Consider the following 142,310-nt stretch of genomic DNA (forward strand, 5'->3'; position numbering starts at 1 on the left):
TTGAAACTGTGAGAAGAGTGAGTGGATATTTCCCAGACATTTTGCAGATGCATTCTGTATTCAATGTCTTCTTTTCATTATGTCCTTAGAAACAAATATTACCCCTCTTTCACAGATAACCCATCTCAGGCTCTGTGTAGGTCCCACTGAGAATTGGTGTTCTGGCTGAGATAGCAGGAACACAGGGAAACCCTCGGGATATTGTGATAGAAGTTTAAGGAGATAGATGCAATGCCATAGTCAGGTTATGTCAGGGGTCCAGCAGGGGTGGCATCTCGGCATCCCTGAATTGTAGGTCTACCCAGGCTAAAGGCCAATGCAGACACTCAGCTGATCTAGATCCTGTCTTCACTTTTAGTCTCACTGAAGGATATGAACTTAGGCAGACAAGCATTTCCTTAAGACCAAGTTAAATTTCCTATATATCCAGGGCATTTTTTCACCCATAAATATCCAGAACCTTCAGACAACGCAGGGAGACAACAACCTTTTTAGATGATCACCTGGGTGCACTTTGACAAATATGACATTTTGGAGAGGAACCTTGCATTGTGCACTGAGAGTGATCCCACATAGTAGCTCCGTGTGGAACTCATGCTCCCTGCTCAGGCTGTGGTCAGGAATGGCCTGCAACTGCATCTCACTGAACCCAGTACCCTCCCCTCTGCACTTCCTCAAACTCTGCTTACTGTCCTCTAATTTCTCAAATTTCTATTCCTGTGTGATTCAAGTTTCCCCCACTCCTTCACTGGTGCTTCCATTATGGTGACCACAAGGTCTGTGTCATATAATGCATGTGCCTCATTTCACACAGGACACCTAAGGCACCTACACTTAGGGGTGCATCTCATCCTTCACAGAACTCAAAACATTGTGTCTGTAAAATATGCACCAGTACGCCCGATACATCTGTCTTTGTGTAAAAATCCTCTTTCTTTTTGACAGGAGAAACCTAAAGCTGACCTCATTACGGGGAAATGATACAGTCCATTGAACATATGTCCTGAGAAACTTGAGATATGTTACAAAGTCCTCAGGCAGTTTTGCAGTTGAATTGCCAAGCCCTAACAACCATCTCTACATTTTTCTCACAAAGTGTTTCACGAAGTAGATGAATATGCTTTAGAAATCCCTAACCACTTCAGTTTATCTACCTAAATAGAGGAGGCGGGGGATGGGGGGGGTGGTTCATAGCCCATGACTGGTGATGAAAGACTTTCCATGGGGTTAGGGTTAGGGGTTAGGGTTAGCGGTTCGGGGTTAGGGTTAGGTTTAGGGTTAGGGTTAGATTAGATGGTTAGATTTAAAGGGTTAGAATTATGGTGAAGGTTAGGTTTAGGGTTTAGGGGCTAGGGTTGGGGTGATGGTTAGGGTAGGGCTTAGGTGTTAGTGTTAGTATCAGCATTAGCTTCAGGGTTAGGTTCACGGTCAGGGTAGTGTCAGGGTCAGGGGATAGGGGTTAGGATTTAGGTTTTATTGTTTAGAGTTTAGGTTTTAGGTTTTGGGGTAGGTTTTAGGTTTTCGTGGTTACGTGTTAGTGGTTAGGTTTTAGGGTTATGGTCAGGGTCAGTGTTTGGTTTAGGGTTAGTGTGTAGGATTTATGGTTTAGGGATTAGGGTTAGAGTTTAATGTTCAGGTCTAGGGTTTAATTTTATGGTTATAGTTAGGATTTGGGGTCTAGGGTTCAGCGTTTGGGTGTAGGGTTTTGGGTTAGTATTATTGTTGCTGATGGTGTTAGGGTAGGTTAGTGCCATGGTTTGGGTTAGGGATAGGATTTAGGGCTAGGATTTAGGTTTGGGTTTGGTTTTGTGTTAGGATTAGGGTTCGTAGTTAGGATTCAGCCCTTGGACATTGCAGGGGCTGAACCACAGCATTGCAATTGTGTCCCCAAATGGCTGAGGTGAGGTTCGTAGGTCGTTTGCCTTTCAGGATTAGTCTTTTGGTTTCAATACAGACAACTGTATGGGAGAGTGGTCTGGTAGGCCTCAGGGAATAATCTCGGGCAGCTGCAACCAGGTTTTGGAAATGACATGGTGATGTTCCAGGTTCTAAGCTGAGTGATCCTGCACCACTTCTGACCCCAGGGCGTGTTGTTGTCAGACTTTGTTATTGGGTCCGCATGGGTAGAAAGCCTTAACTAGGGTTATGGTTTGTTACAGGGATGTCACCAGGGCTTAAGCGACTCTAGTTTCGTGATCTCCCTCTAGGACTGAATTGAGGACCCATGCGACGATGCTTTTCAACTGTAGGGTTAGGGTTGAGATAGTGTTAGGATTCGGTTGAGGGTTCTGTTTAGGTTTAGGCATAGGTTTAGGGTTATGTTCCAGGAGACACTAGGCGCTGAAACCAGAGCAGTGCAGTTGTTTCCCAGAAAGCCTAATTTGAAGGAACAATGGATGGTGCCGATTAGGATTAGTCTTTGAGTTCCAAGGCTAGACAACTGTATGGGCCACTAGTCGGGTAGGCCTCTGGAAATCTCTCTGGAGCTTCAACCGGTCCTTCAAAAGGACATAGTATGTTACATGTCCTATGCGGAGTTATGCTGCACCGCTTTTGTTCTCCAGGCATGTGGTGTTGTCATACGTTGTTATTGGGTCTAATAGCGAGAGAGCCTTATCTAGGGTTAGGGTTCTGTCCAGTGACATTTCCAGCTCCAAGCAAAACCAGTCTCGTCATCTCCCTCGAGGTTTGTAGTGAGGGCCAATATGACGATACAGAGCAATTGTAGGGTTTGGGTCTAGTTAGGTTCGGTTTCAGTTGAGGTTTCTGATGAGGGTTAGAAGTAATGTTCGGGGTTTGTTCCCAGGACGTTCAAGGCGCTAAACACATAGCAGTGCACTTGTCTCCCCGAAGGGCTGAGTTGAGGGCACAAGGGAGGGTGCCGGTCAGGGTTTGTCTTTGGGTTCCAAGGCCAGACAACTCTATGGGCCACTGGTTGGTTAGGCCTCAGGAATACTTTTGAGCACCTGAAGCCCAACCTTGGAAACAACATGGTGATGTCCCAGGTTCTATGTGGAGTGATCCTGTACCGCTTCTGGACCCCAGGCGCTTGGTGTTGTCAGATTTTGGTATTCGGTTCCATGGGAAGAGAGCCTTAGCTAGGCTTAGGGTTTGGTCCAGGGACGTCACCAGAGCTGAAGCCACTCCCGTCTCGTGATCTTCCTCGAGGGCTGAAGTGAAGGCCTGGGTGATGGTAAGGGTCAAGTGTACGGTTAGGTTTCGAGACTGGGTTAGGTTTTGGTTGGCGGTTCTGGTTGGGGTTAGGGTTACGGTTATGTCCCAAGAGGCTCCGGGCACTGAACCTACAGCAGTGTGGTTGTCTACCCAACGGGGTGAGTTGAGGGCTCAAGGGAGGGTGCTAGTCAGGATTAGTCTTTGGGTTCCTATGCCAGATATCTCTATGGGCCACTTGTGTAGGCGTCAGGATTCCTCTCAGATTGCTGCAGCCGGGTTTTGGAAACGACATGGTGAGGATCCAGATTATATGTTGAGTGATCCTGCACCATTTCTGCACCCCAGGCGCTTGGTGTTGTCAGACTTTGGTATGGGGTCCCCATTCAGAAAGAATGTTAGCTTGTGATAGATTTCAGTCTAGGGACGTCGCCAGGGCCAAAGCCACTCCAGTCTTTTGATCTCCCTCGAGGGCTGAAGTAAGGGCCCATGCGACGGTGCGGCTCAACTGTAGGGTTAGTTTTCGAGATAGGGTTAGGTTTTGGTTGAGAGTTCTGGTTAGCGTTAGGTCCCAACAGGCTCCAGGTGCTGAAGCCACAGCAGTGCAGTTGACTCCCCGAAGGGCTGAATTGAGGGCACAAGGGAGGGTGCCCTCAGGATGAGTCTTTGGATTTCAAGGCCAGACAACGCTGTTGGCCAATGTTCGGGTAGGCCTCAGGAATACTCTTGGACAGCTGCCACCAGGCCTTGGAAATGACATGGTGATGTTCCAGATTCTATGCTGAGTGATCCTGCACCACTTCTGGACCATAGGCGCGTGGTGTTGTCAGTTTGGTATTGGGTCCTTATGGGGAGAGAGCCTTAACTAGGGATAAGGTTCGGTCCAGAGACAACCCCAGGGCCGAAGCGACTCCAGTCTCATGATCTTTCTTGAGGGCTGAATTCAGGGTCCATGCAACGGTGTGAGTCATGGGTTTCGGCTTGAGATACGGTTAGGTTTCTGTTGAGGGTTCTGGTTAGGGTTAGGGTTAGGGTTAAGTCCCAGGATTCTCCCTGCGCTGAACCCACAGCAGTGCAGTTGTCTCCCTGAAAGGCTGAGTTGAGGGCACAAGGGAGGGTGCCGCTCAGGATTAGTCTTTGGGTCCCAGGCCATACAATTCTATGGATCACTCGTCAGTTAGGACTCAGGAATTCTCTTGTGCACCTGTACTCAGGCCTTGGAAATGAGTTGGTGATGTTCCAGTTTCTATGCTGAATGATCCTACATCAATTCTGGACCCCAAGCACGTGGTGTTGTGAGACTTTGGTGGGTCCCAATGGGGAGAGAGCCCTAGCTAGGGTTAGGGTTTGGTCCAGGGATGTCCCCAGATGCAAAGTGACTCAAGACTCGTGATCTCCCTCGAGGGCTGAAGTGAGGGCCCATGTGACGGTGCGGGTCAAGTGTAGCATTAGGTTTCAGTTGAGGTTTCTGGTTAGGGGTAGGGTTAGGTCCCAGGAAGCTCCTGGCACTGAGTCCACAGCAGTGCAGTTGTCTCCCCGAAGGGCTGAGTTGAGGGCACATGGGAGGATGCCAGTCATTTTTAGTATTTCCGTTCCAATTCCAGACAACTGTATGGGCCATTGGTTGTGTAGGCCTCAGCAGTCATTTCAGAAAGCTGCAGCCGGGCCTGAGAAATGACATGCTGAGGTTCAAGGTTCTATCTGGAATGATCCTGCACTGCTTCTGGACCCCAGTCTTGTGGTGTTGTCAGACTTTGGTTTTGGGTGTCCATGGGTAAGAGCCTTAGCTAGAGTATGGTTCCATCTAGGGTTGTCGCCAGGCTGAAACAACACCACTGTTGTGAATTCAATGGAGGGCTGATGTGTGGCTGTGAGTCTGCTATAGAGTTAGTGTGCTAGGTATGGTTAGGCTTAGGGTGAGGGTTATGTTTCAGTTCACCGTTAGTGTTAGGTCCCAGGTGAGTGAAGGCAGTGACTCTACAGCAAAACAGTTGTCTTCCTGAAGGCCTGAGTGCAGAACAGAAGGGAGGGTTTTCATTAGCATTAATCTTTGGGTCCAGAGCCAGACAAACATATGGCCCACCCTTCGGGTAGGCCTCAGGATTCTTCTCGTGCAGCTGCTGTCATGCTTTGCATGTGAAATGGTGATGTTCCATGTTTCATGCCTAGTATTTATGCACCGATTCTCGATCCCATGTATGTGCTGATGTCAGACTTTGTAAATGAGTCCCCATGGGGATAGACAATTAGCTAGGGTCAGGGTTCAGTATAGGGAAGTCGCCAAGTCCCAAGTGACACCAGTGTTTTGGATTCCATGGAGCGCTGAAGTGAGGGCACATGCGCGGCTGTGAATCTGGTTTAGAGTTAGTGTGCTAGATAGGGTTAGGTGTAGGGTGAAGGTTATGGTTCGGGTTATGATTAGGGTTAGGGTCAGGTCTCAGGAGGCTCTAGGCACTGAACCCACAACAGTGGTGTTATCTCCACAAAGGGGTGAGTGGTGTCCCCAAGGGAGGGTGTCAGTCAGGTCTAGTCTTTGGGTTCCAAGGCCAGACAAATGTAAGAGTCACCATTCGGGTAGGCCTCAGGATTCGTCTCATGCAGCTGCAGTGGCGCTTTTGAAATGAGATAGTGATGTTCCACAGTCCATGTCGAGTATTTCTGTACAGATTCTTGAAACCGTGTGCATGCTGTTGTCAGACTTGGAATTGGGTCCCGACGGGCAGAGAGCCTTACCTAGGGTTTGCGTTAGGTCCAGGGAAGTCAGCAGGAGCGAATCGACTCCAGTTTCGTGATCTCCCTCGAAGACTGAATTGAGGGCCCATGGGACAGTTCGGGTCAAGTGTAGGATTTGGGTTAATGTTAGGGTTAGGTGTAGGGTGAGGGTTATGGTTAGGGTTACGTTAGGGCTAGGGTTAGGTTCCAGGAGTCTCTAGGCACTGACCCCACCGCAGAGCAGTTGTCTCCCCGATGGGCTGGGTGGAGTACACAAAGGAAGGTGTCAGTCAGGATTAGTCTTTGGTTTCCAATGCCAAACAAATATTGGGCAAGCTTCATATAGGCCTCAGGAATCCTCTCGTTCAGCTGCAGTTCCACCTTGAAAATGACATAGTGATGTTCCACGTTCCATGTCAAGTATTTCTGCACTGATACTCGAACCTATGTGCGTGCTCTTGTCAGACTTTGGAATTGGGTCCCCATGGGAACAGAGCCTCAGTTAGGGTTAGGTTTCGGTCCAGGGGCGTCACCATGGCAGAAGCCATAGCAGTTTTGTGAATTCCATGGGGGGCTGAAGTGAGGGTACGTGCGTGGCTATGGGTCTGGTGTAGCTTATTGAGGTTGATAGGGTTAGGTGTAGGGTAAGGATTATGTTTAGGATTAGGGTTAGTTTTAGGTCCCAGAAGACACCAGACACTGATCCCATAGCAGAGCTGGTGTTAACCCGAGGGGCTGAGTGGAGTACACAAGGGAGGGTGCCGGTCAGGATTAGCCTTTGTTTTCCAAAGCCAGAGAAATGTATGTGTCACCCTTCGTGTAGGACTCAGGAAGCTTCTCGTGCAGCTGCAGTCGCGCTTTGGAAATGACATGGTGATGTTCCACGTTCCATGCCAAGTATTTCTGCACTGATTCTCGAGCCCATTTGTGTACTGTTGTCAGACTTTGGAATTGGGTCCCCGAGCCTTAGCTAGCATTAGGGTTTGGTCCAGGGAAGTTGCCAGTCCTGAAGCAACTCCATTTTCGTGATCTCCCTCGAGGACTGAATTGAGGGCACATGCGAGGGTGTGGTTCAATGTAGGGTAGGGTTAGATATAGGGGTAGGTGTAGGGTGAGGGTAATTGTTAGGGGTACAGTTAGGGTTATGGTTTGGAAATAATATGGTGATGATATATATTCCATGCCAAGTATTTCTACACCTGTTTTCGAACCTTGTGTGTGCTATTGTCAGATTTTGGACTTGTTTCCCCATGGGAGAGACACTTATATAGGTTTAGGGTTTGGTCCAGGAATGTCACCAGGGCCAAAGCAACTCCAGTGTTGTGAATTCCATGGAGCTCTGAAGTCAGGGCACATGCGCAGCTGTGGGTCTGGTGTAGACTTAATGAGATAGATAGGGTTCGGTGTAGGGTGATATTTATGGTTAGGGGTACTGTTAGGTTTACGTTTAGGTCCCACGAGACTCCAGACACTGACCCCAAACAGAGCAGGTGTCAACCTGAAGAGCTGAGTGTAGTACACAAGGGAGGGTGCCCGTCAGTCTTCGTATTTGGGTTCCTAGACCAAACAAATGTATGGGCCACCCTTTGGGTAGGCCTCAGGATTCCTCCCGTTCAGCTGCAGTCGCGCTTTGGAAGTGACATGGTGATGTTCCAAGTTCCATGCCAACTATTTCTGGACCAGTTCTTGAACTAGTGTGAGAGTTGTTGTCAGACATTGGAATTGGGTCCCAATGCATACAGAGCCAGAGCTAGGGTTAGAGTTCGTTCCAGCGGTGTGGCCCTGGCCGAAGAGACTCCAGTCTCGTGATCTCGCTGGAGGGCTGAATTGAGAGTCCATGCGAGTGTGCAGGTCAAGTGTAGTGTTTGGGTTAGAGATAGGGTTAGGTGTAGGTTGAAGTTTACGATTAGGGTTATGATTAGGGTTAGGGTTAGGTCCTAACCCAGCAAGCTCCAGGCACTGAACGCACAGCAGAACAATTGTATCCCCGAAGGGCTGAGTGTAGGACACAAGGGAGGGTGCCTGTCAGGATTAGTCTTTGGGTTCCAAGGCCAGGCATATGTATGGGCCACCCTTCGGGTAGGCCTCAGGAATCCTCTTGTGCAACGGCAGTCGTGCTTTTGAAATGACATGGTTATGTTCCTTGTTCCATGCTGAGTATTTTTGCACCGATTCTCGAATCCTTGTGGGTGCTGTTGTCAGATTTTAGAATTGCGTCCCCATGGGGAGAAAGCCTTAGCTAGGGTTAGGGTTCAGTCCAAGGAAGTCGACAGGGCTGAAGCGACTCCAGTCTAATGATCTCCCTCGAGGGCTGTGTTGAGGGCCCTAGAGAAGGTGGGGGTCAAGTATAGGGTTCAATTAGAGATAGGGTTAGGTGTAAGTTGAGGGTTATGTTTAGGGTTATGGGTAGCGTTAGTTTTAGGTCCCAGGAGGCTCCAGGCACTGAACCCACAACAGTGCAGTTGTCTCCCCGAAGGGCTGAGTGGAGTACATAAGGGAGCGTGCCGGTCAGTATCAGTTCATAAGATCCAAGACCAGAGAGATGTTTGGGCCACCCTCGGAATAGGCCTCAGGAATCCTGTCGTGCAGCTGCAATCACACCTTGCAAAAGAAATGGTGGTGATGTTCCATGTTCAATTCCGGGTATTGTTGCACCGATTCTCGAACCCGTGTGCGTGCTGTTGTCAGACTTTGGAATTGGGTCTCCATGGGGATAGACACTTAGCTAGGGTAAGTGTTCGGTACAGGGAAGTTGCTAAGGCTGAAGCGACACCAATGTTGTTAATTCCATGGAGGTCTGAAATGAGGGCACATGTGCGGCTGTGGATCTGGTTTACTTTTCATGTGCTAGATAGGGTTAAGTGTAGGGTGAGGGTTATGGTTAGGGTTATGTTTACGGTTAGTGTTAGGTCCCAGGAGGCTCTCCATCCATGTAGTTTCAAATGGCAAGATTTTATTCTTTTTGATGGCTAAGTAATATTCCAGGGTGTGTGTATGTATGTATGTGTATACACACACACACGCACACACACACATATACATACCGTGTGTGTGTGTGTGTGTGTGTGTGTGTGTGTGTGTGTATGTACGTCTGTATCCATTCATCCAGCGATGGACATTTGGGCTTTTTCCATACTTTGGCTATTGTTGATAGTGGTGCTATAATCATGGGGGTGCATGTGTCCCTTCAAAACAGCACACCTGTGTCCCTTAGATAAATGCCTAGTATTGCAATTGCTGTGTCGTAGGATAGTTCTCTTTTTAGGTTTTTGAGGAGCCTCCGTACTGTTTTCCAGAGTGGCTGCAGCAGCTTGCATTCCACTATTCATTGTTCAGTAGGATGTTCTTTATTCTACAAGTATTTGTTATCTTTCCAAATTTTTTCTGGTGGTTGATTTCGAGTTTCATAGCATTGGGGTCTGAAACTGTGCACGGTATGATCTCTATCTTTTTGTACTTGTTGAGTACAAGTAAACATAAAATTATTTATGTTTACTTATTTTAGAGAGAGAGACACAGCATGAGCGGGGGAGGGGCAGAGAGAGAGGGAGACAAAGAATCCAAAGTAGGCCTCAGGCTCTGAGCTGTCAGCACAGAGTCCGACACAGGGCTCAAACTCACAAACCATGAGATGACGACCTGAGCTGAAGTCAGATGCTTAACTGAATGAGCCTCCCAGGCACCCACTTTAATGAAATTTTAAATGACACCATTCAAAGTGCACTTGCTACCTTGCAAACTCAGAGAGAGAGAAAGAAATGTGAAGAATCAGGAAGTGGTTAAGAGTTGGCTGCTGAGTTTTACCGTAATTTGGCTTTGGAGGGTTTTTGTTCATTGGGTGAAGTGAGCACAGCATATTTGCCTGCCATTTACCACATAGACAATGGGCCTCTGGGAGCCAAAACTCTTTCTGACCAATGAGTTGGAATTTTACTAGGACCGCCAAGATGAGATTTGCTATTTCAAGGACTAGGAGTTATCTTTTATTTTCACAACTAGGTAATTATCACATCATTCAACTTTGCCCTCCAAGATATGTAGAAAATACCCAAATATAGTTGAGAGAGAAAGGGTGATAGCCAAAGTGTATAATCCTTTCCCTTTAAAAAATATGTTTAAATTATGCTTTATGATTTTTTTTAAATTTTAGTGAGGGGGCAGCAAGTGGGGGAGAGGGGCAGAGGGAAAGAGAGAGAATCTTAAGCAGGATTCACACTCAGTGTGGAGCCCAACACAGGTCTGGGTCACATGATCCTACAATCATGACCTGACCCAAAATCAAGAATCTGATGCTCAACTGACTGAGCCACCCAGGTGCTCAATAGTCTCTTTCTCTCTGAATGCTGAATAGTAAATTTTCAACATGAATGGGGGATAAACATGCATGCATACATACATACATACATACATACATACATACGTATACCACTAAGAAAGCCATGAGTTGTTAGACATGAACTATTTTCCATCATCTTTGTCTTCTAGTTATATTCATGCCTCAAGGTGTTTGTTGATTGCAATGCACGATCTTGCTGTGTGAGGTACAAATTGTTGTGTGATCAGTTTTCCGTGAAAGTCTTTCCTCATATCTGTCTTAACCACAAGATGCAAATGTTGAATTCAAGGATGTAGAGCTAAGAGCCTTCAGGTCCAATAACTGTCAACTAGAAGTTATATTTTCTGTTGGGGAGAAATCCCCATATGATGGCAATGACTTTGCATTGGTAAGGGAAAGAATACTTTCATGCCTTCGTGGTTCTTGCCTTTTTTCTGTCTCACCAAACTCAAGACTCAGGTCATGTGCACGTTTATCAAGAAAACACCTTTTTTTTTTCCAGAAAATAAAAACGCCCTGGAAGACAAGTGTGATGCATTGAGGTCTGTGAAAGCCACAAAGGAAGCAAAAGTCAAACAGCTGAAGGAGAAAGCACATAACCTGGAAGAATTCTATGAACAAAGAAAAATGCCTACAAAAAAGTAACATGGGGGCGCTTGGGTGGCTCAGTCGGTTGAACGTCCAAATTCGGCTCAGGTCATGATCTCACTGTCCATGAGTTCAAGCCCCATGTCGGGCTCTGTGTTGACAGTTCAGAGCCTGGAGCTTGCTTTGGATTCTATATCTTCCTCTGGCCCTACCCAACTCGCACTCTGTCTCTATCAAAAAATGAATAAACGTTAAAAAAAATTTAGAAAAGTAAGATGTTCATGTGAGAACTGTCACAAGGACCGGATTGTATGGGAGAAGATGGCAGCCAGTAGAGATAATTGTATTTATTTTGGAACTGTGTCCAGAGTATTTTTGCCCAATGCATTCAGTAGTATTGGACCTTCCCTTCCTACCTTGCTTTCTGTAATGTAACCTGCATTTTCCTTTCTGTCCTAAGTGCTTGCCACACATTGTGTCATGTTTTGGGGGTGGAAGAGGGAAGGTACCATCATTAATAACTTTAATACCTGGATCCACTCTGGATCCACCTACACTGTCCTACAGGTTTCAATCGCATCACACTGTTTTGTCACCCAGCAATTAGGTCATTTTTCTTCAGGACCAGACATGGGTCAAAAATGTGTGGGGAAAAAAAATGAATTATCTTGCTGCAGAAACAATGGAAGTTGCTTTCTGGAAAGTGGGTAGGGGTACCAGCAGTACTGGATCCCTGCATCCATTCTGCCAGTGAGATTGCTCACTGCAGGCCCAATCCCTAAGAAAGTCAAGTTGTTTCCTGTGCCCTGATTTTTTAAGTGTAACTCTTCTGAGTCTTGGCCAAAGCCCGCAGCTTCACTAGGGCTCATCTTTGCTGGCCGCCCCTGAACTACACTTGTTTACTTCTAAGTCTGTGCCCATAAAGTTGTTCAGCTTCTTTGCCATTCAAATGTATGCCCCCCACCTCAATGATGAGTCCTAGGGAGTTTGGGTCCAACTGCCAGGCTGGCTTTGTCCTGGGCTTCCTTCTTCTCCATCTTGGTCTTGTGTGTCTTTGTGGGGTTGTCAGACACTTGGTGCATTCAGTAACATGTTTCCTCCTTTGTACAGTATTTCCTTTTGTTCTCAGGAGGAGATGCGGGACTTTAGAGTCCCTCACTCGTGTTGGAAAATGAAGTCTTCTCTTCCCTGGAGACTCACCTTATATTTGTCCTTCCCACAGCTGGGGCTGGGGTTAGGGCTTGCTCTGTCTCACTGGCATCTTGTTTTTGTTAACTCGTAAGCACTTTCTGTGAGTGGGTGCAGCACCCTGACCACCTCTCTATCTTCAACCCCTTACAACAGAGCCACTACATTACAACCACTCCAGCGAGCATTTGCCGAAGGACTGCCTGAGAGGCCAGAAGGAAATGCATGTGCCTTTCTCTGTCTAGTGCTTTTGTGTCATTTTCTAAGAGATTTTCAATTTTGCATGTGATTCTTGAGTACATCAAGTGTCAAGATGAAACCATCTCAATCAACACCACAAAGAAAATAGTCTGAGGGTAACACAGCAACCCAGCCTTGCCAAGCATTGCCTTTTGCTGCCTTCATTATCAATGGAATGAGTCTTGTTAAAGTAGATTTGGCTCCATGAAGTTGAGAGTTTTCCACCTGAAATCTCTTTCCTGGAAGTAATCCCAGACTGTGTGACAGTTCATATCATGTTGTACGTCAGGAGATGATGTTGTTCTAAGATTGGCCTTTTGAAGGTGGAGGCAGGGGTTGCAGTCCTGAACTCTAGCGATGTCTGGGAGTGAGCTGCAATGTTAGTGAAACCATAATCTGGAAGGTCGTCTTTCAGGTGATTGCCTGTGTCATGGTACAACTTTTGGACTGAGAATCAGGGCTCCCCACGGAGGTATAAGACTAGTGATGATCCCCTGCTTCATCCTAATGGGTACAGTTGGTCAGATATGGTTTTTCACTCACTGATGAAATGAGTCTTCACCATCTCAAACAAAAGACCAACTCTGGGAAGGCACAAAGTACAATGTTATTTGATGACTTTATGATAAAGGAGAGGAAACGAGAACTAGAAAGACAGTTCCAATAGTAGAGACGTGGCAGCAGACAGAAGTTGAATTTTCTTGAACTTAAATGGGGTGTTCACTTCATTTCTCTGATTGGGTTGTCAGTCTGTGCATTTATGGGAGAAGTGGGGGAAGGGATATTTGCATGGGACTTCAAGAGTGCTGGGAGGTAAAAAGGGAGAACCTCTGGACCTTGTTCCTGACTGTGTATGTATCTTTCCCATCATAGGAAGCTGAAAATGACACTGTGAACTGGTGGCAAAGGAGAATCAGCTGGCAGCTGCAGGTAAAATTTGAAAATAGCTACTTAAGGGGCGCCTGGGTGGCTCAGTCATTTAAGCATCCAACTTCAGCTCAGGTCATAATTTCACAGTCCGGGAGTTTGAGCCCCGTGTCAGGCTCTGTGCTGACAGATCAGAGCCTGGAGCCTGTTTCAGATTCTGTTACATCTCTCTCTGTCCCTCCCCCGCTCATGCATGTGCTCACTCTCTCTCTGTCTCAAAAATAAACATTAGGAAAAAAAAGAAAATAGCTACAGAAGAAATAAACAAGTACAAGTGAGTTCAGCTAGTAATTACCAGCAGCTCATGAAACCGCTGTTCATTTTTTGGTTTTTAATCTTTGTGCAGTGTTTAAAGTCAACATATGCATAGAGTATTAACAGATAAAAAAGGTAAGTTTAGAAAGAATAAAACAATTAAGTTTCTAAACATTTGCAGATCTCAAGTAGTGGCCAGACTGTGTGGAAACTTTGTCCATGCTAACATTCCTCGGAGGTGGTGTCAATTGTCATCATATGTAGGAAAGCAGTGTGTCATACAATGAATCATACCCATCAACGTGGTAGTGCCATTTCATGGCCCTCATCTTTGCAACCCTGGGAAACATGGTGAGGATATAAGTTATAGAAGAATAGATCTTTATGATAAAAGACACTTGTCACATGATGAGTTAGAGAAAGATTGAAAATGGGAAGGAATTCTATGAACTCTGAACCCTACAGGCATGGAATAATGAGTAAGGAAAAGATGTAACAATAGCTTTGATCCTACTGGTCATTGATAATCATGTGCAAAGTGTTTCATGTGTAAGAATAAATTGTATCCTGGGACAAATATGAGGTTGTTGGGAACGTGGGCAGCTTATTTAAAATCATACCCAATATCGGGCCTTATCTGACAAGAGCAATTGTAACTCACAGGCAACAAATTGAACAAACACGGGAACAGCTGCAGCAGGCAGAGCTCCCCTTTAGATACCAGGTAACCTGAGTTCTGCCTGACATACTGAACCCTTAGCACCTCACGCGGGTGAGTGTAGTGGCCCTTGGAATCCCTGACCACGGGCTTTTCATTGTTGGCTTTTTCAGCTTGCAGTTCATGAGAAGAATGCTCAGGACAACTAGGTAAGTGTTTTCTTGTTTCCTCCTCTTTCTTTGGTGCACAGTGTGGCACCACCTTCCGACTGAAGGTGGATGTGTTTTTTCTCCCCCAGATCAAGACTCAGATCTGGGACAGGGAGATGGCGGAGCAGGGCAGGGAGGTCGCTTACTTGAAATACAGGTGTGGTCATTTGACTTGCGTTTTTATGGGTGTTTCCAGGGATGACGCCTGCACTGTTTGTTGTCTAGTAGACGACGCAGTGTTGCAACTCTTATAGAAGTCCATTATTTTTCTGTATCCAAGACTGGATGGGATGGAAGCAAAGAGGCTGCCTGAGGGATACATGAGGCAGAAACCAATCACTGCAAGAACCCTCCACGGAGAGGTAAGGAGCACGTTGTGATGTGCCACAGTCTAATTTCTGCTGTGCAGCCTGTTCCTGTGTGTGATCATCGTGTGGTCTGGAAAGAATCACAAGCAGTAAGGACGGCAGGTGGTCTGAAGGGGTGACAGAAGGGTGTTCTCCTCTGCTGCCGCAGACAGTGAGGCACTTGTCCCTGTGACTGGTGGAGCTCATGCCCCTCCTCTGACGGTGACCCTCCCACCTCCTCTAACATCCCGGTGTCTGAAGAGCCTGGAAACTTTCTTCCCACCCGGACACAATACGAAGACTTTAGTTTATTTGAGGAGAAGGTCATTTATTCACTAGTTTTAACAGTCTTTCTTTTTGTTTGTTTTGGGAACTGTAGCCCTACATTCCTCATTTCAAGTTCCATAAAGCTTAGCTTAGTCCTCTGATGGTATCAGTGCAACTCTGCAGCTTCACTGCTAACTTCTGACAGTTTTCCTTTTCTCGATAGTGTCAAATTAGTCTTTCCTTATATACTAACTGCTCTCATGTGGAAGGCAGCTTGTAGATAAGCTGGGAGATTGAACAATTTGCCTGAAGCCTGAAGAAATGCACCCTTCTTGAGGACTCATTGAGGATATACACCAAACCAGTATTCTCAATGTTATTCTTTTTTGTTAATTTTATTTATTTTGAGAGACGCATAGACAGAATGCCAAGCAGGCACCACACTGTCAGTGAGGAACCCAATGCTGGGCTTGAATTCACAAGCTGTGAGATCGTGACCTGAGCCAAAATTAAGAGTTGGATGCTGAATCCAAGCATCCTCAGATTAATTCTTGATCTGTAATGGAATCGTGATTTCCCATGATGTATACTGAGAAAACTGTTTTACTGGTGAATTCTAAATTGCTAGTTTGCCTGGCCTGTCCACAGTTATGTGATTAATTATGAAACAACATGAACTAGGGCACCATGAGGTCTTTATCAAGGTGAGGGGATGGTTCTCCCCCTTATCCTTGGGGACCTGACCATAGGGAAAAGTTTAAGATATTCGAGGAATGAGTTGAGGGATTGTTTTCATTCCGCACAGTCCTCTAAAAGCAGAATAAACCTCTGTCCCTTCTAGGGTCTTTAGTAGATCGAGAAACTGCTGAAACCTTTGTGGGTTACAGCGGCTCTGACTGTACCAAGAATGCATACAAGGACAAGGTAAATGCCAGGGCCATTCTCAGTTGTAACTCTTTTGGGAAACCCTCATCTTTATGTACAGCATGCTCCCCCGGCCTTGTCTCATTTTGCGTGTTGTGTGATATGTCTGTTTGTTCTTTCTTTTCCAAATGCACACTCATAACCCAGGAGCCCACAGGCTTCTCAATTTTTAGTCTGTCAGCTTTCTGTGGTAAGTTTAGAAGCCAAAAGCGCTTAGAGACTGAGTACCTTAAGGTTTTTCCATGAGTTTCAGGAAATAATGAGAGGAGGATGACTGCACACTCCAAACAGAGGTCTCCCGGCCTGGGTGATCCCTTCCAGACCTCACCTCTGTGGGAACAGTGTGGCTGCTGTGTCTTCCTTTCTTGATTCTGGCTAGGAGATGAACCTGTTAGAAACGACATCATGACTCCAACTTTTTATTATGTGCCCTGTGCCATTTAGAGTGGTCATAGAGAAAGCCAATGTCATCACCTTTCTGTCTTTGTTGGTAAATGACTTGTCTGGAATCCTCCAGCTATACCTTAGGTAAAAAACAATTTGAACACTGTGTCCTTCAGTTGTGTTTCTATGAGCAGTTTCTGGTTGTGTCCCCAGTCACTGTTAGAGCTGATATAATCTCATGACACATACCAGTTTTATACCAAAACACTTGCATGAAATCTGTTATGTGAATTTCTCCCTCTTTTTTTCCGTTGCACATAACTACTCTGTGTCCTTTAGTATGCTTAAAGTCAGAATTCCCTATGAATTAAGAAGAACACATCTGAACTTTGTAGACATTCACCACAAGTAACTCGTTCTTCACAGAAGACTCTCATTCCCCTGCAAGATTCCAGGCATCCTCCACTCCCCAGAGGTCTCCGAGGCCTTTGACAACACTTCAAGAAGGAAGACTCCTTTCTCAGGGAGAGGACCAGAGGAGGCACAGTGAGGGTCCGGCTGCAGAACGTTTTGCCAGGAGTGGCTGTGATTCCATGAGCAGAATATGAGTCGTTTATTCCCAATCATTTTTTTGTGTGTGTGTGTTCTTAATATAGCAAAAGCAGAGCATCTGGAGTCGCCGTAGAGGAGGGATGCAGGGTGAACCTGGACATCGATGGCTGCCTGTCGGGAGAATGCTACTTCATTAATCTGTAATTACTTCTGTTAACCCTCTAGGACAGGACCCTTGCCATTTTACTTCCGCAGACATGGGCAATGATGTGTGGTGGCAATAGGTTAACCTCTTGCATCTACTACCCCAAGCTGTAGGTGGTATCCAGTGGCAGGGACAGACTTTTCAGGTACTGATGCTACTCTCTTGGATCCTGGTGGTAGAGAGGTGGCAGGTGCTGACACCTTCTTCTCTGGGTTACAGCTGCTTTTGGTATTTGTTCTCTTGTCTGGCATATGGATGTAGCTGTCACTTCTGTTCTGCAGGGAGGTCTGGATCCTGGGGACCTCCTCCGTTAACTGGATGATTCTGCATGCCCTACCCTAGACATGCCCCGCCCCCATGGACTATTAGGCACGTCCACCTCCTGAACCTTAGTGGCCCTGAGGCCACCCGGAACCCCTCCACCTGCAACACTTGGTAAGATGATCTAAGCACTAGGATTTGACTCTAAAACACACTCACCTTATTTTGTTGCTGTTAGGTCTTGGGCCAAGGTGCAGAGGCGGTACCACAGACCATTGTGATGCAAGGGGAATGTGTCTGCTGCCATTACCATATTCCTCAAGTTGCTCAGGATCTCATCTTTGTCCTTTCCCCCACCATGGGTTGGTACAGGCATCTCTTGTGGAAAAGGAATGGGGCCGTATGCAGAAAAGCAGACATAGCGCTTCAGCAGAAATGCCCTGTACACAGTCCACTTGCTGGGATCTGTGAGGCATGAGGCACAATGTAACGTACGTCCATCTAGTTGTGCTCACAGCCATCCATAGTTGTTCTATGAGTGATGAATACATCTGAATCAGGGCTTTTAGGAGTCTTCATCAAGTTATAAGGGATGGTTCTTCAAGTTCTTTTTGGGTATCACCGGAGGCATGTGGGACACCCTGTGCATGTAATTTGGGATCTCACTGGGACAAAGAGTTTAAGTTGACGGAAGTATGAGGGGAGGGTTTTTTGTTTTGTTTTTGACCTCCAAACAGTCTACTCAAGTCAGAATAAACCTCCATCTCTTCTAGAGCTTTCTGCAGGTCCAGAAGTAGGTGTCACAACCAAGAATGACATCGACACTGGCTCTGCCAAAACTACCAAGAAGCACAAAGTAAATACTGTGGCCATTTTCAGTTCTAAGTCTTTACGGACAGCCACATCTTTCTGTACAGGACACTCTCCTGCCATTGTCTCTGGTTTGTGTGAAGTATGGCCTGTCTGCTGTTTTTGTTTTTTTTTCCCAAATGCAAAACCTTTACCACCGAGTCTATGGGATTCCCTATTTTCCAGCTGGCATCTCTTTGTGGTAACTTTAGAAGCTAAGCGTGCTTAAGGGTGAGAACCATAGGGCTTTTCCAATGTGTTCCTGGAATAAATCAAGGAGGATGACACCACACTCCACTTGGAAGTCTCCTACCTTGCCTCATTCTTTGTGGATCTCCTCAATGTGGAATCATTGCTCTTGCTGTTTCTTCCTCTCCTGTTTCCTTCTATTGAGGGTTTTAACGTGCTCAGAAAAATCTGTGGGTATCCTTACAATTTGAAAATGCAAACTGCCTTCACTCCAACTTATATTTTTGTATGTGTCATTTACAATGGTCTTAGACAAAGTCAATTTCATACCCATCAGCATTTTGGTAAACATGCTGTCCAGAGTCCCTTCAGGTGTGCCCTGGGCACAAATATCTGAACTATAAGAGGTGGCATATTTGCCATAGAAAACATGCACTGAAACTTAAGTTGTGAAGAGAAAAAATCCAAAATTACCTGTGTGTCAAGTCCCCACGGTGTCCTTCACTTGTGTTCACATGAGCACATTCTCTCGTGTCCTGTGTCACAGGTACAGCTAAAACATGGAAACTTACACCAGACATCAAAGTGCATTTGTGTTAATTTTGTCTTTTAGAATTTCCGCTCATTTTTCCAGAGGACACAATTACCCTGCAAAGTGTACTGCACTTAAGCTGAGAAGTACCTCTGAATTCAAATAAATTAGCTGAACCCAACTAACATGTATAGGCTACCTGTTTCTCTAAGAGCATGCTTTCCCAGGTCCTCTACAGGCCCTCACTGTGCCCATGGATAGCACTTCCAGAGAGGAGGAGATCCCATTGTCGGGACAGTAGTTTGGACACAGGCAGGGGCTTAGAGGCAGAACTTTGAGCCACGAGGACTATGATTCCATGTGTGGACACTGGCTTTGTCATTCCTTCTCATTCTGTAGTTCTTCACATACACAATAAACAGCCTCTGTGGTGGAGGGGATGAAGGGTGGAGTGTGATCCTGGACATAGTTGACTTCCTATCTGGAATATGCTACTTTGTTAATTTAGTATTCAGCCTATAAATCTTCTAGGAAAAGGACGCTTGCTGTTTCTATGTTTCCAGACACGTGGGGACATTAGTTTACCCCAATCACATCCTCTTCCCACCCCAAAGCTGTAAGTGGAACCCAAAGTATGGGTAGAGATTTTGGCACTGATGCTGCCCTCTTGGAACCTGGTGGTGGGGAAGCTAGTAGGATATGAGCACTGCTGCTTTGGGTTTCCGCTTTTTGCTGGTGTTGGTGCTCGGTTCTGTCCTATGAACATACCTCTCATTTCTTTTCCGCAGGCTATTTTGTATGCAAGAGTCCTGGTCCTTTCCCAGGATTGCCTTGCAGGCTGTACCCTGTGGACCACCCTTCACCTCCAGTCATGGGCTATAGGCCACATCCCCCTCCTCCACCTACTCTATTTGTTAAGATGACCTGAACTGGATGAGTGGCTGGTAAAGTATATTCATCTTCTTCATGATTGACTTTGTGGCAATGATGTAGAGATGGTTGTGAGTCTTGGCAATCCAACTACAAACTGCCTGAGGACACCGTAGCATATCTCAAGTTTCTCAGGACATACATACAATGGGCAGTGTCATGTCCCTGTAATATAGTGAGCTATACGTTTCTCTTGTCAAATGAAAGAGGATTTTTTACACAAAAGCAGACGTATCAGCAGTACTGGGGCGTATGCTGGAGATACAATGTGTTGGGTTCTCTAACTTTTAGAGCATCAGGTGTCCTGTGTGAAAGAGGGACATTCATTAAACGATGCAGACCTTGTGGTCACCATGATGGAAACACCAGTGAAGGATCCAGTGCAAAACCAGGGGAGACTTGAGTCATACAGGAATAGAAGGGAAGTTGAGCACAGTAAGCAGAGTTTGAGGAGGTGCAGAGGGGAGGGTGTTGGGGTCAGTGAGATGCAGTTGGAGGTCATTCCTGGCCACAGCCTGAGCAGGGAGTGTGAGGTCCATACGGAGCTGCTATGTGGGACCGCTCTCAGTGCACAATGCACTGTTCATCTCCAAAATGTCAGTGTGTTGCCAAAGTGCACGCAGGTAATCACCTAAAAAGATTCTTGTCTCCCTGGATTTTCCTGAAGGTTCTACATATTTGTGGGGGGAAAAGAGCCCTGGAGATATGGGGAATTTAACTTGTTCTTATGAAAATGCTGTATGCCCAAGTTCATATCCCTCAGTGAGACTAAAAGTGGAGACAGGTTCTAGATCAGCTGAGTCATCCTACAATTCAGGGCTGGCCAGATGCCACGCCTGCTGGACCCCTGTCATCACCCTGACTACAGCTTTGCATCTCCTCAAACTTCTCTCACAATATCCTGAGGCTTTGCCTGTGTTCCTGCTGTCTCAGCCCTAATAACAGTTCTCAGTGGGACCTACACAGAGCCTCAGCTGTGTTCTCTCTGAAAACAGGGGTAATATTTGTTTCTAAGAACAAGAGAAAAAGAAGACATTCAGTGTATAAAGCATCTGCAAAATCTCTGGGAACACGCTTCTCACAGTTTCAGTTAAGATATCTCCACACAATGATCCTCCAAAAAAGATGGTCACAGGAGTTCATTAAACTAGGACTGTTAACAACTCAGCCCAGGGAGTGGGAATCACGGTTTTAAAAAATAAGACAATGTCCCTCGTTTTTCTATTAGAATTCGGGCCCTGCCACACAGTGAAAGAAATCTAATTATGAGAATGTGTACATTCAGAGACCTAGATCTGAAGACAATCATTTTCTATTACACATAATCTCACAGATGCAGCCACACACTACAGTGTTCATCTGAGGCCACAGCCACAGATAAACTACAGAAGACAGAATGCATGTAGGAAAACATAAGATCACAGGGAAATAAACCCAAATCTCTTTGCCTTGTAGGACAACTCTTTTGAAATTTGAAGAGGACTGTGCATGGTGACAGACTATCATGTTTGTATACACATTTTAAGAAGGTGTCAGATCTACCTGAATGCTTTCCATGCCCATCCTGTCCCCTCCACTTTGTCCTTCCTACTGTCCCCTAATCCACCTTTCATCGTTATGTCTCTGTGTCAGCGTCTGCTTCTAGGACCATCTACTCTCACTCCCCATTGGTGCACACAGTGGGGTTCCTGTACACACAGGTAACAAAGTACCGGAAATGGTGGAGGGAGTTTTCTGGGGTGATGGGACCTTCCTATATCTAGGTGCTTATGCTCATTTATTTTGGAAATATTCCCTGAGTCCATGATGCCTTCGGGTCAGATAGGTATCTGTCCTTAGGAAATGGCTGAGATCTAATGGTGGAGAAGGATGAGGGACCAGCAGTGACTGTGGTAGAGGAGTGAGGGTCAGACCCATGCCCAGGATGCCAGGTGTCCACAGACAGCACCACGTGTAGGAGGACTCTGAGGAGCAGAGATTTCTTGATCAGACCCATGGACTACATAATCATCCTGCAGTTTCCTCACTGAGCGATGGCCAGAGCAGAAGGACAGCAGCTGGAGGACACCCTGATCATGGCTGGAGTGGAGCAGTGGGCCTGGGGGATTGAGTCAGGGAAAGGGACAGGCAGAAGGCAGCAACAGGGAGTTTGAGAGACACAGGAAAGAGAAGAGAAGGGACCCTTCTCTGCTGACTTCACCTACATTTCTGTGTGACCAAAATGAGACGCTTGTCTCCCAGGGAAGGGAAGAGGGCTGGCAAAAAGACAGAATGACATACTCCGCTCAAGTGCCCAGGGTATCTGCCTTGCTCTTGAGTACCTAACACAGGAAGCACGTGCTTTCTGTCATGATTGGAACTGCAGCTCGTACCATTTAGTGAAAATCAATCCAATTATGCATCCCTCAGCATTAAAGTACTCCAACAAAATTAAGTGAACAGACTGAAAGATACAACACAGGATAAAGTCCAAAGGTAGAATGACTGCAAGACTTTCGGGAATACAGTCTATCAGAAAAGGAGGTAGCTACCCTAGTGCAGGCCTTCAGACACCTGGGCAATATCTGAAAATGTAAAAAACAAAAAAAAAATTCCTTACTCCAAAAGCAACATTAGCGACCCAGAAAACCGCCAGAGGATTAGCAGAACGGAGTCTCCAGAGCCAAGCGCAGACAAGAGGCCCACGGAAGAGGGTAGGAAGGGCGGCGAGGCGGTGCGCGCTCCACGGACCGGCGGGAGGGAGCCGGGGCGGAGGGGCGGCTCGCCGGCCAAGCGGAGCCCCCGAGTCTGGCTGGCAAAAGCCGAGGGGCCGGACGGACTGTGTTCCGACAGCAAGCGCGACTTAGCGTCTGGGAGGTCAGAAGTGAGCAGCTCTGCTCGGAAAGCGGGAAGGCTGGAGGACAAAGGGAGGGAGAGCTGCCGAGCCCCCGGACGGCAGAGCTCAGCTTGGCGGGGAACAAAGGCGCCAGCGCCATCTCCCCCGCCCATCCCCCAGCCAAAATCCCAAAGGGAACCGGTTCCTGCCAGGGAACTTGCTCGCTCCGCGCAAACACCCAACTCTGTGCTTCTGCGGAGCCAAACCTCCGGCAGCGGATCTGACTCCCTCCCGCTGCCACAGGGCCCCTCCTGAAGTGGATCACCTAAGGAGAAGCGAGCTAAGCCTGCCCCTCCAGCCCCCGTGCACCTTGCCTACCCACCCCAGCTAATACGCCAGATCCCCAGCACCACAAGCCTGGCAGTGTGCAAGTAGCCCAGACGGGCCACGCCACCCCCACAGTGAATCCCGCCCCTAGGAGAGGGGAAGAGAAGGCACACACCAGTCTGACTGTGGCCCCAGCGGTGGGCTGGGGGCAGACATCAGGTCGGACTGCGGCCCCGCCCACCAACTCCAGTTATACACCACAGCACAGGGGAAGTGCCCTGCAGGTCCTCACCACGCCAGGGACTCTCCAAAATGACCAAACGGAAGAATTCCCCTCAGAAGAATCTCCAGGAAATAACAACAGCTAATGAACTGATCAAAAAGGATTTAAATAATATAACAGAAAGTGAATTTAGTATAATAGTCATAAAATTAATCGCTGGGCTTGAAAACAGTATACAGGACAGCAGAGAATCTCTTGCCACAGAGATCAAGGGTCTAAGGAACAGTCACGAGGAGCTGAAAAACGCTTTAAACGAAATGCAAAACAAAATGGAAACCACGACGGCTCGGCTTGAAGAGGCAGAGGAGAGAATAGGTGAACTAGAAGATAAAGTTATGGAAAAAGAGGAAGCTGAGACAAAGAGAGATTAAAAAAAATCCAGGAATATGAGGGGAAAATTAGAGAACTAAGTGATACACTAAAAAGAAATAATATACACATAATTGGTATCCCAGAGGAGGAAGAGAGAGGGAAAGGTGCTGAAGGGGTACTTGAAGAAATTATAGCTGAGAACTTCCCTGAACTGGGGAAGGAAAAAGGCATTGAAATCCAAGAGGCACAGAGAACTCCCTTCAGACGTAACTTGAATCGATCTTCGGCACGACATATCATAGTGAAACTGGCAAAATACAAGGATAAAGAGAAAATTCTGAAAGCAGCAAGGGATAAACGTGCCCTCACATATAAAGGGAGACCGATAAGACTCGTGACGGATCTCTCCTTTGAAACTTGGCAGGCCAGAAAGGCTTGGCACGATATCTACAGTGTGCTAAACAGGAAAAATATGCAGCCGAGAATCCTTTATCCAGCAAGTCTGTCATTTAGAATAGAAGGAGAGATAAAGGTCTTCCCAAACAAACAAAAACTGAAGGAATTTGTCACCACGAAACCAGCCCTACAAGAGATCCTAAGGGGGATCCTGTGAGACAAAGTACCAGAGACATCACTACAAGCATAAAACATACAGACATCACAATGACTCTAAACCCATATCTTTCTATAATAACACTGAATGTAAATGGATTAAATGCGCCAACTAAAAGACATAGGGTATCAAAATGGATAAAAAAACAAGACCCATCTATTTGCTGTCTACAAGAGACTCATTTTAGATCTGAGGACACCTTTAGATTGAGAGTGAGGGGATGGAGAACTATTTATCATGCTACTGGAAGCCAAAAGAAAGCTGGAGTAGCCATACTTATATCAGACAAACTAGACTTTAAATTAAAGGCTGTAACAAGAGATGAAGAAGGGCATTATATAATAATCACAGGGTCTATTCATCAGGAAGAGCTAACTATTATAAATGTCTATGCGCCAAATACCGGAGCCCCCAGATATATAAAACAATTACTCATAAACATAAGCAACCTTATTGATAAGAATGTGGTCATTGCAGGGGACTTTAACACCCCACTTACAGAAATGGATAGATCATCTAGACACACGGTCAATAAAGAAACAAGGGCCCTGAATGATACATTGGATCAGATGGACTTGACAGATATATTTAGAACTCTGCATCCCAAAGCAACAGAATATACTTTCTTCTCGAGTGCACATGGAACATTCTCCAAGATAGATCATATACTGGGTCACAAAACAGCCCTTCATAAGTTTACAAGAATTGAAATTATACCATGCATACTTTCAGACCACAATGCTATGAAGCTTGAAATCAACCACAGGAAAAAGTCTGGAAAACCTCCAAAAGCGTGGAGGTTAAAGAACACCCTACTAACGAATGAGTGGGTCAACCAGGCAATTAGAGAAGAAATTAAAACATATATGGAAACAAACGAAAATGAAAATACAACAATCCAAACGCTTTGGGACGCAGCGAAGGCAGTCCTGAGAGGAAAATACATTGCAATCCAGGCCTATCTCAAGAAACAAGAAAAATCCCAAATACAAAATCTAACAGCACACCTGAAGGAAATAGAAGCAGAAGAGCAAAGGCAGCCTAAACCCAGCAGAAGAAGAGAAATAATAAAGATCAGAGCAGAAATAAACAATATAGAATCTAAAAAAACTGTAGAGCAGATCAACGAAACCAAGAGTTGGTTTTTTGAAAAAATAAACAAAATTGACAAACCTCTAGCCAGGCTTCTCAAAAAGAAAAGGGAGATGACCCAAATAGATAAAATCATGAATGAAAATGGAATTATTACAACCAATCCCTCAGAGATACAAACAATTATCAGGGAATACTATGAAAAATTATATGCCAACAAATTGGACAACCTGGAAGAAATGGACAAATTCCTAAACACCCACACTCTTCCAAAACTCAATCAGGAGAAAATAGAAAGCTTGAACAGACCCATAACCAGCAAAGAAATTGAATCGGTTATCAAAAATCTCCCAACAAATAAGAGTCCAGGACCAGATGGCTTCCCAGGGGAGTTCTACCAGACGTTTAAAGCAGAGATAATACCTATCCTTCTCAAGCTATTCCAAGAAATAGAAAGGGAAGGAAAACTTCCAGACTCATTCTATGAAGCCAGTATTACTTTGATTCCTAAACCAGACAGAGACCCAGTAAAAAAAGAGAACTACAGGCCAATATCTCTGATGAATATGGATGCAAAAATTCTCAATAAGATACTAGCAAATCGAATTCAACGGCATATAAAAAGAATTATTCACCATGATCAGGTGGGATTCATTCCTGGGATGCAGGGCTGGTTCAACATTCGCAAATCGATCAACGTGATACATCACATTAACAAAAAAAAAAAGAACCATACGATCCTGTCAATCGATGCAGAAAAGGCCTTTGACAAAATCCAGCACCCTTTCTTAATAAAAACCCTTGAGAAAGTCGGGATAGAAGGAACATACTTAAAGATCATAAAGGCCATTTATGAAAAGCCCACAGCTAACATCATCCTCAACAGGGAAAAACTGAGAGCTTTTTCCCTGAGATCAGGAACACGACAGGGATGCCCACTCTCACCGCTGTTGTTTAATACAGTGCTGGAAGTTCTAGCATCAGCAATCAGACAACAAAAGGAAATCAAAGGCATCAAAATTGGCAAAGATGAAGTCAAGCTTTCGCTTTTTGCAGATGACATGATATTATACATGGAAAATCCGATAGACTCCACCAAAAGTCTGCTAGAACTGATACATGAATTCAGCAAAGTTGCAGGATACAAAATCAATGTGCAGAAATCAGTTGCATTCTTATACACTAACAATGAAGCAACAGAAAGACAAATGAAGAAACTGATCCCATTCACAATTGCACCAAGAAGCATAAAATACCTAGGAATAAATCTAACCAAAGATGTAAAAGATCTGTATGCTGAAAACTATAGAAAGCTTATGCAGGTAATTGAAGAAGATATAAAGAAATGGAAAGACATTCCCTGCTCATGGATTGGAAGAATAAATATTGTCAAAATGTCAATACTACCCAAAGCTATCTACACATTCAATGCAATCCCAATCAAAATTGCACCAGCATTCTTCTCGAAACTAGAACAAGCAATCCTAAAATTCATATGGAACCACAAAAGGCCCCGAATAGCCAAAGTAATTTTGAAGAAGAAGACCAAAGCAGGAGGCATCACAATCCCAGACTTTAGCCTCTACTACAAAGCTGTCATCATCAAGACAGCATGGTATTGGCATAAAAACAGACACATAGACCAATGGAATAGAATAGAAACCCCAGAACTAGACCCACAAACGTATGGCCAACTCATCTTTGACAAAGCAGGAAAGAACATCCAATGGAAAAAAGACAGTCTCTTTAACAAATGGTGCTGGGAGAACTGGACAGCAACATGCAGAAGGTTGAAACCAGACCACTTTCTCACACCATTCACAAAAATAAACTCGAAATGGATAAAGGACCTGAATGTGAGACAGGAAACCATCAAAACCTTAGAGGAGAAAGCAGGAAAAGACCTCTCTGACCTCAGCCATAGCAATCTCTTACTCGGCACATCCCCAAAGGCAAGGGAATTAAAAGCAAAAGTGAATTACTGGGACCGTATGAAGATAAAAAGCTTCTGCACAGCAAAGGAAACAACCAACAAAACTAAAAGGCAACCAACGGAATGGGAAAAGATATTTGCAAATGACACATCAGAAAAAGGGTTAGTATCCAAAATCTATAAAGAGCTCATCAAACTCCACACCCGAAAAACAAATAACCCAGTGAAGAAATGGGCAGAAAACATGAATAGACACTTCTCTAAAGAAGACATCCGGATGGCCAACAGGCACATGAAAAGATGTTCAACGTCGCTCCTTGTCAGGGAAATACAAATCAAAACCACACTCAGATATCACCTCACGCCAGTCAGAGTGGCCAAAATGAAGAAATCAGGAGACTATAGATGCTGGAGAGGATGTGGAGAAACGGGAACCCTCTTGCACTGTTGGTGGGAATGCAAATTGGTGCAGCCGCTCTGGAAAGCAGTGTGGAGGTTCCTCAGAAAATTAAAAATAGACCTACCCTATGACCCAGCAATAGCACTGCTAGGAATTTATCCAAGGGATACAGGAGTACTGATGCATAGGGGCACTTGTACCCCAATGTTTATAGCAGCACTCTCAACAATAGCCAAATTATGGAAAGAGCCTAAATGTCCATCAACTGATGAATGGATAAAGAAATTGTGGTTTATATACACAATGGAATACTACATGGCAATGAGAAAAAATGAAATATGGCCTTTTGTAGCAACATGGATGGAACTGGAGAGTGTGATGCTAAGTGAAATAAGCCATACAGAGAAAGACAGATACCATATGGTTTCACTCTTATGTGGATCCTGAGAAACGTAACAGAAACCCATGGGGGAGGGGAAGGAAAAAAAAAAAAAAAAAGAAGTTAGAGTGGGAGAGAGCCAAAGCATAAGAGACTGTTAAAAACTGAGAACAAACTGAGGGTTGATGGGGGGTGGGAGGGAGGGCAGGGTGGGTGATGGGTATTGAGGAGGGCACCTTTTGGGATGAGCACTGGGTGTTGTATGGAAACCAATTTGACAGTAAATTTCATATATTAAAAAAAATAAAAATTAAAAAAAAATCTAAAAAAAAAAAAAAGCAACATTAGCTCTAGACACAAAGGGATCATGATTTAAGGTTTAGAGAGAAAGCATGTGATTTCATGGTGCTGTATCCATGAGATCAATTCTCATCAAATTATACCCTTTAATTTGAGGCTCTTTGTTATATGTAAATTATACCTCATTAAAGAGAGTTTCAAAGCACAAAATACTAGAAGCAAATGTGGGAACTTTCCTTTCAAATCCTGAAGTGCATAGGTGAGATGAGTCTTTCTGCCCATGTCTCAAAAATCCAAAATAATAAGACACTTAAAAAATTAATAGCAGACTAAGCAGACCCTGAGCTCACACTGTCCCATGTTTTCAACTGCATAACATCCACATCCAAGTCCATGAACCAGAGAACGATCCAAAGACTGGCAGAACAAACTCCACACCTAAATAGAAGCTGCATCAGAAAGGTGGAGTCTGGCTGCCTGCAGAAGGGGCAGAAAAAGTGAGCCCTCACACCAGGGAAGACTAATCTCCATAACATTGGGCATTAAAACCCAGGGGGGCTGAATTCCCTTGAGTTTAGATCCTGGGCTTTGGAGGTCAGCTGACCCAGCACTGGGTGATCCAGGAGGATGAGTGATAGCCAGGTCCCTGCCTGTGTAGAGAGGCAACGTAAACATGGCATTTCACACAATGCTTAGGCCACAGGAGACACATGTATTCATGCTGATTCTTGATTCTTGACTCAGCTGGCCTGCCTGGGTCCCACTGACACCACTGACAGCAAGCACAGCCCACAACAGGCACGCATTCAGTGCAGACCTCCGCACTGAAAGGAAAAGTAACCCAGACACAACAGCAGGGAGTGAGCAATACCCATACGATATCCTCCTGAAGGTCCAGGTTCTATAAACGGAGATGTGCACTGCTGAGGACTCCAGGACCTCTTCTTCATAACGGCATTAATTTCAAGATCAGAAGGCACAGCTGACTTTCCTAACACAGAGAAATAGAGCCAGAGAGACAGACAAAATGGACACACAGAGATGTTTATCCATAGTGAAAGACCTAGTCAAAGCCACAGCCAGAGATCTAAGCCAAAGACATATAAGTAACATACCTGATACAGAATTTAAAGCAATGATCATAAGGATACTCACTGGAGTTGTGGAATGAGTAGAAGAGTGAGACCCCTGACAGAGGTAAGATATAACATAGTTACACACTGAGGACATAATAAAGGAGAAACATGCTTGCTGGAATGAACAGAGGGATGGAAGAAGCAGCCGAACAAACTAGTGACCTTGAAGACTAAGTGATGGAAATTAATCACACTGAACCAAAGAGAGAGAACAGAATTCTGCAACGTGAGACGAGACTAAGGGAACTCAGTAACTACAGGAAAGATAATAGTATTCATATTGTAGGAGTCCCAGAAGGAAGAGAAAATGGGGAAGAAAATTTATTTGAGGAAACAATAGCTGAAAACTTCCCTAATTGGGGGAGGAAAACAAACATCCACATCCAGGAGACTAGAGAACTCCCATCAAAATCAGGCCAACACACAAACCTATTGTAAGGAAACTTACAAATTAGGGTGAGAGTAAAGAAAAACTCATAAAAGCAGCAAAACAGTCCTTAACTTAGAAGGGAAGACCCATGAGGCTAGCTACATATTTCTGAAAAGAAACTTGGCAAGCCAGAGTGACATCACATATTCAAAGTGCTGAATGGAAAAATCAGCAGCCAAGAATACTCTATTCAGCAAGGCTATCTTTCAGGATGAAGGAGACACAGACTTTCACAAAGAAAAACTAAAGGAGTTTGTACCACTAAACCAGTCCTGCAAGAAATATTAAGAGGGATTCTTTGAGTGGAAATGAGAGACCAACAGTGACAGTATAGAGGTAGAAGACAAGTTCAAGTAAAAAATGAACATTTCTGGAAAAAAATCAGTTAAAATACTCAGAGAAATGGATCTGAAATATAATAACATCTGCCAAAAACCTAGGGAGGAGAAAGTAATGGGTTCAAAGGTAAATGACCATCAACTTAATACAAACTGCTAAATGCAGAAGAGGTTATATAAACACCTAACAGTAGCCATATCCTAAAACCAGTCATAAATATGCTAAGAATAAAGAAATCAAAATATATCACTAAAGAAAATAAGCAATACATGAAACAAAGGCAAGAAAGGATCAGAGAAAATCATTAGAAACCACAACAAAACAGGCAATAAAATGGCAATACATATATACATAGCAATCAATTTTGAAGGGAAATGGAGTGAATGCTCCAGTCTAGAGAGGTGGGGTCTAAGAATGGATGACAAAACAAAACAGATTCTGATGCCTACAAGTGACCCACTTTACACCTCAAGAATGATAGGATAGAGAAACATCACACAAATGAATGTCAAAAGAAAGCTGGGGTGGCAATATTTGTATCAGAAAAAATACACTCAAAAAAGTACATAACAAGAGACAGAGGAGGACAGTATATAACAGTAAATGGTACAATCCCAAAAGAAGATATAACAACAGTAAATATATCCCACAATTAAATGGGATTTATTCCCAAGCTACAAAGGTGGTTCAATATTCGCAAATCAATCAATATGATACAATACATCAAAAGGAGAAAGGATAAGAACCAGATGATCAGGAAATCCGGGTGGCTGATCCTTTAACAGTCTGAAATCAGCTCAGGTCATGACTTCATGATTCCTGAGTTCAAGTCCTGCGTCAGACTCTGTGCTGAAAGCTCAGATCCAAGAGCCTCCTTCGAATTCTATGTCTCCCTCTCTCTCTGCCCCTCTCTGCTCACGCTCTCTCTCAAAATTAGTAAACGTTAAAAGAAAAGAAGCATACAGTCATTTCAATACATGCAGAAAGGAACATTTGACAAAGTACAACATCCGTTCATGCATGTAACCCCCTAAAGTAGGTTTACAGGAAACATACATTAACATCATAAAGGTTATCTATGAAAACCCTGCAGTTATAATCAACCTTAATGGGGAAAATCTGAGAGCTTTTCCTGTAAGGTCAGGAAGAAGACAAGGATGTTTACTCATACCACTTTTAGTAAACAAATTACTGGAAGTCCTAGCCACAGCCAGCAGACAAACAAAATGAAACTATTTGCAGATTACATGACACTATATATAGAAAACCCTAAAGAGTCCACCCAATAACTGCTAGAACTGATAAATGAATTCAGCAATGTCACAGGATGCAAAATCATTGTACAGAAATCTGTTGCATTTGTAGACCATACAGAAGCAGTAGAAAGAGACATTAAGAAAACAGTCCCATTTACAGTCATACAACAAAAATAAGATATCTATAAATCTAACCAAAGTGGTGAGCGACCTATACTCAGAAAAGTATAAAACAGTGATGAAAGAAATTCAAGATGACACAAAGAAATGGAAGGACATTCCATACTCACGGATCAGAAGTACAAATATAGTGAAAATGTCTATACTTCCCAAAGCAATTGACAGAATTAGTGCAATTTCCATCAAATTACCGACAGCAGTTTTCACAGAACGACAACAGTCCTAAAATTTGTATGGAACCAAAAAAGACCCCAATCTTCAGAGTAAACAATCTTTATGTGAAGTGATAATTATGGATGGCACTATGCCTCTGGATCTTCTGCTCCAAAACACAATAACTCTGGCTTAAGCATTTGAACAAACGTTAGACATATCCCAACCAAGGATCATTCTACAAAATACATTCTACAAACATACCCTCAAAACTTTGCACCTTATGAAAAATATGGAAAAATCTAAAAATTGTCATGGCCAAGTGGAGCCTAAGGAGACAGGATGATTGTAATGTGCCAGCTGGGATGAGTCTGGGCTAGGAGAGGTTAAAAACCGAAGCAATCTGAACACAAATATAAACTTTACTTCATACTACCATATCTCTTTGATACATTGATTGTGATCATGTACCAACCATTATGACATCAATAGTGAGAAAACAGTCTGATGTATGTGGATACTCAGTATTATGCTCCCAATTTTTTTTGGTAACTAGAAACCCATCATGAAAGAATAGATTATTAGTAATCATGGTTTTTCTACACATAAGATTACATAACCAGTTCCAGTATTAGTTACTAGTGATGTACATGTACCTATTGTTCTTACTATTGTTTAATTTAAATAATAGCATTCATGGTACATAAAACTGAATGCATGATAAACACTTCATAGAAACATCTACTTTACATATTTTAAGATAATAACGTATGTATATACCACTCTATTATGTGGTATGTAAATGTTTTTCTGATCTTGAACGACCATGTCATTGAATGGCTTTCCATAAAGGTGGTTATGCTAGATAATGAATGATACTCAGATTTTACAGGATGTACGTCACATCATGCCTGAACATCGTCAAAAATAAAAACATACACGCGGCCAGATGAAGCACTGTGACTGGCTCACTTATTGTAAAGAACCCTTGCTTTAATATTTTCACGTATATTTTTAGCAGGAATACAAGAGAATCAAATATTTCCAAATCGAAGAGATATTCAAAGACTGGAAGAACGATAGGGAGTTCAAAGGGTTTCAGAAGGATAAGATGTGACCATGAAGGGGGAGTCACAGGCAAGCAGCTTTCTCTGGTCCACACTGACATGTTTGCATGAGGATATGTGACTTGCCAAAGGGTAAGTCCCAGAAGTACAAGAGGGAAAGACAACGCTTTAGGGCGGGGTGACTTGGAAAGGGTGCTTCTGTGCCTAAGTGATGGGTCAGCAACCTGGCTGGGGGTCCCTGCGTCAAAGACTTCAAAAGGTCAGCAGTAACCTATACTCACAAAGATCTTAGTAACATAGATCAAAGTAACTTAGAGCCACAAAGATCTTAGAACCACAGAGTCGATCTTTACCTATGATTAGGAGATGGTCACAGTTTCACAGGATATGATCTTTGGGCCGGCAGTAGATGCCTAAAATATTATTTAGGGCTATACATTTAATGAAAAAAATGTATGTGTAAAAATTTGGGTTTGGAATGTTAAGAAAAATCACAGGCCCGTCATGGAGTTACTTACGTTAAGGCCACATGTCACTAAACCTAATTTCATTCCTGCAGGAATGTAACCTTTAACCAGTCAGCAAAGAATTTCCTAGTCAGTGCTGGAAATTTAACTGATAGATCCCTGCCATTCCCCTCAGAGAGGCAGTCTTGCCTAAATAAGGTATTCCATGCCACTATTTTTTTTTTTAAGTTTATTCAAGTTAGAGACAGGGAGCACATGCAAAAGAGGGGCAAGACAACAGGGAAAGAGAGAATCCCACAACCAAGAGGTCATGATCTGAGCCAGGTTCAAGAGTCAGACACTTAACCAAGCCATCCAGGCACCCTGAGAATGTGGAGTTTCAAAGGTTAGCAGTCTTGGCTGGGATACAGCCATGAGGGCACTGGCCTACTCCTGAAGAGAAAGCGCAAACAACTTGCAGGCAGATGTCATTGAAACAGTGATCTGTACAACACCTGGTGCACACACTGGGGGAGATTATACACTCATCGTGGAGAGCATCCCTGTGAAGCAGTGTTCACAATGAGGGGACAAAGAGCTAGGACAGAGGAGCTGCGTGGCACCATTACCCTGCTCTGCACACCCCCCCAGCAAAAAAAAACACAGAGCCATCTGCTGGAACCAAGGCAATCCCCACACTGGGTGCCTAAGCTGCTTACGACAACCCCAACTTCCTGTGTTCTGGCGAGACTGGCCTTCAAGGTCATTCAATCTTGCTTCAGTCCCAATGGAGCTGGCCCCTTCCCCAGAAGACCAGGGGAAGCCCATGACCATACCACCTCTCTTGACCAGACAGTTATGCAGAGCTTCACTTCTAGTGGCAATCATTTCAAGTCTCACTTAACAAGCAGATTGGAGCAGACCTAGATAAGTCTCACAACATTCTGGCCAAGGACCATACATTGCTCATACAACTGGCTTGAAGGATAGTGCAGCCAGAACACAAAACAGTGCATGCAACACACACCACAGACACTCCATGATGTGCCAGGCCCTGGACACTAGATGATCTCCTCTTCATAAAGCCATTCATCCCAGAGGCAGGTAACATAATAAGCTTTGGTAACAGAGAAGGTAAATACTCAACCAAAATGCCAAGATAAGAGGAATGCATCCCAAATGAAAGAACAAGATAAGGTCATGGCCAGAGACATGGAAGGAACATTTCCAAACTCATTCTATGAGGCCGGCATGGCTTTGAGTCCAAACTGGACAAAGACCCCACCGGAAAGGAAAACTACAGACCAATTTCCCTGATGAACCTGGATGCGAAAATTCTCAACAAAAAGTAGCAAACCGGATCCAACAATACATAAAAAGGATTATTCAGGACAATGAGGTGGATTTTATTCCTGGAATGCACAATAGATTCAATATCTGCAAATCAACTGATGTGATACATCACATTGATAAAAGAAAGGATAACAACCACATGATCCTCTCAATAGATGCAGAATAAACGTTTGACAAAATGCAGCAGCATCCTTTCTTGGTGAAAAAAAAAAAAAACTCATGAAAGGAGGGATAGAAGTATCATTCCTCAACATGAGAATATCCAGATATGAAAGTTCCACAGCTAATATCATCTTCAGTGGTGAAAAACTGAGCTTTCCCCCTAAGGTCAGTAACACGACGGGGATGTCCACTCTCAGCACTGTTATTCACCATACTGTTGGAAGTCTTAGCCTCAGCAATTAGACATCAAAAAGAATACAAGGTGTCCAAGTTGGCTAGGAGGAATCAATATTTCCCTGCTCACAGACACGATACTCTCCGTGGAAAATCTGAACGACTCCACCAAAAAACTTCTAGGATTGATACAGGAATTCAGGAAAGTATCAGAATATACAATCAATATGCAGAAGTTGATTGCATTTCTATACACCAGTAATGAATCAACAGAGAAATCAAGGAATTGATGTCATTTACAACTGCACTGAAAACCATAAAATACCCAGGGATAAACCCAACCAAAGAGGGAAAAGATCAGTACAGTTAAAACAATAGAGGGTCTCCTGGGTGGCTCAGTCGGTTAAGTGCCGTCTTCGGTTCTGGGCATGATCCTGCATTTGTGGGATTGAGTCCCTTGACGGGCTCTGTGCTGACAGCTCAGAGTCTGGAGCCTGCCTCAGAGTCTGTGTCTCCCTCTATCTCTCTCTGCCCTCCCACCCCCCCCACCGCTCATGCGCTCTCACTTGCTCGCTCACTCTCTCAAATATAAATAAACATTAAAAAATTAAAAGAACGAACCATACAGCGTCTATAAAAGAAGTTGAAGAAGACACAAAGAAATGAAAAAAAAATCCCATGTACATGGATTAGAAGAACAAATATTGTTAAAATGTCAATACTATCCAAAGCAATCGACAAATTCAATGTAATTCCTATCAAAATAACACCAGCATTTTTCACAGAGCTAGAGACAACAATCCTAAAATTGTATGGAACCAGAAAAGATCCCAAAGAGCCAAAGTAATGTTGAAAAAGAAAAACAAAGATGGAGACATTACAACTCTGGACTTTATGGTGCATTAGAAAGCCGCAATCATCAAGACAGTATGGTACGGGCACAAGAACAGACACATAGATCAAAGGACCAGAATATGGAACCCAGAAATGGAGCCTCAAACATATGGCTGAATAATCTTTCACAAAGCAGGAAAGAATATCCAAAGGAAAAAGAAGAGTCTCTTCAGCAAATGGTACTGGGAAACCTGGACAGTGACAAGTATGAACCTGGACTATGTTCTTAAACTTCTCTCTCTCTCTCTCTCTCTCTCTCTCTCTCTCTCTCTCTCTCTCACACACACACACACACACACACACACACCTCAAAATGGATGAAACATCTAAATGTAAGACAGGAAACCATCAAAATCCTAGTGGAGAAAACAGGCAACCTACCTCTTTGATCCTGACCGCAACAACTTCTTGCTTGTCATTTCTCCAAAAGCAAGGGCAATAAAACCAAAATAAACTATTGGGACCTCAAGATAAAAAGCTTCTGCACAGCAGAGGAAACAATCAGGAAAACTAAAAGGAAACTTAATGGAATGGGAGAAGATATTTACAGGTGACATATCAGATAAAGGGTTAGTATCCAAAATCTATCAAGAACTTATCACACTCAACACCCAAAAACCAAATAATCCAGAGAAGAAATGGGCAAAAGACATGAAGAGACACTTTAACAGGACATCCAGATTGGTCACACGTGAAAAGATGCTCAACCTCATTCCTCATAAGTGAAATACACATCAAAACCACAATGAGATATCCCCTCACGCCGATCAGAATAGCTAAAATTAACATCTCAGGAAACGACAGATGTTGGCAAGGATGCGAAGGGAAAGCTTTTGCAATGCTGGTGGGAATGCAAAATGGTGTAGCCACTCTGGAAAATAGTATGGAGATTCGCTACAAAAACCAAAATAGAACTGCACTAGGACCCAGCAATTGCACTACTAGGTTTTTACACAAAGGATACATTAATGCTGACTCCAAGTGGCACATGCACTCTAATGTTTATAGCAGCATTATCAACAATAGCTACATTATGCAAAGAGGCCAAATGACCATTGACAGATGAATGGATAAAGAAGATGTATATTCATACAATGGAATATTACACGGTGATCAAAAGGAGTGAAATCTTGCTATTTTCAACAACGTTTAGTGAACTGGACTTTATTATGATAAGCAAAATATGTCAGAGAAAGACACACATCATATTAAATTCCACAGATGAGAGAATTCATAACACTGAAGAACGTAGTGAAAGGAAAGCAAAAATAAGATACAAACAGAGATGGAGTCAAACGATAAGACACCGTTAAATAGAGGGAAGAAGCTCAGGGTTCCTGGAGGGTTACTGAATAGGGGTATGGGCTAAATGGGTGATGGGCATTAGAGACAGCACTTAGGATGAGTACTGGATATATTTTGTAATTGACAGATCACTAAATTCTAATCCTGAAACTATTCCACTATAAGGTAACTAACTTGGGCTTAAATTTTAAAAAAGAAAAAAATATTAAAAATAAGTAAAGAAATATACTACCAGTCAAAAGTAAAGAATATATAAATCGGGCTCTTTTAGTGGAAATGAAAGACCAAAATTGTTAGAGACAAGAAAGGATCAGAGAAAACATCAAGATACAATGGTAAAACAACTAGTAGGGCACTAAATATATACCTATCAATAATTACTCTAATGTAAATCGATAAATGCTCCAATCAAAAGACATTGGATAGGGAGACAGAATGGACACAAAAAAAAAAAAAAAAAAGAAAGAAAAGAAAAAGAAAAGAAACAAACAACAACAACAAAAAAAAACCAAGGCCTATCTAGGTGCTGCCTACAAAGCCTTATTTGGACTTAAGTCACCTGCAGATTTAAATTGAGGGAATGAAAAAACATTTATCATGCCAATAATATCAAAAGAAACCCAGTACCAATACTTATATCGGGCAAAAAAACTTTAAAATTGAGACTGCAGTTTGGTACCCTTTAGGTCAATACCTAGTAGTAAAATTGCATGCACCCAATATTTATAGCAGCTTTATCAACAGTAGCTAAATTATGGAGAAAGCCCAAGTATCCAACAAGTGATGAAGGTATAAAGAAGTTGTGGGGTCTGTGTATGTGTGTGTCTGTGTATTCATGTATACGCGTGTGTGTGTGTGTGTACGTGTATATATTCATACATACATACATACATACATACATACGTATATACAATCAAATATGTCTCGGCTTCAAAAAGAATGAAATCCTGTCATTTGCAACGATGTGGATGGATCTAGAATGTGTTATGCTAAGTGAAATATGTCAATCAGAGAAAGACAAATATATCATTTCACTCATGTGTAATTGAAGAAACAAAACAGATGAAAACATGGGAAGGGGGCAGGAAAAGAGAAGAGTGGTAACAAACCACATGTGTCTCTTAATGATAGAGAAAAAAAAGTGAAGATTCATGGAGGGAGATGGGTCAGCTCTGGGCTAGATGGGGGACCTGTATTAAGAAGAGCACTTGTTGTGATGAGCACTGGGTGTTGTATGTAAGGGATGAATCACTGAATTCTACTCACGAATCCGAGAATGCACTGTATGTCAACTAAGACTTAAATTTAAAAAATAAATAAAGCTGTAACAAGAGATGAAGACGAACACTATCTCATACTAAAGGGGACAACCAAACAAGAAGATCCAATGATTGTAAATTTTGATGCCCCCAACATGCAAGCACCAAGTATATAAAACATTTAACAACAACAATAAAAGAACTCATTTATAATAATATAACGATATTAGAGGACTTTAACACATAACTCACATCGATGGACAGAACCTGTAAACAGAAAACCAACAAGGAAACAATGGCTTTGAATGACACACTGGACCAGATGGGTTTAACAGATATATTCAGAACACTCCATACTAAAATGACAGAGTACACATTCTTTTCAAGTGCACATGGGGCATTCTCCATAATTGATCACATTCTAGGTCACAAATCAGGCCTCAACAGGTACCCAAAGACAGAGATCAGACCAAGCATTTTTTTCTGACCACAAAGCTAAGAAACTTGAAGTTAACCACGTGTGCGCACGCACACACACACACACACACACTAAGGGGGAAAGGCCACAATTAAAGGGAGGTTAAATAACATGCTACCAAATGAATGGGTCAAACAGGAAATCAATGAGAAAATACACCGAAACTAATGAAAATGAAAATACACTGGTAAAAGTATTTGGAATGCGGCAGAAGCAGTCTATGATGGAAGTATATAGCAGTACAAGCCTACCATAAAGAGCAAGAAAAATCCCAAACAATCCTAACTTATAACTAAAGGAATGAGAAGAACAGCCGAAGGAAGGAAATAATAGAGATTAAGGCAGAAATAAGGAATATAGAAACCAAAAAGACACTAGAGCAAATCAATGAAACCAGGGGCTGGTTCCTTGAAAACAGTAATCAACATGAAAACCTCCTAGGCATACTTTTCACAAAGAAGAAGGAAAGGACTCAAATAAAATCACAAATAACACAGGAGAAATAACAGTCAACACCACAAAAATACAGTTAGAAGATAATATTATGAAAATCTATATGCAACAAATTGGACACTCTGAGAAAAATGGAACAATCCCTAGAAACACACAAACTACCAAAACTGAAACGGAAAGATACATAAAATCTGAAAACAGAAAGAAATCAAATCAGTAATAAAAAATTTCCCCCCAACACAAGAGTTCAGGGCCAGATGGCTTCACTAATGAATTCCACCATTACAATTATTACTATTATTATTATTATTATTATTATACAAAAAATTATTACAAAAAATAAAAAAAGAAGGAAAACTTACAAATTCATCTTATGAGGCCATCATTACCTTGATACCAAAACCAGTTAAAGCCTCCACTAAAAATGAAAACTGCCGGGGCTCCTGTGTGGCTCGGTGGGTTTGGTGTCCAAATCTTAATTTTGGATTAGGACATTATCTTGCAGCGCATGGATTCGAGCCCCACGTTGGACCCTGTGCTGACAGTGTGGAGCATGGCCAGGATTCTCCCTCTCCCTGTCTCTCTGCCCCTCCCTCACTTTTATGTACCCTATGTCTCTAAGTAAATAAATACTTTAAATATGTTTTAAAAATTTTAAATAAAACTACAGACCAATATCCCGATGAATATGTATGCATAAATTCACATCAAGATACCTTCAAATTAAAGTCAATAATACATTAATAGAATCATTTACCATAATCAAGTGGGATATATTCCCGGACTGCAAGGGTGGTTCCACATTCACAGATCAATCAACATGATGCACCACAGTAATAGAAGAAAGGATAAGAACAATATGATGCTTTCAAGACATGCAGGAAAACGATTTGACAAAATGTCACGTCCATTCACGATAAAACCCCCTAGCAAGTATATTGGTACTCAACCTACCTGCACATAATAAAGGCCATCTATGAAAAACCCACAGCTCATCTCATCCTCAATGGGGAAAAATTGAAATTTTTCTTCCAAGGTCAGGGACAAGATGGGGATGATCCCTCTCACCACTGTTATTCCACATAGTACTGTAAGTTATAGCCACAGCAATCAGACAACAAAAAGAAATAAGAAGCATCCAAACTGGCAAGGAAGAAATAGAACTTTCACTATTTGGAAATGACATGATGCTCTCTATAGAAAACATGAAAGATTCCCCTCAAAATTGTTAGAATTGATACATGAATTCAACAAATCAAAATATACAGAAATCAATGTACATAAATCTATTGCATTTCTGTAGACAAATAATGAATTAACAGAAAGAGAAAGTAAGGGGTCAATCCCATTGACAGGTGCACCAAATACCCCAAGATACCTGGAATAAACCTAACCAAAGAGGTAAAAGATCTGTACTCTAAAGGCTTTGAAACACTGATGAAAGAAATGGAAGAGGACGGAAAGAAATGGAAGAGGACGCAAAGAAAAGGAAATACATTTCATGTTCACGGATAGGAAGAACAAAATACTGTTAAAAGGTCTACACTCCACAAAACAATCTACACATGTAATGAAATCCCTATCACACAAACAAAACATTTGTCACAGAACTAGAACAAATAGTCCCAAATAGTATGGAGTGACAAAGACCCCAAACAGCCAAAAGAAATTGAAGACCAAAACTAAAGCTGGAGACATCACGCTTCTAGACTTTAGGTTATATTACAAAGCTGTACTGAACAGAACAGTATGGTACTGGCAACCAACAACAACAACAAAAACATAGACGCAGAGACCAATAGAATGGAAACCCAGGCATGAACTCATACATATATGGTCAATTAATTCTCAACAAAGCAGGAAAGGATATCCAATGGGTAAAAAAAGATACTCTTGGGACACATGTGTGTCTCCACAGCGTGTGACCGTGGATTCAGCTCCAACCATGATCTCAGGGCAGTGCAGAGCATGCGTGGGATTCTCTCTCTCCATTTCTCTCTGACCCTCTTCTGCATGTTCTCTCTCTCTCTCTCTCTCTCTCTCTCTCAAAAATAAATACATAAACTTAAAAAAAGTCTCCTCAACATGTGGTTTTGGAAAAACTAGACAGCAACCTGCAAAACAAAACAAAAACACAACCGGACCACTTTCTTACAACATACACAAAAATAAATCTAACACGGATAAATACCTATGTGTGAAACCTGAAACCATAAAAATCCCAGAGGATACCTAACACAGGCAGTATCTTATTTGACATTGTCTGTACAAACACCTTTGTAGATATATCTCCTGAGGTAAGGGAAACACAAGCAAAAATAATGGGACTTCATAAAAATAAAAAGCTTCTGTCACAAAGGAAATAATCAACAAAACTAAAACACCTACAGAATAATATTTGTAAACGACATCTGATAAAGGTTTACTGTCCAAAATATATAAAGTTATACAGCACCCAAAAAATGAGAAATCCAATTAAAAATGGGCAGATGACATGAATGGACATTTTCCCAAGGTGACATAAACATAGCCAAGAGACACATGAAAAGATGCTCAGCATTACTCGTCTTCAGGGAAATACAATTCAAAAGTACAATGAGATAACACGTCACATCTGTGAAAATGACTAAAATCAATGAATGATGAGACAGCAGGTGTTGGCAAGGATGTGGGGAAAGAGGAACCCTCTTGCATTGTGGGAAGGAATGCAAACTGGTGCAGCCACTCTGGAAAACAACATGGAGATTCGTCAAAAAAAAATGGAAATAGAACTATGTTACGATCCAGCAATTTCACTACGAGGTATTTACAGAAAGAATACAAAAATAATTCTTCAAAGGGATACATGCACCATGAGTTTACAGCAGTATTTTCTACAAAAGCCAAATTACGGGAACTGACCAAGCATCCATCAACTGATGAATAAACTGAGATGTAGTATATGGAATGTAATATTTATTCAGCCATAAAAACATGAAATCTTGTCATTTTCCACGAGGTGGATGGAGAGAATGTTATGCTGGGTGAAATAAGCCTGTCAGAGAAACACAAATACCAGATGATTTCACTAACACATGGAAATAAAACAAAACAAAGTGGGGGGGGGGGGGGAGGAGACAGTGACAAACACTCTTAACTAGAAAACAAACTGAGGGGTTCCACAATGAGGTGGGGGAATGGATGAAACAGCTTCTGGGGATTACGAAGTGCACCTGGGATGAGCACCAGGTGACGCATGGAAGTGTTGCTCTACATTGTACACCTGAAACTAATATTACACTGTATGTTTACTAAGTGCAATTTAAAGTAATAGATATCAGAAGGTTAAGACACCTACCTACGGGGTTTTCTGTAGTTTTCAATCACTTCATTAGGTTGGAAAAATAACCATAAATTTTTTTAAAAAGCATGTATGTTGTGGGGGACAGTTTGTGCCCTTACCTCGGTCACTGGTTCCAGCAGGACTCGGAAAGTGGGTCACAGCTCATTCTTCTAGAAGGTCCTGAGACAAACATTTCGTGTACTCAAGTCCTAATGGAGTGCAGCTCCCGTTCTTCTGAATTTCTGTCAGGGTTTCTTCCCGGAAACAAGCCTGAATCTGGAACAAACCATCGACTGTATCTATGAGGTGATGTCGTGGAACCCTGCAATCCACAAGTCCTTTAGTAAAATACGACTTGTTCAAATACTGTCCAGGAAGTTGAGGAATGAAACACGGGAACAACCGAGAAAATGCAAGGGCCTGTGCTGTTTAGCAACCATCATGCCCAGGGAAGCCACCCAGCGCCCCCTCCTCAGCAGTCAGTACAAGGTAGCTTCTCTCTGGCGACTCAGGAGATGCCAAGTTGCTGCAAAGCTCCCAAGGTCTCCCCTGGGGCCGGCGGCAGAAGCCGCTGGAAACGCAGCTCTGCTCTCTGTCCTGAGACAGCGGTAGAGGCCCTGTGTCCTCTGGGAGCAGCAGCAGCCCTTCCTGCTCTGAAGTGCCCTGGGTCAGAAAAGCCGATGGTGCGCCCTCTGCTGGCCATCACTGCCCAGGCAGAGGAGCCCGCCCCTCCGGGTCTGTGGTGCTTGAGCTCTCTCTGCTGGATACCATGGGAATTCGTGCAATGTTGAAGGCCCTGGCCGCTCAGCTGAGGGACTGAAGGTGCTCTGGGCAACTCCGCCTGTTCTCCACAATGGGAAGGGTCTTAGTGACAGGGCCTGGGACACAAAGAAATCTTTTCCTTCTCCTTTTTTTTGAGTGAAGAATGAAACAGAATTTATTAACATAATGACATCATTTGTAATGTTTTAAACAATGTCCACAGAAACATAGACTGCCAACTTACACATGCTGAGCAAGTAATTGTGTTTACCACCAGAGTATTTAGGTTAGATAAAGAATTGACACCTTTGAGAGAGAGACAACTGCTTCCAGCTATGGAACGAATGAGTCCTAGGGATACAAGAGACAGCCAATGGAATAGAGTCAATTCTGTAATAATATTGTTGCATGCTTTCACAGGATAGCTACACTTGGGCTGAAGTAAAACATAATTTATAGACATATGGAATGACTACAAAGTATGCCTAAAACTAATACAACAAATGTGTGAAGAATATTTCAATGAAAAGTTGACATCCTCTACGCTATCTTTAATTTATCTTTTTTTTGCCAATAAACTATCATTCCTGGGGCGCTTGGGTTGCTTAGTCAGTTAAGCGTCCGACTTCCCATCAGGTCATGATCTTGCAGCCCATGAGATTGAGCCCTGCGTCAGGTTCTGTCCTGACAGCTCAGAGCCTGGAGCTTGCCCCAGATTCGGTGTCTCCTGCTCTCTCCCCCATCCCTCCCTCAGGCTCTCTCCAAAAAAGAAAAACAGAAACATTATAAATTTAAAAAAAAATCATTCCTAATTTAGAATCTGTGAAATTCCATTTATACTAGATTCTCTAACATCACCAACTTGATGCTGAGAGCTTATCTGAATAGTCACTAATATCTTTGATGACACATATGTGACAGGGTCAGAATGCAACTTACAGGGAGCTACACATCTGTTATGAATTTACTGTACGCGTCCTTGGCTAATATTTCCCATGAAATGTGCTTTAGGGATGCACATTTCATGCATCTGCATCCCTGGATGTGTGTGATGAACATCCCTTCTGTGTTGCAGTTAACTTTAAAGTCATAACAATGAGTCTTATAGGACTGACAGCAAGATGTCAGTAGAGCTGCTTCCTTCCAGAGATTCTGAGGGGAGCATCCATTTCTTTACCTTTTTCAGAGTCCAAGGGCTACCTGTGTCCCTCAGCTTATGGCTCCTCCCATGCTCACACCACTCAAGTCTTCTCTTCCTCAGTCAAATTTCATTCTTCGTACAATGACGCTTGTGGTTGCATCCAGGGCCCACCTGGACAATCCAGGCCATTCTCCTCATCTTCAGATCATTGACTTAATCACATCCACAAAGTCCTTTTTGTCATCAAAGAGAACAGTCACGGGTTCTGGGGATTAGGACATTGATACCTTCGAAGCCCGTTATTCAACCTACCACACTCTACCCTCTGGCTCCCCAAAATTTATGTCCACTCCATATGCAAAATATATTCACCCCATCCTAACATTCCTAAAAGTCTCAAGCCCTTACATCATCAACTCAAGTTCAAAATCTCATCTCTATATCATCAGCTCCAAAGACCCAACTGTCATAATCTAAATCATGAAAGCTGGTATGAGTGGTCTCTGGATATGACCACCCTGGATCACAAGTCCACTCTGGGGAGCTTGGGAAGATGGCAGAGTAGGAGGACCCTGAGGTAACCCCATCCCACGTTTGCAGCGAGGTATCATGCACACCCAAGTCAATAAATCAGAGCACAATGCAAACACTGAGAGAACGAAGTCCACAACTAAATTAGAGAAGAAGCTGCACCTGAAGGTTTTGGAAGGTCGGAGATGGAGGCAGATGGAGGGCCTTGTGCACACGAGGAGGGCAGAGAAACTGGTCCTTGCAGGAGGAAGCTCATATGGGGAAAACTAGTCCCCATAATGTTTGGCTTTAAAAACCAGACAGGCTGAGTTTTTAAAGCCAGTGGGACTTGGATCCTGGAGCTTTAAAAGTCAGCTGACTCATCACCAGGCAAGCCTGGAGGGTGAGTGATAGCTGGGTCATCGCCCTAGAAGAGACAGCAGCCTGCACAGAGAGACAATATGCAAAGAGCAGTTTACACAATGTCAGGGGCAAACAAGAGACATATCTGCTAGTACTGATTTCTCTAAAATCAAGGAAGCTGGCAGGTGCCATTTTCCTCTCCCTTCCCACCGCCCCCCCCCCCCCCGCATTAACACAGGACTACCTGGGGGAGGCAGGGATACACAGACACTATTCACCTTTGTCCAGGGCTATGGGAAAATGTTGCTAAAGCAGTGCATGCAGCCCACCCAGCCCCAGAGCCACATTCAGTCATGCACCCCCAGGCACCATCAAGTGTAAGGCCCAGATGTCAGAAACACAGCTGAGTGGAGGGCCACTCTCAGCCACCACACTGTGCCCAGCTGCCTGCCCCCAGCCACCCTGGTGTGCAGCCTCCAGCCACCCAGCACTTCAGGGGATCCAGCATAGGATTCGTGGCCCAATATAAGATCTCTAGTGAGCACATCCCCTCAGGGCTGGCCTGCCTGGGTCCCGCTCACACCACAGACAGGAAGCACAGCCCACAATAGGCAGAAAGGAAAAGTGTGTTACTCTTGGGGTAACAGCGGGGCAGGAGCAACACCATGGGATAGAGACCAAAGCTCTCCAGGTCATGGTGAACAGAGACACTGCACTGCAGGCACTCCAGGACCTCTTCCTCACTGAGTCACTACTTCCAAAAGCAGGAGACACAGCTTAGTGAGTTCATGCACATGAACAGACAGAGAGAGGCAAGCCACACAGGGTGAGGGAGAAATTTACCCCAAATGAAAGAAAGGAACAAGCCACAGCCAGAGATCTAGGCAAAACAGATCTAAGAAACCTGCTTGATAGAAAATGTAAAGCAATGATCATAAGGATACTCACTGGGCTTGAGAAAAGAGTGAAGAATATGAGTGAGTCCCTTAACACAGAGATAAGGACCAACATAGCAGAGATAAAGGGCTCAATAAACAAAATGAGAAACACACCTGATGGAATGAACAGCAGCAAAGAAGAAGAAAAGGAATGACTTAATGACCTAGGAGACAGAGTAATGAAAAGTAATCAAGCTGAGGAAAAGAGAGGAAAAAAATAATTATGCAAAACGTGAATAGATTTAGGGACCTCAGTGACTCAATCCAACATAATAACATTCATACCATAGGAGTCCCAGAAGAAGAAGAGAGAGAAGGGGGGATGGGCAGAATATTTATTTCAGGAAATAATGTCTAAAAACTTCTTTAATCTGGAGAAGGAAACAGACATAAGATCCAGGAGGCACATCGAATGTCCATCAAAACCAACAAAAGCAGACCCACAGCAAAACATATTTTGCTTAAACTGGCAAAATATAGTGATAAAAAAGTCCTAAAAGCAGCAAGACAAAAGAAGTCCCTAACTTACAAAAGAAAACATCAGGTTAGCAGCATATCTCTACACAGAAACTTGGCAGGCCAGAAGGGAATAGCAGGATGTATTCAACGTGCTGAATGGGAAAAAACTGTAACCAAGAATCTTTTGTCCAACAAGTCTGTCATTCAGAATGGGAGAGATCAAGAGTTTACCAAACAAAAACCACTAATTTAGTGACCACTAAACAAGTATGCAAGAAATTTGAAGATGGACTCTTTGAGTGGAAAAACCAAAAGTCATAACACAACAGTAGGAAACACAAAAGCAGTAAAATGAATATTTCTATTTAAAAAATCAGCCAAGAAACTCACAAAATAAGAGAATGTAAAGTATGACACCACATACCTAAAACCTGGGGAGGAGAGGAATAAAGAATGGATTCGAACTTAAACAATCATCAATGTAATATAGACTGCTATATGCAGATGTTATATACAAACCTAATGGTAACTACAAATCAAAAACCACTAATAAACATGCAAAAAATGAAGAGAAAGAAATCCAAATACATCACTAAAGAAAGCAAAACATAAAAGAAAGAAAGAATCAGAGAAAAATTCAGAAGCAAAAACAAAAGTAATAATAAAATGGCAATAAATACATATCTATCAATAATTGCTTTGAATGTAAATGGACTAAACACTCCAATCAAAAAACAGAGGTGAAGCGTATTAAGGAGGACACGTGTTATGATAAGGGTATTAAGGAGGACACGGATGTTGTATTTAGGTGATGAATCACTAAATTGTACACGTAAAACTAATATTACATTGCATATTAACTAACTGGAATTTAAATTTAAATTTAAAAAAAAGACATAGGTGACAGAGTGGATAAAAAATCAAGATCCATCTATATGCTGCCTACAACAGACTCAGTTTAGACCTAAAGACACCTGCAGACTGAAAGTGAGAAGGTGGAGAAATACGTCATGCAAATTAAGTCAAAAGAAAGCTGGAGTAGCAATACTTATATCGCACAAAATGAATTTTAAAACAAATACCAGAAATGGAAAAACATTCCATGCTCATGGATCGGAAGAATAAATATTGTTAAAATGTCAATACTACCCAAAACTATCTACACATTCAATGCAATCCCAATCAAAACTGTACTAGCATTCTTCTTGAAGCTAGAATAAGCAATCCTAAAATTTGTATGGAACCACAAAAGGCCCCGAGTAGCCAAAGTAATTTTGAAGAAGAAGACCAAAGCAGGAGGCATCACAATCCCAGACTTTAGCCTCGACTACAAAGCTGTAATCATCAAGACAGCATGGTATTGGCACAAAAACAGACACATAGACCAATTGGAATAGAATAGAAACCCCAGAACTAGACCCACAAAAGTATGGCCAACTAATCTTTGACAAAGCAGGAAAGAATATCCAATGGAAAAAAAGGCAGTCTCTTTAACAAATGGTACTGGGAGAACTGGACAGCAACATGCAGAAGAATGAAGCTAGATCATTTTCTTACACCATTCACAAAAATAAACTCGAAATGGATAAAGGACCTGAATGTGAGACAGGAAACCATCAAAACCCTAGAGGAGAAAGCAGGAAAAAACCTCTCTGACCTCAGCTGCAGCAATTTCTTACTTGACACATCTCCAAAGGCAAGGGAATTAAAAGCAAAAATGAACCATTGGGACCTCATGAAGATAAAAAGTTTCTGCACTGCAAAGGAAACAATCAACAAAACTAAAAGGCAACCAATGGAATGGGAAAAGATATTTGCAAATGACATATCAGACAAAGGGCTAGTATCAAATATCTATAAAGAACTCACCAAACTCCACACCCAAAAACAAATAATCCAGTGAAGAAATGGGCAGAAAACATGAATACTTTTCCAAAGAAGACATTCAGATGGCCAACAGGCATATGAAACAATGCTCAATGTCACTCCTCATCAGGGAAATACTAATCAAAACCACACTGAGCTACCATCTCATGCCAGAGTGGCTAAAATGAACAAATCAGGAGAATATAGATGCTGGAGAGGATGTGGAGAAACGGGAACCCTCTTGCACTGTTGGTGGGAATGCAAACTGGTGCAGCCACTCTGGAAAACAGTGTGGAAGTCGTCAAAAAATTAAAAATAGATCTACCCTATGACCCAGCAATAGCACTGCTAGGAATTTACCCAAGGGATACAGGAGTGTTGATGCATAGGGGCACCTGTACCCCAATGTTTATAGCAGCACTTTCAACAATAGCCAAATTGTGGAAAGAGCCTAAATGTCCATCAACTGATGAATGGATAAAGAAATTGTGGTTTATATACACAATGGAATACTACATGGCAATGAGAAAGTATGAAATATGGCCTTTTGTAGCAACGTGAATGGAACTGGAGAGTGTTATGCTAAGTGAAATAAGTCATAGAGAGAAAGACAGATACCATATGGTTTCACTCTTATGTGGATCCTGAGAAACTTAACAGAAGACCACAGGGGAGGGGAAGGGGAAAAAAAGTTAGAGAGGGAGAGAGCCAAACCATAAGAGACACTTAAAAACTGAGAATAAACTGAGGGTTGATGAGGGGTGGGAGGGGGGGAAAGTGGGTGATGGGCATTGAGGAGGGCACCTGTTGGGATAAGCACTGGGTGTTGTATGGAAACCAATTTGACAATAAATTTCATATTAAAAAATAAAAATAAAACAAATACCATAAAAAGAGACAAAGAAGTATCCTTCCCAAGAAGGACACTATACAATCATAAAAGGATCTATCCATCAAGAAGATCTAACAATTGTAAATATTTATGCCCCCAACTTGGAAAAATCCATATATATATATATATATATATATATATATATATATATATATATATATATATATTACAATATACAATATACAATGTACAATAATACTAGGAGACTTTAACACCCCACTGACAGCAGTGGACAGATCATCTAACAGGAAAATCAGTAAGGAAACAATGGTTTTGAGTGACACATGGGACTAAATGGACTTAATAGATATATGCAGAACATTTCATCCTAAAGCAGCAAAATTTACATTCTTCTCGAGTGCACATGGGACATTCTCCAGAATAGATCACATACTGGGACACAAAACAGCCCTCAACAAGTAAAAAAGATTGAGGTCATACCATGCATATTTTCTGACTACAGTGCTGTGAAACTTGAAATCAACCACAAGAAATAATCTGGAAAGACCACAAATATATGTAGGTTAAAGAACATCCTACTAAATAATGAATGGGTTAACCAGGAAATTAAGAAATTTAAAAATGCATGGATGTAAATTAAAATGAAAACACAAAAGCCCAAAACCTTTGGGATGCAGCAAAGGCCGTCTCAGAGGAAAGTACATTGCAATTCAGGCCTATCTTAAGCAGCAAGAAAGGTCCCAAATACACAACCTAACCTTACACCTAAAATAGCTAGAAAAAGAAAAAACAACGCCTAAAGTCAGCAGAAGGGGGATAATAAAGATTTGAGAAGAAATAAACAATATAGAAACAAAAACAACAGTAGAATAGGTCAATGAAACTAGGAGCTATTTTTTTTTGAAAGAATTAATGCAATTGATACACCCCTAACCAGACTTATCAAAAAGAAAAGAGAAAGGACCCAAATAAGTAAAATCACAAGTGAGAGAGGAGAGATCACAACCAACACCACAGACATACAAACAATTATAAGAGAATATTATGAAAAACTATATGCCAACAAATTGGGCAAGCTGGAAGAAACGGATAAATTCCTAGAAACATATAAACTACCAAAAGTGAAACAGGGAGAAACAGAAAACTTGAACAGACCAATAACCAGCAAAGAAATTTAATCAGTCATCAAGTATCTCCCAACAAAGTCCAGGACCACATAGCTTCACAGGGGAATTCGACCAAACACTTAAGGAAGAGTTAATACCTATTCTTCTCAAATTGTTCCATAATATAGAAAAAGAAGGAAAACTTCCAATTTCATTCTCTGAGGTCAGCATTATCCTGATACCAAAACCAGACAGAGTCTCCACTAAAAAAGATAACTATAAGCCAATATCCCTGATGAACATGGATGCAAAGATTCTCAATAAAATACTAACATACTGAATCCAACAGTACATTAAAAATATCATTCACCATGATCAAGTGGGATTTATCCCTGAGCTGCAAGAGTGATTCAATATTCACAATCAATCAACGTGATACACTACATTAATAAAAGAAAGTATAAGAACTACATGATCCTTTCAATAGATGCAGAAGAAGCATTTGACAAAGTACACCATCTATTCATAATAAAAACCTTTGAGGATTGGAGGGAACATGCCTCAACATCATAAAAGCCATATACAAAAACCCCACAGCTAATATCATCCTCAATGGGGAAAAACTGAGAGCTTTCCCCCTAAGGTCAGGAACACAACAGGGATGTCCACTCTCACTACTGTTGTTCAACATAGCGTTGGAAGTCTAGCCTCAGCAATCAGACAACAAAAACAAATAAAAGGCATCCAAACCAGCAAGGAAGAAGTTAAACATTCACTATTTGCAGATGACATGATACTCTATGTAGAAAACCCAAAAGACTCCATCAAAAAATTGCTAGAATTGATACATGAATTCAGTAAAGTCACAGGATACAAAATCAACATACAGAAATCTGTTGCATTTTTATACACCAATAATGAAGCAGCAGAAAGAGAAATCAAGGAACCAATCCATTTACAATTGCACCAAAAAACATAATATACCTAGGAATAAACCTAACCAAAGATGTAAAGGACCTGTACTCTCAAAACTACAAAGCATTTATGAAAGAAATTGAAGAAAACAGAAAAAAATGGAAAAGCATTTCAGACTCATGGATTGGAAGAATACTGTTAAAATATCTATACTACCCAAAGCAATCTACATATTCAATGCAATTCCTATCAAGATAAAACCAGCATTCTTCACAGAGCTAAAACAAACAATCCTAAAATTTGTATGGAACCAGAAAAGACCTCGAATAGCCAAAGCAATCTTGAAAAAGAAAACCATAGCTGGAAGCATCACAATTCCAGACTTCAAGATGTATTACAAAGGTGTATTCATCAAGATAGTATGGTACTGGCACAAAAACAGGCACTTAGATCAAGAATATCCAATGGAATAAAGACAGTCTCTTCAGCAATCGGTGTTGGGAAAGCTGGACAGCAGAAGAATGAACCTGGACCACTTTCTTACACCATACACAAAAATAAACTCAAAATGGATGAAAGACCTAAACATAAGACAGGAAGCCATCAAAATCCTAGAAGAGAGAGCAAGCAAAAATCTCTTTGACCTTGGCCGCAGCAATTCTAACTAGACATGTCTCCAGAGACAAGGGAAACAAAAGCGAAAATGAACTATCGAGATAAAAACTTCTGCACAGAGAAGGAAACAATCAGCAAAACTAAAAGACAAATGACAGATGGGAGAAGATATTTGCACATGACATATCAGATAAAAGGCTAGTATCCAAAATTTATAAAGAACTTATTAAACTTAATAACCAAAAAAAAACAAAAAACAAAAACAAAAAAAACAACAAATAATCCAGTTAAGAAATGGGCAAAAGACTTTAACAGACACTTTTCCAAAGAAGACATTCAGATGGCAATCAGACACATAAAAAGATGCTCAACATCACTCATCATCAGGGAAATAAAAATCAAAACCACAATGAGATACCACCACACCTGTCAGAATGGCTAAAATTCACAATTCAGGAAACAACGGATGTTGGTGAAGATGCAGAGAAAGGGGAACCTCTTGCACTGTTGGGAATGCAAACTGGTGCGGCTGCTCTGGAAAACAGTATGGAGTTTTGTCGGAAAACTAAAAATAGAACTACCCCACAACCCAGCAATTGCACTACTAGATATTTATCCAAGGGATGCAAATATCCTGCTTCGAAGGGGCACATGCACCCCAATGTTTATAGCAGCACTACCAACAATAGTCACGTTATGAATAGAGCCCAAATGTCCATTGACTAATGAATCAACTGAAGAAGGTATGTGTGTACGTGTGTGTGTGTGTGTACACACACACACACACACACACACACACACACACACACACTGGAATCATATATACTCAGCCATAAAAAAGAATGAAATCTTGCCATTTGCAGTGACATGGATGGAGCTAGAGTGTATTATGCTAAGTGAAATAAGTCAGGCATAGAAAGACAAATACCATGTGATTTTACTATGTGGAATTTAAGAAACAAAATTGATGAACATAGGGGAAGGGTGGGGAAGGAGAGGGAAAGATACCATAAGAGATTCTTAAAGATGGAAAACAAACCGAGGGACGATGGAGGGAGGTGGGTGGGGGATGGGCTAGATGGATGATGGACATTAAGGAGGGCACTTACTGGGAGGAGCACCAGGTGTTATATGTAAGTGATGAACCCCTGGGCTCTACTCTTGAAACCAATACTATACTATGAGTTAACTAACTAGAATTTAAAGAAAAACTTAAACAAAGAAACTGATTTGTGAACCCAAAGGTGAAAAGGGAATTCTCCTCTTCATTCAATTAGAGTGGATGAGATACTATACAACCCAGCCCCCACCCCATCTGGCCAGGGAAAGCAGACTGAGAAGCTCACACAAGCAGAGGACAACTTTATTCCTGCAGATCCTCATATCATTGCTGTGGGTGCTGCCTTTCTGACACTTGGGATGCAACCTTGGACGTTCCTAACACCTGCTTTTCTACAGACTACTCATCAGGGTTAGCGCTCCTTTAGTTACTAGTCATGCAATGTCCTCTTGCCCTACTTCCTCAGGGTTTCAAAGTAGTCTGTAATATGCCAAGAGTGGATTAAATAAACCTCAGCACAATGTGAGCTACTGGTACGATCATGAAGTAGCCCCCGTGAAGAACCCACTAAGATCACATTGCATACCTGTTTAAAGCTGGGTAGTCCTTGAGGGAGGATGATATCCAGGGCTCTGTGTCCTTCTTAGGAACCATGCAGATAGAGCCCACAGAGATGTTGCACAATGTAGACAGGCTAGATGGTTAGTCTTATAGCCTCCAATCAGAAAGGAAAAGTGCCCCCACCCTCCTGATTAACCTGACTAACCTCTTTGGATATTAGAGGTAAAACATCCCATGAATCTGCACCAAATTCCTAGCAAGCAACATTTGAACAGGACCCTGGTGACAAAAAGCTTTGGAGGTGCCCAAGCTGCTGTAAAACAAGGCTGCCATTGGGGTCCCTGTATCCTTCAGGAGATTTAAAAAAAAAAAAATTTTTTTAATGTTTATTTATTCTTGAGAGAGAGACAGAGAGAGACAGAGCGTGAGTGGGGGAGGGTCAGAGAGAGAAGGAGACACAGAATCTGAAGTAGGCTCCAGGCTCTGAGCTGTCAGCACAGAGCCTGACGCGGGGCTCAAACTCACAAACTGTGAGATCGTGACCTGAGCTGAAGTCGGACGCCTAACCGACTGAGTCACCCAGGTGCCCCCCACTTCAGGAGATTTTATTAAAATTTGTCTTAAAAAATTTTAGTAGCAAGGTAGTCACATGATTCTACAAACAGTAAAAAGTTTTACAGATACTTCTGCCCTAATGTTATATATGTATCCCTGGGGGAAAGAAATTCACAAGTTGCAAAACATCCCCAGAAATAATAGGGTTTATAGTGGAAAATAGTGTTTTGGCAGCCAACTCAAAATCTACACACCTCTGTGACCACAATACCAACAAAATGATAACAATTCCCAGCACAGTTTGGGAAAGACGTGTTAAACTCCTAATAGATAAAGATTATAACATGAAATAAAGGGCTTTACTGATATAAAAGGCAAAACTAAAGATCTCTTGAGAGTATGAGGGAAGAAGGAAGCTGCTGGTTCATGGAGACAGGCAGAGGGACATCACCACTTGTGTTTCAGGACAGGGGCATCTGGGTGGTTCAATGGGTTAAGTGACTCTTGCCTCAGCTCAGGTGTTATCTTAGGGTGATGAGGTGGGCTCCGAGCCAGGCTCTGTCCCCAGTGTGAAGCCTCCTTTTAAAACACAGCTCTTTGGGGCACCTGGGTGGCTCCGTCGGTTGAGCGGCCGACTTCGGCTCAGGTCACGATCTCGCGGTCTGTGAGTTCAAGCCCCGCGTCGGGCTCTGTGCTGACTGCTCAGAGCCTGGAGCCTGTTTCGGATTCTGTGTCTCCCTCTCTCTCTGACCCTCCCCCGTTCATGCTCTGTCTCTGTCTCAAAAATAAATAAAACGTTAAAAAATTAAAAAAAAAAAAAAAAACAGCTCTGGGATAAGCAGTTGAGGTTTTGCCAGTGATGGTAGGCTCTGGCTCACCACCTTGTGCTTGTTTCTGTTTGGCTTAAAAAAGACATCTGGGTTCATTTTGCTGTCCTGCTACCTTCTCTCCTTAAGAAGCAGCTTAGAGAGCTCCAAACACAACCTTACCCCAGAAGTGCAGTCTGCCCAGCAGCGGTCACTTCTTCCAGTGGACACACGTCCTGTGCACATTTCCCGTGGAAGACAGCAGGCAGAGCTCCTGGGGGGCAGCCTAATGAAGACTTCCTGCTGCACTTTTGGGGGCCCGCACAGAGTGAGTTGTGGCTGCTCTCATGCAGGAAGGGTCTGCAGCAGCATATTAATACTCTCATTCCCAAAAAAGGTGCATGATGATTAGGGGGGGTACGTAGTAAGCATTTCAAAATGAAGGATGTATCAGGGCTCCTGGGTGGCTCAGTCGGCTAAGCGTCTGACTTCAGTTCGGGTCATGATCTCACAGTTCATGAGTTGGAGCCCCACGTCAGGCTCTGTGCTGACAGCTCAGAGCCTGGAGCCTGCTTCAGATTCTGTCTCCTTTCTCCCTGCCCCTCCTCTGCTCATGCTCTGTGCCTGTCTCTCTCTCTCAACACTAAATAAACATTTAAAAACTTTTAAACAGGGACTGTGTCCAAAAAGAGTGAGGAGGATGGAGGAGGGGTGAACAGCATCACACACAGCCCTGTTCTTCCGTGGCCGGCTCTGTTCAGCTGTGTTTGGTACTTTGCTGAGCTGGGACGCTTGCGTGTGGCACAGTGCGGCTTCCATACTTTGCTGACACTCCCCTACTTATTCATTTGCTGTAAGGAACACTCACTGCCTCAGTAGGGACAGGAAAGTGTCCTGCCCCTGCTCCTGTCCACCATTTGTGCAGTTCACTTCTCGTCCTCAGACACATAGCATCTTTCTTTAGTTTCTTGCGTATCTTCTAGTTTATGAGAATATCAATGGAGTCTTTGTTCCATCCTCTTTTTTAATACAAAGGTAGCCTACCATACACTGTTCCTCATCTTGCTGCTTTCACTTAGGAATGTACTTGGAGATCTTACCAAAAGTACACAGAGAACTGCGCTGAGATTAGTTTTTCATTGAATAGGATTCCATTGTGTGAATACATGAATGGGGCAGAGGTCCAAAACTGATGGACACATGGGTACATGTGCCAGGATACATGTGGGATAATGTTTATAGCAGTGTTGACCATAATAGCAAAAAGATGGGGACAGACCAAATTCCAGGAACAGTAGAATGAAGAAGAAAAAAATGCAAATTGTTCATATCTGAAATACTACACAGCAATGAAAATTAAGGCATCAAACCTAAATGCATCAAGATGGTGAATCTCAAAAACAAAGACAAGTCACAGAAGAACACGTGCAGGGGGATTTCCAGGTACAGAAACTTCAAAAACAGGCAAAACCAGACAAGGTACTATTTAGAGTTACAAACATGTATAAAAAAGAAGCATAAAGAAAAACCAAGGAATGATGATCACACAAGTGCAGATTGATCCTTATGTCTGGGGGAGACCACGAGTGAAATACTGCTTAGGGACACACAGTGAAAGGCACTGGGAATGTCTGATTTCTTAAATGAGAGATGAATGCCAGAGCCTACTTTATTACCTTACCATTAACGCTTTAAAACATATAACGTATTATGTATACTCTTGAACACATGGTGTATTTCAGTTTTTAACAGACTGAGAGGAAAGGAAATGCAGAGAGCAGGTACAGACAAGATTTTCAAGTTATAAGGAACAGACATGAGAGAAGGGCTGGCTGAGGAAAAATGATTGAAAAACTTAGATATCAAGGAATGTTTCTCTTAACAGGAGATATTATATGTTTATGCTCACGAGTTAGTGAAAAGGTAGAAAATGCTGGAGCAGGAGATGGGATATTTGTGGATGCAGAATCTCAGAAAACAGAGGGGATGGGATCCAGCCTTGTCTGTGGTGGTGTCTCCCAAGATGGCTCCAGGCTTGTCTGTGTGGTGTTTCCCAGGACTGCACAATAGTCACAGAGGTTCTGCTGCAGGAGAAGTTGCTGGAACTTCCCAGAAATCCACCGTCTTGGGTGCAGGAGAAAGCCGTTCACACCAGGAACACTCCAATATAAAGCCACCCAAGCGGGGTGCCAAGAAGCTGCTGGTGGCTGTGTCTTGCTGACCATCATGCATTGCAGACACTGGATGTTAGGGAAGTTTCTGGTGCTTTGGGAGGTGCCAGCTGCAGGAGCCTGGCATGGAGCACACCAGAACTAGGAAGCAAAAATCATTTTCTTCCTTCAAACACAGAATAAATAAACTGGTTTCTCCAACAAATTAATAGTGTGAAACTAAAGGATTGTTATAGATAAAAAGAACATTAAAAGACATAATAATAAAATGCCATATATTGTCAAAGGATAATTTTCAAAAAGTTAAAAACAATGGTCCTATACAAATATAAACTGAGCATGTATCAAAGTTATATTGACATGGGGACCAGTAAAAAAAGAACTATTCCAAAGACATTTCAAAAATCAGAGCACACGTGCACATTGAGTGCATGTATTTTATATCTCTACTGAACAATATTCATTGGCATTGCTTCTGACCAAGAATCACTTGCATCTACGTCACTTTCCATAAGCTAACATCTGCCCATAGAGAGTCCTCCAAAAATCCTGCCATGGTAAGTCCAACAGGGCTGTGCTAGAGAATTAGATCGTTGTTTTGTGGGCCTGTTGGAAAATGCTCCAGTGTTGCTCAGAAAGCATACACAGTCTTCATTTTGCCCATTTCCAAGTTTGGGATTTTTTTCCTTAATAGTGTGGCCCTTATTTGCATCGGGATTGAGACAACTTAATTGTAAAAAGACATCTTTGAGAAAATCAGGAAGTTTGAATATAGTCTGGGTGCTAAAAGCTATTATTGAAAATATTGATTACATGAATACTTTTACTTGGTGAGATGGTGGCATTTTGGTGATGTAAGCAAATGAAATCCCCGTGGTTAAAAGAGCTAACTTTTAACTTTTTCTAAGCTTTTTTAGATAGCTTTTTCTAGCTTTTTAAGATAGTCATTTATTCTGGTCCTGATGCAAAGGCATCCTTCGTATGAAAGATTCAGACAAATGCTTTGCATCTTTACCAATGGAAACCTCATATTTTCAAGGACTTTTGTTTGGAGGCCTCTTTGCAAGCACTCTAATATTCTTAAAGCCTTGAGATTTCCAGATGCCACATTTTAACTCAATATATTTATACTGTGCAAAGTCAGTTTTAGAGGGGACCCCCTAGTTCTTCCTGAGGTTAAACCTGGGTTGCTCCAGGAACATACTTACAACATCCTGTTGCTTAAGATTCTCATTTCAGGGGCACATGGGTGGCTCTTTCAGTTAAACTTCCGACTCTTGATTTCAGCTCAGGTCATAATCTCAGGGTCTTGAGTTCAAGCCCTGAACTGGGCTCTGTGCTGGGTATAAAGCCTACTTAAAAAAAAAAAAAAAAAAAAAAAAGATTCTCATTTCAAATGGAAGTAATTATACTACACCCTTTGGCCTCCCAACACTCACCGTTCCAGAAGTTTTATATGTACTATCTTATTTAATCTTCCCAGCATCTCTGTGAAGTGGGTATAATATGTATTATCTTACTTAACCCTCACAGCAGCTCTGTGAATTACCATCTCTATTTTGCAGAGAAAGAGCCTGTGGCACATAGAGTTTGAGCAACTCTCCAAAGTCACACCAAAAGTAGCTGAGAGTAGGATTCAAGGGCATGTAGAGCCAAACAGAGACTGGACTCCAAAGTCAGACATCTAATCAGCCGCATTTACTGCACTGGACTCCATCTGGTGTGAGCACCGGACCAGAGAACCGGAAGAAGGAATTTTGGCTGTGTTCCGAGAAAGGCGGGAGGCCAGTAAGTCTGAACATGCAGCAGCCAGAGAGGATAGTACTACCCTATGCTGCTACAAATCCATCTCTAACCACAAAACAAGGCCTGGAGTCAGCATTTCCACTGCTGTAACTCAGACCTGAGAAGGTATGGTGTGCTGAAGTGCATGACCAATACTGCAGCCAGGCCGGTTGACACAGCTTCAGAAAGCTTCCAGAAACGCCCAAGCAGAGATCATTCATTCAACATACATTTGCTGAGTGGCAGGCAGGTGCCCGGAAGGAGGCAGGGAACGTGTCCACTCTCATGGGACGCACAAGCGGGGCGGGCAGAGACACCGACAGGAGAGTAAGAGGCTTTCCAATGCTGACACGTGCATGAAGACAGTGACAGAATGAAGGCCGGTCTAAGACGCCAACTGAGCCGCTAACAAGAGGGCAGCTGTGTGAGGGGCAGGGGCAGAGTGTTTCAGGCCAGAGGGGTTGAAGCGCAGGGACGGAGACAGAAGTGGCTCAGAGAGATAAGTACGGTCTTCCTGCGTCTCTAAGTGGGCAGGGAAGGTATCATATAATTTGAAGCACGGCAGGGGACCTCTATGGCTACAGAACGGCCTCTGAGTGGGGCAAGGGTCAGGGACAGAGAGAGGACACACCAGTAGCACGGAAACACTTAAGGAGCATTTTACGCACGCTTTCTTCCACAACACCCACCACAAGACCAGGTGGCAGCAGTGTCCAGGCTGTGCTGAGACCACACCCAGAGCCCAGGCCGGCCCGCGTCCTGTTCAGAGGGTGAGGCCAACACCCCTCCACCCCAGAGAGGGGCTTCCAGTGGCACCGCGGCAGAAAGGGAGAGAAGACTGCCTGGCGTGGGGGTGGGGGCGCACACGGAGGTGGAGAAACAAGGCCGCGTAGGTCTGAATGGCCCACCGCGAGAGGGCCAGGGGCGGGCAGGTGCTAAGGTTTAGGACCCCGCCAGCCACCCTCTTACCCCTACCCTGGCCTTCCGGCGCCCTTAGGGGCGGAGACACGTTGGCGGCTGGCGCGGAGCCTGGGCGCACGCGCCGGAGCCGCCACGGACCCTCCCCACCGGGGTCTCAGGGACTCGAGTGTCCCGCATCCAGCCCCGAGGAGGAAGACAGCCGCCCTGAGCGGGGCCCGGGCACCGGAGCTCTGGGAAACTCGGTGTTCCCTTCTGTCCAGTGGGAACAGTAACGCCGTCCTGTTCAAGGGTATTCTGTGTACGGCCCCTCACTCGTCGCAGGCGCTTCGAAAACAGCAGTTAATTTTTGTAAACAGCGCCCATTAAGTCTGTGCTTGCTAAGGGCCTTCCGGGTTCCGGAGGCGAATTTAGGCCACGTTGGGGGCGAGGAGGCCTAGTTGAGGCCGAGCGCCTGGTGCGCGCCACCCCGCCGCAGAGCCCCCTCCGACGCCGACCCAGCGCTGGGGGAGGCAAGGGATCCAGTCGGAATCCTGCAAACCAGCCGCCAGGTTTCGGAACCCGGTCCCGCCATCCCGCCGCCGGGAGCGCGCCCCGCGTACCTGGGCTCCGCCCGCGCGCAGGCTTTCCCCTCCCCCCGCCGGGCTGGGCCCGCGATGCCCCGCCCCCTGCAGAGACCCGCGGATTTGCCCAGTGATCAGTGACGTAGCAGAGCTGCGGGCTCCCATTGGGAGGCGGAGTTTGGCAGCAGCCAATCCGGGCGCTGATCCGAGAAATCTCGGAGCCGCGCCCGGCGGATCCCGGAGACCGCGCGGCGGGGACGCGCGGGGATCGCGATCCGGAACCGTCCGCCGAGCGAGAGCAGCGCCCCCGGCCCGGAGCTCGCGGCGTGGAGACCGGCGGTGGGGTGAGTCGGCGGGGAGGGGGGGTGCGGTGCGCCTGGGTGCGGGGCCACTGCCCTCCCGGGCCCTCTTGGCGCCGGCAGGTGGCCCGGGGCCCGCGTCGAGACTGCTTCCGTCTGCTCGTCCGCCAGGCGGGGGAGGGTTTGGTCGGAATGAACCAGGTTAGGCTCCGGGCTTGGAGCTGCACGTTCACTCCATCCTGCAGCCGGTTCGCGCTGCCCGGTTGACTTCATGCCTCGGTCGCCTCAGAGAACAGGCTGTGTCAGTTCATCCTGGAGGAGCAAGTGGGGGGTGGGGGGGGGGGGGCAGGCACTTCCAGATTCCCGGTGCGCCCCGGGTTGATTGTGACACCGCACGCTCTGCGTGTGCGCCCCGGCTTGTGACACCGCAAGCTCCCCGTGTGCGCCCCGGATTGTGACACCGCACGCTCCGCCTGTGCACCCCTGTTTGTGACTTCCCACGGGTCCTAACCCTTTCCCCCCGTCTATTAACATCTTACATGCGGCACATTTGCTACTGCTGATGAACCGATATTGATACCTTATTGGCCAGAGTCCATAGTTACTCCGAGTGACTGAGTTTTCACCTAAGCACTTGTTCTGTGTCATGATCCCATCCAGGTCACAAGGTGACATTTGGTCAGCATGGCTCCCTAAAGCCCCCTTGGCTGTGGCAGTTTCTCAGACTTGTTTGTGATGATGTTGACAGTTTCACTGCCTGCCGGTGATCTGTGTTCTGGGCGCCCCTCCACTGGAATCCCTGTGATGTGTTTCTCCTAAGACCCGCTGCAGGTGATTGGGTGGAGGACCCCAGAGGAAGGCCGCCCACAGTGTCAACACGATGTATGACGTGCTGTTGATTGTGACCCGTTGGCATCGTGTAGCCAGGCCCCTCAGGTGTAAAGTCACTCTACGACATTTCATACTGAACTCTCTGGAAGTGAGCGACTGTGTGCAGCCCACTTCCAAGGAGGGGGGCGTGCTCCTCCTCCCTGAGGACAAGCAGCTGCGTGTATTACTTGGAATTCTGCAGGGGAGTTCAGTCTCTCGTGTTCCTTAATTATTAACTCAGTCATTTATTTGTATCAGCACGGACTCGCGGGTATTTGTTTTATACTTTGGGTTATAATCCAATACTGCTTTATTTTGATGCTCAAATTGTTGCAGCTTTGGCTTTTGGGTGCCCTGTCAAGTTGGCTCCTGTGTCCTTGCTAGCATGTGTTTATAGAGCTTCTTGCTGTTGAAAGCACTTTATGTGGCTTCACTTGAACTTCACACAGTGCAGTGAACTTGACAAGACATTATTATTCTCCTCATTAAGAGGTAAGGAAACTGAGGCCCAGGAGCAGTGAATGACTTCTTAGATGTCACTTCCCTGCAAGGGAGCGACAGACTGGTCTCAGACAAGGGCTGACCACCCCAGAGAGCCCTGCAAACCGCAGAAGGAAGTCCGTAGTCCAAGCTGAGGTTTCTTGGGGTGACTTCAGCCTTAGGCCCCAGGATCAGAACAGAAAAGATGGAGAATGGGAAGATAACGGTTTTGGAAAATAAAGGCTTAATTTGAGTGGCATCCAGGAGGAAGTACCACCTGCCAGATCGGTAGACATGAAAGGTTGAACTTGTCCCCAAGCTGCTGTGTGTGGAGGGAGGCGAGAAGCAATCTGGGAAGTGTTTGTGGTCAGAGCGTCTCATCTGAGGGGGAGGGAGGTGTGGGCAAGTGTGGGGGGAGCATGAAGAGGGTGGTGCTCGAGAGACAGTCGACAGACCTCCTGCCTTGTGCCCGGTGCTGGAGCTGAGAGGGTCAGCGAGGAGTGGTCCTTGGGCAGAGCCATTAAGCTCTGAGCACAGGGAAGGTCTCACGAGGGGCTGGCCTGTGTCAAGTCCTCAGGGATGAGCAGGAGCAGGGACAAGGACCAGGGGTGGGGAGCAGGGGCCCTGAGGACACAGCTGTGTTCCTGGCTCAGGGCAGGGGGGCCAGCTTGCAGGAGGCTTTGTTTGCCGTGCAGTGCGGGAGAGCCCCAGGTCGAGAGCTGTGTTAGGCTGGCCCTCGTGGCCCTTTGTAGGACATCTGCTACGTTCCACCAAATCGTCAGTGCTGTCAGTTTAGGTATGTTCCACACAGAACACACATCCTGCCAGCTGAATCAGGATGTGCTGCTGATCACACTTGAGAGACTGAAATGTGATGCCATGGGCATCTGAAATTTGACGGAAAGTTGTAAATCACTCACCAGTTGCTCAGATCCCTCCGCCGTCTGGGAAGTGAACGGTCAGGATATCTCCATCTCACTAACCCGTCACTGGCTCTTTCCTGCCTGATAGCCAAATTGTGGAAAACCAGCACAGGGGACGCCTGGCCTCCGTCTTTCATCCGTGCTTATTCTGCGTTGCTTGCTCCTGTTAACGGCCATGACTTTGTGTGGCACATCAAATATGCTGCTGTGCTCGGCCAACGTCTGTTTCAGTTTGCCCTGTGAGCGGCCTGGATGTTCCCCCCGCTTCCCCCCACCATGTCTTCCTGTGATACCGAGCTGTGTAGAGGTCAAGAATGTAGCCGCAAGCTCTACATCTGAGTGACTGCAGCTGGGTGAAAATCCGGGTTTGCGTGCTGATCCAGGAGTCCTCACTGTCGGCTTTGGTTAGAAGGACAGCCCGGGGTGAAAGAAGGTTTCGATGGTGTTTCCTCGCACCATCCAGGAGCCGTGGGAAAGGGCCGTGGTGGGCCAGAGCAGGCTGGAGACCTGGCTGTCCTGGCAGGTTGTATTCCACCTGTGGGGCCAGAGAGGGAACTGCTGCCCAGTGTCTGCCCTTCTCTAGATGAATAGGCTGTTTTTTTGGTTGTTCTTTTTTTTTTTCACAAATGCTTTGTATAGTTCAGCCTAGTAACCTTCAGCAACTTCCTGTGCTGTATCAGTCAGGATTCCTTTTTTTTTTTTTTTTTTTCAAATGACACACAAGTCCAATCTGGCTGGGCATAAAGGGCATTTATTGGCTCACGTGATGGCAGAACTCAAGGGTCAATCTAGCTTCAGGCACAGCCTGATACAGGGTTTTACAGGATGTCATCAGGAACCAGTTTCTCGTACCTCCTCTCTGGGTTGGCTTCACTCTCAAACAGACTTAGCAAAATTGCTCATGTAGCTCCAAACCATATGACCTCACCTCTTGCACGTTCTCGAGAAACCACAGAATCTTTTCCCCATCTAAACTCGGTCTCCTTGTGACTATCAGTCCTTGAGTCATGTTCTCACCTCTGAAGCAGGCACCGTGGCCAAGGAGGCATCGCATGCACTCTCTCGCTCCACCCTTGAGCTGAGGGAGAGCTCTGCCCTAAGCACATAATCCCCAGAAGGGAACTGGGAAGAGTTAGCAAAGGAAGGAAGAATGGAAGCTAGGGGGACCGCTCGCCCAAAGACCAAGCTCTTGCAGCACTTACCGCCGGGACCAGGGAGCGCCGTGCCGTCGTCTGCTCTTGTCTGCTGTGGTGGGACTCCTCAGCCAGTGCTCGGCCTCTCTCATGCTGCTTCCCTTGCGCTCCGTCTTGCTTCCTCCCTCTTCCTTCAGCGTCACTCGCATATATGCACACATCACACACACATGCACACGTCACGCACGTATATGCACGCATCCTGTTTCCCATCCTCCACACTGGCAACAGTTTAGAAGCTGATAGTACCCGGTGTCGACAGGGCCGTGGGGCAGCATGGATGCCTGTAGCCTGCTGGTGGCAGCATACAGTGGTACAGTCAGTGTGGAAACAGTGTGGCTTGATCCGCTTAAGGATGCGTTTGCTCGCTTGTGTGTACCAGGACACGGGTGCAGAAACGTTCACAGAACCGTGTTTGTAACTGTCCCGAGCAGGAAACGGTCCAGGTGGCCATCAGAAGCAGACTACATGCAGACCTGTTTTCTTTGCAGATCCTGCATTATCACGAACGGAAAGTTTGAGGTAAGCCCACATCAGGCAAGGCTCTTAGTGCCACTTCCCATCGGCCTTTTCTTGCTTGGTATGTTGGCGTCACATTTTGGCAATCCCCATGGTATTTCCAACCTTTGCAGTATGATTACAGTTGTTGTGGTGATCTGTGACCAGCGGGGACACTTACCCTGAAAGCTCAGACAACAGTTGGAATTGTTTACATACGGTATTTTTAATTAGGGAACGTACGTTGCTTCTTAGACATAACGTGACTGCACGCCTCATAAACGACAGTATAGTGTAAACACACTTTTTTTTTTAATAGGAAATTTATTGTCAAATTGGTTTCCATACAACACTCAGTGCTTCTCCCAACAGGTGCCCTCCTCAATGCCCATCACCCAGCCTCCTCTCCCTCCCACCCCCATCAACCCTCAGTTTGTTCTCAGTTTTTAAGAGTCTCTTATGGTTTGACTCTCTCCCTCTCTAACTTTTTTTTTCCCTTCCCCTCCCCCCTGGTCTTCTGTTAAGTTTCTCAGGATCCACGTAAGAGTGAAAACGTATGGTATCTGTCTTTCTCTGTATGACTTATTAAACACAACTTTTTCATGCACCGGAGAACAAAACAATTGCTTTGACTTGCTTTATTGTGATCTTCACTTTACTGTGGGAGTGTATGACCGAACCCCCAAATCTCCAAGGTGTGCCTGTTCGTCAGAGGTAGAATTATAGTGTCAAAAAGCAATGGACATGAATGACATCAGCTCACAATCACATAAATGCACCTTACAAACATGCTGTTGATACCCACCCCTGCAAGAAGAGGTAGCATCTGTAGGATGAGAGGGCAGTGATTTGTCACCTGTGTCACATATGCCACGGCATCTGTCTCCCCAGACATGGCTCTCCCTCCTCCCTCAGTGTCTGCATCCCTGCAGCCAGACCCAGGCACCGTGACAGGAGGGTGCTGGTGATGTGGTCTTGCTGGTCTTGCTGTGGAGAATGTGGAGAAATCACCCCTCTCTCCCTCTGCTACTTCGCCGTCTGGGCGGAGGGGAAACGACAGGTGGCTGCGATTGCTTGCCCTTGTACAGACATGTAGGAAGCATCTGTGCGCATCAGATGCCCTGTGCCCGTGCTTCTTCACCTCCTGGCTAGGAGGTACTGGCCCTGGGCTGGATGCTGGGCATAAGGCAGACAGTCTCTGTCCAGATGTAATGAGGCTCATTAGCCAGGACTCAGCACTGCAAAGAAGTGCAGGGCACAGCGTGGGACGCTCTCAGGCTTTGTAAGGGAAAGAGCCTGTGGTCTCAGTCTGATCGGGAAAGAATGGCCAGAGGAGGTGGCATTCAGCTAAGCGGGAAAGGAATAGCGTTCGATGCAGAGAGAGTAGCATTTTCTAAGGGCTCAGGCAGGAGGGAGCATAGCATTTTGGGAGACATGGAGAGGGTTTTGAGTTGGCTATGGGGTCGGGTTAGGGTGGGGGGTGGCAGGAAATGAGACTGCAGACAAGGGCTGGGCCTAGGTTCCTTGGCCTCAGGGAGGACTGGAAGGGGTTTTGACTTGATCCCTGGGGCACCAGAAGAAAGCCACCGAAGGGTGCTAACCGGGCTGGTCGCGTGGGCACACCTGCATCTGAACATGCGGTGGAATGTGCGTGCCGGACGGGAGGCCGGCCTGGGGGACCAGAACACAGGCCGCGGAGGCAGGAGGTGCTGGGAAACCCTGCAGGGCTGTGTATCAGCCAGCTCCAGTCTCAGCTTCCAAAGGGTCACGCACGTGCATCACTTGGTCGGAGCTCTGGGAGGGCAGGGACTTTGCCACGTTTGTCCTGTGCCGTATCCTCGGTGCCTGGCACGTAGCCGGTGTCCGGGACGTGGGGGAAGCATGACAGCCTGCTACCTACAGCCTGCAGTGGCACGTCACAGCCGGTCCCATCCACCACCATGGCTGCCACAGCCCCTGAGCCCTGGGGTTTCCACTGCTCACAGCGCAACTCAGCCCAGCCCCACTGCGCGTCAGAGCACCACAGACGCCGGTCCTGTGGGGACAGTAGCCTACGTGTGACCTCAGGAGTGCACTGGCCGCACAACCTGTGTCCCCCAACACTGTGGCCCACCTGCCAGCCACAGCCAGGGCTGCAGGACCTGAGGGTTCCATCGTCAGCCAAGATGCAGCCACTTCTCTGCAGCCAGATCCAGATCACTTGGGTTTTGCCCCGAATTCTGTCGTCTCCAGATTTATAAGGCATCACAGGTGTTTACTTCTAGGAGAATTTGCTTATTTCGGATGAAGAAATGGGGCTTAGCCTGGGGCCCCAGGAGCCCTTAAATGGGATTCCCATGGGGAATGGAGCCATCAGCTAAGTGCTTTGTGATTACAAGCAAGAAGGGGCTCCTGTTTACACCCCACGCGTGGGCTTGGCAAGCAGTCTGGAGGCCACTGGCAGCTCTGGGCCGTGAAGCCCACAGCTGGGACTTGGTGCCTTCCAGGTCCCTTTCAGTGGCATCCGGGAGCCCAAGGCAGTGGGAGGCAGGGAGGACAGTGTGGGGCAGCTGAACTACAGACAGCTGAAGGGGAAGTTAGGACCTGCGGGGGCGGAAGACGGTTTCCATGAAGAAACAAGGGGCAGTTGGGCCAGGGCAGGGGCAGAGCGAGGGGTGTGCCTGCCACCCCAGAGCAGTGGTGCGTGGCCGCTGGTACCAGGCAGGCCACGAAATGATCTCAAGTGTCAGAATTCTCACTGAGGGTAATGGGGACTGGGTGGATGGTATGGCCTGGAAGGGTTTCCAGCTCTTTCCGTGGTTCCTTCTGCCCCAGAGCAGGACCATTGCCCCTCCATACTGTGGAATCCAATGACATAGAATGTTCCAGAGGCATTGCACAAGACAAAGGGCAGAGTCTCGCTGGCGTGAGCAGGTCCAGCCTGCCAAGGCTCCTGCACTGGAGCCCTCTCCGAATCTGAGCTGCTGTGCTTTTGGTCAGTGCACACACTGGGCAGCTCACAAAGCGCTTCCATGTGGGTGGCCTCACCTGAGCTCCTGGCATTTCCCAGGGAGCCAGCCGAGGAGGAGGATCCAGTCGAGCCGCCGTAGCCCTGTGCCCCTGGGCACACTGCTTGACCTCACTGAACCTCAGTTTCCCAGAAGAGTGTCCCAAGAAGCTGGTCACCCGGCTCTGGGGCCCCAGACGTGACCCTCGGTTGTTGGACTGACCAGTTTACACATCCAGTCGTGTGTGCAACCGGCAGCGTGAGCTGTGTGTTTGGGATGGAATCCGTGTAACCGGGTGTGGGACGGTGCATGGAGACACCGAGCCTCGATTGCCTGCTCAGGCCAGGCTCACAGACATGGGGTTCGCACAATTCACGTCACCTTTGGTTTGTCCGGGCCCACCGCCTGTGTGCCCACACTGAACATCCACAAGGGGGCAGCGGCCTTGGTCATTCCAGACCCTTGTACACATTCCTTTAAAAGTGATAGAAAACCAGAACGCCCTCCTCAGGAAATGATTCTAACTTTGTATGATGTTTTGTTGAACCATTTAAAAGTGATAGTCCTTAGCCCCAAATACGGCAGGATGAATCACCTAAACGTGTGTTCCCCTTCATCACCTCAGTAAACACTGTTAAAAATTAATGATGATTTTTTATGATCCAGAACCCAGGCTTTTTTTAATGTTTATTTATTTTGTGTGTGAGAGAGAGAGAGAGAGCGAGCACAAATGGGGAAGGGACAGAGAGAAAAGGAGAGAGAGAGAATTCCAAGCAGGCTCCATGCTGTCAGCTCAGAGCCTGACCCAGGGCTCAAACCCATGAACCATGAGATCATGCCCTGAGCCGACTTCAAGAGTCAGTCACTTAACCGGCTGAGCCACCCAGGTGCCCCTAGTACTGTGTTTTGTCAGAGTTCCTCTAGTTGTCCCAAAACTATTTTTGTAGCTTTAAAAAAAAAAAAAAACAAAACAAAACGGGTGCCTGGGAGGCTCAGTCGGTTAAGCATCTGACTGCAGCCCAAGTCATGATCTCACGGTCCGTGGGTTTGAGACTTCGCCTCAGGTCATGATCTCATGGTTTGTGGGTTCGAGCCTCACATCGGGCTCTGTGCTGACAGCTCAGAGCCTGGAGCCTGCTTCTGCTTCTGTGTCTCCCTCTCTCTCTGCCCCCCCCCCCCCACATTCACACTCTGTCTCTCTCTGTCTCTCAAAAATAAACAAATGTTAAAAAAAAAAATTATTTTTTAACAAACAGGATCCAGTCAAGGTATTTGCATTTGGCTGTTATTTCTCTTCAGTCTATGTCAAGAAGAGTTTTTTGTTTTTTGTTTTTTTCCCCATGACATTGACTGATTTAAAGGCTGGGCCAGTTGTCCTGTGGAAGGTCCTATATTCTGAATTTATCTGATTGTTTCTTAATACTGTGGTTTAGTCTGAATTTATCGGATTGTTTCCTCATCCTGTGGTTTAGCTCATTTCTCTGTCCCTCATCTTTTCTGTATGTTGGAAGCTAGGTCTACAGGCTTCATCAGATCCTTTCAGGTCAAACATTTTTGGCAGGATTCCTTCACAGGGGATGCCGAGTGTTCCATATGGTGCCGTACTGGGAAGCCAGTGCCAGTCTGTACCTCTCTGAGCGATGCTGGGTTTGGTCACTGCTTGGGGTGATCACCAGATACTCCCCTCATCAGGGCACATTGGGAGGTCATCCACAGGGAGGGCCTTCAGCACCATGGGACTTACCGTGTTCCCTAATACCTTTCTTGCCTGTAGCATCCACTGATAATGCGGGTTGCAATGTGGTGGTCTTCTGTTACCCCCAGACAGCCTCATGCATCTGCTACGTGTGTGGGCATTTTCGTGCAGTGTCGGCATGGGGCCTGGCTGTGACCATGGTCAGGTGCGCAGGAGGGGCTGTCACCAAGCTCCCTGCGGTCTGCTGTTCTCAAAGCAAGCTGCAACCGTACGTCCCAGCCCCAAGGACAGCACGTTCCGTCCCCAGCAGCAGTAACAGTAACGGTGCCCCTTGCCAGAGCCCGGCACCGACCAGCTTCCTCTTGGTGAGGGACCAGCAGTTCCCAGGGTCTGTCGCAGCCTCGCTGACACCCCAGACACAGCCGTCTGTTCTTTCCCGTGAGCTCTGTGTGCGCGTGGCGTCCCTCAAGGCCACAGCCTCTGAATCCATGCTGCTGTTGGTCATCAGCATTAGGAGCATCCCTCACGTCCACACGGTACTCACAGCCTATGAGGCACTCTTGTAATTGTCGCATCGCATCTTGGGGACAAGACCTTATTCCCGTGTCATTTCTCTGGGGTTCATCTCCAACTCGTCCCAGCTCGTCACCACAGGGCAGGGCCTCCCCGTCACCGGGCTGTGACACACTCTCCCCGCACACAGCCACTAGTGGTAGTGACTTACCTGTGTCTGCAGGTGCCTGCTCCAGCCTTGCGGTGACCCATGTGCCCTGTGGGCCGGCTGTCTTCCCCAGCCTGTCCTGGTCCCTGCCCCTCAGGGACTGTAATTGAAGCACGTGCCACTGTGGCTGCTGCGTCCTCACCTCCTCTCCTGCTCTGTTCGTGCTTCGAACTGTCACCAGGTTTGGGAACCAAGGGTTCTGACTTCTGTGCCCGCCTCTGTGTCCTGTGCCCTCACCAATCCTTTGTCTCCGCCCATGTAGAAACTTCTAGGTAAGCATCAGTGTTCCCATTTTATGGATGAACAGACCGAGGCTCAGAGTGCTTGAGAGGCGTCTCTGTTGTCACACAGAATCAGGGGCAGGGGGCCACTGTTCATCAGCTATGCCGAGGCTCCTTCCCCAGACAGGAGGTGGGCCTGGCCATATGGGTAGACAGGACCAGTGTCGTCTCCAGCCACCCGGGGACTCCTCCCACATCAGTGTCTTGCATGAGTACCCCCAGGAATGGTTGTGCAGCAGGTGCACAGCTGAGGGAGCACCGTGCACACAGGAGACACCACAGGCCTCTGTGTGTTACAACACACTTCCACCACATAGTTAACATGCGTCCTACCCTGTCGCACTCGGTATGTCAGAGCACTTTCCCCGCACTAAGGGATGGAGAGGGTCTTAGGCCGGAGCGCTGCCCCAGCAGCATGGCCTGGGCTGCTGGTGCTGTGCTCCCCAGCCCACCAGAGTGCCCTCTCTGGGCCTCCCTTTCCTCATGTGCACGATGTGGGGCTGGCCTGGAGGGTGGGTGAGGTCCTCTCGCCCGCATGCTGTGGGCTCTGGTAAGCCTCTGCTGACTGTCCCCGGCAGTGCGGGCTGCCACTCTGCGCCCCAGCCCCGCCCGCTCTTGACACCGTGTCTGTTCCCCAAGGCAAAGAAGCCCCCGTGAGCCGAGGACGCCATGGCCACGTCGGCCCCACTGCGCAGCCTGGAGGAGGAGGTGACCTGCTCCATCTGCCTGGACTACCTGCGGGACCCCGTGACCATCGACTGCGGCCACGTGTTCTGCCGCGTCTGCACCAGCGACGTGCGCCCGGCCCCGGGCGGCCGGCCCGTCTGCCCACTCTGCAAGAAGCCCTTCAGGAAGGAGAGTATCCGGCCCGTGTGGCAGCTGGCCAGCCTGGTGGAGAACATCGAGCGGCTGCAGGTGGACAAGGACAGGCAGCCCGGAGAGGGGGCCCGGGAGCAGGCAGACGGCAGGCTGTGCGAGCGGCACCGCGAGAAGCTGCACTATTACTGCCAGGACGACGGCAAGCTTCTGTGCGTCATGTGCCGCGAGTCTCGGGAGCACCGGCCCCACTCGGCCGTCCTCGTGGAGAAGGCTGCCCAGCCCCACAGGGTGAGCCCTCCACGCCCCTCCCCCCACACGCCCCGCAGCCCCACCTCCCTCCCCAACCCGGAGCACCCACCTGTCCCCACCGCCCATCTCCCCACAGGAGAAGATCCTGAACCACCTGAGCACCCTCAGGAGAGACAGAGACAAGATTCAGGGCTTTCAGGCAAAGGGAGAAGCCGACATCCTCACCGCCCTGGTAAGTGAGGCTGTCAGCACAAAGCCTGAGGCAGCTGGCTGTGTGGAGGGGGAGCTGGGAGGCTGTGCAGGGGAGGCTGTGCTGGGAGGCTGAGCAGGGGAGGCCCTGCCAGGAGTCTGACCAGGGGAGGCTCTGCTGGGAGGCTGACCAGGGGAGGCTGTGCTGGGAGGCTGAGCAGGGGAGGCTGTGCCGGGAGACTGAGCAGGGGAGGCTGTGCTGGGAGGCTGAGTAGGGGAGGCTGAGCAGTGTCAGCCAAGCAGGAGAAGCTCTGCCAGGAGGCTATGCTGGGAGGCTGACAGGGGAGACCAAGCAGGAGAGGCTGAGCAGGGGAGGCTCTGCCAGGAGGCTGAGCAGGGGACGCTGAGCAGGGAAGGCCCTGTTCAGAGGCTAAGCAGGAGAGGCTGAGCAGTGGAGGCCAAGCAGGAGAGGCTGTGCTGGGAGGCTGAGCAGGGAAGACCCTGCTGGGAGGCTGAGCAGTAGAGGCCAAGCAGGGGAGGCCCTGCCGGGAGGCTGACCAGGGAAAGCTGTGCTGGAAGGCTGAGCAGGGGAGGCTGAGCAGTGGTAGCCAAGCAGGAGAGGCTCTGCTGGGAGGCTGAGCAGGGGAGGCTGAGCAGTGGAGGCCAAGCAGGAGAGGCTCTACTGGGAGGCTGAGCAGGGGAGGCTGAGCAGTGGAAGCCAAGCAGGAGAGGCTCTGCTGGGAGGCTGAGTAGTGGAGACCCTGCCTGGGAGGCTGAGCAGTGGAGGCCAAGTAGGAGAGGCTGAGCAGGGGAGGCTGTGCTGGGAAGGCTGAGCAGGGGAGGCCCTGTTCAAAGGCTAAGCAGGGGAGGGTGAGCAGTGGAAACCCTGCCGGGAGGGTGGCTTTGGGCTGGCATCCTCATCTGCTGCAGGAGTGGCCCTGTGTCAGCTAAGGTTCCTTCTGTGTGACTCACCATAGTTGTGGGTCCCATCTGGCAGCTGCCGCTGTTGTGCTAGGGATGGCCAGAGTGTAAGGGACCAACGAGTTCCTGGCTGAGTCCTTCCTATCAGAGGGGGAGGGAGATGAGATTCTGATGGTGGAGGGGAGCCGGAGGGTTTGGGAAGAGGGAGGAGGCCAGGGACGGCCTGAGCGGCTCTGAGAACACTGTGGATACTGAGTCCTGTCCCAGGACCGCTGCCCACAGTCAGAATGCAGAAGCAGCACAGCACGTGCATGATTAGGAACGGGTCAGGAGGACATGTTCCAGGTTCCTGGGGGAGCGTCAGTGTCAGGGAGCTGTGTGCTGCAGGGATATGGAGGCCCCACAGTGAATGATGAGATCCTGGGGGAGAAGAGTGAGGCAGGAGCTGGCCCAAGTCCAAGGAGCCCCTGTGCCCTCACTGTGCATGGACATCAGTCAACAGGGGTTCTAACTCTGGCCAGACTCCAGCCTGCACTAAGCAGGGAGATGTGGAGGCAGGAAAGGACATAGTCCCTGAACACAGATATTCCATGGTTTCACTGAGGGAATAGGATACAGTCCAATGAGGCAGAGCTCGGGGACATATTTTGTACATCAGACATAAGCTGGGGGGGGGGGGGGGGGGGGCCCTGGATGGGGGCAGGAGCAGAGCCTGCGGGGATTCTCTACCCCACAGCAGAGGAGTCATGCCCTCCTCCCCTCCTTGTGCCCGCAGAAGAAGCTCCAGGACCAGAGGCAGGACATAGTGGCTGAGTTTGAGCAGAGCCACCAGTTCCTGAGGGAGCGGGAGCGGCACTTGCTGGACCAACTGGCGAAACTGGAGCAGGAGCTCACGGAGGGTAGAGAGAAGTACAAGACCAAGGGTGTCTCAGAGCTGGCCCGGCTAGCGCTGCTCATCTCTGAGCTGGAGGGCAAGGCCCAGCAGCCAGCAGCAGAGCTCATGCAGGTGAGCAACCTTCCCAGGGTAGGGGCGGGAGGCCAGGGCGCTGGGTCTCTGCCCCACCGCTCACCTGGGGGACCTGGGGACACTCACCACTGGGTCTCTGCCCCACCGCTCACCTGCGGGACCTGGGGACACTCACCACTGGGTCTCTGCCCCACCGCTCACCTGGGGGACCTGGGGACACTCACCACTGGGTCTCTGCCCCACTGCTCACCTGGGGGACCTGGGGACACTCACCACTGGGTCTCTGCCCCACTGCTCACCTGGGGGACCTGGGGACACTCACCATTAGGTCTCTGCCCCACCGCTCACCTGCGGGACCTGGGGCACTCAACACTAGGTCTCTGCCCCACCGCTCACCTGGGGGACCTGGGACACTCACCACTGGGTCTCTGTCCCACCGCTCACCTGCGGGTCCTGGGGACACGCACCCACTAGGTCTCTGCCCCACCGCTCACCTGGGGGACCTGGGGACACTCACCACTGGGTCTCTGCCCCACTGCTCACCTGCGGGACCTGGGGACACTCACCACTGGGTCTCTGCCCCACCGCTCACCTGGGGGACCTGGGGACACTCACCACTGGGTCTCTGCCCCACCGCTCACCTGGGGGACCTGGGGACACTCACCACTGGGTCTCTGCCCCACTGCTCACCTGCGGGACCTGGGGACACTCACCACTGGGTCTCTGCCCCACCGCTCACCTGGGGGACCTGGGGACACTCACCACTGGGTCTCTGCCCCACCGCTCACCTGGGGGACCTGGGACACTCACCACTAGGTCTCTGCCCCACCGCTCACCTGGGGGACCTGGGGACACTCAACACTAGGTCTCTGCCCCACCACTCACCTGCAGATCCTGGGACACTCACCACTTGGTCTCTGCCCCACTGCTCACCTCCAGGACCGGGACACTCAACCACTAGTGTCTGCCCCACTGCTCACCTCCAGGACCTGGGGACACTCACCGCTAGGTCTCTGCCCCACCACTCACCTGCGGGTCCTGGGGCACTCACCACTGGGTCTCTGCCCCACCGCTCACCTGGGGGACCTGGGGACACTCACCACTGGGTCTCTGCCCCACCGCTCACCTGCGGGACCGGGGACACGCACCCACTAGGTCTCTGCCCCACCACTCACCTCCAGGACCGGACACTCAACCACTAGTGTCTGCCCCACTGCTCACCTCCAGGACCTGGGGACACTCACCACTGGGTCTCTGCCCCACCGCTCACCTGCGGGTCCTGGGACACTCACCACTGGGTCTCTGCCCTACCGCTTACCTGGGGTACCTGGGACACTCACTGATTCTCAGGCCTGGGTTTTCTCTCCCGAAACGTGAGCAGGATAACCCCACTGCCCCACGTATTCCAGCAGTCAAGTGAGTGTAAGATGACATGACTGGCGTATGCTGTCACTTCAAAAAGCAAATTTTCTACCAAAAAAAGTGTAAGAATTTTAGAAAGTGCTGTGGAAGTGGAAGGGAAGGTCATTGCTCTTTCCATGTCTGCTCCTGTCCTCAATTCTACCGTTCACAAGTCCGCCTGCTAGCCAGTCCAGTGGGGGCTGATTCTTGTGGTTTGGAGCAGACGTAGCTTGGGTGGGGGGCTGAGCACAAGCTGAATGGCAGCTCCTCTCAGGGACCTGAAGGACTGGAGGAGATGGGCAGCTGGGGAAGGAGACTGATGGGCGAGGTTTTTTTCTGCAACTGTAGTTACCCCCAGAGGAAAAGTCAGAGAGCAGGCAGGGAGCCTCTGGAGCACTCCCTGGAGGAGGCAGCTTGGATGCTGTCAGGGGGAGAGTCCTGACCTGAAACAACTCTGTGACTCCCTGCTCCTGAACCTGTCTAAGGAGTGCCCCCTCCCTGATCAGGGCTCACAGCCTCTCTGAGGTGTCCCGCCTCCCTGATCAGGGCTCAGTGCCTCTCTGAGGAGTGCTCCCTCCCTGATCAGGGCTCAGTGCCTCTCTGAGGTGTCGCGCCTCCCTGGTCAGGGCTCACAGCCTCTCTGAGGTGTCCCACCTCCCTGATCAGGGCTCACAGCCTCTCTGAGGAGTGCCCCCTCCCTGATCAGGGCTCACGGCCTCTCTGAGGTGTCCTGCCTCCCTAATCAGGGCTCAGAGCCTCTGGAAGAGTCCCACCCGTTGACCAGGGTTCAGCGGCCTCTGGAGGGCTGTGCTTGATCTTCCTCCCCCTCCCCAAGTCAGGAGGAGGCCTGGGATGGTCTCACTTGCTGGTGTGCAGTTGGGCCTGTGTGTCTGTGGTGGAGCCCCCAGGGTCTCCTCCAGGAAAATGCTGTCTGTTCCGGGCCAGCAGCCTCAGGGAGAGACAGCAAGGCAGGCTCTCCAGGTGTATGAAGAGATGGCCTTGGCCGGCCTCTGTGCTGCTGGGGATTCCGCCCCATGAATCTGGACCCGTGGCCCTGTGCCCATATGCTGGCACACCTGTTGGCCACGCGGGTGCATTCGTGGCCTCTCTGAGCTGGCCGTGGTGTACGTGTCGGGGGGGGGGGGGGGGGCGCAGATTAGAAGGATTTACTGGACACTCACAGCTAGTCTCTGGACAAGCGCTTCAAGGACGGGGCCTGGCCTCCCCTGCCTGCCATCAGTGTCCTGTCTGTGTCCCCGTCTGTGTCCCCGTCGCCCCCTCTGCCCCAGTCTGCAGGACTGGGGCATTAGGGCAGCTGCAGTGTCAAACCCAATACCCTGGCTCAGAGAGAACACTTTCCCTTCTTCCAGGAACCGGGCGGCCAACCGTGAGGTTATCCTGGAGGCTGGGTGCCTCTACCTGCTGGTTCCACCTGCTTCAAGGGGTGTGGGTCTCAGCTAGGACAGCACCCCAAAATTTCCTCTCTGCTTCCTTTCACATCCCATTGGCTGCACTCGGTCATGTGACCAGGCCTGACCACAAAGTCATCTGGGAAGTGTAGTCTTCTGCTGGGTGGCAGTCTGCCCACTGTGATCCCAGGGCTTCTGCTCTTCAAAGGAAATAGGGGGAGGGGGTGCCTGGGTGGCTCAGTCGGTTAAACGTCCAACTTCAGCTCAGGTCATGATCTCGAGGTCCATGAGTTCAAGCCCCACATCAGGCTCTGTGCTGACTGCTCAGAGCCTGGAGCCTGCTTCGGATTCTGTGTCTCCCTCTCTCTCTGCCCCTCCCCTGCTCATGCTCTCTCTCAAAAATAAATAAACATTTTTTAAAAACTAAAAAAAAAAAAAAACAAACAAAAAAATGGAAGAAGGGGAGGAGGCACCACACACATCATGAGCCACAACCTTTGACCAGCCATGCCGCTGGGTGCCAGAGCCATGGGGAAGGGACTGTGCATGGGTGCCCTGGCTCCTAACAGACCTGTGGCCTGTGAGTGGGGTCTGATCGAATCCCACTGATGCTGTGCTTTCTCCTTCCAGGACAGCAGGGACTTCTTGAACAGGTAAGAGAGTGCCCTGTGTCCTCCCTGCCCTTCTGCTAACCTGACCTGTTTGAATTGATGGTGTCCGTGTCCACCACCTTCCCTGCTGGGGAGCAAGAGCACATCCTTGAGAAGTGCAGGCTTGCGGGTTCTGCGTGACCCCAGCTGTGCTGGGTGGAGACGGGACAGGTGACCAGGGGCCCAGTGCACAGCAGCACGGATGTCCAGTCTGTAGATGGTCTCAAGTCCTGGTTCAGCTGCAGGCAGTTCCCTCTGCCTCTAACCCCCTGGTTTTCTGTCATTTGAGTGGGGATGGTCATACCTGTCCTTCCCGCTTCATAATTGTTGTGAGAATTGAAAGAAATGCAGGGGGACCTAAGTAACAGCGTCCCTGTGTCATTTCCCTAGGTATCCGCGGAAGAAGTTCTGGATTGGGAAACCCATTGCTCGAGTGGTAAAAAAAAAGACAGGAGAATTCTCAGAAAAAGTGCTGTCTCTGCAGCGAGGACTAAGAGAGTTCCAAGGTGAGGGCCAGGGTGGGGCACTAGGATGGGAGTCAGGCCGGGAGGCATTGGGGTCGGGGATCAGAAGCCAGGCAGGGAGGGCACTGGCGTGGGGGGTCAGGAGCTGGGAGTCGTGGATCGAGTCGGGAGCCGGGCAGGGAGGGCACTGGGGTGAGAGTCGGGAGCTGGGCAGAAAGAGCATAGGGGTGGGGATCAGGAGCTGGGCAGGGAGGGCACGGGGGTGGGGATCAGGAGCTGGGCAGGGAGGGCACTGGGGTGGGGAGTCAGGAGCTGGGAGTTGCGGATCGAGTCGGGAGCCGGGCAGGGAGGGCACTGGGGTGAGAGTCGGGAGCTGGGCAAGGAGGGCACAGGGGTGGGGATCAGGAGCTGGGCAGGGAGGGCACTGTTGTGGGGGGTCAGGAGCTGGGAGTCGCGAATCGAGTCGGGAGCCGGGCAGGGAGGGCACTGGGGTGAGAGTTGGGAGCTGGGCAGGGAGGGCACAGGGGTGGGGATCAGGAGCTGGGCAGGGAGGGCACTGGGGTGGGGATCAGGAGCTGGGCAGGGAGGGTACTGGGGTGGGGGGTCAGGAGCTGGGAGTTGCGGATCGAGTCGGGAGCCAGGCACGGAGGGCACGGGGGTGGGGGGTCAGGAGCTGGGAGTCGCGGATCGAGTCCGGAGCCAGGGCTCTGTTTGGAGGAGTGGAACCAGCTCCCTGCTGTCACCTTGTCCAGCCCTACTCCTGGGTCTGCTGCTTCTTTTCTGTTTTCTTCTTGGGTCTCAGTGATGGGGGCCTGTCAGGAAATGATTCCTGTCCTAGTAGGACACAGGCCCATACGTGTGTGGGGCTCGATGGTCACTGCTGTGTTTTTCCTCCCCAGGGAAGCTGCTTAGAGACTTGGAATACAAGACGGGTAAGTGTCCAAAGAGCTATCCCAGTTCACCTCCTGTAGAGAAAAAGAACGCCCTCCCCCCAGAGAGGCACCCTGGTCCCTGCTGTCCCTGGCCCCTCCCTCTCGCAGCGGGATTTCCCAGCTGCTGGTCTGAGCCCCCGCGTTGTGTCTGTAATCAGCCACAGAGGCCTGTACTTGATCGTCTGACCCTCCTCTGCAAGACATGCAACTGGCCAGAGGCCGTGTGTGCCCCAGGCCCTGCTGTCAGGTCGTGTCCTGCATGCCCCTGAGCTGGGATTGGTCCCCCTGGGCTTATTCAGTGGGCAGCCCTGGAGACCTGCCTCCCACCTACCGGTGACTCCTGGTTCTGCTGTCCCCACAGTGAGTGTCACCTTGGACCCGCAGTCGGCCAGCGGGTACCTGCAGCTGTCAGAAGACTGGAAGTGTGTGACGTACAGCGGCCTGTACCAGAGCACTTACCTGCACCCACATCAGTTTGACTGTGAGCCGGGTGTGCTGGGAAGTAAGGGCTTCACCTGGGGCAAGGTGTACTGGGAGGTGGAGGTGGACAGGGAGGGCTGGTCCGAGGAGGAGGAGGAGGGGGAGGAGGAGGAGGAGGGGGAGGAGGAGGAGGAGGAGGAGGAGGCCGGCTACGGGGACGGGTATGAAGACTGGGAGACAGATGAGGACGAGGAGTCTTTGGGGGAGGAGGAGGAGGAGGAGGAGGAGGAGGGGGAGGAGGTCCTGGAAAGCTGCATGGTGGGGGTGGCCAGAGACTCTGTGAAGAGGAAGGGAGACGTGTCCCTGCGGCCAGAGGACGGGGTATGGGCCCTGCGCCTCTCGTCTGCGGGCATCTGGGCCAATACTGACCCCGAGGCTGAGCTCTTCCCTGCGCTGCGGCCACGGAGGGTGGGCATCGCCCTGGACTACGAGGGGGGCACCGTGACCTTCACCAACGCCGAGTCACAAGAGCTCATCTACACGTTCACGGCCACCTTCACCCGGCGCCTGGTGCCCTTCCTGTGGCTCAAGTGGCCTGGGACACGCCTCCTGCTGAGACCCTGAGCCCCGCGCCTCCCCCAGCCCATGACCCCCGACGCCCCCCTCCCCTGGGAGCCCTGGACTGTGCTGGGAACGGGGTGTCTGGCCATCGCACCTGGAGCAGGTGGGCCCCGCCCCCCCATGGCCGGGGCCCGTGGAGGCTCGCTCAGTGCTGCTGCTGTGCCATACAGCCGTAGTCAGGCTCTTCCCCCAGCCCCCGGGGCTCCCCATGCACACTTCCAACCCGAGGGCCATGGGGCCCCTCTTCTGCCCACTGCCTTTGACCCAGCTCTGCACTCTCCATGCTGAGTTAGAGGAGAAGCAGTGTTTTGCTGCCCCGTCCAGCATCCCACGCTGACTCTTCCTAGGAAAAAGCAGGTGACTGTGAGGCCCAATCCACATGCTTCCCGCTTGCCCAGACCCTCTCTGCTGCCTGCGTTCCCCAGCACTTGAGACAGCCGCACTGCCCCCCAGCTCAAGAGTCTCAAGCACCCACACGCACGCAAGTGGACAGGGCCAAAGCCCGCCACGGTTTCCGGGCTGCGTAATAAGCCTCCTGGAGTGCCGCGGAGTCGGGGGTCAGCATGGGCTCCATGCTTCTCCAGGAGAGAGCTGAGCGTCTGATGTGTGTGCATTGAAGAAGGCGGGACCCCCTGGAGGACCTGTGGACTTGGGGGAAGGATCTGCGTACGTGTGGCTTTGGTTCACCACTTGTGACCAGTGATCAATAGAACCCGTGGGTGTGGCCACAGGAGGCAGATTGTCCAGGGCGTCCAGAATATCCTCCTCTTGACCAGTCCTGTAAAAGCACCAGGGCAAATATCCGCTGAAGCCACACCTGGAATCCGGTCCCCTCCCTGGAAGCCTGGACAAGTCTGCTGCAGGCTACAAAGCAGGAAGCCTGTGTCGCGCCTGACTCCACACACACAGTCTGTTCTCCCGGGAGAAGGGCGGTGGTGGGCACAGGAGAGGTCACCGGGTCCTCGGGTCAGGAGGAGGTTAGAGCCTGGCCTCGTACGCCCAGGCCCAGCCCTGTCCCAGCCGGTGTCCAGGGCCCTCTCGTGGCCAACCCCACAGCCTGCCAGCAGCCTGCCCCAGAGACCACGTGTCCCCAGCCACTGGCCTCCACACGGTCTGGGACTTGCCCCGTGCATGTGTCTCGTGCTGCCGGGTCACACATCCACCTGATCCTGCCTCTAGGTTTGTAAGGTCCTGGAGGGTGGAGACCGTGTCTTCTCCTCTGCACTCCCTGCGGCACTGCCTGCAGTGTGGGCACATAGTAGGTGCTTAATAAAAACTTGATGAATGAGCAGCCTGGGTTTACACATATTTTATTATAACTCAGATACCCCCAGACCTTCTTAGTCTGGCTACAGAGAGGTTCCACGGACAGTGGCCCCAGGCTTTGCTCCCCCACCCCTTCTGGGACGTGTACCTGCAGCTCTGCCCACCATTTGCTCACACACTCTGCACGTAACACTGTCCTCTGTACACACACTCTTTGTTCACAGGCTGTTTGCACACACGCTGTTGTCTGCACATACATTCTTTGCACATACGCTGTTTGCTCACACACTGCTCACACATTGTTTGCAGACACTGTTTACTCACACGCTGTCTGCACACACTTTGCTCTCTTGCTGTTTGCACGCACACTGCTTGCTCACACGCTGTTGCACACGCGCTGTCATTTCTGCTCCCCCAGACAAAAGCCCCCTTACCTCCCTTCCCACGGGGCCAGCCCTTGGTTGAGCCCCAGCATCCGCAGAGTGCATGATGGGGCCGTGAGAAGGTGACATTGGTGGCACTCCCAGAATCTTCCCTCAGAAAATAAGCAGTGCCCAAAGGAAATACAGCAGAGACTCTGTCCTGCTGTGTGACACATTCAACTCTCTGGTTCTGGCCTCTTTCTGATTTTTTTAAACTGCCATATTAAAGGTGGAAACGGAAGAGTGGGATAAAGCCCCTTCAAGATCTCGTTTATGACTCATTTGGGTTCTCCCTTTTTATTTTAATTGTTCTTTTTACTCTTCTTTCCAAATACAGATATGCAAAATGTGTCAATTATAGACATACAATGTGCGGTATCAATTATAATAAGGTCAGTTAATCTGCATTTGAGTCCTGAGAGACAATAATCACCAGCATATTCTTGAAATTCTTGAAAATTTATTTTGTTGATTGATGTGAATTGTTCCCTGAAATTATACTCTACTAATCTTTTATTTATGGAAAATTTTCATAATTCTCAAAATGCCTTTTCTCCTTTCTTGGAAAGAATTTTTATATAATGAGGTTTCTGAAATGTTTTAAGGTGATCATTGTATAATTAAAAGCTCATAGTTATTAAATAGGGAACATTTCCATTTGAACAAAATATGAATGCTTTCAGGTCATTGTTGCTTTACCGAGTCTCACAAGGGTCATACTTCCAGGATAATCTGTAGACGAGCAAGTGTCAACATAAAACGGCCTTGCAAAGTCATAAACAAAACTGCATACTGGGTGACACCCTCTTAGAACAGAAAGTTACCAGCAGGGTACTTACTCAGCAAGTTCTCTTGAACCTTTCTATTTTGTAAGTAGTTTTTATACATGAGCTGCAACTACACATATGGTCCAATCTACCTTCCGTGTTCCCACAAAGGAGAAAGAACACTGCCTACCCTCCCACCCCCCACGGCAGGAGGGGGTCGAGCTCTGGGCTCCCATCCCACCCACCCTGAGCTCAGGCAGCTGAGTCCGGTGTCTGTGAAAGCAGTTCACACCTGGACCACTGGCAAACGTGGCTGCTTTTCCTTCCTGTGCGGCTTCGTCTTCCCTGCTGTAATTGCCTTTTTCTCCCCTTTTGCTTCATCTCCTACATCCTTGTTACTAACTGAACCCCAAAGACTTGGCTGGGCGTCAGGGTCCCTCAGGGTGCCCACTTCCCAGGTTCTCTTCTCAGTGCTGTTTCTGCCGCCTCCTGACCTTCAGTCTGGGATGGCTGCCCCTCACCTGTGCCCCTCACCTGTGCCCAGCCTCCTGGCTCTCCCTTCTCTGCCATATTGGAACCCTGGCTTTGGTTTCGTTTTCTTATCCTATTTTTTCCCTCTTCTTCATTTACTTCCTTCTGATGAAACATTACCCCCTAGCTTCCTGAGAAATGGGGCATGTAAGTCGAGTTTTTGAATTTGTAAACATCGGGATGTATGTGTCCAACCTTCCCCCACCATGGTGCTAATTAACTCAGTGGACCCTGTCATTCTAGAAATTCATAAGCTTTCGGTTCTGGGAAACATTACTGAATTATTTCTTGATGGTTTTTCTCTCCTTCGTTTTCTCTGTTCTCTCAAGTCTATTCTTTGCCGCCTTCGTATAGCTCCTGAATTCATTTACTGAGTGCCTGTGAGAAGCCAGGATGTGTCTAGGTTACAACAGCAATAAAGTAAACAAAGTCCCTGCATGGAGTTGATATTCTAGTGGAGGGTAATGGGCAGTGAGTGAGAGTAGAAAATACAACAGCAGTTAGCACCCTGCAGAGACCTAAGATAGGAGGATGATGTGTAGTAAGCCAGATGGTCAGCGCCTCTCTCAGAAGGTGGCATTAAAGCTGAAATCCAAATTCTGAGAAGGAATTCTAGGATGGCACCAGCCAGAGTCACAAGGCAGGGACAAGTTGGGCACAGAAAGATGGGGTGTCTGGAGTGTGATATTGGAGAGCAGGGAGAGGTCAGCAGAGGCGACTCATGTCGGACCATGTGAGCCTGAAGTCAGCACTGGGGAGGGGCTGTGCTGACCCCTGGGGTGAGTGTGACATCAGCACCGGGGAAGGCCGTGCTGGCCCCTGGGGTGAGAGTGAAGGTCAGCACTGGGGAGGGCCATGCTGACCCTAGGGTGAGCTGACCCCTGGGTGAGAATGAAGTCAGCATGGGGGAGGGCCGTGCTGGCCCCTGGGGTGCCCCAGCACCTGCCAGAGGGCCAGGCAGAGGAAGGACGCAGTAGCCAGCCAGGTGAGAAGGAGCCCAGCGAAGCAGCAGGTGGAACTGGAGAGGTTAGATGCTTCGGATTAATAAATAAACCTTTCAGGCATTTATACTTTTAGAAAACATGATTATTCAGTTATTACCTGAGCAGTTATTGTCTGGCAAGAAAATCATGTAATAAAGCAGGCACTGTACAGACTAAAAGTCTCACCAGATTCTACAGACTGCAGTCGTAACAGCTGGAGCTGAGGAACCCTGGAAGAAAGCCTTGTTACGGCCAACATTGGCAAGATCAGCTCTACGACAGCAGAGCACAGAGCGCGTGGTCGTGGTTAGAGGCTTCCCTGCAGCCCCACACCCTGAATGCTGATGTTGCCGTGGACACCCCTGGCCAGACCCCCCTCAGAACAGGCAGGAGAGGTCCCCAAGCCCTAGCACGAGGATTCCACAGGTTAGGAGCAGGGGAACAGGGCAGAAAGAGAAGGTCAAAACTTAGACATGGAAAAAAGTTTGAAACAAATCGGGGGGGGGGGGGGGGGGAGGCAGGCATGCAATGTTTTGCTCTGACAAGGATACTCATGTCTGGCTTTGGTACCTAGGTCCTCGTCACTCTTTTCCTAATGTTCCACGAATGTTCAAAAAGACTGTTTCCTGTTAAGTCTACGGTTCCACATGTGATCATTAGATGAACTTTATTTTGTTATTCCAATACACTGTATCTTTATTCCGAAAATCTTATTTTGTGCCTCAAATATTCTATATATCTTTACAATTTTTTTTGCCTTTGAGTATCAGTGACTGAAAGAAATATGTTTTAAAATCTGCTATTAAGTTCTTTTTGTAACTGACCATGAATTGTTAGATGTGTTAGAGCTTAGAATTGTTAGTTTCCAGATAAATTGTTCCTTTTACCAGAATGCAGTGTCCCTGTTTCTTGCACCAAATAATACTTCTTGCATTGAAGTATGTTTTCTCTGATAGTAATACAGTTACATCAACTTTCCCATCACTATCATTGCCCAGTATATTATTTTTAATCTTTTTTTGTACTTTTTTTTTTTTTTTATCTTTGTTGGGCTGGTTAACTTTTCTTTATTCCATTGTTTCTCCTCTCCTGGTTTGGAAGTTACATATTTTCTTTCTCTTTATCTGTAAAACTTTACATGCATACTTGAATTAACAAAAAATAAAGCATATCAATGTCCCTCTGTCCTTCCAGCAACAGAAGACCTTGGAAAGTTTTAACTGGGAACACACCTTCATCTACATGATGGTATTATTCACAGCTTTGTCCCACATCTGTGTTGTTTCAAGTCTCGCACTGTGACAACAGTGCTGCTAAGTGGGCACCTGACTTTCGCTCAGGTCATGATCTTGCAAGTTTGTGAGTTCGAGCCCTGCGTTGGGTGAGCTGGAGCCCCATTTCTGGTAAAACAGGAGCCCTGTGTGAGCCCCACTTTCTCTCCCCCCCTCCTTGTGAGACTCTCTGTCTCCCTCTCTCTCTTTCTCTCTCTACCCCTCGCTCACTTACACCCTGTCTTCCTCTCTCAAGACAAAACAAACAAACAAAAAAAAGGCGCCTTGGTGGCTCACTCGGTTAAGTGTCTGACTTCGGCTCAGGTCATGATCTTGCAGTTCGTGGGTTCAAGCCCCGCGTTCCACTCTGTGCTGACAGCTCAGAGCCTGGAGCCTGCTTCAGATTCTGTGTCTCCCTCTCTCTGTCCCTCCCCTGCTCAGGCTCTGTCTCTCTCTCTCTCAAAAATAAAAATAAAATAAAATAAAAAACCACTGCCGCTAAGTATATTTCTGCATCCCTCCGGATGTATATGCAAGGGCTTATCTGGATATACACATAAGTGGAATTTGGGCCATAATGTGGTATGTTTTCCTTACCAGGTGTATGTTGGCTTTACCAAGGTGATGCCAAAGTGGTTTTGGAAGTGGTTGCATTAGTTCATACTCACGCTGGTATCTGAACTTCCTCACTGCTCTTCGTGTTTGGTAGCATCAGCCCTGGAAGCCTGTGCCCAGCGGCAGGTGTAACAATCTCACTGTGGTTGTCGTTTGCGCTTCCTGGTTTGCTAAAGATGGTGGCTTTGGGTTTCCTCTCTGGGTTCTGCCTGCTCACGTCTTTTGTATGTTTCTCTGCAGTTCTCTTGCATCTTGACGTGCAGTTTTTATTACTCTGGATCCTAGTCTTTTGTCAGTTACATGTATATAGTCCGTGTCTTTTCCTAGTTTATGACTGACCTCTTCACTCTCATCGGCTGTCATGATCAGAAGTTCTTAACTGTAATGCTGGGGAATTGATAGATCTGTACGTTTGTGGTGCTTTATTCACTTATTTACTTACTGGTCTTACGAGATCTTCCCTTACCCCCAGGTCCTGGGGATATTCTCCTGTCTTACCTTGTAAACGTTTTACAGCATTTCCCTCACACTTTGATGTGTAACTTACCTGAAAACAGTCGTGTGCACTCTTTGTTTTGAATGCCTCCAAGTAGTCCCTGTTACCGCTGGTCTATAGAATTAATGCTTCTTTATGTTTGCTCATGTTTACCGGTTCTGAGCTGCCAGACAACATTGTCAGCAGCAGCAGCAGCATCGCCGAGTCTTACCCTGAGCCAGGCAGTGTGCCCAGCACCATCACGTGTGGTGAGATAGTAAGACACATATGTATAGGTCTCTGCCCCCAGTTCCTGGCGCAGAGCTCCTAAAACCCTCGCAATTTCCTAAGTGCAAAGAGCATTAGGAGCACCTCTTGTTCTGATGAGGGGACTCTGGGTGGGCTTCTGGGTGGGGGCTGGTCACCAGAAAGGCCAAACCATGATTAGAAGCTTGGAATCCTCGACCCATCCCGTACTCTCCAGAAAGGGAAGAAGGACTGGAAATGGAGTTAATAATTCATCCTACCCGCATGAGGGAGTCTCCATAAAACCCAGTAGTACAGGGTTGAGGAAGCTTCCAGGCTGGTGAATACACCCACACCTGGAGGGTGCTGCACCCCAAGTCCATGGGGACAGAAGCTCCCATGCTCAGGACCCCATGCATTCCCTGTGTCTGTTCATCTGGCTGTTCATATGAACCCTTTATCAAGTCCCTAAATAAACTAGCAAACAAATCAGTGTTTATCCGAGTTCTGTGAGCCACTCTAGCAAATTAATGGGACCCAAGGAGTGGTCAGTCAGAAGCACAGGTGATAATCTCAGCATCTGAAGTGGGGGTGGAGGGACAGTCTTGCGGGACTGAGCCCTCCCCTAACCTGTGGGATCTGATGCTGTCTCCAGGTGGAGAGGATCAGAATTGAGTTAAATTATAGGACACCCAGCTGGTGTCGCACAGAATTGTTTGATGCAGGGAGAAGTCTCCACACACCTGGTGGCCAGAAGTGAGTTGTTACATGTGAGTAGGATGGAGACTCACGGTAGGGAAAAGCTGCATGCTTCTCTCCATAGAAGGAAAAATCTGCATTTCTCATTGCACATGTATCGTCTCATTCCCTCCTTATTACAACCCTAACGTAGGCATTTGTTCCTAGTTTTCAGACAAGGAGAGTAGAAGTTTAGGGAGATTAAGTAAACCTCCCTAAGCTCACACCAGTAAAACGTGAGTCAGGATTTGAACCAGGGTCTCCCTGTTTCTAGAGCCCATGGTTTCCACTGAGCACAAAGGTATGAGGTCATTGCTTCGCCAGGGGACCTGGGTGAAAGTGCATGAACTTGGTCCCCAGTCCTAGGAGAAGCAAGGTGGCACTTTAGGGGGTAGAGGCCCACTCCTCAGGCCCTAAAGTGCACAGCTCCATGATAGGCATTAAGACTCACAGATGGGAGGGATCCTCTAGTTGTTAGGCCCTGGGCAGATGGGAGGATCCATCCCTGAGGTTGAATCATCAAGCCTGGAGCAGGGCCCTCACATCCCCAGGCAGGCACCCTGGTTTGTGTGCATACTCACCGTCACTTCTGCATGCTTCTCGGGGGCACCCAGCCACTCTCAGGAATCTATACAAAGAGACTTCTGTGAGCAGATGACACTGGTGGCAATGGCTTTATTGTCATGAGGATAATTAGCTCTGTGTCCTCCTTCTGAAGGGGGCGGGAAGGAGAGAATATACAAAGATAATACTCACTGGCAAAGGCCACATAGTCCAAACCAAAGGTAATGTACACAGCAGTTCTCACTATAATGGTTTTGCTCTTCTGTAGGTTTGAGTACGTTTTTAATTCCCTGTTATGACTCTCAGTCAGTGAAGCCGCACCGCTCTTTGAATTCAGGACATAACCAGACCCAGAGACACAGGAAAGTTGGGCATAGCCACCCCTGGCCCCATTCTCTCCTTCCTCCGTGGGGCTGTGAGCTCTGCTACCCAGTTCTCTCCGTCTGGAGTGTTGCCTGGACTAATTTAGGCCAGATTTTTTATTTTGACCACAGACTTTTCAGTTACATGTGAGAAAAAGAATGGATAAGTGGAGATCTCCCTGCTCCTAAATACGTCCTTTTTGGTGCACATTTAAAGGTTCACACCAGTTTGACCCTGACTCTGAAGACCACTCACTGAGCCTCCTGGCAGGGTCTCGTCCTAGAAGAATTTGTCCCAAGTCCAAACACCAGCATTAAATGCTTACTAAATGCCAAACACGGTACCAAGCCCGTTACATGTTGTGATAATGCGATTCAGTCATACAACCAAGATATAGTTCTCATATATATTTGGTCTTTGTCCACAGTTCCTGGCTCACAGCTCCCCAAACCTTGCAATTTCCTGAGCCATCTTTTGCTACAATGGTGGCTCTCTTATGCTCAGTTTCTGAAATCTCTTCAGAGTCGTAAAGGAGAAATGGGTGTCCTGTGGTTGATAACAGGCCCCTTTCCTCCACAAGTGGGCTTCTGTTAATGAGGGACTTTTGGGAAGCATGTAAGGAAGAGAGCTGGTTGCCAGAGGGAAGAACCATGAATCAGGAAGCAACCTCATTTCTGGGGAGCGGAGGGGAGGGGCTGGAAGCTGACTCCAGTCCCTGATGGCCGGTGATCTAATCAGTTATGCTCCCACGTGCTACCATACTGGTCCCCAAGCTTCACAAAGACAGAAGTCCCTTTGTTTGAGACCTGACATACAGCTCTTCATCTGGCTGTTGATTCAGATCTTTTAATATCCTTTGCAATAAATCAATAATCTAGTGAGTGAACAGGTTTCCTGAGTTCTATGAGCCACTCTAGAAAATTAATTGAGCCCAAGGAGAGGGTCATAGGAACTTCTTTTTTTTTCTAATGTTTATTTTTGAGAGAGAGAGAGAGAGAGAGAAACAGAGAGCTTCGGGGGAAGGGCAGTGAAAGGGAGACACAGAATCTGAAGCAGGCTCCAGGCTCCTAGCTGTCAGCACAGAGCCCGACGCAGGGCTTGAACTCACATACTGCGAGACCATGACCTGAGCTGAAGTCGGAAGCCTAACCAACTGAGCCACCAGGTACCCTGGGAACTTCTGATTTACAGCCAGTGAGTCAGAAGCATAGGTGTCAACCGGGGTTTGTGATTGGCGTCTGCAGTGGAGGACAGTCTATTAGCACTGACTTACCCTGTGCAATCTGGGTAGATAGTGTCAGAATTGGGCTGAATTGGGGGACACCCAGCTGGGGTCAAGATAATTGGAGCTGGTGTCAGGAAAACCCATGTACCTACTTTGGGATTGGGTTCCAGTATCATATTACACGTATCAATCCATGTAAACCACACAATAATCCTATAGAATAGGGATTTTGATCTCTTCTTCACATGAGGAGACTAAGATTCAGAAAAATTAAGTAACTTGCTTCTGGCTGAGCTAGGATTTGAACTCATAATAACCAAGCCAAAGGGCTATGAACCATACCAGGTCCTGCCGGCCACATGATCAGCCCTGAGGTCATTTTCAAGGGTCACCGGACACTCACAGGCTAGTGACTTGCAATCTGGCATAAAAGTCAGTACAGAGACGACCAAAGCCTCTCAGGAGTTCGGGATTTGAAGTTTAGGTCTGCCGGTGACAGCTGTGATCTAAAGCCCTAACTAGAGTAGAGTCCTCCTTATACCTGTGAATCAGAACTTGCACTTGAACAAGTCAACACTAAAGTGTTTAGTTTAAACACTAAAGTTTGCAAAGCAGGGCAGGGGAGGGGCGGGTAGATGGTGGCAGCTCAGCCCAGAGGGTCCTGCGCAGGTTAAAGAATGTGTATGTGATTGTGAAACACTTCAACAATGGGCTACACTGTTATCACATAGAGTTCACCTCTGACAGGCAATGATAGCCTAACATCAGAAGATCTGACGTGGGATGACCACATCCATGGACAGACAGAAAAATCACAACGCTTATCTCAAAACGTGAAAAGAGGTATTTGATAAAGCTTAAACCCCAGGTATTATTTGAAAAACTCTAAGAAAACCAGGAATAGAAAACCACTCTTTAACTTGATGAAGGCTCTCTACCAAGAAATCCACAGTCAGTATACTTAACGGAGAAAGCTTAGAGAGCTCATTCTCATGTTAAAAAGGGACCAAGGGTGGACTCTGTTAACACCACTCAGCAGCATGTTGCAGGTCCCCTGCCCACACAGCAGGGTGCAAAATGGCAGTAAGAGTTACACAGATTAGAAGGAAAGAGTCAAAATTTATTTTCAGATGATAAAATAGTAACGATTTTCTATGTAAGTGACCCTATGAATTAACAAACTATTAGAATTCATAAGAACGTGGCAAAATTACTAAAATGATTATCAAAATCAATATTGTTCCTTCATATCAGCAATAACCAAGACAAATTATAATTTTTTAAAGGAAAGTTTTATAATAGCAATGTGAGCCTTGTAAATATCATAGCTTCCCCAAAAGGTACAAGTTTTAGGAAAAGCAAGTTTTGGTTTTCCTTATGAAGCATTTCAGATCTGCAGAAAAGTGTTCTAAGTAACCTAAGGAATAGTCACCACTCAACTCCATCAAACTCTTATCCCTTGATGAACATGATCTAGTTCCCCCCCCACCCCCCAGAAAATAAAACATTACACATACAGCTGAGAGGCCCTGTGTGCACAGTCCTTTTCCAATCACAAACCGCCTGCCTTCCTGACCAGAAAGACCCACTGGCTGGGTTTGGTGTGTGCCCAGGTGTGCTTTTGAAGTGTATCCATACAGATTCGTGTAGCTATGATTCATTCATTTTCACTGTTGTATGGTACTGTATTATATGAATAGACCACAGCTGATTATCTGTTCTGTAATTTAAACTGTGCTGTATAAGAGACTCTTAAAAACTGAGAACAAACTGAGGGCTGATGGGGGGTGGGAGGGAGGGAAGGGTGGGTGATGGGTATTGAGGAGGGCACCTTTTGGGATGAGCACTGGGTGTTGTATGGAAACCAATTTGACAATAAATTTCATATATTTAAAAAAATAAAATAAATAAATAAATAAACTGTGCTGTGACAAACCATCATGAGGTGTTTCATTGCACATTTGTGTGAACGTTTCTCTCGAGGGAAAGTTTCCGGGTCAAAGGACAGGCATGTTACTAGATGTTGCCAAACTGTTCTCTGGAGAAAATCTCAAAATCCCATTAAAGACACAAAACAAGATCCAAACAGCTGGAGGGAGAGAACACGTTTATGGATAGGATGACAATGTCCATTTTCTCCAAGTTAATTTCCCTCAATCCTCCAATTCAATAAAATTTCAATCAATGCCAATGTAAGTTCTGTTAAAAGAGCACCAGCATTTTTTTAAAGAATCTGACAAATTGATTCTAAGTTCATATGGAAGCATAAATGTCTACAGGTAACTGAGATATATCTGAAAAAGAAGCTAAAGGGGGTAGAGCCGTCCTATTAGACGTTAACTTGCACTACAAGGTTGTCGCAATAAAAAACAGCATGAACTGGCCCAGGAGAAGACAAATAGATTGAGACAACAGAGTAGAAAACTCAGAAACAGCTCTTTCATTCATGGGAAGCTGGTGTAGCAGAAGTGGCCCTACTGGTCAGTAGGACTAAGATGCATTATTTAAGTAAACGGAGTTGGAAGAACTGGCTTACTCTATGGAGAAAGGTGGCGTCCTCCTAACTCCAGATAAACTAAAGATTCCATGTGCACAGTAAGTTATAAAACTAGTTTATATATTAAATATAAATATATATATAAAAAATAAATATATAAATATAAAAATATATATAAACACACACATGATCTTGTGGTGGTGAAAAAGATCTCAAAAACATAAATCACAAAGTGAAAATTTATTAAATTTATCATGAAAGTTCAGGATTTCTATCTAATTAGTAACACCACCAGCAAAGTTAATAAATGAGTGGTATTTTCAAGCCTAAGATGAGCAAGAGATTAACATCTAAACTATGTAAGAGATTCTTGGAAGTCAATGAAAGGAAGAGGGGAACCTGAAAGATAGGGAAACAGCATAGAAAAGTCCAGAAGAAACGCACACTTTACAGGAAGAAAAACACAAACATTTTAAAAATACGTTATCAGTTTACAGTCATCAGATTTGCAGAAATGAGCAAGTTTGATGGCACCCATTTGTGTGGGGGGGGGGGGGCTGGGAAGCAGGAACCTCTGTGCCCCTCCAGCAGAAGTATAAGTGGGTACAGCAATCTTGGGGAGCAATCTGGTGGTACTTAAGGAAATTAAGTGTGCAAACGCCAGCCATCCCCTCCTGGGGTATATCTTAGGTTCACAAGGGAAAAGCATGAGGCTGTTCATCATCAATGTTGCTCATTGTCACAGGCAGACGGAGGTAACCCAGACATTCTTTGCCAAAAGAAAGCAAAGTAAACGTGGTTGACGTGTTCTACAGAATACTATTCAGCGATTAGAAGCCATAAACTAGATGTATATACAGCAACATGACTAGATCTTAAAACCGTGGTACTAGGTTTAAAGAAGGAAGAAACAATCCTGTACTACTTGTGTGTGCAAGGACCCCTCTGTATACGATGGTATGTGAGAACATTCGAGAGCCACTGCTCACGGGGTGAAGAGAATGGGAATGGGACTTGGAGACAGGGGAGAAAGTATAAATAAAACAAGAAGACCCTGCACGGTTTTGCACCCGGAACCATGGAGTATGACTGAGTCAGCTGTATGCACTGGGGTCCAAGGAAAAGGAAAGAACGGAGATGCGTGGGGAAAACGGCATGAGGAAAGCCAGCAAGCCTGCGGAGCACGACCAGGGCACAGAGGCAGTGCTCTGGCCTGGGTGTCTGTCACATCCTGCCTGCTGTAATTACTGTTCTTGGGCTTTGGAAAGACTCCACCTGGGCCGCCCTGGTCCTCAGGGGCACGTCCCGGTGTGTGACAGCTCCTCACGTAAACCAGCAGCCACACACTTGTTTTGTGGAGTCTCTGTTTGCCTCCTGCCCGGTAGTGAACAGTGCTCAGCCTCTCACATTCCAGATTCCCGGAGCCCAGCAAGGCTTCCAGAAGCATCGAGCCCAAGGTCAACTAGGCTGAGGCTCCTGTGCAGACGATAAAGGCCGGTTTTACATCACAAACATTGCAACACAAATATTTTCAGATTTTCCAGTGGGGCCACCAAGTGGATTCTTTCCCTCGAGGCAGCTCCAGTCCTCAGACTCAACTTTCCCCTGAAGCCTCTGAATCCTACTTTCTTCCTTATGCAGGGCAATTTAATTTTGGCCCAGGGCCTCCCTAGATGCATACCCACAGCCTAAATCACTGGACACTCACCGTGAGAGTAGCAGCACTAGACGTGGAAATACAGTGTAAGCAGCTCATTTGTGTTCTCAACTTCATACGCGGCCAAAACGCCTGGCCTGCCCAGAACACGAGTTGAGTGCAGGGGAAGTGAGACAAAGCCTCATCATCCAACAGGAACGGGGATGATAATACACATTTGAGAGGTCAGTTGGACCTGAAAGCAAATGTCACTTTATTGAACAGTGGGGTCTGGTAAATCAGGAAACTCGGAGTTACAAGGAGGGACAGGCTTGTGTCGCGGTCACAGATTCCGTTGCCTTTCAAGTTTTCAGCGTCTGGCTGGTTCGTCCTACGCTGTATCAGGACGCCCTCTACGAGAAAGAAACGACCCGAATGTCAGAACCGAAGGCAGTCTGGGTCCACCCTGCGCCCCGCAAAGACGGGAGCATGTCTGCGCGCATGTCAACGGAACAAATTAATGCAGGCCCAAGGACGTTGTTTTTCCCCACGACGGTTATTTTGAAGCTTTGGCAGTTTCTATTGTACTGGTGTTTGGTTTCGTTTTTCAAACTCGCGCTGACTCCCCGAGCCGTGCGTGTGTCCGGGAGCAGCCCCTGGGCTCCCGAAAGCTCGGCCGCTCTCCGCCCCAGCGCCCCTCGGACTCCCCCCTCGGCCCTTCATTCTGGCAGGGGCCTGTTTCCCAGACAGCTCCGACCGACCGAAGGAGGTGGCGAAGGCGGGGTCGCGCTCCGCGGCGGGCGGGACGGGGCAGGGCACTTGCGCGCTGGGTGCAGCGGGTGCGAAGCCCTGGAGGCCTGGTGCCGGTGAGCGCGCGGCCGAGCTCAGGCGCTCCCACCGCCACCGCCACCCCCCGCCTTGCTGCCCGCCCACGCGCCCGCCACGCCCACCGCCTACCGGCGGGCTCTGGGCTGCACTTGCACGTGCCCGCGGGGGCGCCCGGAGGTGGCGCCGGGGCAGCCGAGCGCCAAGGGGACGCCCTCGGAGCTCCAGGGGCAGTGAGGCAGGTCCTGCTGGTCCCGGGTGAACCTCGTCGGCTTCCTGTCCTCGGAGAGGGCCGTGCTCCAGCTGGCGGCCGGAGGGTCCCGGGTCCCGGCCCCTGGGGGGAGGAGAGCAGGGCGTGGAGGGGAGCCCTGGGGCGCATGCGCCGCTCGGGGCGGGGCAAAAAGCGCTCCAGTAGGTGCCACCCGCCAGCGCCTTTCTGTCCTGAGCCTCGGCTTCCCCTTCTGTTCTGTAAGGACCGAGGCGGGAGCAATGCTACCCAACACGCAAGTGCTGCTCAGCTGTGAGATTTTGGTTTTCAAAGTGCAGCCCCTGAACGGCCTCGCCAGGGGGCTTGTAAAAGTGCAGAATCCTGGGGGTGCCTGGGTGGCTCATTCGGTTAGGCGTCTGACTCTTGGTTTTAGCCCAGGTCATGATCTCATAGGGCCCTGGGATCAAGCCCCACATCAGGCTCTGCACTGACATTGTGGAGCCTGCTTGGGATCTCTCTCTCCCTCTCCCTCTCTCTTTTCTCCTCCCCTGCTTTCTCTCAAAATAAATAAATAAACTTTTTTTTTTTTTTTTTGATGCAGAATCTTGGGCCCCATCCCTACTGAACCAGAATCTGCATTTTAACAAGATCCCCCGGGTGGTTTTTCTTGCACATTAAGTGTGAGAAGCAGAATGTGGTGATATTTGTGTAAATAGTTTCTTCTTTAAGCACCCATCTCAAAGTAAATGCTAGGTTTTAAATTATACAGTATCTGTTCAAGTCAGCAGAGTCTGGCACAGTGCCGGGCATTACACACACACACACACACACACACACACACACACACACAACCAAGAACTTCATAAATATTTGGGGGGAAATAATGCCTACACAAGTAACAAATATTGAGCCCTCACTATGTGCCAGGTGCTACACTAAGGCTTTTGCATCTACTGCCTCATTTACCTGGTGGCTACCTATGGGGCTAGAACCAGTGTGTTTTCCATTGTCTCTTTCCATTTCCAGTGAAGAGACTGGAACAAAGAGGCTTAATGGCTTGCGGGATGCCTCATACCCAGCGAGAGCTGGAGCAGAGAGCCCAGTAACCAAGCTCCAGACTTGGTGTATTTAATTGCTCTGTTTGCTGCCTTGGGTTGAGTGGGTGGATGAGAGAAAGGCTCCCGAAACCCCCAGCTGTTTACCTGAGTCTGTTTCCAGATGATGCACCAGGCTCTCTGAGCGAAGCAGAAATAGAAAGGTATGTGACTTGCCATCTCTTACAGGTACTCCCCAGGGCAGACCTGGGGACCCCGTGGGGAAGGAGGAGAAGGCATCTGCCCCGTGCCTCCTGCTGTGCTCTAATGGCACAGGAGCAGCCCCCACCTGCCAGTGCATGTCCCTGGGGAGAGAAGATCTCTGAGGAACGGTCCCTCTGAGCAGAGCCAGGGTCACTAAGGGAAGGCTTGGGCGGAAGACAACTGGAGCCAGGCTTGGAAGGCAGGGGAAGGTGGAGAGGGATGGGGGGGTGGGCAGAAGGGCAAGCGGTGGAGGGGGGAGGGAACAGCATGGGGAAATCTGTTACCCCTTCCCCTTTACCTGAGAAGGTCCTCAGCATCTCTGGGAGGGGCAGGGTTTTCCTGTGAACGTCTCGGATCTTCTTGACAAGGGCAGGAGAAATGGTCTCTGGACTCACAAAAGTCTTCTCACACCTACAACCAGTTCCTCCAGAATTAGAGGAAGGTCCTTTAGGAGAATGTTTGGGGCTTGTGGCGGCTGCAAGAGGTCGTTACCCTGTTTGCCTCTAGAGGGCAGTACAGGGTCACTAGGAAAGGGAGAAGGCGCTTACACTCCTCTGTGACTTGTGTGCTGCTCATTACCAGGGGAAGGGGATGGGGGAGAACAGTGGGATGGAAGAAAATGTGTCCTTGCGGGTCACCCGCTGCATGACCTCGACAGCGCCCCTCCCCCCTCCCCCAACCCCTCAACCCCCCAAACCCCTTCCCCCACTTCCTGGTCTCAGCTTCCTCCGCAGACCGGAAGGCCTGCAAAGCCCATCTAGATCGGAATCTCTAACACAACTTGAAAAGTATGTTTGGAGATGCTTCTTGGCTCATGGGCCCCCAGGGTAGACCCCCCGGGGTTCAGCCCCCTGTGGATGCATGACCCATGGCTGTGACAGCTGCTCCCTAGCAGAGCACCGGGAAGGCGCAGGCACTTGGAGCAGAGGAAGGGACAGGAGCTAATATTCACAATTCCAGCAGCTGCCCCTTGAGAGTAGTGTTTGTAAATTCTGAAGGAAATGGGGCAGTTGAGGGGGGAAATGATTGAAGGCAGGCTGCCGGTCTTTCCACGTTCCGTGCTGACTGTATTTGATAGAAGATATTCCCCTCAGAATTACGTTTTACGTGGTGTTTACTACTGCCTCGAGTACTAATAATTTCGGGAATTAAATGGATGTTCCTGGATCAGCCTAAAAACCTGATTATTGTTTGTTTCTTCACTTTTAAGGGGAAAATGTGTCCCTGATACCAAACAATCAGTTTTAAAAATGAACTCTTAGGACACAAACCTTTGAGTGGAGGCTGCCTGTGTGTGTGTCTGCCAAAGCAGTTTTGTGTTTCCGCGCAGCCCGCTGGAGGGCGAGGTCAGAGTGCCCCCCAGTGTCCATGCCCAGCGGACACAGGTGACGGATACAAAGTATACACCCCATGTGTGAAGGAAGCAGGACTGGGAGGAGGCCCTACCTGCTCTGGCTGACGCCCACATCCTACAAAAGAAAAAGAACATGCATTCAGTGTCCTCAGGTCCTTCCCGCCGGAGAGCCTGCACATCCGTTCTTCTTAACGCATTGGCTCAAAGTTCTCCTCTTGAAGAAAGTTCTGTGTGTCTAATTACCTGCCCATCAGACTATTCTTTTGCACCATGCCTCCCTACTAATGTGGGACTCTGGCCAGATCATTCAAGCTCACTTCTTTGTCTTAGCCTCATCTTGGGAGCGTGTTCTGCCTCCAGTGATTGAGAGATGGTGGAGAACAGGGTCCAGGCCTTGAGTTACCAGCCGAACCTGATGTGACACAGGGTAACGTGAGGACCATCGAAACAGACGCCACCATGGAGTTCTCTCTGTGAACCAGGACCATGTGAGGCATTTGGCACGGATTGTTTATCGTCTTTGCAGGAGCTCTAGGAAGGAGGTGCTACTGTTATCCCCATGTTTAGGCGGGCGCAAGGCTCGCTGAGGCCACACGGCTGGAAGAGCCTGCCCTCAAACCCAAGAACGGCTGATTCCAGAGTCTTTGACACGACCGCAGTGCGGGGTCAAGTCATCCAGCCTTCCGGGGTCTGCCCCTCTGTAGCGTCTCTGGGCTGAAGAAACCCGACAGCTACCGGTCCCTCCTAGCAGAAGACCTCTGCTCCCCTCTCCTGCCCCTCTGCAGCATCTCCCAACCTCAGCTGCTGTCCCTGCATGAGCAATCCCTCTCCCATCCCACGAGGCAGGTTGTGGAGAGCCCCCCACATGTAGCAGGACACTTGCCAGCTGCTGGCAGTTCTCCAGCTCCTTGGCCTCGGCTCTGTGCCTGGCAACCTCCTCAGAGAACTTGGAGATGTAGTCTTCTCGCTCCTCGCAGACCTGCACCTCCAGCCCCCTCAGCCTGGCCAGCAGGAGGCCCCGCTGTTCCCTCAGCTCCTGCTGCAACTTCTCAAACACGGCTTCTACCTGCTGCTTCCTGATTTCGATGTGAGTCTGTGAGAGGCAAAAATACAGACGTGGCCAGGAGGAAGCTCAGAAGCTGGGTTCCAGGAGGGTCATCGGTATTCTTACTGTTAAGAGTGATAAGGACTAACTAAGTCTCTCGTATAATATGATGGGTCTCAGGGTAAACTTAACGTGATGAGGGCTCTGTTCTTGTCCTACCTGGAGATTCTACCTGTCATACATGTTATATCCTCCGAGCCACACTGAACTTTCACACTAACCTCACCCCACCTCCCCTAGGGCCCAGGGGAGATGGCAGTAGTCATTAATCGGAGAGCCACGCAAGCGAAGCAAGTGAGGTTACAGGCAACGCAGAGTGTGTGGCATTGGTCTTAGCCTCCGACATTGCCTCCTGTGGGGCACACTCTGAGGGGGGCACAAGGATGCTGGAGATCCCTTCCTGTCCCAAAACTTGTCTCTTGGTCAGGGTACCAGAAATTCTCATACTGCAGCTTTCGTCTTGGATAAATAACCATGTAGCTGGGAGCAGGGAGCCCCACCATTCACCTACCATGCCCAGGGACACCCTCATGGTCTAGGGTCAGCCTCACGGCCAGACTAGAGAGCAGACCCTTGTATACACTTCCTGGCCCCAAGCTTCCCATCTGAAGGCGATGCTTTCAGGCACTGAGACTGGGATGGGAAGGGTTGCTGAGGGCCAAGGTTCTACAGCCATGTCAGCATGAACGTGGGCTTTGCTGTGTGGCCTTGGGAGCATCACTTTCCTGGACCTCAGCTTTCTGCTCTGTAAAGTGGATGATAAGTGGATCTTGGGCTAGAAGTCGTCAGAACCATTTCCAGCTGTGATGCTCTGGGACTCCAAAACCTTGACCCCAAATGCCCTTGTGCACACATAGGGAAGTGAATGAGAACAGTTTGCCTCTTCTCACCTGCCAGGCCCCCAGTCTGCTAAGAAAACCCCCAGAAGACAAGGTGCCCAGACGCTCTTTACCAGAAGCATTTGGAACTTCTGGTCTTCCCGACTCTTTATGTCCTCAATCTCTTCTCCCTCCACCCTCAGGGCTTCCAACTGAGTCCTGACACCGTCCTGTGGGGAGAAGAATGGGCAGAAAGGGGTGGCTTAACTCACAGATACAAGTTGTCTGCTGGGTCCCAGGCACACGGCTGACCACTGAGGGATTCAGCAGTGGAAAGGGCTGACCTGAACAGACCAGCACCTGAGATGAGTCAGTCACGACGAAACTGGCAGCCGAGGTGGGAACACAAAGGGCACAGGGGGGGATCTCAGAGACAGAAAGCACGTACAGTGGGTCTAGAGAGGTGGAGTGTACTATGTGTCCCTGGACTGCACACGTGGAAATTGCTGAAATGGTTTAAAAAGGAGTTGGGGGAGAGAGAGCAGTGTCGAAGGAAGTAGCTACGTGAGAAGGAGCCGGAAGCAGGAAGGAGCAGGCGCCCAGCCGCCAGTCCAGCTGGATGCTCAGGTCCTGGGAGGGGCGGCTGGGAGATGAGGGGCACGAGGGAGCCACAGGAGGGTTTTGAGCAGGGGAGCAACGTGGTCTGCTGTGCGTTTGCGGAAGATGTACCTCGTGGAGGGTTGGAGGGTGATCGGAGACAGAGAGAGTGGAGGCAGGGAGCACGTCCGAGGCCGTCCAATGTCTGGGTGAAGCACTGAGGGCCTGGATTTCGTGGCGGTTGTGGGGATGAGGCCGAGTTAAAGACCCAAGAGGTGCCTCTGAGAAATCGCTTGCAGACCTGGTGACTGGATGGTGGGAGAGATCTGGAGGCAGACAGAGGGGGCAGCCTCCCTGAGACTGGATGGGCCAGGTCATGCCCGCTCTCACAGGGAGGAGCCCTGCCTGCCAGTCGCCCTTGCTGGCCCCTCCCGCCTCATCCCTCCGAGTCCAGCAGCCAGGGCTTTGCGAAGTCTCCAGTCTGGGTCCCGGGAGGCCTGGCTCAGCCTGCACCCAGTGGGTGGATTGTCCCAAGGGCAGCCAACTCATGCTTACGGTTCTTGGCATCCATCACCGAGGGGCCTCTGAGGCTGGAGTTGAAGTTCCTGCAAGACTGTGAACAGCCACACATCCAAGTGACCCATGGCCCTCTCCATCTGGAAGTGTCCCCCGTGTCCCTACGCTGGAGTCCCCTGATGTGCCAGCCAGGGCCTTAACCTGGACCCCTATCCCGTTCCCTCCACTACGTGTGACCAGACACTGTCCCACCCCCAAAGGCCCGAGGTAAAGCCGTGCTTCTTACCTGGTTGGGCTGGCAGGCCCCGTCCAGGAAGCCCACGGCGTGGGTGTGGTGGGAGGGGCCCTCTCGACAGCGCGTGCACAGGAGCTGAGCATCATGTCCGCAGAAGAAGCATACCTTCTCCCCGTGTTCCTCACAATGCATCTCCTCCAGAGTGCCCAGCGGCACGGGGACTGTGACAGGGTCTGTGTGCCCCTCCTCCTTGCACCATGGACACAGCAGGACCTTGCAGGAGGGCTGGGCCCCCATCCCAGAGGGCAGATGAGGCACGGCCAGCAGGAGGTGTGTCCACAGGCCCTTTGTGGGGCCTCTTGCAGGCCGGACTGGTGGCCTCCTCGTGGGAAGGGGCTGAGGGCATCACGGTGCCTTCCCCAGCCTGTCCACTGAGGCCTCTGCCTCAGGCCACACGAATGTCCTTCCCCAAGATGAGTCACGTTTGCGTGAGTCACTGAGGGAAGACCACGGGAGGCTGAGACAGGGAAGCCACGTGTGCTTCCCCGGAACCACCCATCAGCTGAGTGGGTTCAAACTCCAGCATGGCTCGAATCACCCAGCATTTCCCAGCCTGGTCAGCCTGCTCTCTGTTCCTGGGCTGGGGAGCCGAGCACGGTTTCCTGGAACCACTCCCTGGACCACGGAGGGTGGAGAGACCTGGGAAGAGACTCCACTTCCTGTCCAGCAGAGCAGGTGGGAGCCATAAACCTCTGGCTCTGAGGTGTGTCCGGGGCGGCAAAGTCCATCCTGGGGCACGAGGTGCTCTCGGGGGCCCCTCCTCTGCCCAGGCTGGCCTCCTTGGCTTGTGCGCCCTGCCAGCCCCAGAGCCAGTGTCCCCAACAGGATGACACTGGGTCACGTTGTGCTTCAATTTTACTTTCTAACTTCAGGTGAGAGAAGGCGAGAAACTGCAATACGAATGATTTGTATTGATAAAAGTTACAAAACCCAGCCCCAAAGGTAGCAGACATTTGTGTTGGCTTAGTATTTTCATATTATTGTGTCCAATCTAATACCAACCCTTTGGGACAGGGATGATTACTCTCTTTTTACGAAGAAGACATGTGAAGTTACGAAGCTGGGAAGCTATGGGGCTGGGATCAGTCCTAGCCTCCAGTTTGGGCCTCCTTTCCTGGCCTCCTCTCCCAGCCTCCTCTCCCGGCCTCCTCTCCTGGCCTCCTCTCCCAGCCTCCTCTCCCGGCCTCCTCTCCTGGCCTCCTCTCCCAGCCTCCTCTCCCAGCCTCGTTTCCCGGCCTCCTCTCCCAGCCTCCTCTCCCGTCCTCCTCTCCCGGCCTCCAGTCCTAGCCTCCTCTCCCAGCCTCCTCTCCCAGCCTCTTTTCCCGGCCTCCTCTCCCAGCCTCGTTTCCCGGCCTCCTCTCCTGGCCCCCAGTCCCAGCCTCCTCTCCCAGCCTCCTCTCCCGGCCCCCAGTCCCAGCCTCCTCTCCCAGCCTCCTCTCCCAGACTCCTTTCCTGGCCTCCTCTCCTGGCCTCCAGTCCCAGCCTCCTCTCCCAGCCTCCTCTCCCAGCCTCCTCTCCTAGCCTCCTCTCCCAGCCTCCTCTCCCAGCCTCCTCTCCCGGCCTCCTCTCCTGGCCTCCAGTGCCAGCCTCCTCTCCCAGCCTCCTTTCCTGGCCTCCTCTCCCAGCCTCCTCTCCTGGCCTCCAGACAGGTGCTCCTCCTGAGCCCCAGGCCCAGGTGACAGTCAAACAACCATGGTTCTTCATCCGATCCCTTGCATCCTTGGATAAAACCAAAGAAAACTCCCATTGTCACACGGACTGTTCACCCCTTCCCCCTCCGGAGGGTGCAGCCCTCAGTCCCCTGCGATGGCCGGGCCTGGAAGTGTGGCCAGTACCAGCTGAGATGTGCCACAGTGTAAAATACACCCCGATTTCAAAGACTTAGCACCAGTTAGAAAGAACACAAAATCTCTCATTTCTTATCTTTAGACCAATCGCATGTTGAAATGATAGTATTTGGGGTTAACAAAACATTAAAATTAATTTCACTTTTTAGAATATGGCTACTAAGGAAGTTTGCTTGCATCTGTGGCTCACGCTGTATTTCTATGCGGGACACACAGCTCTGAGTGCATATTACGGCCGTCCACCTTCCTCCTGCTGCCTTGGGCAAGAATAACCCAGCTTTGCCCAAGCTCCACGCTGACAGCATGGGTGTCATAGGGCTGGGGGGTAAGAGTGTGGGGTGTGCAGTCACCATAAATGAGTGCTGGCTGCTGCTCTTTTTCTCTGTCTCCCCCACGGGGGGTTTGGTGCAGCCTCCTTGGAAGCCTGTGGCAGGCCGCTGGGGGCATCACTGGGGAAGCCGTCTGGGCTGCGTTCCCCTGAGCACCGCCTTATCTGGGTCCCGACACCCCCTGCCTGCCCACTGCTTGCCCTGGGCCCGCTGATACCTGTAATCTCCCTGGGCACAGCTGGCCACGTTGCAGGGGCTGGGCTGGCATCTCTGCTCTCTGACTCAGTCTCCCTCCCACCCCCAAAGGAGGGACCTATCTGTCAAGTGTGGGCGGCCGAGATAGCAGCACTGACGTGCGTGTGGATGAACAGGAGGGAACGCTGAGCCCCAGGCCGCGGACACCAGCCCAGAGAGTAACTGGGGTCACCTCTGGAGCTGCGGGCTCTTCGTCCCCCCTCTCCTCTGCTGCTTGTCCGTCTGTCTTGGACCGTCGCATCTGTGGCTTTGGGACAGGGACAGAAGACCCCGGGCGTGTAGGCGGATGCCTTGCCTCTGGGCACGTGTGTGTGCAGGTGACCATGAGGGTGCCCGTGCGTGTGTGAGATGTGCCCGTGTGTCCTGACCGCTTCCCCAGCCAAGCAGAGAGGGCGACCTTGAGGAGCGAGTGGGCACAGCAGCACCATGGCCTCGGCCGCCTCTGTGAGCAGTCTGGTGGATGAGGTCAGCTGCCCCATCTGCCAAGGCACCCTCAGGGAGCCGGTCACCATCGACTGCGGCCACAACTTCTGCCGCAGCTGCCTGACCCGCTACTGTGAGGTCCCGGGCCCGGAGCCAGAGGAGTCCCTCGCCTGCCCGCTCTGCAAGCAGCCCTTCCGCCCGGCGGGCTTGCGGCCCAACTGGCAGCTGGCCAGCGTGGTGGACAACATCGAGCGCCTCAGGCTGGCGCCCACGCCGGGCCTGGACGAGGAGGACGTGTGCCAGGAGCACGGGGAGAAGATCTACTTCTTCTGCGAGGATGATGAGACACAGCTGTGCGTGCTGTGCCGCGAGGCCTGGGCGCACCGGGCCCACACCGTGCGCTTCCTGGAGGACGCAGCCGGGCCCTACCGGGTAGGAGTCTGTCTCCCCCACTCTGTCAGCATGCAGGCAGCTCCGGGTGCAGGGTCGGTGTTTGTGCGTCCGCACGTTCTGAGTCGTTCACTCACGGCCGACATGTGGCTCGGTGAACGTGCACTGAGCGACGGAGTGGCCATGACGTGAGAGTGTGTGTCTGCACACAGGGCCTCAGGACACAGGGTTTGTATGTGAGGGGATGAGGCCCAAACAGTACGGAACAGGCAGGAGTGTTTGCGTGTTCACCAATGCGCGTGGGAAGGCGGGGGCGGCTGACTGAGTGTGTAAGCGTACTGTGGGAGTGGTCGTGTCTGTGAGTAAATGAATGTTTGCACGCAGGTTGGGTAAACGTCTATGTGGGGTGCAGCTTTATCTTTCATTAAATCTGAGCACCTCTGAGTCACTCACACACTGTGTTTCAGCAAACGTGGGTGTCTGCACGCATTGGACGGTGAGGGTCCCAACTGTACTTCCGAACGTACGCCTACGTGTGCGTACCTCTACCTAACTCTGTTCTAGAGCAAGCAATGTTTAAAACAATTACGGACTATTTTCCCATCAGCCGAGTTTCCTCTCCCTTCCGGAATCATACGCAGGAAATTGACTGTATTCACAAGAAAAAGTTGTTTGAATTCGTTTCCTCAAGATCAGGGAGAAAGTGGGAATACTTTCTTTTTTTTTTTTTTTTTTTTTTTAATTTTTTTTTTCAACGTTTTTTATTTATTTTTGGGACAGAGAGAGACAGAGCATGAACGGGGGAGGGGCAGAGAGAGAAGGAGACACAGAATCGGAAACAGGCTCCAGGTTCCGAGCCATCAGCCCAGAGCCCGACGCGGGGCTCGAACTCACGGACCGCGAGATCGTGACCTGGCTGAAGTCGGACGCTTAACCGACTGCGCCACCCAGGCGCCCCAAAAGTGGGAATACTTTCAAAGAAGGACTTGTCGAGCTCAGGACAGTCCCACAGACAGCTTACCAAAGACGAAAAAAGTCGGGGTGCTTATCCTGAAGACAGGAAGGCTCGGGGGGGGGGGGGGGAAACCAAGGCACAGAGGGTGCTGGCACACGTGAAGAGGACATCTTCGATCACAATTCTTGGAAAGCGAAGCAAGAAGAAAAAGACCCCTCAGGCCACCAACCCCTGGAGGCAGGGGGTTGGATGACTTCCCTCAGGCTGCTTCATTACTGGAGGCAGGGGGTTGGATGGGATGACCCCTCTTTACAAGTCGATGTTTCCGTCGTAAATGGTTCATGCTCTTTCTCTCCAGGAGCAGATACAGAAGTGTCTTGAGTGTCTAAGAAAAGAGAGAGAAGAGATTCAAAGAATCCAGGCAAGAGAAAACCAGAGGACCCAAGTCCTGCTGGTAGGTCCGTGTCCCTTCCCAGACCCCTTTCCTCCGTCCGGACCCAGGTGGCCTGGCACGGAGGGCTTCCAAGTCACTCTACGTGTGAACCCTGACTCCCTCGTGCAAATCTCTGTCCCGAATTTATCTTCCTGTGAGATTAAAGTCGTCATGACCTCATGGAATTGCCATAGAACCGAATGAGACTGTGTGTATAATGAGCTCAGTGCCGTGCATAGGGTGCGCGTTGTGAAGGGCAGGGGATTGGGCGCCCCCATCACCTCCTCATCACCTCCCCTCAGCCACGTGTGCACGTAGAAGCCCCGGCGGACGGGGCCACAGCCATGCTGGGGGATCAGTGCAGCCGTGGGAGGGATGCCGTACTGTCTAGGGACCTGAGGGTTGGGGCTCTGATTTTCCACCAAACCCCGGAGGGCATGAACCTGGGCCAGAGGGAGAAGGCAGTGAACCAAGGAAGGAAAAGAAAGCTGAGGAAGGGAAAGAAGGAAGAGAAATGACCCCCCTGGCCTCTCCTCCTGCCCCTTCAGTCGCAGGTGGCCACCAAGAGGCAGAAAGTGATTTTCGAGTTTGCGTATCTGAGCCAGTTCCTGGAGGAACAGCAAAGCGTCCTCCTGGCCCAGCTGGAGGCGCTGGATGCGGACATCTTGAGGCAACGGGAGGAGTTCGACGTGCTGGTCAGTGAGGAGATGTGCCGCTTTGGCAGCCTGATCTCAGAACTGGAGGAGAAGAATGAGAGGCCAGCGCGAGGGCTCCTGACGGTAAGGCCTGGTCCCACGTGCTCGGCCCTGAACCCCTGCACCTGCACCCCCTCCCTCACAGGCCTTTGACTGTTCATCCCACTGCCCATCGGCAGGGAGAGCTCTGTTCGTGCTGACCTCTCGGGTGGTTTGTGAGGGTCCAACAGGAAAGTGCGGCTGGACGTGGCACTAAGCATCGAGTGCTTTGCAGTTACCAGGAGCTCTTTCCAGGGCATCCTGTGCCATGTCACCCCCACCGGTCCGGAAGTTCTTCCCGGTGCATTTCACTTCTGCACACAGGAGGGAAGACACGCGGCTCCCTGCTGGGGGTGCTGAGAAAGCACCTCCAGCCGGCAGCCAGGTCGCTTAACTGCATGGATCCATAAGATACAGGGCTTGGTGTCTGGGATCCTGATGCCTTGTAAACCCTAAAGCTCTGTGACTCTGGGATCGGGGGCCCTTTGCCTACCGGGGAACACGGTATTTGTCTTTTCTGGGTATAAGGAAGTGGGGACTGATCTCTCCCCTCTTTCTCGCAGGACATCAGAAGTACTCTGCTCAGGTGAGTCGTGGGCTGCCCTCCCCACTCCCGCTTGCGCACAAGCACGCTTCACCCCATGTCTGCACACGGCACCCTCACGTCAGGGGCGAAAGCCCTCAAATACATGTCCACACGCAGCTGCCGAGAGTAGGTAGTGGGGTCCATCCCAGAGGAAGAAGCTCTGCCCATGGGAACTGCACCTTCACGCCTGGTCGTCAGGCAGCTGGCTGAGTCTGGGGACATTGCCATGGGGGACGATTCCCAAATCCCGACCTTCGTGTGCCCCTAGATGTGAGACCAGGAAGTGCCGGAGACCAGAGGCTGTGTCCCCCGAGCTGGGCCAGAGGATTCGGGACTTCCCGCAGCAGGCCGTCCCACTGCAGAGGGAGGTGAAGCTGTTTCTGGGTAAGAGGACCCGTGAAGCCTGGGCTGGGAATGCCCTCCGTGTGCCCTGCCCCATGCTCGAGTGATGTCTGGCAAGGCTTATACCCCTCTCCTGTCTTATCCGCACATCTTTATAAAATATGCTCGTCAGCGGCACCTGGGCGGCTCAGTCGGTTAAGCGTCCGACTTCGGCTCAGGTCATGATCTCACGGTCCGTGAGTTTGAGCCCCGCGTGGGGCTCTGTGCTGACAGCTCAGAGCCTGGAGCCTGCTTCAGAGTCTGTGTCTCCCCCTCTCTGCCCCTCTCCTGCTCATGCTCTGTCTCTCTCGGTCTCTCGATAATAAATAAACGTTAAAAAATTAAAAATAAAATATGCTTGTCAGGATAACGTGACAATGAGAGGAGATAATGAAGATGAAGATTTCTGAAAAGATTTAACTGATCTGAAAAATAATTAAATAAATCTGATCTATTGGCATTAACCACTATAAAAAATAATGGTTAACAAAACCTGTCATTCTCAATACTTTAAAAAAGAGGCATTTGTAATGCATGATAAGTTTTTTTTTAATTTTTCTTGATGTTTATTTTTGAGAGAGAGGAAGACAGAACACTAGTGGGGGAGGGGCAGAGGGAAAGGGAGACACAGAATCCAAAGCAGGCTCCAGGCTCCCAGCTACCAGCACAGAGCCTGACGTGGCGCTTGAAGTCACCAGCTGCAAGGTCATGACCTGAGCCGAAGTCGGACACTTAACTGACTGAGCCACACAGGTGCCCTGCATAAGTTTTTCTTATATAAAGCTTATGTATTTATTTTGAGAGAGAGACAGGGAGAGAGAAAGCGGGGGAGGGGCAGAGAGGGGGGGAGAGAGAATCCCAAGCGGGCTCCAAGATGTCAGCTCCGAGCCCGACGTGGGTCTCGATCTCACAAACCATGAGCGTCAGAGGCTCAGCTGACTGAGCCATGCAGGCTCCTCTGCATAAGGTTTTGATGCTGAACGCTGTTCATTAATAACCAGCAGCACTATTTCTCTCTGCCCTGCGTGGCTGACCTGTCTCCCTCCCCTTCCTCCCACACGGCCGGGCACATGGGTGGGAGACCCCAGAAAGGTTGTGGTGACGAGAAAAGGTGTGAATGCTCAGAAGCGGGTCAGGCCTGTGGCTCTCAGCCCACACCCACAGGACCTCAGGAACGCTGCCCCTGGTCTCTGAATGGCCCGCCCGGAAGAGGCCTGCACTCAGTCCATCCTACAAGTCCGCCCAGAGGGCTGGCAATGAAGAGCATTTTACCCTAATCAAAGGCTGGCCGTTGCCTATTCCAGAAATCATTTACAAGGAAAACAAGAAATAAATTAACCCCTTATCTGCTCTTGGAGTAGACGTTTCCGGAGCACCTCACATGTCCTGAGCTCAGTGAGGTCCACCCAGGGCAAGGGCGGTGACCCACGACCTCACCCTGGGATCCTGCTAGGAGCCCATGTCCTCGGCCGTCCGAGTCGCAGTCAGGCTTTGGCAAGCGCTGCAGGGATCTGAGGCCAGGTTTTGAACCACTAAACCTTTGTCCCTTCTCTCTCTGGGGCTCAGTTTCCTCTTTGTGAAATGTTCTGTGGTTTTGTGAGACTAAGGGAATCTCATCCTGTTTCGTGTCCTCTCTACAGAGAAACTCTGCTTCGAGTTGGACTATGAGCCAGGTGAGCAGCGGGTGTCAGAACGGGAGGGCGTGGGGAATCTGAAATCGAAACGGAAAATTTTGCAGGGCTCTACGCTGGGCACGGCCAGAGTCCCCTGCCCACACGTGAGGAGAGGGGGGAGAAAGGTTATATGGGACTGGGACAAGGTGTATCAGGGAAGGCTTCCCGGATGAGGGGACTCTGATCTGGTTCTACAATTAACAAGTGACCCGGTGACACACACACTGCTGTGCCTGATGTGCACAGTGACTCCAGCAGGTGGGAGGGAGGGCTTTCAGGTCTTCTCTGGAGGTGCTGAGTGAGCGGCCATCTCTGTCCCTCCGGGCTTTCCCCGCAGCGTGCCTCTCTCTGGACCCCCAGACCTCGCACCCGAAGCTCCTGCTGTCTGAGGACCACCAGCGGGCTCAGTTCTCCTACAAATGGCAGAGCTCGCCGGACAACCCGGAGCGTTTCGACCGGGCCACCTGCGTCCTGGCCCGCGGTGGCTTCACGGGGGGGCGGCACACGTGGCTGGTAAAGCTGGACCTGGCCCACGGGGGCAGCTGCACGGTGGGTGTGGCCCGTGAGGATGTGCGGCGGAAGGGGGAGCTGAGGCAGCGGCCCGAGGAGGGCGTGTGGGCCGTGAGGCTGGCCTGGGGCTTCGTCTCTGCTCTGGGCTCCTTCCCCACGCGGCTGGCCCTGGAGGAGCAGCCCCGGCAGGTGCGGGTGTCCCTGGACTACGAGGTGGGCTGGGTGACTTTCGCCAACGCTGTCAGCCAGCAGCCCATCTACACCTTCACTGCCTCCTTCACCCAGAAGGTCCTCCCCTTCTTCGGGCTCTGGGGCCGAGGCTCCAGCTTCTCCCTGAGTTCCTGAGAGGGCACGGCCGCCCTCCTCCAAGTCCAGGCTCACCAGGGGGAACAGAAATGTGTCGGCTGAGGACTTTGCAAGGACCAGGGGAGTGCCCTGCAGTCTGCTGACCCACCTCTCTGTGGGACCCCCAGCAGACGCCAGTGCATGCGGGGGGCGGACCCTGGCGAGTCCCAGGTCTGGAGCCCTACCCCAGCCTGAGACCAACCGGCTGTGTGATCGCAGGCAGGGCACAGGCCTACGTCACGTCTTCTCCCAAAAACATCGGGTTCGTTCCCTCGCACCCTCCAGAATCATTTAGTGTGTGCTGACCGTGAACCAGGCAGGATGGCAACCCCTGGCGGTCTGAAAAGGAAAAGGAAAAACTTCAGTATCTGAAGGAACACACACCAGACAGAGGACAAGGGAGTGATGGAGGCTGGGGACGGGCCGCCCTGGCAGTTGGGGAGCTCAGAGGATGGGGCCTGGCCCCCCGGGAGGGCTTTCTGGAAAGGACGGCTCTGAGAGATGAGTGTGTTCAGAGGGGGAAGGAGGGATGGCTGACTGGTGGCCCTGGGCCATATTGGGCCGCGGTCCTTGTGAGACCCTGACGCCACTGAGGCCTCCCTCCGCCGGGGGGGCTCTTTCGCCTGAGACCAAGGTGTGGGCCTTGCTGGGAGGCGAGGCCATAACCCACGGACCCTACATTCCCCTGCAGAGAATCTTACTCCACTCTGCTGATCGCCACCTGGGGCCTGGAAAGGGTGGGCAGGGGTGAGGCTTAGCTGTGGAGCCAAGATGCAGGGGTGCAGAATAGCAGGTGGGGGGGGGCGGGGTGCTGGGTAAACTGCACCAGAGTTCACGCAGCTCCAGGCATCAGGGGGAGAGGAGGGAGCCAGCTCAGGGAAGGGCACGTGCAGGACGCCAGGAGAGACCAGGCCGCGTGGGGCCGCGTGGTACGGGGGATGCCGTCCGGTGCGGACCTGGGACGGGCACGAGCACTAGAGTGTGGAGAAGGACTTCAGTCGCCCCGGGTGGAATGTTAACTCCTGTGTGCAATAAAAGCATTGCCTTCATGCATTTTGGTCACTGTCTTCCTTTCTGCCTGGACATAGCCCTCACCACAACCTCTTAGTGTTATCTGTGTTCGCTCTGCTTCCACACCAACTAAATGGTGGGCCACCTCCTCACTGGCGCCCAGGTCGGCAGGTGGAAGAGGCGAGGGCACCGGGAGCTGGAACTGCGGGGGGACTGATGGCTCCCTCCGGGCGCATTCATAGTGTTTCATATAAAGTGTTGTATATTCAAAACAACGGACACAGGGGCGCCTGGGTGGCGCAGTCGGTTAAGCGTCCGACTTCAGCCAGGTCACGATCTCACGGTCCATGAGTTCGAGCCCCGCGTCAGGCTCTGGGCTGATGGCTCGGAGCCTGGAGCCTGTTTCTGATTCTGTGTCTCCCTCTCTCTCTGCCCCTCCCCCGTTCATGCTATGTCTCTCTCTGTCCCAAAAATAAATTAAAAAAAAAAAAAAAAAAAAAAAACGTTGAAAAAAAAAAAATTCAAAACAACGGACACATAACAAGTCTCTGTATGATGATAATACACATCCAAAACCCCAACACCCGGGGTTCCACCAGAAAGCGGATTGTGTTTTTCTGTTTATTTTTACTGGTGTTAGCGGGGTCCGCACCTGCGGGGGGCCTGACACGCGTCACGCCCCCTAACCTTGGCCACTCCACAAGGCGCATCCCCTTCGTGTCCTCTCTTCAAGGGAAGGAAGCCGAGGCCTGGTGAGTTTGGGCTGTGTGTGCAGCAGAGGTGGTGCTCCCAGGGCCGTAATCCACGTCTGACTAACGGGTCTTAACCCCTACACGGCACCGCCTTGTTCCGAGACAGGTGCGGTGGGTCCCAGTGAGCGCGTCGGTGCGGCCACAGTCCACACGACGACTGGGACTCAGGACGACAGGACATATTTCTCATGCTGAGAAACACAACCACTCGTGCGTGAAAACGCTCACGCCGCCGATCCGCCCCTCACCCCTGCTGGTGACGCTTACCTGACCTGGAGGGTGGTGTCCGTGCAGGGGAAGAGGGTAGATCCTGAAACACGGTGACTCGGTGAAGCTCCGTGCTCTGCTAGTCACAGATCTGCTCTCGGGGTCCCCCCTTGAAGGGCTGATGCTCCGCATCACCTCCTCCAGGACCCCACAGGTCTGCACCTGAGTTTTCACAACTTACACTCCACTCCACGACCAAGAATGGAGGCTCTCTCAAGTTAGTTCAGAATACTAGGAAAACAGACATGCAGATAAGGAAAATGGGATTTTCCACCCCAGGCCTCATGGGAAGGTACGGCCGGGGAGCTGGGAGCACAAAACCAGGCCTCAGAGCAAGGACTAGAGATTTTAAACTGCTAATAATAATAATAGCAGACACACGCAGCCCTCCCTCTGGCCTGTCACCACATTGAGTATTTTATATGCTGACTCTCACCACAACCCTGCAGGGTCGGCTGACAACCGTCCCCGACGAGCAGGTGGCTAAGGGCAAGCAGGCACATCCCATGGCGCACACTAGGGCTCAGGTGATGTGGCTCCACGTCCACGCTCAGGGCCACCACCCAATACTGCATTTGTGTGTCTGGAACTGCTAGAACAGGACACGAGGCCCAGAGACAGGGCGACCCTGGGGCCACTCAGCAGGACGTGTCCCCACACTTGCTCCAATACGTGGCTGCGTGCTCTGCTTTCTTCCGCTACGGCTCCTCCGGTGCCTAGTGACATGTTCATCATGGTCCCACTTTGAATTTCCAGGAGAACCTGATGAGCAATGAATTATCATCCCTCACCCCACAGGCTGGCCTGGCCGTGCCTCTGCTGGTCGGGCCAGTAGAGGACAGAGAGCCGGGCAGTCACCTGCAGGGAGAGTGAGACCCTGAGGCCTCCAGCCTCTTCCCAGCCCTGGTGGGATATTTGTGGACAATTCTGTGTGACATTAATCCTAACCATGATGCAGGTGTTCTCAGCTGTCACCTGCAGGGCTGCTCTTGGCTAACGTCCTGTTCCCTGATTCCAGGTCTCCTGTTCCTCTGACTCCTACAGCTTCCTGCCAAGTCACTGTCCCCTCTCTTTTCTGAACATCCACACCAGAGCCTTCTCAGGCCCCTGCCCCAGGTCCCCTACTCCCTGCCCCCACTCCATGCCATGCAAGAGTCAGAGAGGTTTACCTTAAATGCTTAGACACCACATGAGGGTCAGAGGGCATGATGTGACCCAAGTCTCACAGCCAGCAAGCCCCAGGACAGCACCCCTCCCAACACACACACCAGGCTGCTCCAGAGACACACAGGGGCCAGAACAGGGAGCCAGACCCCCCGCTACTGATGCTTGGAGGGGGCCCTTCCCCAGACTCCACGAACTTCACCGGACCTGCAGACAGTCTCTCCTCTTCCTGTGCCCTTAGCCAATGATGTTCCGCCATAACTTTTCCTAGCTTCAGTTTCCTATGGTGGAACCACTTCTAGAGAGATGTGCACACCTGTGTGTCAGCCCCAGAGAGACAGGTTGCTGGAGGGGGCAGATATGGGGGCCCTGAGCCCGGGATGAGGAAGAATAAAATTCTGCCCAAAACCAGAGAGTCCTAGAGGCGCCAAGCTTGGGGTGAGAGGACCAGAGCTCACTGAAGGAAAGATGGTGGGGTGAGAGGACCAGAGCTCACTGAGTGGAGGACAGTAGGGTGAAGGGAGCAGAGCTCACTGAGGGGAGGACAGTGTGAAAAAGCAGTGGGTAATTTTTTAAAGTGTTTACTACACAAAGAGAACATAGTAACAGAACATTTTCCCCTTGACTCAGGGTGTTATTCTCCCAACATCTAAATGCCATATGCTGATTCCCGAGACTCTTCACCCCAGGGAAGCCAGTCTTGCAGGACTGACTTAGCAGTTGTGCAGCCTCTGGTGCCAGGTACCCCCTGCCGCCCCAGTCCTGGCGATGGTACACCAGGGCCTCTGTGGGACACAGACCCACAGCCTGAGGAGGCTCAGCCTCTGTCTGAATCTTAAATCAGCATCTCGTTGGGTCCCTGTGTCCCTGAAGCTTGGGACATACTCAATGGTTTCTGTTCCTAAAAAAGTTTGCTTCCAGGTTTTTGATAAACAAAAATGAAGAAATCTGGTGCTGATATCGACATAGGCCTTTAAGAATTAAAGGAGAAGGAGAAGGTGGGGGTGTCGCTGAGGGCTCTGGAAACATGCTTTTCGTAACCCTTTTTAGATCGGTTACCAAAGGCACAGAAGACCCACAAAACCGTGGTGGTAATGCTGTATGGTACTGGGACAAGATCACACAGAAAACAGAAGAAGGCAGAGCTTGCAGACAGACCTATGTTTACAAAGGAGGTTGAATTTAGGACATAAATCAGTGAGAGAAGTGACAGAATCCGGACAAGACCATGTTGTGAAAACTGGCTTCCAACAATAGAGAAACATCCAGCCAGTTCCTCCCTGGAGCCATATGTGAAGGTAGCGTCTAGACAGGTTAAAGACCCAAGTGTAAAAGTGAAACTCTTAACGTTTGTAGAAAATAATGTTAGAGAACAAACTGTGGCCTGAGGGTAGGGAAAGATGTCTGAAAAGGAACCCCAAAAGCACAAACTATGAAGGAGTCATTTGATTACATCAGCATTCAATACTGCGGTCCAGTGACAACAGCAGGGACAAAGCTAACCGGGAAAGGCCAGGCTGAGAGATGATACCCACACGTCTGAAGCCAAAGAGACTCAGGTGTGGAATATAAAAAGGAAAGCCTACAAATCAGTAAGAAGGCAGGAACCCGACAGAAAAGTTTGCAAAGAACACGAGTAGTTAAATCACAGAGGAGCGCCCGGAAATGCCCACGTGCGTGTGAATGGACACGCAGACTCACCAGTGATTAGACAGATGGGAACTAACACAACAAAACTAACAAAGAGCAGACAGCTGAATAACGGGGGACGTGGGGACACATCTGTGACATATGGACCACCCAGCAGGCTGGGCACAGCTGTGCTGGTGAGGGCACTGCCCTGCACACACCTTCCTCTGTGCCCCAGGGGCTGGTTTCTGGGTAGATGTCCCGGGAGCTCCTAGGCTCACGGCAGCATCACTGTGGTACCAGGGACATGGGTTCATGTCCAGCCCAGCCCTGGGAACGGGGGAGGGCAAGGTGACAGATGCTCGTGGACACGGGGACCATGTGACACGCAGAACGTGGGCTGACCCTAATAGTGTGCAGAGTGGAAACACAAGAGATAGGTGAGCCTATGGCAGTATTTTGTGAATTCAGCACGCCACGCAAAAGTACACTTTTCCAAGCCACCTACAAATAAAAATCCAGCAAAGAGTTGCCACGGGCAGGGGACGGTAATTAAGCAGAAAAACAAGTAAAACAAGACGACAGTTGTGGGCTGGAGATAAGGGTGTGCTGCTAACTGAAGAGTGTGGCTTCATTTACCACATCCTCCCACCGAGGTCAGAAAAATAGATTTTAGATTCTTTTGTTCCTGTCGCCTGTTTATGAGGAATGTCTTTTATCTTTACTGTTTTTTTTTTTTTTGGCCTCATTTCTTCTTGTAAACTCTCATTGCGTTGGTGAAGAAGGGATGTGCGGGTGGGGGTGGGAGTTCAGAGGTGACTTCGGCCCGAGTCTGTGGGTGAAATCCAGGTCAAGGGCCAGAGGTCGGCAGAGACGTCCAAACAGGGAGACGGAAAATGGCAGTGGGCAGAGGTGACCGGGATGTTACTGGGTGTCACCCGCGGATGGCAGAGCGGAGCTGAGGTGGGCGGGGAGGGGTCCGTGTGAATAGAAAGCTCCGGCAAGCCGACAGACCTTCCCCTGGCCACCCTCACAGCCCACCTTCTGGGCCTCACCTCCTCAGACGCTCTTTCAAAGCCTCTGCCTCAAAGGTCACGGGCTCCCCGGGAATGAGGGCCCCGGGGGCTCCTTCCCAGGCCTCCCCACTCATGGAGGTGACTGTCCCCTGTCCCACCCGGTTGCCCCCACACGCCCATCCCCCCAGCAGTGCCCAGCTCCTTCTTCACCTTTCCGGGAAAGGAGGCTTTCCTGGGCTGCTTCCCTAAGGCTTCTCTATCTCCAGCCTATGCCCTCCATTTTCATCCTGATTCCCCAAACTGTCAACCCCATGTTTCCAGCCGAGAGCTAAGTCTCTCAGGCACCATGGGGGGCTCAGATCGGTCAGGCCATCGCCCCCACTGCTGTGCTGTGCGGTCTCCGTATTTCTGTCCCTGGACTCATCATCTGCTGCCATCGTCCCTGACACCTCAGTCCCATTTTCATCTCGACCCGAGTTATCCTCTCTTCCAAAGGGCCTCTCGTTACCAAAGATAAGCCAGAGCTCCTAACCCCACGGCCTGGCTCTCGGGGACCTGCCTGCCCCCACGTCCGTTCCCAGTGCTTCCCCACCAACCACAGGAACTGTGTGCACTGCCTGAACACACTCTTGTGGCCTCACCTTCCCTCCGCCAGGAGCACTATCTGCCCCTCCCTGTTGGAATCACGCCTGACTGTCCCCAAGGTCCAGGTCAAAAAGCCACAGTCTCTCCTCCTGGTGCACTTTAAATTTAATAGAGTCTGACGTCACGTACAAACACTGTATGAATGAAAACAGGAAGCAAAGATAGTAATAAAGATAAATGCATGAAATAATCAAAGATAATATAGATCTACCATTTATAATGTTCAAATGGATATGGCAAAGTTCTCTTTTTTTTAAATGGAACCATCCAATTTTTACATTAAAGTAATACTTAAGTGGTGAATCGCTAGGTTCTGCTTCAGAAACCAATACCACTCTATTTAACTTGAAATTAAATAAATAAATTTTAAAAAGAAAAATAAATATTTAGTGGGTGAATGTCACATGAATAAGCATTCATTATAATTAAAAATCAAAATTGAGGGCACCTGGGTGGCTCAGTCAGTTAAGCATCTGACTCTTAATTTCAGCTCAGGTCACCATCTCACGGTTCATGAGTTCAAGCCTTGCATCAGGCTCTGCACTGACAGTGAGGAGGCTGCTTGGGATTCTCTCTCCCTTGGCCCCTCCCTGCTCACTCACTCACTCTCAAAATAAATAAACTTAAAAAAATCAAAATCAAAATTGTACAAATGTTTGTTTTCCTAAAAATACCTCAGAGAGAAAAGGACAGATTGAAATATAGGAATTAGTGCTACACCTCTTTTGTCACATTGAATATTTTTTAAAGGTTTGTGATCCTACCAGATATCAGATAAAATGTGGCTTCACAGTAAAAAACTGACTGAAAAGGGCCTTGAATAGTAATGAAAAATGAGAACCTAGCAACACTGAACCTCCTTCCCAAAAGGTTTACTCACAAAATGTGTAACAGAAGAAGTGGTTAACAGACCAAAGGTACATTTCCCTGATACACTAGCCAAAACAAACTACCAACTTCCAAAGAGTATGCTCCTGGGGAGCCTGGGTGGCTCAGTTGGTTGAGCGTCCAACTTCGGCTCAGGTCATGATCTCACAGTCCATGAGTTCGAGCCCCGCATCCGGCTCTGTGCTGACAGCTCGGAGCCTGGAGCTTGCTTCGGATTCTGTGTCTCCTTCTCTCTCTGACCCTCCCCCGTTCATGCTCTGTCTCTCTCTGTCTCAAAAATAAATAAACATTAAACATTTTTTTAAAAAAAGAGTATGCTCCTTATGAGGCCAAAAGTGTCCCAACATATGGATGAGAATGCAATCACCCATGGGGACACCTGGGTGGCTCAGTTAAGCGTCCAACTTTGGCTCAGATCATGATCTCATGGTTCAGATGTTCAAGCTCCGAGTTGGGCTGTGGGCCGACAGCTCAGAGCCTGGAGCCTGCTTCGGATTCTCTCTCTCTGCCCCTCCCCTGCTCACACTCTGTCTCTCTCTCTCTCAAATATAAATAAACACAAAAAAAAATTTTAAAAGAATGAAATCACTCATTACGTTTTATGAGGGAAAAGGTGTTGATGAAGAAACCTGACGATGCCCACAGAGTCGTGCGTCTAGAAAAATGTCAGGAAATTAGCTTCCGGGAAATACAAGCTTAACAGACTCTCATTTGAATCTGCAAACACCAACTGCCTAAAAATAAACCTTATAAGATATACACGTACTGCCAATATAAGGTTTAAATAAAGGCAATTTAACATCGGATTCAGAAACGTAAAGGAAAACGCTTCACAACATACCCTGCTATTAGTTGCAAAGGTGAAACGAGGCCTCAAAAGTCATAATTCTTGATGCAAACAGGTTAATGCAGAGCCAGTTGCAGTGAGGGTCTCTCTGTGAACCTGCCAGCCCGCGTCAGAAAACTCCTCTGCTGGGAAGCCATCTACGAAGGATGAGTACACGAAAAGATGCTGCTGGATTTTTTTAAATGCCATAAAGCAACAATTATCAAAACTACATAATCACTTCAGAACAGAAAAAAAAATCATCAACAGGCTGGAACAAAAAAATATATCCTGCTACTATAAAAACTTAGTTTATGCCAAACTATGGATGTGGAAAAGACCCACTATTGCAGAAACGATTCGGGGACAGCTGGAAACCAGAACAAAGAAGAATTAACATGAAGTCACATAACACAGTGTGTTGGATTCCAAATAACCCAAGAGTTGACTAATCTCTAAAATGAAATGAAACAGAACAGTATAATCATTGAGATAAATTTCTGGATAGGACACGGTGATGACATTTTTTAAAAGAATAGAACTGATTTAAATACAAATTTCTAAAATTTTTGCCCCCAGAACGCAATAAAACAGAAAAGAAATAAACAGAATAAGAAGAATGGAAGTTAGACATAGCAAATACAGTTTGTTACCCGAAAGACAAACTACTTTGATGCAGTCACGTAACATCGGTGCCCTGGTTTCAGGGTGAAGTGCAGACCGTGTGTCGACCTGGAGATTAAAGCCTCACCAACAATATTCACAGTCCGGCGGCCGTCAAGGGCTCCAGCAAGCACGGACACCGCACAGGGAAGCGGTCACCGTCTCTGTTTAATTTACAAAACGTCATTCAAAGAAACAGAGACAGGTGAGAGTCACAGTGAAGCCTGATTTCAGGATTGTGCAAGGACGCCCACAAACAGCCAGGCCCTGCTGGGATCCCTTATCCCGCCTCTGCGGCTGCCCCTTCCAGACAAGCCCATCCCTGGACAAACCGTCCTCACTTGGCCTTATGAACACACGGAATCCCTGGTTTCACAGCTCACACTGGGGTCCATACACCTGCCAGTCCTCCTTCACTCCTCCCTGGCGTCTCTTCCCTCAGCTACACACACATCCTCCTCCTTGCTCTGCACACCTTGCACACCCCACACCGCAAACACTGTCCCTGCTGCACTAAGGAGGCGAACCCTTCACGCGTACCTTGTTCCAGAACAACCCCCACGCTGACCCTCTCCTGCCCTTGCCTGGCACTCAGCATTGTCCGACCCACTCTGCCACATCTACCCTCTCTCTCTCTTCCCTCTCTCTCCTTTCCCCTTCTCCTTCTCCTTCTCCTTCTTCTCTCTCTCTCTCTCTCTCTCTCTCTCAGCATCTGGAACTCTTCTCAAGACCTCATCCTGCAGGCTCTTCCTCCCTAGACACTCTTTGGGAATATCACATCAATTTCCTTGAATTTGCACTTCATTTGGTGGATCCTGTGCTGGGTCCTGGGGACTCTACCCCAGGCTCTCTGGAGACCTGCGTCTCATACCCAACTGCAAATCTAACACCCAGCTTACACTCAACTTGTCCTACATGACCCGATGCTTCCTTCTCACCTGCTCTCTGTTCCTTCTCCTTCCTTCATCCACACCCGTGCTATTGGGACATCCTGTAAATTCAAACTCTAATTACGAATTCTTCAAATACAACAAGGCTTTTCCGGACTTGCACACACGCCTGGTCTTCCCATTGGTCGGCTTTTCTTCTAGGTCTCAGCTGGGAGTCACCTTCTCCAGGAGGCCCTCACCAACCGTGCTAATGTGGGTCACCCATGACTCCATCTCAGACCCCTGTCTGCTTTCCTCATAGCTCAAAAAACACTAGCTTTTGTGTCTGTCTCCCTCCCCAAGCTGCAAGGGCCCCAGCAGCAGGGACGGCATCTGTCTTGTTCACTCTATTCCCAGAATATGGTGTCATTTTTAACACACTTTAGGAACTTATTTGTCTTTCGCAAGTGAACAAACATTTTTATTTACTTCAGGCTTCCTGTCCTAATGTAAAGGCACCCTGAGGGCGAGGATTCTGAATCATGTCTGCACTTCCTACACCAGCACGGCACGCTGCACACAGCACGGAGCTGAAAGGGCCACTGGTGAGCGAACAGATTTTCCATCCTGCACCGGGCTGGTCAGTAGGTGGGAGAGGTCTCCCTGTGCTCTGCACGGACGGGAAATAGTGTCGGCAGCTGAGACCTGGCCTCAGGCTTCTGCATGATTTCTCCACCTTCACCTGCAATCTGGACTCCTCACCCTAAATTATAACATGTTCTCAACAAGTCAAGTGTGCAAAAGGTTTTGGATATTCATCTTTCACTATTGGATAGAAAGGCACAATAGTGGGGCGCCTGGGTGGCTCAGTAGGTTAAGTGTCTGACTTCAACTCAGGTCATGATCTCGCGGTCCATGAGTTCGAGCTCTGGGTTGATGGCTTCTCCTTCTCCTTCTCTGGGTTGATGGGGAGAGGGGGAGAGGGGGAGAGGGGGAGAGGGGGGGAGTCGGGCTCTGGGTTGATGGCTCAGAGCCTGGAGCCTGCTTGGATTCTGTGTCTCCCTTTCTCTCTGCCCCTCCCCCATTCATGCTCTGTCTCTCTCTGTCTCAAAAATAAATAAACGTTAAAAAAAATTAAAAAAAAAAAAAAGAAAGGCACAATAGTGAAAATACGTCAATTTTCCATCCAAGCAAGTGCTCACTGGATTGGGGCTGGAGGGTGGGCAGGTTTGTAAAAATCATGCTAAAACTAATGGGAAAAATAAGCACAATGTATATCCACGAAAATTCTAAAAAACAAGAGTCTCCTGAGGGTTCTAAGACCCACCTGACATTAAAACATTACAAAGATTCAGTGTTTAGATGGTTTGGCACACAGGCAGGAACAGACAGAAGAACAGAGGAGAAGAGTTGAGAAAATATGCACATTTATATAAATATAAAGCATACTGTGAGGCTGGCATTCAAATCAGTGGGGAACTCTGGGTTATTTGAGAAAAGGTGGTGGGAAAAAATGATCAGAACTTGGAAGTTACATCACATTGTCACCAAAATGTATCCTGGACGTTCCAAGACGTACGTTGGAGGACATTCACTGAAACATTCCATGTGATCGCAAAACAAAGCAGTAACCTGGAAATAACTCAAGGTCTGCCAATTCGTGGTTCACTCATAGAAGTGAATACCATGTGGTTGTTGAAAAAGAATTCATAAGAATTCATCTTTATGTACTAATAGAAAAATGGGAAAATATCCAACACGTACTTTTAGTTTTTATTTTATTTTTTAATTTTATTAATGTTTTATTTATTTTTTGAGAGAGAGAGAGAGAGGTAGCACGAGCAGGGGAGGGGCAGAGAGAGCGGGAGACACAGAATGCAAAGCAGGCTCCAGGCTTCAAGCTGTCAGCACAGAGCCCGACATGGGACTCGAACCCACGAACTGTGAGATCATGACCTGAGCCAAAGTCAGACACTCACTGAGCTACCCAGACACCCCTCCAACATGTACTTTTAGATGACAAAAATGAGTTAGAAAAAAAATTAGAAAATCCGTGTGTGTGTGTGTGTGTGTGTGTGTGTGTGTGTGTTCCAAAGAGTAGATTCACACACACAATTTTCTGGAAGGATGATACACAAAAAACTAACAATGGTTACTTCCGGGAAACAGGAAGATTTTTTTTTTTTTTTACTTCACACCTTACAGTGTTGTCTGAATGTATCACCAAGAATATGTAACTTTTGTGATAAAAAAATTGAATAGGATAAAAATAACCACTAAAGGAGGTAGGGAGGGGGAGAAGGAAGGAAGGAAGGAAGGAAGGAAGGAAGGAAGAAAGAAAGGAAGGAAGAGAAGGAAGGAAGGAAGGAAGGAAGAGAAGGAAGGAAGGAAGAGAAGGAAGGAAGGAAGGAAGGAAGGAAGGAAGGAAGAGAAGGAAGGAAGGAAGGAAAGAAGGAAGAGAAGGAAGGAAGGAAGGAAGAGAAGGAAGGAAGGAAGGAAGGAAGGAAGGAAGGAAGGAAGAGAAGGAAGGAAGGGAGGGAGGGAGGAAGGGAGGGAGGGAAGGGGGAGGAAGGGAAGGGGGAGGAAGGGAAGGAGGAAGAGAAAGACAGAATCATGTACTAATTTCCAGGCTTTGATATATTTGCAGGATAGACAAATACCATATTATTTCACTCAGGTACAGTATTTAAGAAACAAAACAAATGAGCAAAGGAAAAAGAGAGAGAGAGACAAACCAAGAAACAGACCCTTAACTGCAGAGAACATACTGGTGGTTCCCAGAGAGGAGGTGGGTGATGAGGAAGAAGGATGCACCTGTTGTGAGGAGCACTGGGTGATGGGTGGACGTGTGGAATCACACTACATTGTACACCTGACACTGATACTACACTGTTGACTATACTGGAATTTAAATTTTAAAAACCATGATTACAAAAGTCTCATAAAATATACATGTATTTGCAGGATAATTATCAGGGATGCAAAGCCTGATGACATTTCTCACCAAATGTCTAGTTCAACCAGGGGAACCATATAGTCTTAGTCCTGGGGGCTGTCAGGCCCACGTCCAGCCTACAGACGAGCATAACATGAAATTACATTTCAGATATTTCTATGTGAAATCGTCAGGGAAAATGTATTACAAAACTGTTGTTAAATAAAGATGGAATCGAAAGGCATAGCGTTAAAAATATACAGAAAATATAGGCATGGTCGGCAGTTAGAAGCATTTTTGTGGATGCTTTGATGTTTGTGGTCAGCTTTTTAATATTTGTAATTTGTCGTCATTGCGAGTAAATATGTACTTTAGCTCCTAATTTTACATATTCTCATTTTTGGATCCTTTTTCTGGAAAGGGCCCAACGATGTGTCAGCTCCAGCGCACAAACCTGGGGCGCCCCCCGCCCCAACGACGGTCGGGAGATGGTGAGTGTCACGCAGCCAGCACCGCGGACTCGAGGCCCTAACGCAGAACTGGGGGCGGGGTCCGCGCGGCCGGGTAGGTGCCGTGGGGGTGCGCAGAGGCAGATGCTGCAGCAGGTGCGGCGGCAGGTGGCGGGTCCGCAGAGGCAGGTGCGCCCCCAGCACCACGATCCGGCCCGCGCTCCCCGCAGATTTCCGTCCTACCCGCGCACCTGCCAAGTTCCAGGCAACGCTCTACCTCCACTGAAAGTGGGGCAATACAGTCAGGATTGCCCCCAAATCCGCTGTGTTTTTTTAAACGCACTCAGTCCCCTACGCGCGGAGGGCGCGCTCCGGGCTCATTCCCGCGCGCGCCCAACCGCGGTCCGTGCCCTAACAACCCCAACGTTCCCAACTGCCACCCGACCTTAGCCCCCCAACGACAGACGGCACCCGACCACGGCCACCCGGCCACCCTACACTCGGCCGCTCACCGGACGGGCCAGCAGCCCCCGGCCCGCCCGACACCGCAGGCCTGTGAAGCTGGGTCTCGACCCTCCAGACGGAGAGACTCGCCCCCCAGCGCCCTGAGGGTGGTCACCAAGCAAGTTCCGTAAGTGACTCTGGAAAAGATTAACACTTGATTTCCCACAAGAGAGGCAGCCTCAGAAACCGGCCTCTGAACTTTGCCCTGCCGGACCTCAGCCTTTCAACTCACCCCGGTTCTGGCCCATTTATCAAGAGCTCTAGGAACCGTGGGGTCCAAACCGATGGAATGGAAAAGCTTTGCTCAGACGCGGAGCCCGCGGAAATCTTTGTTCACTTACAGGTTTTTAATGCATCATTAGCACCACTGCGTGTGTCCTGTTTGGCTCCTCTTTCTGCCTCTAGAGCTGGCTCAGCTCCCATCTCCGCGTCGCGTCCTGGTCTGCAAACTGAGACCTATCAGGGGCCCTGGTGCCACAGGGCATCCCCTTATGCTGGTGTTGCACCGAAGCTAGAATTCTTGGGTTCCAGCCTATGCACTGAGCCTGGGAAGGAGGACATCTCCGAGCCCAGCTCTTCTGGAAGCAAGAAATGAGTCCCAGCCCTGACGGGGGTGCGGGGTGGGGGTGGGGCTATAGGCGTGCACAAGGAAAGTCCCTGCGGACTTGACTACTGAAGAAAACAGGTTTTCCAAAGGAAGCTCCACAGGAGGACAAAGCGCCCGAAAACCGAGGCCTGGATCAGAAGCGTTTCCGTTTCCGCCGGCCGCCAGGGGTGCGCTGAGCACCTCCCGCTTCCTGTAAGTGCAGACAACTAAAGAATCTGGATAAAATATTTTCAGAGTACTCCAAAAATGGAAAGTTTGGGGAAGGAAAGGGCACTGTAGAGGTGAGCCGGGCGCTTGGGGCTGCTTCTGGGACATTTGCTGGTTCTGCAGGTTGTGGACTTCCCGAGCTGTATTTTCGGCAGCCTTTGAAGGAGCTAGAAGTGAAGTCTCAGGCCCTAAAATGTCGTGTTGAACTTGTTTAAGGCGACTCTAGACTGCCAGTGTCAAAAACGACATCTTTCCGGGAAGAAACGAACAGTGTGGTAGGCCTAGTATTTATACAGATACGTTTTCACATATCTAGCTCACAGGTGGAAATCACCGGGCCCCAGAGGGGAAGAGACCAGCAGGACGGGAAGCAGAAATGAGAGAAGAAAGGAGACCCGCAGAGGACTTAAGACATTGGGGTCACTGGACACGGACGGTGCTATATTGGAGGACATAAAGGCCAAGCTGGAAAGATCCAGCAGAGAACTAGGAATTACAACAAGATGCACAGCAGATTTAGCGAGGGGAGCAAGACTGAGGCGGTGCTGGGCACGACAGTCATACAGTCATGGGAATGGGGTGTGGTGGCCTTGCTGGTGCATCTGTGACCAGGAATTGGAAAGATCACAGCCTCGTGGAGAGAGTCGCTGACTATTTCCAGTTCAGCTTCTCTCACGACAAAATGATATAACCAAAAAAGTGAAATATGCAATGTAATTTTTACGATGTAATTTAATTTTTAAAAGGTTATATACATTCACTTGATTCAAACATTAATACACAAGGGGCGCCTGGGTGGTTGAGTCAGTTAAGTGACCAACTCTTGATTTTGGCTCAGGTCGTGATATCACAGTTCATGGGTTCAAGCCCCACATTGGGCTCTGCACTGACAGCACAGAGGCTGCTTGGGATTCTCTCCCTCTCTCTGCGCTTCCCTCCTCTCTCCCTCTGTCTCTCTCTCTCTAAATACTTTTTAAATGTTTTAAAAAATTAGTACATGAAAAGATGTACATCAAAAAATTTACAACCACCCCGTCTCTGTTCACACCTCTGCCATGACCCACTCCCTGCCCCACAGGGAAACACGTTTATTAGTTTCCTGTGTGTCCTCTCATTGTGTCTTTATAAAAGGGGTGAATCAAGTATATATTTGTATTTCTCCCTTTTATTAAGGAAAATTTGCACAGTAAACACTGTTGTATTTTTACCTAAGAATATAGCCTGAAGATTTTTGTCACCTGCACACACAAAGCCTCTATAAAATGTCTCAGTTTAATATAGCAACAAAAATTAGCGATTTTGCACTAGCTTGGGTGCTGGCAATGGCCAGATGGGGAAACAAGGTCTTGTGAGAACCTTTATGCTCAGTGTTAAAGGGAGAACTTTCCCAGGACTGGGCTCTGGGCAGGGTTACACTGCCACCCTGTGTGTGGTGTGTGGCTGCCTCCCCACCTGTGACAGCTGCCGGGCCACCTTTCCCACGTTTTGGTGTGATGCAGGATGTTAAGTTGGGAGTGTCTGGGCAGCCAGGGCCAGCAGCTGTCCCGTGCTACCTTGGCCAGAGATACCGCTGGAGACCGGGGAGGGGGAGGGGGAGGGTCAGCCTGCCCCTGCAGACTCAGCAGAAAGTCTTAAGTTGATTTCATAAACTGGACCATGAAACTGACCTGGGACTAGCAGCAAGGGGCAATCAGGTCCCTAGGGAGCTAATGAATGGGGTACCAGGACACTGTGAAGCCAAGAATAAGCCAGACAGGGGCGCCAGGGTGGCTTGGGCAGTTACGCATCCAACTTTGGCTCAAGTCATGATCTCACAGTTTGTGAGTTTGAGCCCGCATCAGGCTCTGTGCTGACAGCTCAGAGCTTGGAGCCTGCTTTGGATTCTGTGTCTCCCTCTCTCCCTGCCCCTCCCCTGCTCATGCTCTGTCTCAAAAATAAACAGTAAAAAATTTTTTTGAAGAGTAAGCTAGACAAACAGGGAGGCATTCTTGTTTGCAACAGAAGCTGTCCATTTTAAAAGCCCCCCTAAATTATCCAACATGTAAAGCAAACCAATAAAATGTAAATTTTGACACTTGGGTTAAAAAAAATTGACAAATGACATTTGACCTCAAGATAGCTGGAAGAGTTTCTTTTCCGGGGAGAATTTCAGACCCTTTGGAAACACTGACCTTTTTACCTGACTCTCCAGGGTCAGCGGCGTCTGATCCAAGATGCATTCTTTATGTACAGGAAAGTCCCAGGCCAAGGTCAGGAGAGGCCCCCTAACTACCCCCATGCCCACCCCACCCCCAGGCAACCGTGCAGAGAAGCTTGTCTAAGATTCAGGAAGATGGAGAAGATGACTCCAGCCGATGGGGAAGGAAGATTACTTAGTGTCACCAGATAAAATACAGAGAGGATGCTCAGATAAACTTGAACTTCAGATAATTTTTTAGTATAAGTGTGTCTCAAATAATTGCACTATTACCTGAAATTCAGATCTAGCTGGGCATTCTGTGCTTTTATGCGCAAGATCTGGCAAACCTACTTGGCAAATGTGGGTCCAGAATATCTGTCTGACTGGAGAAGGTAGTGTGTCCTGAGAGGGAGTTCAGGTGGAGGCAGGGGCCCCGGGTGGCCTGTAAACACCAGCAGAACTTCAGACTCCATCCTGGAGGAAATAGGAGGTGATTTGGTTTTTCGGTAATATTGAGGGTTTGTCTAGTTGTAAAAGCAAGTGTGCTAACTGCAATATACATGGACAGGACAGAAGAGTGTAGGTTAGCTGTGCACCCGCCAAGCAGCAGGGACAGCTGTGACATCTGACTCTTAACTGTCCGCAGGGTGTCGCGTAGTTAGTACCCGCTGGGCCTGATTCACGCTCTACTGAAAACTGGGCCCCTACCTCCTACCCCCTCCTGCTCTACCTTTCTTCCATGATCCGTACTATCTTCTAACGTGCATGGCGTCTGGTTAGCCCAGTCTGGCTGTCCCTGGTGGGTGATGTCACCAGTGCTTAGAACTGCGTCTGGCACGTGGGAATGCTGAACACCTGTGATCAGGTGCACAGTCATTCTCTCTGAATGTTCTCACGAGCTGCCGGCACGCAGCCCAGAGAGATTGCCAGGGTCCCGCCCACCTGAGGGTCGTGAAGTTGCCTGCATGGAGAGTTTGTGATGTGTCTGGAGGGAGGCGCAAGAGGTGGGGAGAACCCCTCCCCACACACACACACACGCTGGCGAGGACCTGGGAACTCAGAGCTGGGGGTGAGACAGAGGATGGCTCCCGAGCCATACAGGAGTTAGTCTGGGCGGTGCAAGCGGCATACTTACTGTCTCACAGCCGTGGGGGTTACAAGTCCATGATCAGTGTGGTTTGGGGCCCCTCCCCTTGGCTTGCCACTGTCCAGTTTCTTGCTATGTCCTCACATGGACTTTGCTCTGTACGGGGCATCTCTGATATCTCTGTGTCCTAATCCTCGCTCGTGAGGACACCAGTCAGACCAGATTAGAGCCCACCCTGGCGGTGTTACTATGCCTCCAGACGGCAGCTGCATGGAGAAGTAGTAGGGTTAGGGCTTCACCAGGTGCATTTCAGCCCAAAAAGATCTGAAGTGTGGAGGCCGTGGGAGAGGCAGGCCTCGGCACCAGCCTAGCGTTCAGAAGGCAGGTGTCCTGCACACCTGAGTCCCCTCTGCTAACACCTCCCGCCACAGGATTTTCCAGCTACTGTCCTGGGTTCCTCCTGGAAGGCGGTCCAGTCTGTGGGTGTCTTTGTCAAGATGTGGCTCTCAGAGTGGGGAATTACAAAGGTCTCTGTGCTGGGATCCGGGCACAGCAATTCTGTGGTACGAAAAGCTAAACCAGTCCGATGTCTTCTGACAGGGGTCTGTTTAGATCCTCAGCTGCAATCATATTTATATTTCTGACCACTTTTCTCTGATGTCATATATTGCACAAATAGCATAATTATGGAGGGTAGGCAGACTGTGTTCAGGTTCTCCGGAGAGACAGAGCCAACAGGATGCATAGAGAGAGCTTTTAGAAGACTGGCTCATACCACTGTGGGGCTGGCAGGCTGGAATTCCGTGGGGCCGGCCGGCAGGTGGAGCCCCCAGGACCCGTTGATGTAGCGCCTGGAGGCAGAATTCTCTTTTCCAGGGGAACCTCAACTGATTGATGAAGCCCACCCACACTAGGGAGGCTCATCTGCTTTACTCACCTAAATGTATCTTCACAGCAGCATCTACACTAGCCTTGACCAAATATCTGGGTACTGAAGTTTGGCTAAATTGACACACGAAATTAATTAACCAGGCCCTCACGTAGGCCAATCCAATGATTGAAACACTATATTCCTTCTTTGGAGAAATATCTGTTCATGTCTTCTGCCCATTTTTAAAAATTTTTATGTTTATTTATTTTTGAGACGGACAGAGACACAGTGCAAGCAGGGGAGGGGCAGAGAGAGAGGGAGACACAGAATCCAAAGCAGGCTCCAGGCTCCTAGCTGTCAGCACAGAGCCCGACACGGGGCTCGAACCCACAAACTGCGAGATCATGACCTGAGCTGAAGTCGGATGCTTAACCGACTGAGCCACCCAAGTGCCCCATCTTCTGCCCATTTTTAATTGGATTATTTGGGTTTTAGGTATTGAGTTGTATAAGTTCTTAACATATTTTAGATACTAACTCTTATGATTTCACTCATAGGGGGAATTTAAGAAACAAAACAAATGAGCAAAGGGAAAAAAAGAGAGAGAGGCAAACCAAGAAACAGACCCTTAACTGCAGAGAACATACTGGTGGTGACCAGGGGGGAGGTGGGGGGATGGGGGGGAATGGGTGATGGGGATTAAGGATGCTCCGGTGATGAGCACTGGGTGTTGTATGGACATGTGGAATCACTGTATTGTATACCTGAAACTAATATTACATAACATAACACTATGTTAACTAACTGGAATTAGAATAAAACACTTAATTTTAAAAACTGAAAAAAAAATAAAAATGAACAAATGAGTCAAGTGAGGACGAGGTCTCTCTGGATTCTCCCCCTCACCCCCCGCCCCACTCCTGCACCTGGGGCAGGGGGTTCAGGCAGCTGGGGGTTTCTCCCAGCAAGAGGGAGCCTGCCAGGAGGTCTCCCCACCTGCACTGGCCCAGCCGCCCCTACGTTTATGCTCATATCTTTTAATGGGTCTCTCAAGGGAGTAAAAGGAATGTCACATTTTGTTGGATTTTTTTTAATCGCATGATTGATCTTGTTTGTGAGCAATTCAGGCCCATGTTGTATAGCATGCATTAACTATTACTTACAAATGGACTTCATTACTCCATGCATTTATTTTTAGGGTTGTTTTTCTCTGTTGTTTGTTTTAACAGGCCTGGTTTTTGTAGAGGACTTTAACCTTTGTACTCCTGTTAAGCGGGGTCATATGATAACCTCACTCAATCTACCAAGTCATTTTAATCATCAAGGTATTTTAAACAGAGATGTTTTTATTTATTTCAATTTCTAATTCCTATTTTTAGCTAAGCACAATCTCTCTCTCCTAGGGAAACCAGGTGCAGGGAGTCTCTGTCCTCTTACCTTATTACTACTCCACAGTCCTTGACTTACCTGGAGTCTGAAACCCTTTTTGGAATCTGGCTTACATTTCACTTTTCCGATAACATGCTTTCTCGTTGCCAGTTGATTGCATTTTATATCACTCGCCTTCATGCTTTCTGATATAAGACAGTGACCGTTCACATTCCTACCAGCAATGTATGAAGGGCCCTTTTCCCCCCACACCCTTAACAGCTTTGGAAGTTTAGAAAAAAAATTGCCAATCTGGGGAGTGCAAAGTTTTATCTCATTATTATGTCTATATCTCATTGTTTGTATTTTCCTGAGTAGTAGGGAGTTTGAACTACTTCTTTATTTTAAAATTTAAGAATTGCTTTGAATATATATTTATATCCTGTATTCATTTCTTATGTTTTTTCTTTTTTAACTAAATTGTTTTATTTTGGAAAAAAATATGGAGAAGAATAGAAAATAGTAATAAGCACCCTTGTAACCATAGGCTAGAATTAACAAATGTAAACATTTGCCAAATTTGCTTTAGATTTTTGTCAAATAAAATGAAATGTTAGAGATAAATTGGAGGCTCTGCTCCTCTCCCTCTGTCCCCAAGAGGAAACGCACCTGCGCACTGAGCATGTGCCTGCCTGGGCATGCACCTGTGCCTCCGTCACATACACATGAAACCACGGCCCTATGCAGTGCTTGGTGTGTTTGTAGATGTCTATAAATGACCTCACGCTTGTTACTGTTTGAGACCTGCCATATGAATAAATACAGAACCGAGGTTTTCGACCAGAGGCTTTGTCCCCCAGGGCAGAAAGGAAGGACCACTAGTGAGTAACATGAAGACATATGAAAGCGTACAGCACACTGGGAAAGATGCAGACACAGTCAGATTCAGAATATCCTCACAATGTAACAGCGGTGTGTTCACCACTTACCGCCAGCATAAAGGTTAAAAGACAAAAGTATTATTTTCTAAGTTTATCTATTTTGACAGAGAGCACAAGTTGGGGTGGAGAAGAAAGAGAAGAGAAAGAATCCCAAGCAGGCTCCACACTGTCAGCACAGAGCCTGATATGAGGCTGGATCCCACAAACTGTGAGATCATGACCTGAGTCTAAACCAAGAGTCTGATGCTTAACCAACTGAGCCACCCAGGTGCCCCTAAAGGACAAAAGTATTGGGGTACCTGGGTGGCTCAGTCGACTGTCTGACTTCCGCTCAGGTCATAATCTCATGATTTGTGAGTTCAAACCCCGCATTGTGAGTTCGAGCCCTGCATCAGGCTCTGTGCTCCTGAAATCAATGTTGCACTATATGCTAACTAATTTGGATATAAATTTTTAAAAAATTAAAAAGAAAATTTTTAAAAAAATTTTAAAAAGGACAAAAGTATTAAAGAATAACTAGAACTACAGTAACTGATTAATGGATACACAATATTAAAATATGCAAAATGTGACATCAAAAAACATAGAAGGGGGGAGTAAAGGGTAGAGTTTTGTATGTGAACAAAAATAAGTTGTTATTTTTAAAAAATATCAAAAATAAGTTGATATTATAAGATGAAACAGACTACACTGTTACATCTATAAGATGTTTCAAGTGAGCCTAAGTGTAGCCACAGAACAAAAACTTGTAGTAGGGAAGGGAATAGAGTGTACCACTGTGGAAAATCATCGGTTTACAGAGGAAGGAAGCAAGACAGGGAAAGGGGAGCTATCAAGCAGCCAAAAAGCAATTAACAAGATGGGAATACTAACTCCTTATCTATCAACAATCATTTTAAATGGAAACAGATTAAATTATTCAATCAAAAGGCCCAGAGTGGCATTACTGGATCAATAAATAAGACCCAGTGATCAATGCTGCCTACAGGAGACTCCCATGTTGGCGGGAGGCAGTGTGGAAAACTATACAGGGGTGCCTCACAGAATTAAAAATAGAAACACCATACAATCCAGTAATTCCACTGCTGAGTATTTACCCTAGGAAAATGAAAACAGTCATTGGAAAAGACATACGCACTCTTACGTTTACTGCAGCATCATTCACAATAGCAAAGATACGGAAGCAGCCCAGTGTCCACGACAGATGAGTGGATAAAGAAGATGCCGTGTGTCTGATGGAATGTTACCCCGCCACTAAAAAGATGAGATCTTGCCATTTGCAGCAACAGGGATGAACCTAGGGGTATCACATCAAGTGAAAGGAGTCAGAGAAATACTAACACCATATGACTTCACTTACACGCTGTAAAAACAAAACAAACAGAAGCATACTCGTAAATACAGAGAACAAACTCGTGGTTGCCAGTGAGGAGGGAGGTGGGGGGATGGACAAAATGTGAAGGGGATTATGAAGCACAAACTCCCAGTTATAAAGTAAGTGGGTCACAGGGACGAGAAGTACAGCACGGGGAACATAGTGAATGACACCATAAAAACGTTGTGTGGTGACACACGGTGACTATACCTAGAGCGGTGAGCACTGCAAAATGTACAGAACTCTCGAAAAAAATGACCTACATGCGTGTGTATATGTGAATATTATTCAGCCAGTTTAAAAAAGAAGGAAACCCTGCCATTTGCAACAACGTAGATGGAACTTGAGGGCTTTGTGCTGAGCGAAATTTCAGACAAAGAAAGAGAAATCCCGTATGGTCTCACTTGGATGTGGAGCCTAAAAACATCACACTTGGAGAAACAGAGAGGCAGTGGTTGGTGGCTGGGAGTGGGGGCTGGGGGATGGGAAGATGTCGGTGGGGAGGTACAATCCTCCCATTAGAAGATGGGTGGGGGCACCTGGGTGACTCAGTCGGTTGCGCGTCTGACTTTGGCTCGGGCCATGATCTTACCGTTCATGGGTTAGAGCCCCGCATCGGGCTCTGTGCTGACAGCTCAGAGCCTGGAGCCTGCTTTGGATTCTGTGTCTCCCTCTCTCTCTGCCCCTCCCCCCTCGTAGTCTGTCGGTCTCTCTCTCTCAAAACTAAATAAACACTAAAAAAAAAAAAGAAAGAAAAGAAAAGAAGATGAGTAAATTCCAGGGATGTGTGTATAGCTGGTGAGTGTAGCCAACAATATCTACCTTATACCTGAAAGTTGCTGCAAGAGTACATTGTTAGGGTTCTGACCATAACGATAACAAAATGCTAATTATGTGAGGTGAAGAACATTAATTAATCTGTCATAAACATTTCACAATATATGCGTGTATCAAATCGTAACGTTGTGCACCTTAAACTTAGAGGATATAATATGTCAATTATATCAATAAAGCTGGAGAAAAAAAGTCAAATGCCTTCAGGGCCTGGGCAGACAAGAGGTAATAGGGAGTCATGAGGAAAATAGCCACCTTCTCTAAAGGCACTTAAATTATCGTTATTTTTATTTATTTTTTTAAGTGGCTTTACACCCAATGTGTGAACCAACATGAGGCTCGAACTCACGACCCTGAGTTCACAGCCTGAACCGAGATCAAGAGTCTGACGCTGAATGGACCGGGCCTTCGTGGCCCCCCAAATTATTATTATTTTTATTTTTATTTTATTTATTTTTTGTTAAAAATTTTTTTAGCATTTATCTATTTTTGAGAGAGAGAGAGAGAGAGAGAGAGAGACAGAGAGAGACAGAGCATGAGCAGAGAAGGAGCAGAGAGTGAGGGAGGCACAAAATCCAAAGCAGGCTCCAGGCTCCACACTGCCAGCACAGAGCTCGACACGGGGCTTGAACTCACAGACTGTGAGATCATGACCTGAGCTGAAGTGGGAAGCTTAACTGATTGAGCCACCCAGGCACCCCTCAAATTATCATTAGTTTTAAAATCATGATACCAGTCAAGCAAAACCTGTCTAAAAGTTAAATTCTGCCTCCAGGGGCCAGAAGTTATGGTGAGTCTCAAATATTATACAGATGTTAAGATGCTTTAGTTAAACCTCAAAGAAAACAAATGTCTCTTCTCTCTCTCCCTTTTCATAATATCTCTGAAAGCCTCGGCTTCTGGCTCTTGCTCTGATTGGGGCCCTTTTCCCTCAACACAGAGGGCAGGAGAAGGGTTGGTGAGGCTGCTATTTTCCTCCTCCAGACACGCCACATGGGAGGGCAGTGGGGATCAGCGAAGTGCTGAGAAGCAGGAGGAAACACAGACCAAACCAAAAATGGGGCGCAGACCCTCAGTAGGGAAGGAGGGAAATCCCCAAGGAAGGCAGACTGCCCCCAGGGCTGGGGGAACAGGCTCTGGGCAAACACCAGAAGCTCCTCTGTTAGGTGTGCCGTGTCCAAGGACCACACAGTTTGGGTAGAAGCAGCCAGTGTTACAGGAAAGCCAGTGAACCCTTCCCCAACCCCCATCAGACCAAGGTTCCACGGCTCACAGGTCAGAGTTTAGACAACTGAGACCTGTTGAAATCAAGGCATAATGGAGAATGGGAAGGACGTGGAATTTTGAGTCAGAAGGTTTGGGCTCGAGTTCAGATTCCTGAGTTCACCGTGTGACCTTCATGGAATCGCTTCACCTCCCCGAGAGTGGAGCACCTCACCCTGCACGTGGGGCCAGAGCAACCTTCCAGATTGTTGGTGTGATAAATGAGGACAGTTTGTGGAGGTTCCAAGTAATCCCAAAGCACCGTCCAAACATTAGCCATAACGAATTAGTTACAATTGACAACATTCGTCGCCTGTGGGTCAAGGGGGCTCTGCTAACAATGGCCCCGGACTCCCCCTGGTGAGGCTCAGCACCATCCTGGGAGGTCAGACGCTGCAATGAAGCCCAGAGAGCTCCAGGCACACCTGCCAAACTCTCTCCCCACAGGGCCGATGTCACAGGTTCAAGGACTTTCAGGAAAAGGAAAAAGCCACCGTCCAAAGAAGGTGAGAGGATTAAGGTCTTCACGGTAGAAGAACTGGCTGTGGGTCCCCCTGTCTCCCTGTCCCAGGGGCTCCCTTGTCCCACTGGCCACTTAGGAAAAGCCCCCTAATGGACACTCAGAGACCGGGACGGGATGCGGTGTTGGAGGGGCAGGCTGGGAGGGGCAGAGAGAATGGTGGCTGAGTGGGTCAGGGTATAGCTCCTTCCACATCCAGTCTTGTATTCCTGCCTCAGTCTCCTCCACCCAGGAATACCGGTGCCAGCCATAGAATCAGAAATACCATCGTTAGGACCCAGCTGTGCCCCTCACAGCTCCCCACTAACTAGAGAGAGGCTCCCCCATTAGAAAATGAGGATGCTGTAAACCCACCAGCCTCTTTACCGGGGGTTTGTGGGTTTGTGGGAAAGTAGATTACAAACTGAAAATCCTCTGGAAATGTGAGCACTAGACCCTTAGATACTAAGTACTGGGTACTGAGGTCCTCAAAGGCGAAAATCATAAAATATAAACAACCTAAAAGTAAAACCGAGCACACAACAAGTCCTTTAATGACTTCCTCCTCCTCCTCGCCTTTCCTTCCCTCTAGGTCCGCCCCAGCACACTGATGGGCATGGTCCCCAGTGCAAACTCAATGCAATCGGAAAATGGAACCCATGCACTGGAGGGAGCTGTGAGGCCACCCCTTCGTCTGCTGAGTGTCCGGCTTCCTTGAGCACAGGCCCAGCCAGAACCCGCGAAGCAAGCAATTGTCACAGGACACAAGCGGCTGCCACATCAGGTCCTAAGGGAGGAGAATGTCCGCCTGTCAGGCACCAGGTCCTAAGGCAGGAGAATGTCCGCCTGTCAGGCACCAGGTCCTAAGGCAGGAGAATGTCCGCCTGTCAGGCACCAGGTCCTAAGGCAGGAGAATGTCCGCCTGTCAGGGTGAACTGGCTGGCTCAGGAGGCAGCGAAGGGAAAGAGACTAGTAATTTCACGGGAGCAGCTGAGCCCTGTCAGGAAGCTGACTGACTCCCTGAAGGCCCAGAAGGGCTGGCTGCCAGCCCACTGCTCCTGGGAGAGCCCTGGTCACAGGCGGGAGCTCTGGCCACCTGGCAGGACAGCTGTCTGCCCTCCCAGCCCAGGAGATATATGTGAGCCGTGTGTGCAATTTACAAGTAGAATGAGCACCACATATATAATTTAGGAATATATTGCAAGCCATGTATGTAATTTAGAATTATATTGCAAGCCACACATGTGATTTAACATTTTTTTTCTAGTAGCCACATTAAAAAGATAAAAAAGAAACAGGCCAAATTAATTGTAATAAAATATTTCATTTAATCTAATATATCCAAAATATTACCATTTCAACCAGTTAACCAATATTTTTAAGATATTAATGAAATATTTTAGCATCTCGGGGGTTTTTTTTGAAAATTTTTTTTAACATTTATTTATTTTTGAGACAGAGAGACAGAGCATGAACGGGGGAGGGTCAGAGAGAGGGAGACACAGAATCTGAAACAGGCTCCAGGCTCTGAGCTGTCAGCACAGAGCCCGACGTGGGGCTCGAGCTCACGGACCGCGACATCATGCCCTGAGCCGAAGTCGGCCGCTTGACCGACTGAGCCACCCAGGCGCCCCTCGGGGTTTTTTTTTGGTACCGAGTCTTTGAAACCTGGTATATATTTTACACCAGCGGACCTCAATCCAGATCCAATGATTGCAGCTACATATAGTCCTACCCGATCAGTACGCTTGCCTTTAGTGGAGACGTGTGTGGGTGGCACTGAGTCAGTTTTGGTGGTTACTGAAAATTCCGCGACATTACAAATCTGCTTCCACATCACAGCAACCACGCCTTCGAGAGTTCAGGCTCTCGGCCACCACCCTGACGCACAAATCAAGCTGGGAACCCTCTAGAATTCGCCCCCCACTGTCACCAGTCCAGAAATCCATCTCTTTGTCCCCAGAGGGTCGTGCGGACCCAGCCCCAGTGCTGCCTCGGGTCCAGTCCCAGAGACAGAGTCCACCCTGGATGCCGAACCCCTACCTGGTCCCCAGCATTCAGCCCTTTCCCGCTGGCACATCTTCTCAGGTGGGTGGAGGGGCGGGGGGCTCCCCCTCTACTGCCCCCTACCCCAGGGCCAGCACTTCCTCCTCGAAGCCATCAGACCAGTACTGCCAGTCTCTCTTCTGGAACAGGAGAGGTGGCTTGTGCAGGATGCTGGCCCTCCAGTGCACTCTCCTCCCTCACAACGTCCCCTACATGGCAGGCAGATACTGGGGGGGGGGGGGGGGGGTAAGGGGCACCTAAGCTGAACATAACAGCAAGTAGGCTGGTTGCTAGAGAGAATTCCCTATTTTTCTGCAGCTCCTACACGGCTCCTGCTCACCTGGATGGCTCCTGGCCCCCTTCTCCATCTCCCTGCACCCCACCTCATGGGCCCACATCGCTAGCACTGGCCCCCTGACCTCCAACTCCCTCCCCACCCAGGACCCCTGTTGCCCAGGCGTTCCCCTCCCCTGCGCCCCATCCCCTGATCTCACCCTCCAGCTTAGCCACACCTTCCTAGGAACAAAGGCTTTCACTTTAACACCTTGTTCCTGTGATCTGGAGAAAAACTCAGTCTCTATCACAGAGAGCCTGGAGCACAGGTAAGGAAGAGGCTGTCTCCTCCATTCATCTTCCTCTAGGGGATTCCTCTGGAAACCCACAGAAACTGGCCCGTAATTCCTATGTGCTGGTAATAATGACAGGCGCTCCTGAAGCCAAGCTTTCTGCCGGGTGCACCCTTGCTTCCTTTCAGGCATTCTTACATACTGTCTCCATCATGTTGTATTTGTCTGCCTCTCTGACTCCTGTGAGAGCCACAGAGGCGCCCTTGCCTGGGCAGGTGGCTCTTGGGGGACCAGAGAGGAGCTGGGCCCTGCCTTCCCAGGACCCTCGACGGGGACCGTGTGATCTCCAGCAAGTGACATGTGCGTCCTTGCTGCACACCAGAGCTCTGTCTCTTCCCACAGAAAGAGAGAAAATACAGTCAAAGTCACTGACAATCTGGGGAAATCCCTCTTCCAGCCTTGCAGGAAAACAGAAATCAGCCAGAACAGAAGCGGATGCCTTGGGCCTTGGATGTTTGGTCAGATGTTTTTTTAAAAACTAGTCTGGGTGTGTAACCAGTTCAATATCTGTAAGGACTGTGCTGGTGTAAGCCCGGAGCCAGCTCAGCTGGACGGTTTTCTCCCTGGAAATATCAAAAAAGCCTTCCCACGTGCCTGAGGAAAAGGACGGCCAGGGCGATGCTGCTGCCACTTCACACTTGGGGGGGGGGGGTGCGGTAGGCTCCAAGACACGCAGGTTTGTTTTTCTGCCCACCCTCCAGGTGTGATGTCACCTGGTCCAGGCTCCACAACCCCTAGTCTGAGGGTTGTTTTCCTTGATGGGGGATGGGAAATGGGGGGAAGGGGTTGCTGGACTTTGCAGGCACCATGCTCCCTGATGGGGGATGGGAACCCAGCGGGGGTGGGGGTGGGGAGGCTGGACCTTATAGGCAAAGTGGTCCCCCATGGATGTCCGGGGCCCCACATGGACTGCCCTCCAGGCTTTAGGGGTGGGACCCTCTCTCACCACACCCCACTCCTAGCCACTTCTTTTGAAGCTACAGCGTGAGGCCCCCAAGCACTTCTGTCCTCAGCACTTTCTCACTGGTTATCAGATGGTGAGGAAGGGACCAGTCCCTGCTGACCAGCTGGGTGGCCGCTAGCCACAATTGCAGGTGGGTGCTTGACACGCGGCCAGTCCAAATTCAAGTGTGCTGTTAGTGAAGAATGCACATTAGATTTCACAAGAATTAGTATGAACTAGAATGTAAAATATAACAATGATTTCTCACTCTGTAGAAATGACAATATTTTTTAAATATTGGGTTACATAGTATATATAACTAAAACTAATTTTAGGGCTCCTGGCTGGCTCAGTCAGAAGAGCATGCAACTCTTGATCTCGGGGTCATGGGTTTGAGCCCTACACTAGGTGTAGAGATTACTGAAAATAAATTTTTAAAGGATTAAAATTAATTTTATTAAAAATTTTTAATGTTTATTCATCTTTGAGAGAAAGAGAGAGAGAGAGAGAGAGAGAGAGAGAGCACAAGTGGGGAGTGGCAGAGAGAGAGGGAGACACAGAATCCAAAGCAGGCTCCAGGCTCTTAGCTGTCAGCACAGAGCCGGACACAGGGCTTGAACCCACGAACCATGAGATCATGACATGAATCGAAGTCGGACATTTAGAACTGAGACACCTAGGTGCCCGGTTTTCATTTTAAAACCGGTTTCTTTTTACTTTATGTTGACATAACTACTAAACATTCTAAATGATATTTGTGGCCTACATTGTATTTCTACTGGACAGTGCTGGGCTAGACAGGTAACTCAGAGAAGCAGAGAAGACATCTCTCAGTGTTGTCTACCTTCTTGGTCCACTAAGAGCGAAAGGAAGAGAAATCAAGCTCCCATTTGCCCACAGCTTTGCAAATCATGGCCCTGCTACCCCGTCCTGGGTGCCCCGCTCAGCCTCTTGGGACTGTCTCCTCTCATTTCAGCTCTCCCCACAGACGCATCCGCGCTGATAGGAAGAAAGAGAAAGGCAGATTCTTCAAAAGTGTGAAGAAACCACATCAGGAGCTGTGCGTTGGGGGCTGGTGGTTGTCTCTGCCATTTGGGGAAAGTGCGAAGGGCAACCGGAAAGAACTGTCTCGAGGATCCCGGGAAAGCCAGATTTGGGTGCGTGCGCTTTCCTCAGCCAGCTGGGAAGAACGGGCACACGGATATGCTTTATTATTTGAAACTTAAGCAACTCCCCAAACAGTGACTAATCCCAAACTTTACGAGAAAATTATAAATTTACTCCTTCACTCTGGGATAAGAGAGGAGAAGGCGGGACAAGGAGGAGGGGCGGGCAGCTCCGAGTCCGTAGAATTAGTGGCTCTCAGCCACGTGCTGGGTTTCTGGACAAGGCCCTCCGGGTGTGAAGTCAGGACAGCTCAGGGCACGGAGACCCACCAGAACAGCAGCTTTTGCCGAAGCCATCGGAGACAGTCCCGCCATCGGAGACGGGAAACCTCCGTCCCTCGCGCTGCGTGTGGAGCTCAGCGGCACTTTCCCCGCACTGGAGCATTTCTACCGCTTTGCTCCCACCGACCTCTCTTTCCTCCTTTCCTTCTCACCAAACCCCACCTCTCAAGTCCCCGTTCCGTCCTCTCCTGTGGGCCTCCCTTGCCGGGAAGACCACCCCTCCAGCCCTGCTCCTTCGGGGAGGGGGCTCGGGCACAGGGAGTGTGGGGGGTAGAGGGGAGGAACAAGCCGAGGCTGCGGAGCCCGGGCGGGCGTGAGGACTCGGAGCGGGGACCCGGGTGTGCGGGGGTTGGGAGTAGCCGGGGCTGCGGAGCCCGGAGGGAGCAGGGACCCGGGTGGGCCTGAGCGCAGCGGGGAAAGACGACCCCGGCTCTCCCCCCCTGCTTGGGCGGTGGTGCGCCCCGGTGGCTTAGCCAAATCCTCAGGGCTGAGTCCTCTCTGTTCCACTCTGTTCAAACAGTGATTTACCAAGCGGCAGTGGAGCCGGGCCTGGGGCTGCAGCGAGAGGGCGTGAGGTCGTTGCAGGAGGCACAATGAGGCCCCGTTCCTACGCCCTAACCCAGGCTGCAGCCCCGCCACTCAAGCCCTGAGGAAGGTGGACGTAGACGCGGACTCCGCGCTCAAACGCAATCACCGCGCGCGCGGCCGAGTGGCGGACGCACCGCCCTGCACGCATCCCTGTCTCTGAGGGGCTCCACCTTGGAAAAGTACTGGGGTTCAGGAAGTCTGAGCCCCAGATGTCGTGTTCCGTGTGCGAATCAGGGATTCCCGGAAAAGGGGAAGGAACAGAAGACAGGAGACAGGTCAGCTCTGGGCGCTGGAACGAACCCCCCACCAGCAGGGAGCTCCCTCCGTCCGTGATGAACTTAGGGACTGATGTCAAGGAGGGGGAGGGGCGTGACTGGGAAGGGAGAGCCCCTCCCGGCTGCAGCTCGGAGGCAGGGTACTGGACCACTGGACCCAGGGCTTCTCTAGTTCTCCCCCTCCTCATGCCGCGGCCCCCAGAACTCTGGGAGCGACCTCGACTCGCCCGGACCGCGTCAGTTCCCAGGGTCTGAAGACAGTGGCTCAGGACCTCCGTCCTCGCGCGTCTCGGATGCACCTGTCGACCCCGCGCGAGGCCCGCCCCTGCTCTCCCGCCCCAAGATGGGGAGGCGGAGCTCCGAGGGCCGGGGGCGGGACCTGCATGGTGGGCGTGGTCTCTGGCTGGCTCTGGGCGGGGCTTCCTGGTGCTGGAGCCCCGGGGTCCCAGGTTCCCGCCCTGGCCTGCCCTCCGGGAATCTCCCGGGGCGTCCGGGCGGATCACCCGCGCGGGGAGGCGGCCTTGCATCTGCTCCTTCCCGTTCGCGGGCTCCTGTTTCGAGGTGTCCCCAAGCCCTGAGCCTTAGGGTTATTTCTCCTCCTCCTCCCCGCGGTCCCCTCACTTCCGGATGTGCCATAGCTGGCAGGGTGGAAGCCAGGCTTGCGGGAGCCCCTTAAGGGAGCTTACACTCTTCCCGCTTCCCCGGCCAGGCCTGACGTCTGACCGGCCTTAAATTTTCCTTCGTCCTTCCGATCCCCTTTTCCCCACGATGCCTGTGTCGACAGGAAAGCCTGAAATGCACGAAGACTCCACACATTCATTGCAGCATGTCTTGTAATAGGACTGCGCAGGCTGGACGCCACCCAAATGGAAATCGGGGTTACGGGTGAAGACACCGCCCCAGAGAGAGCATCCTGCCGCATTCTGGTTGATTGGCAGGCAGAGGACTGGACAGCAGACCCGGGCCTCGCTTTCTCCTCCTCCACCTCCTTTCCCCAGGTCCCCATGCCACACTGAACGCAGCTTTGGCCCACCTGGATCTCCACCTTGCTGAGGATCTGACGCTGAACAAGATCTCTCCAGGCCAATCGGCTGAGCTGCCCCTCCCTGGCTATCCAGTTTGCAAATGAAGAGTATCTATGCTTTATTCTAGGATGACCCCCAGGATATAGTAAGTGGAAAAAGAAACAAACTAGGTGGGGGGGGGGGGGGGAGATCCCTAGGTAGATGTAAATATACATATTTGTTTGCTTATACTTATTGATGAGGTTTTGGGTTGATGGAGGGTTCGAGGGGTTTGGAGCTGACAGCCAAGAAAGAATTGTTGAAGACGTCTTTGCTGCAAAAAGGTGATTTGATTAAAGCGCGGGACAGGACCCGCGGGCAGGGAGAGCTGCACTGGGGTCGTGTAGAAGGGCTGGTTATACGCCATGGACTTGGGGGAGGTAAAGTCAAAAGGGAAGTTTCCAAAGAGACTTTCACAAGCTCAAGACTTACCGGTGGCCTAGCTATGGTCAAGCTAAGGTTGTTTCTCCCTCTAGCAAAGCATCAACATTAAGATAGTAGGGGGTTCCTGGACTTCAGGCTGTGATGGGATTGCCTTTTCCTGGTAAACTGGTGGAGACTCTTATCAGTTTAATCATTTGTGTGTGTGTGTGTGTGTGTGTGTGTGTGTGTGTGTGTGTCCTTTCCTGTTCTTGGGTAGCTGGGAGTGTCCAAGGAATATCACACATGTCCCACCTTGGGAGGGAGGGGGTGCTGTTAGCCTGCACTCTGCCCTCAGCTCTCCCCACGATCCCTCATCACTTATTTTTTTATATGTGGAAATATAATCGAAAGGCTAACAAACAGTTACCTATGGGAGGAGGAAATGGCAGATGGAAGAGATGAAAACCGGTCTTTTCCGTATGTGCCTTGTCTTGTGCATTTGACTTTGGACCTCCCCCCAACTGGCCTCCTAGATTTCACTCAAGTAAAATTGACTGTTGGGTGCCTGGGTGGCTCAGTCGGTTAAGCGTCCGACTCTTGGTTTCGGCTCAGGTCATGATCTCATGGATCGTGAGTTCAAGCCCCCCACCAGGTTTCACACTAACAGTGTGGAGTCTGCTTGGGATTCTTTCTCCACCCACCCCTCTGCCCCTCCCCTACTCACTCTTTCTGTCTCTCTAAAAAAATAAATAAAATAATTTTAAAAACAAAACAAAACAAAAAAAGATCGACTGTATGTGACAGTGCCCGCTCCCCATGCTGTGTGCTGTCTCCCTGACCAGCTCTTGTCCCTTCTCACAAGATTGTCCCCAGAAAGCCTTTCCTGACATCCCGCTAGGGTTGTTGACTGGACCACCGGCTCAGGGGCACCTCCTCGTGAGCATGTAGCAGCCCCCAGGCCTTACCTCAATCACCACACTATCTCCATGAATCACAACCATCTGAGAGGTTCCCCCAAAATCAGGACTCCCACTTTATTTGCCTCTTGTCCTTGGCACCTGGAACCGTCTGTGGTGTGTGTGGGTGGCCCATAAATACTTGTTGAGTGAA

The 142,310-nt window shown here is 48.7% G+C and overlaps 3 protein-coding genes and 2 long non-coding RNA genes across 10 annotated transcripts; 3 read left to right on the plus strand and 2 right to left on the minus strand.

Moving 5' to 3' along the window:
- Nucleotides 1-13,155: 13,155 nt before the first annotated feature.
- Nucleotides 13,156-60,600, minus strand: LOC132666576 (uncharacterized). Of its 3 annotated transcripts, XR_014137674.1 has the most exons (12): nt 58,792-60,600; nt 58,706-58,741; nt 58,475-58,618; nt 57,005-57,407; nt 45,182-45,442; nt 42,705-44,753; nt 18,737-18,829; nt 18,593-18,655; nt 18,387-18,490; nt 17,444-17,689; nt 16,051-16,929; nt 13,156-14,593 (listed from the first exon to the last, which is right to left on the minus strand). It is a non-coding gene; the product is annotated as an uncharacterized LOC132666576 (long non-coding RNA). The 3 variants fall into 3 exon arrangements; XR_014137676.1 differs by having other exon boundaries at nt 16,051-16,193; nt 42,705-45,442; XR_014137675.1 differs by having other exon boundaries at nt 16,051-16,210; nt 42,705-45,442.
- LOC144616301 (uncharacterized) lies at nt 14,548-21,224 on the plus strand. The gene is made up of 4 exons (XR_013555439.2): nt 14,548-14,646; nt 17,245-17,398; nt 19,583-19,738; nt 21,180-21,224. It is a non-coding gene; the product is annotated as an uncharacterized LOC144616301 (long non-coding RNA).
- A 144-nt stretch (nt 60,601-60,744) lies between the features above and the next one.
- LOC132666542 (tripartite motif-containing protein 26) lies at nt 60,745-84,469 on the plus strand. 2 transcript variants are annotated; one of them, XR_013555440.2, is made up of 9 exons: nt 60,745-60,876; nt 71,120-71,587; nt 71,685-71,780; nt 73,434-73,664; nt 77,066-77,088; nt 77,476-77,591; nt 78,449-78,481; nt 78,843-83,293; nt 83,340-84,469. XR_013555440.2 is itself a non-coding variant. In XM_078446475.2 (8 exons), the coding sequence occupies exons 2-8, from the start codon at nt 71,150-71,152 to the stop codon at nt 79,523-79,525; spliced, it is 1,620 nt and encodes a 539-aa protein (XP_078302601.2). In that variant the 5' UTR covers nt 60,745-60,876; nt 71,120-71,149; the 3' UTR covers nt 79,526-84,469. The 2 variants fall into 2 exon arrangements, 1 of the variants encoding a protein (XP_078302601.2); XM_078446475.2 differs by having other exon boundaries at nt 78,843-84,469.
- An 8,902-nt stretch (nt 84,470-93,371) lies between these two features.
- On the minus strand, nt 93,372-100,653 carry LOC132666577 (E3 ubiquitin-protein ligase TRIM15-like). 3 transcript variants are annotated; one of them, XM_078446476.2, is made up of 8 exons: nt 100,129-100,649; nt 98,864-98,959; nt 97,672-97,899; nt 96,899-96,921; nt 95,751-95,863; nt 95,357-95,389; nt 94,079-94,280; nt 93,372-93,534 (listed from the first exon to the last, which is right to left on the minus strand). In XM_078446476.2, exons 1-8 carry the CDS (start codon nt 100,372-100,374, stop codon nt 93,513-93,515), a joined length of 963 nt encoding a protein of 320 aa, XP_078302602.2. In that variant the 5' UTR covers nt 100,375-100,649; the 3' UTR covers nt 93,372-93,512. The 3 variants fall into 3 exon arrangements, 2 of the variants coding, with proteins under 2 accessions (XP_078302602.2, XP_060470560.1); XR_013555442.2 differs by lacking the exon at nt 93,372-93,534 and adding exons at nt 99,459-99,652; nt 99,882-99,939 and having other exon boundaries at nt 94,190-94,280; nt 95,357-95,553; nt 96,899-97,899; nt 100,129-100,653; XM_060614577.3 differs by lacking the exons at nt 93,372-93,534; nt 94,079-94,280; nt 95,357-95,389; nt 95,751-95,863 and adding exons at nt 99,459-99,652; nt 99,882-99,939 and having other exon boundaries at nt 96,163-97,899; nt 100,129-100,653.
- Nucleotides 100,654-102,713: 2,060 nt separating this feature from the next.
- On the plus strand, nt 102,714-109,792 carry LOC132666578 (tripartite motif-containing protein 10). Its single transcript, XM_060614579.3, has 7 exons — nt 102,714-103,423; nt 104,695-104,790; nt 105,318-105,548; nt 106,067-106,089; nt 106,358-106,473; nt 108,111-108,143; nt 108,481-109,792. The coding sequence occupies exons 1-7, from the start codon at nt 102,995-102,997 to the stop codon at nt 108,996-108,998; spliced, it is 1,446 nt and encodes a 481-aa protein (XP_060470562.2). The 5' UTR covers nt 102,714-102,994; the 3' UTR covers nt 108,999-109,792.
- Nucleotides 109,793-142,310: the final 32,518 nt, after the last annotated feature.

This window comes from Panthera onca, chromosome B2, assembly GCF_046562875.1.
Source record: "Panthera onca isolate mPanOnc1 chromosome B2, mPanOnc1 haplotype 2, whole genome shotgun sequence".
NCBI lineage: Eukaryota > Metazoa > Chordata > Mammalia > Carnivora > Felidae > Panthera > Panthera onca.

What these genes read in the sequence shown, in the direction of transcription:
- LOC132666577 (XM_060614577.3), bottom strand. Translation starts at nt 100,374, where the DNA reads ATGGGGGCCCAGCCCTCCTGCAAGGTCCTGCTGTGTCCATGGTGCAAG. An exon ending in ACCCTCCAACCCTCCACGAG is followed by an intron (nt 98,960 to 99,458) that starts GTACATCTTCCG and finishes TTCTCCCCACAG; the next exon opens with GACGGTGTCAGGACTCAGTT. An exon ending in AGAAGTTCCAAATGCTTCTG is followed by an intron (nt 97,900 to 98,863) that starts GTAAAGAGCGTC and finishes TGCCTCTCACAG; the next exon opens with ACTCACATCGAAATCAGGAA.
- LOC132666542 (XM_078446475.2), top strand. Translation starts at nt 71,150, where the DNA reads ATGGCCACGTCGGCCCCACTGCGCAGCCTGGAGGAGGAGGTGACCTGC. An exon ending in CAGCAGCAGAGCTCATGCAG is followed by an intron (nt 73,665 to 77,065) that starts GTGAGCAACCTT and finishes TTCTCCTTCCAG; the next exon opens with GACAGCAGGGACTTCTTGAA. An exon ending in AGCAGGGACTTCTTGAACAG is followed by an intron (nt 77,089 to 77,475) that starts GTAAGAGAGTGC and finishes TCATTTCCCTAG; the next exon opens with GTATCCGCGGAAGAAGTTCT.
- LOC132666578 (XM_060614579.3), top strand. Translation starts at nt 102,995, where the DNA reads ATGGCCTCGGCCGCCTCTGTGAGCAGTCTGGTGGATGAGGTCAGCTGC. An exon ending in AGAGGACCCAAGTCCTGCTG is followed by an intron (nt 104,791 to 105,317) that starts GTAGGTCCGTGT and finishes CTGCCCCTTCAG; the next exon opens with TCGCAGGTGGCCACCAAGAG. An exon ending in CAGCGCGAGGGCTCCTGACG is followed by an intron (nt 105,549 to 106,066) that starts GTAAGGCCTGGT and finishes TCTTTCTCGCAG; the next exon opens with GACATCAGAAGTACTCTGCT.